General features: G+C 38.3%; 4 protein-coding genes across 15 annotated transcripts; 3 read left to right on the top strand and 1 right to left on the bottom strand.

The window, feature by feature from the left end:
- Positions 1-3,789: 3,789 nt before the first annotated feature.
- Positions 3,790-9,092, bottom strand: FGG (fibrinogen gamma chain). The gene is made up of 10 exons (XM_014890334.2): positions 8,961-9,092; positions 8,824-8,868; positions 8,203-8,386; positions 8,005-8,098; positions 6,933-7,063; positions 6,171-6,304; positions 5,848-6,032; positions 4,884-5,161; positions 4,370-4,539; positions 3,790-4,015 (listed from the first exon to the last, which is right to left on the bottom strand). The coding sequence occupies exons 1-10, from the start codon at positions 9,033-9,035 to the stop codon at positions 4,001-4,003; spliced, it is 1,311 nt and encodes a 436-aa protein (XP_014745820.1). The 5' UTR covers positions 9,036-9,092; the 3' UTR covers positions 3,790-4,000.
- Positions 9,093-16,277: 7,185 nt separating this feature from the next.
- LOC106861714 (uncharacterized) lies at positions 16,278-76,072 on the top strand. 9 transcript variants are annotated; one of them, XR_015803525.1, is made up of 20 exons: positions 16,278-17,429; positions 17,679-17,779; positions 19,230-19,360; positions 21,046-21,134; positions 22,278-22,377; positions 23,717-23,760; positions 24,886-24,963; positions 33,376-33,572; positions 35,796-35,860; positions 36,127-36,233; positions 39,265-39,376; positions 42,664-42,763; positions 53,438-53,477; positions 54,494-54,545; positions 59,550-59,661; positions 64,278-64,361; positions 64,972-65,011; positions 65,882-66,005; positions 73,204-73,294; positions 74,215-76,072. XR_015803525.1 is itself a non-coding variant. In XM_014890303.2 (20 exons), exons 1-20 carry the CDS (start codon positions 17,264-17,266, stop codon positions 74,287-74,289), a joined length of 1,941 nt encoding a protein of 646 aa, XP_014745789.2. In that variant the 5' UTR covers positions 17,222-17,263; the 3' UTR covers positions 74,290-76,072. The 9 variants fall into 9 exon arrangements, 4 of the variants coding, with proteins under 4 accessions (XP_088020530.1, XP_088020529.1, XP_088020531.1 ...); XR_015803524.1 differs by having other exon boundaries at positions 42,661-42,763; XM_014890303.2 differs by lacking the exon at positions 64,972-65,011 and adding an exon at positions 18,125-18,194 and having other exon boundaries at positions 17,222-17,429; positions 42,661-42,763.
- Positions 76,073-76,222: 150 nt separating this feature from the next.
- RBM46 (RNA binding motif protein 46) lies at positions 76,223-113,577 on the top strand. 3 transcript variants are annotated; one of them, XM_014890339.2, is made up of 6 exons: positions 76,223-79,376; positions 99,388-99,549; positions 103,211-103,678; positions 104,856-105,638; positions 109,688-109,747; positions 110,968-113,577. In XM_014890339.2, the coding sequence occupies exons 2-6, from the start codon at positions 99,399-99,401 to the stop codon at positions 110,991-110,993; spliced, it is 1,488 nt and encodes a 495-aa protein (XP_014745825.1). In that variant the 5' UTR covers positions 76,223-79,376; positions 99,388-99,398; the 3' UTR covers positions 110,994-113,577. The 3 variants fall into 3 exon arrangements, with proteins under 3 accessions (XP_014745825.1, XP_088020533.1, XP_088020534.1); XM_088164407.1 differs by lacking the exon at positions 76,223-79,376 and adding an exon at positions 97,065-97,198; XM_088164408.1 differs by lacking the exons at positions 76,223-79,376; positions 109,688-109,747 and adding an exon at positions 97,066-97,198.
- On the top strand, positions 79,385-96,799 carry LRAT (lecithin retinol acyltransferase). Of its 2 annotated transcripts, XM_014890341.2 has the most exons (3): positions 79,385-80,735; positions 81,214-81,301; positions 82,801-96,799. In XM_014890341.2, the coding sequence occupies exons 1-3, from the start codon at positions 80,193-80,195 to the stop codon at positions 82,815-82,817; spliced, it is 648 nt and encodes a 215-aa protein (XP_014745827.1). In that variant the 5' UTR covers positions 79,385-80,192; the 3' UTR covers positions 82,818-96,799. The 2 variants fall into 2 exon arrangements, with proteins under 2 accessions (XP_014745827.1, XP_014745826.1); XM_014890340.2 differs by having other exon boundaries at positions 81,214-96,799.
- Positions 113,578-122,717: the final 9,140 nt, after the last annotated feature.

Here is a 122,717-nt window from a genome sequence, read left to right as displayed (position 1 = left end):
ACCTGTACACTCTGTTCATTGTAGGATGAAGCAAATTGCTTAAAGCTTCAAGGATTTTCCTATGGTACTCTACATTCATTCCCTGGCCATGACTTTCCCCTTTTCACCGTTTAGAAACCAGGTGAGAAGGTTAAGTCAAAAAGTAGCTATTAATTTTTGGGTTACATTTTGATAGTCTGAAGTCTTCAGAGCGCACACTAAGTGCGGATCCCATTGCTGGCAGCTGCCAGCAGTCTCTGTGCCGGCACTGCAGCTCAGGGGGAACAGCTGGCAGCCAGCTCTGAGACACGTGATTGTCTTGCCTCTGGTCCCACGGGAACTGGGTGATCAGGGCAGGAATAGCACCTAATTCTGTAGGGTATCAGCTGTAAGTAAGGGGCCACTATGCCCCACCCTGTCCTACTAAGTCTCTGTGTTACAATCTATGCAACAACTAAAGCATCCTTCATAATGCAGATCTGATATGTCACTTTGAGTCTAACTTTTTCCAATTTGTAGATGCCTGATTTTGTGATTATCAATAATAACTTAACATTATATGTGTAATTTAATAGGCCTTAAAAATCAATAGTAGTAAGAGCACATACAGCAGAAGAATTTCTGCCTCTTCAACCGTGCTGGCAGAGGATGTGACAATTTGCTAGGTGGTGTTCCAGGCACTGGTTGCCAGGGTAAGAGGGGACATGGCAAGTAGCGCGTTCCAGACCTCTTCTGACCCTGAGGGATGGCACAGCTCTCTGGTGACACTCAAACACAGTAAACTTAACTCTGGTCCAAGTAAAACTTGGCCACCAATGCTAGAGGGACTGGAAAAAAATTGATGTCTGATCATAAACATTAGGTAAGCTATGAGGGGTTTCCTGCTTGCTGCTAAGGCAACTGCTGGGGGAAGCTGGGGTGAAGGAGGAGCTTCTCAGGCTTTACAGTTAGGGACTGAATTTGTGCCTGACCTTCAGCCTGTACCTCTGCTTTAATGTTGCAATCATTCAGTCACTTCTGCTGGTGTTTGTTTGAAAGGCTGGAGGCCAAGAGCTAGATAAACTTTGGATTTAACTTTAATTCAGGATCAAAGGACAGAAGTGCAGCTCACTACTTCATCTGTCCTGCTCTTGGCTGAATGCCACAGTAACAGTTGGGGAGTTTGGGATATAGAGGTGGTTTTTATGCCCTATGGATGTGAGCCTCACCTTGTTTACCCAGCTCTGTCTCCTGCCCTACCACCAGTTTCCAAGTGGTGCCTTCTGCTTCTACCTGCTCATTCATGACCCATGTATGGATGCTTTGTCTTAGACTTCATTCTCTTTCACACTCAGCTCTCATTTTCACTCTCTTCATATGCTCCTAAGACTACTGAACCCTTTTAAAGTCATTACTAGTCAATCCCAGCACTTTGTCCCCCATTTTCCCCATGCAATATCCCAGAAATGAGGAACCCAGAAGTACTGTAATCCATCCATTTTATTTGATTCTTCCTTCCTCTATCTCTTCCTCATTCACTTTTCCGTTTTTTTAACATGCATTTGGAGTGAGATTCCTGTTTTGTGCTACAGTGGTCTTTGGAAGAGTCACTGCAAGCTCAAGGTGTGAAAGAAAGGCCACCAAATCCTTTAATAAACTTTTATAAAGTGAGAGGTACAGACTTTTCTGTGCAGGTAACTTTTACTATAGGCTATGGTCTAAGGGTCCTGTATGATAAAAATTGATTTAGAAAAGAAAAATATACTCAGCTCTCAGTATATAAAATAGGGGCAGTAAGTTCAATCACAATATACTTGCTTGCAAAAAAAAAATACAGAGATTATTATTCTATTTTTAAGAGGTAGAAGAAACAGGAGGTCTTTTCCAGCCTCTTTCCGACAGCTAGGGGACTGGATACCATAGGAAGGAGCTTCCAGATGCGTGAGATTTCTTTCAGGGCCCAGAGAACACAACAGTGGGCTGGGATCCTGAAGACTCACTCATTAACTCTGGCACAGGACCTCACTGAAAGATTAGGCTTCTTGGATTTGCTGATTCTGACCCTTCTGACCACTGGAGCAAATGCTCCTCTCTAGAGATTAAAATGATTTGTGAAAACTTAAAGACACCCATCAGCAAACCAACTGGAAGAATATGCCAATCTTAGTTATGGTAAGAAATATATAAAATGCCAGCTCATATCCATGAAATGTGTGTAATTACAGCAGATTGTCATCAAATTACAGCCAAAATCTGAACCAGGAGAGGCAATAACAATTCTGACCTAGCAGAGCGTAAATACAGATATGAAAGTGACAGATGTGAAAGGAGTATTTTTTAATCCATTTTGAAAATATAGAAATAATGTAAACTTAAAGTCATATCATAGGTAGCATCAATTGAAAACAGAAAGTGGAAGGGACTCAATAAAGGCTACTAAACTGGTTGTTTGCAGAACCAGAAGACTGGGCTTGCCAACCCTTCCCTTGCATCCTGCTCTCCAGCCTCTCTACACATACTGCTTCAGCTCCATGGAACCATGGGAGAGGTCCTACAGCAGAAAATGTTCCGGAAAACTGCTTTGCTTGGTGAGAAATTGAGTTTCAAGGCTGGCAGTGAGCTGTGCATCATGGCTGGTTGCATGGGTGCAACAGAGTTGTGCAAATATAACAGTTCAGTGGTGTGGAGGGGTCATCCCTCCTGTCTAGTTGTTGTTAACCTCATCTGACCCTAGCTAATGATGCTTTCTTCTCTTCTGAGAAAACTGTCTTCCTCAGATTTTGGCCCAAGAGTAAAGATTCAACAATGTCAAAATTTTAGTAAAGATTCAACAATGTCAAAATTTTAGTAAAAATGAGAGGGAGTAGGCAGTTTATCATGTTATGGAGACCCAGATCCAGGGAAGATACCCAGCACCAGCCTCACAAGACATCTGGGCATCAAATCTGGAAAACTATTGAGGCAGCATGAACTGACTGTAAGGTCTCTTTTATCACTGCAACGTCCTCCTGTCTCTCAAATAAAGCACTTGAATGTGCTATTTAGAGATACCAGGCAAAGTTCTGGTTTTTCATAACTAGCTAAAAGTAAAGACCACGATACACTTCCTATTTCACTTCTTAATGCATCAGCTTTAGATAGTTTGCTTACACACCCCTCAAATGCACTCATCAGATTTTGAGGAGGTACATTCAGACAGCATTGCAAACTCTTTGCTGGTCATGGTCTGTGCTGTGGATTTGCTTATGTGGGTCACATGTGAAATTATTATCAGATCCAAAGAAAGAAAACTCAAATAAAATGCAATTAATTTCTGCTGCAAATTTTAACATTTTTTGGTTGCATGGCACTGAATATGTTGAAGTAATTTTTAAATATTGGTGAAAAAAAATAGGGGTATGTGGGAATAATAGCTGTACAGTGTATTACTATGTGTCATATAGCAAATGAAACTTATTCTGAGTAAAATTTAAGAAACTTGTTAATATGTATGGTCTGGAGTAAAATACCTGGCCTTGGACATTTATAGTACCTAGAATATCCCAATGGAAAATGTATTCATTACTTTGTGCTAAGCTAAAAAAACCAGGCTACTTTCAAGTTGCTACATACTTTGATCTACGTGACCAAACAACTTCATTAGAAAACTTGAAAACTTATGGATACTAGTCACATTTATGGAGAATAGGTCAAACACATGCCTCTAAACAAGGAGCAGAAACTGGTGGTGTGAAATTCAGGAATGACTGAATCAAACAGGTTTGATCCAACTATTAAAAGTTTTCTTTGTCTTGTTTGGCCAGCTGTAGACCACAGATAAAAAGCTCAGACTTTTTTGTAATAATCAAAAATTTATTGAGAATGCGTACAGAAAAAATAACCATCTACAGAGGTAAGCACTGCTCAGGGAAGAAGTTTGGGTATCTTACAGTCAATGTTGTTTTATAGTCAAAACTGAACTGTGTAATGTTTGCTTAGTTCAGTGTCTAAGACAGAAAATATTTGCTTTTCCTGTTCAGACTGGTCTTTGTCAAATCGTCCTTTAAGCATCTCCAACCTAAAACAGAAAAAAAATATTATATTAATATTCTTCTAATGAAAGAAGTACGTAAGACTATGATAACATGTTGGCAGTGTTCATACATAGTTACATTAGTTTGGAATTTAAAATGTAGCATTTAATATACACAAAGGCAAGAGATTATTAAAGACTATCCATCTATCTAGTCATTAAAAGAAACAGTAATGTAGAAGGTGCACTAAAATCAAAGTACTAATACTTCTGTAAAATGGTAAACAAAGCCAACTTCTCTAAGAAGTGGGCTTAAATTCAGTTGGCCATGCTCAGTGTTTGGAATAATTACAATGTTCTGTGTTCATTTTAAGTATCTCCTCAGTCCTTTGGTCGAACCTGTTTGATATTGCCTAAGTTGTGCTGCTGTCCATCTACTGACAGTCTGTTGAATGGGATGATTTTCATTGCAGATTTCTTCATGGAGTACCAGCGGTCACGCCAGGTCGCCCAGATAATGCCATTGTCAAATCCAGATGGACCAGCATCTTCTGATGTGTACACGCCACCTAAGAAACACGAATTGGAGCAAAACAGTTGGTTGCTTTCTAAAATAGTTACTGTGTCCATATATTTTTCCGGTCCTGACACCTCCATGGTATCCCTGGGTGTCCTAACAGACCCTTTTCACCATCTTTCTCCCCCTATTTTGTTTCTTTCAGGATTAATTCTCCCACTTTGGAATGGAGAGCAATCATAAATTCCTACTACTGATGATAACAATTAATGCAAAGAATGGGCTATGCCACCTTTGGAAAATCCAGAAGGCAAACTGTACTCTATAAAGCGAGTCATTTTTGTTTGTCATTGTAATGTGGTGTCCTGGATTATAAGTACTTAGAAGACACCTTACCTATATAATATTTGCCGTTGAGGTGGCCAGCGTGGCATCTATTCATCCACCACCCAGATCCATCTTGCTCAGCACAGTTGCCTTCATAGTTATCATTGTCATTGTCATGGGTACTGAACCGCATGCCATTATGGTAGGTATAGGATTTATCACTTGGGTCATCTCCAAAATCATATCCATCAAAGGCATCCCCGGCTTCACCCCCAATGAAGTAGGCATAAGTCAGTCGATACTTGTCTTCTTCACTTCCCACTCTGAAGACAGCATAGTCAGCAGTGCTGTGAACAGAGAGCAAAGCTGAATATGAGCATGCTGCATTCCCAACACATGCACAAATGAAAAATACATCAGTGTTAAAACTGCAGAAAAGGCAGTTTTTTTATTGCATCCTAGCATTTTAAAAGGAATTGTTTTTATGTGACTGTGGGCCTCAGTTCAGTGACACACATCCAATCAACTTTTGTGCTCCAGTATCAGACATATTTTCTGACTACTAGTCTTCAGTGATGTATGAAATATCTACATTATCAACACACGCACGCACACACACATACATATATATAAATATATATATATATATGTATAATCTCCCAGGTTCATAATAGAAATAGAAATAAAATAATAGAACAGGACAGAACAGAATAGAAGGGACCTATAATGGAAATTTAGTCCATAAGGTATGTAAGAGAAAGAAACTTGAAGAGAATAAACAGATTCCTTCTGCCTAATAAACGAGTGCTGACAGCATGTGGCCTTCTGACAGGCATGTGTGCCTGGAAACAAGTCACACCCAGTGACAGCTGTCACAGCTGTAAGTTCAGGAGTCAAAGCAGTTCCATGCACATATTAGCTGGTCCAAGGGTTCATAAAATTTTAGGAGCAAACTTTTATCAGTACAAACTGATGCAGCAGTGGGAGCAGTAAGTTTTAAGCTGTCATCTACAGAAGCATCATAAGCAAATACCTTTTTTTGCCACTCCAGTCCTCCAACTCTATTCGTAAGGTGTATGGCAGAGTGGACTGTGTAGTTATTAAATGCATCTTTTCATTGCCCAGCCAGAACTCAGTGGTGTCATCTGGAGACAGATGTCCAAATCCTTCCTTGTACTGAACCCAATTTTTACTGAAGTCTTCGCTCCCATCCAGTCTCTGGGGAAAGAAACCAAGAACACCAAAAACAAACAAACAAAAAAACCTCGGTCAAAAATACATGGGTCATATATAGGTAAATAAAACCAGTGTTGATGCAATAAGTTTGTTTATAGCAATAATATATAAGTGGCATACCCTTTGTAGTACTGTCCAGCCGTTGCCATATGAGTCAATCTCACAGTAGACTAGGAATGACTGCTTGGCTCTTTGAGGCTTGATAAAGTACAGACCACTTTTCCTTGCACCTTTATTTGCAATGTCTTGACAATCTGAAGTAAAGATATTCCAAAGATCATTTTCAATATAGCTACAATTCTATCCTCCTGTTTATTTTATATTGTAACTTTCTTAATGCAAAAAATGAAATTTATCTAAATACCATTGTTGCAAAGTTAGCTATTTAGTTCACATACTTCCATGCCATTGCCATTAAAAATCCTACCGACAGTCACAGGACTTGTGTAAGGTGAAGATGAATTTAGTCTCACGTAGAGCTTAAGCAGTGTAAAACATAGTCATTGCATTGATTTCTACAGCAACAAAGAAAGACACTTCTGGACCCAATGGAATAATTAATTTTTTTTCTAAATGGTTTAGTAGAAATGTGATAATGTTATCTTCTCTTTGTCCCAGGTCCATGGTAACTCTAGTCATGCCCCTCATATGTAGCACACATTTCAAGATAACCATATTTTGGCCAAAAAGGCCAAGCAAGAACTATGTTCCACCAGAATCCTTGCTTGCAGAGCATCTAACTTGTACTGACCGGTTTGATAATTTGCCATTTTACATATCTTTGCAGAAGTCTATGACCCATAAGATTACAAGTAAATCATTGCTGTCATGCCAAGTGGTAGCTGAATTAACCCTCTACCATACAGGAAGCATTTTGCACACCTCTTCCAGTTGTCTCCTGAATTTCAGCCCTGTCTTTGCATGGCTCCTGACATAGCAACTCAAGCTGGGCAATCTTCTCTTTCAGCTCTGTGATCCTGTTGCCGTTCATTATATGTGTATCTGTCAACTGTCTGGGCAGAGAGACATAAAAATGTGTTGTTGTATCCACTGTTGGAGAATGTGTAATACACATTTATTTCCCTGGATACATGCCTCATGTATCTAACGTGCACTCCTGTGAAACAGGGTGCCTCTATTAGCACTGGTATTAAGAGGTAAGGACAGTCAACATAGAAAGTGCATGCTTAGCCTCATGCAAAACGTAACCATATGCAAAACTTGACTCTAATCAGCAGAACTCTAACCAGTAATTAATGTATGAATATAACTCTATGGAAAATTTTACTTTGCTCTCCTGAAGTAAATGATAAACTCCTTTTCAATTATGGATGTATTTCTAAAACATAAGTACTCTAAATATACTGTTTTAAGTGTCAAAATGCCTAAATAATCTTTGACATAATGTCATAGAAGTGGAGATCTGTCAAAAAACATATCCTTAAGATTTAGAAACATTAATGATGTTTTCAATTTTATTTTCAATGTCAACTTATAAAAGACTATTACTGAGTTTATACTTATGATTTAGAACTAGGTAACTGAGCTAATTTTCATGGATATATGCAGCAAAATTGGCCAGAGTGAATGATTGCACAAACATTTCAAATACTCTGCTTTACAGCAAAAACTCATGACCTCCAAAAGTCATGAAAAAAATTTAGGGATAGCTGGCATAGCAAGAGAAACATAAATAAAGATATTGCCAGGCTTCATGACATTCTTATCTTGCATTTCTTGCACAATTAACGGTTTATCCAGGTGAGCAGAGAATTCAGTATGAGATCCTCATGATCCTTCTGTGTCTTGCTAGGCAGTTACTAATGGCAGTGTGGGAAGAACTGTCCACAAGAGCACAAAAAACCTTTATGAGAGAGTCTTTTTGGCACTTGACAAAAGAACAGAAAGAAAAGAATTTGTATTGTCACTGATAAAAGAAGTGGAAGATACCTACTGTATAGTAGTTTCATGGGACAATATAGTGTTTTCATATCTGATAATTTCTTCAATTATTTTCCTGGACTTTTGAGTGAAATCATCAATTGAATCTGTAAAACAGAAAAGGTACAAAATAATTGTAGTAAGGTAAATTTAAAAAAGAAAACCACATAAATAACATTTTTCAGCTGTGTGCTTATTTTTATAGGCTCACTTGGTAATGTCTGCTTGTCTGAAGGATAGAGGCCTTGGATGTGTTGAATCAGATGGTCTGCTGTTACTGTGGCATTAGAAATCCGCTGCAAAATTCTCTCCATTTCCTGCAGGTCATTATCCACAGCGGGATGGTATTTATTAAAGAAATCTGCAATGCCACAAGTTGTTGGGCAGAAGCTACCCTAAGGAGTAAAGATAAATAGTTGGCAATGTTTCAGGGACAAAGAAAGCAGAGCAGAATATTTGGGCAGAGGAACTTTCCGACACTGCTGACACAAATGATAAAGGACAAAAAACGGCAGGCATTTGCAGCAGACTTTGTCTGCTTTATTTGAATTTTCAGAGACAGTTTACTTTCACACTATGTGTACACATAGCAAGAAAACAGTGCATGCCATTATTGTAGCATCTGCTGGATATGTGCTTTCATCCACAGTACAGCCTCCTGTACACTTTTACCAAGCATTTACTGCTATCAATAAATAGCAGGTTTAAGCAAAGAACACTTAATAAGTATTCAAAACAATGATGAGGTTCAAGTGATAATGCTGGTTAATAATCAGCATAGGAAAGCTTTAGTTACATTCTTAAGATAAAAGAAAATTGTTCAGGTACTTACAAATCTGTCATCCAATATGCAGCAGTTTTCTCTGGTAGCAATATACTGAAGAAAAGAAAGAGGGCCATTTTTAGTGGATTTTCTCCAACATTACTTTCTGCGCTAACATGTTTCCTAAACGCTGTCTCTTCACTTACCGCCATGCTGGCAGAAAAAAGCAGGGAGAGGAGACACCCCAGGGGAGTCCAGCTGCACAACCTCAGGCCCATCATGTCTGTCCCACCGGGGGCTGTCCGGCACGGTTGTGCAGTCGACAGCTGAGACTGTTCAACCTAGCACAGGGTGGCAGCAGTTTAAGGCAGCAGGCTGAAGCTGGGGGCGGGCACTGGGAGGTGAGGGGAAGAGGTGGGGTAGGGATTTGGGGTGGATTCCCAGAATTTTCACATACACTCCTCCCATTTTCAGAACCCGCTTTGAACTCTATTCGCTTTATCTCTGCTCCTGCCAGGTCTCAGGGGAGGCAGGATGGTGAGACAAGGCACGGAGATACTACACCTAGTCACAAGCATCATCAAACTCACACATTGCTTCCTGATGGGAGCTGGCAGAGGATTCACTCTAATAGCACAGGGGAAAGCCACAGTAGCAATCCAAATTATCTGTACCAACTATCAATTGCCTAACAATAAATGATATTTTGGGATTATGTAGGCCTTTCCCACCACAGATCTCTACGTGTTTTGCAAAGAGACTCAACATCATTTTCCCTATTCTGTGGATGACAAAACTGAGGCAGAGTCTTATACTTCAGAGTATGAAGTCATTGGGCAGTGACATACCTGGAAAAGAAGTCTGTGGTGTTTCTCACAGGCAATGAAAGTATGAATGTTCCCTATTCTTCAACACAGTGAGTCCATTCCAACGACATTGGTCAATGCTTCCTTGCTGGGGAAATAATGTTGCCTGATTCAATACTGCTACAAGAGTGCTGACAAGCCCAGTCTTTTGCTATGAGCTTTGTCCCAGCAAATTACTTCAGTATGTCCTTTTGAATGCTGTCTGTATTCATAGCATTAACACCTTTCCACTCGTGGTCTCTAAACTATGGCTTCTGCAGAGAAATCTGATCTTGTGCTTGTGTGCACACAGCATGATGTGTGATAAGACAAGGTTGAATGAGGCTTTTGACTCTGTTACATGCTTGACCACATGATGAGAAGAATGGGGCTCACTGCTAGATCTGTTGTTATTGGGGTAAGCTTTGTGATTTCAGGCAGATGACTTCATCTCTGTACAGCAGGATCGATGTTTCAACTTGGCTCAATAGGTACTTAAATCATAGAACAAAGCATTCTATAGGAACCAGATTATTAGAAAACTAGATATAATTATGCCATTAAACATGAAGAGTTCCTGACCTGTATATCTTCTTTTAATTTGGTCAAACTGGGTCAAACAGAAGGTTCCTATCGTGTTCAGAAATCCACCCACATATTGCCAGAAGGAAATGTGAGCATTCAAGATGCTAAAATTCAATCTGATGTGACACTTACATGAGGCTGAAGTATTGCTCCTGGGAGAGCCAGCTTTCTAGTAACTGTACTGATGACCGGAGAGTTAGTTGTCAGGCTTCCAAGTCTTTTCCAAAGGATGCCACTGATGCTAAAAGGTTTCTCTTACCAAATCTGGTATTAATTACCTTCAAGAGCCACGTGCAGAATGTGCTTTTGTGGGCGATACTGATACAAATAGGACATGGTTCCACCTTTTACAGAGCTACTTCTGTTTCCTCAAGTGTGAAAATAAAGTAAATAGAACTGGATAGACTGTTGTGTTTTCCACTGTTGCTTCACTGGTGCTGTTAACATGGACTGAGGAAACTACCACTGAACCTCTTTGTCACTGCTGCTCATACACTGAGTTGCTTTGCTTCTTCTTTGCATTTCACAAGGGTCCACAAGGTCCTAGAGATACCATTCCAGAGGCTGTGCACCAGCAGGATTCCTTAGACATGACAAGATAGCATGAGTAGATTGCTGGTATGAACTTTGTTAAGTAACAGTTTTAACACAGATGTACACTGCAGAGTACAGATGGGCACGTACTGTTCATGATGCAATAGGTGAACCACGTACCACAATTCAGGTATCCCTCATCCTCTGACAGAATAAAGAACACATCTTTCCCTTTTGTCACTAGAACTAGTACATATAGGCTTGAAACTCTGTCAGAAGACTATTTGGTAGCAGAAAGCTAAAAAAAATTTCTCGTGCTCCTAGGCAAGAATTTCAGGAGTCAGAAAAGATGACAACAGTGAACTCTGGCAGTAAAAGCCTAGCTAATAGTGAGTTAAAAACCGTAAGATTTTATAATTAAAGCATGAGAATGGCTATAATGACATAATAATAATGTATAAATAGAGTTTCAATGTTCAAGATAAATGTCTAATTGCTGAGAAAAACAAAAGGATCATTATCACTACAAATGGATTAGGAACAGGAAGCCTGAATTTTCAGTCAGATGCTTATGCTACACAAAATTATCACTGTATATATTTACATACATGAAGGAGTCAATTTTCAACATTGCCTCAGTGATTACCAAATATTTGCACACTGCAATTATAAGTGTTGCTTAGCTGTATTTGTGGTTACAACTAAGGTACTTCTTAGCAGAAAATGTAAATATTTACACCTCAGGAAATTTTTGTTTAATTTACTGATTACATGGTCATGAATAATCAATCATTTCATACATTTGCTTCTTTGTTCTTCTTTTATTTCACCTTTTATTACTTAGAAAGATCTTATTCCTACTTTTAATTAAGTTGAAAGCAATACATATTCTGAGTGGAATGACTATGTGGTATTTTTCCTCCCTTACATACCACTGTGTCTTGGTGGTTCCTGGTTGCAAAAGAATGGACCCATTTACCAAACAAGTGCGCTACAGACCTAATTGTACCCTCAGAATTGCCTGGCCTAATTTAGCTGTGTTGATTTTTTAGCCAGTGTTATCTTTCCAGTAAGTCTGTTTGCTAAAAGATCTGTTTGGTAACAGAGGAGGAACAATTTGTGTAGCACAGGTGGAAGAGTTCTCAAATTCAGGTACTCTTTTCCTGCAATTTATTTTTGAGGCGAGAGTAAAGGTGAATCATTATTTGTTTGAAAGAGTTTTCTTCAACTCAATATTGATTAGTATTTTTTGTCAGCCACTGGGACATCCAACATCTTCCCATCATTCATAAAAAACCTTTCCTCAGAAAAACAAATCAGAAGAAATATGTTTGTGCCTATAAATTAGTTCCTGAATATCAGAATATCCTTATGGCTGCCTTGGAAAAACATCTGTTTTTAAGCTTATGCTTACTTGCCTTAAGAATCTAACCTGAAAAATCAGTCTATGACATTTTAGAAATGCTTTAGTGGTGAGTTTTAACATTTCCAATGGGCTTTTATTACTGCTTAACTGAAACTGCTCAGTGGACTTGACATGAACTTGCATTATTTAGATGCTCCAGAAGATAATTTTCCTATTTAAAAATACCAAATAGTAAATGCTGAAAAAAAATCCCTACTATGCTTTGCTATTTATCACCAATTTGTATCACCCTGCTTGCATTACTAAACAGATTAGTGGGAAAAATCCCCTTTGCTAGGTCAATCAATGAGTGAGTGATAATTAGGATGAGAAATAGAGACAACTAAAAAGCTGTTCTAGTAGCGAAGTTATGCTGATGGTGGGTGAGAAAGCCAAGTGCACTAAAGTGAAAATGAAAAAAGACAGTTTTGCAACTTATCTTTCTCTTTCAATTTTCAAAATGCGGGCAAAAGGTAAATTACAACATTTTTTTTCCAATTGGATAGTCCAGTCTGTGCAGCACTTTTCCTCCTCACCCTTCCTGAAGTGAAATGGGTCAACAAAAATCAGTTGCTGGGCAAGGGAGAGCCTTTAATTTCTTGTGACACCAGTACAGGTACTTGCTGTGCTTCAGGTCAAATATTGGCTGGAAAAAGTTTATTTGAAAACTGATAGAAGAACAGTAAGAAATGTATATACTTCATGTCAGCCAGAACCTTTCATTTTGGAAAGAAATTATGGTATATATTGCTGCCTTCACACTGTGAATACACACTTTACAGTGTATTATTTAATAATTATAGGCTAATGTATTTTCTTAAATCAAAACAGGGAAGTTACATTGATTCATGACTGTTCATGTCAGCACTTTTAATAACATCAAAGAGATTTTGTTTTCTGCAAAGAATAACCAAGGATTATTGCCTTGACATGTAGTTCTTATTTTAACTTAAACTATTGCTACAAGCAAATTTAAATAAATATGTAAAATTAAAGGGCCAAAAATCAAGACACTTCATCATTATAATACTTCTGAAGACACCTCATATCCATAAGCCAGATATTTGATGGTTTGAATGAGCTATTATCTTATTTTTGAAAAATCCTATAGGGTTTCTTTTTAGATAATTCTGTTTACTTAATTTCATGCAGTAAAGATTTTATTTAAACTTCTTTCAAATCTTAAAGTATTAAGAGTGATCTTATACCTGAAAAAAGGAATGTGATATAAAGTAATGAAGTCAAGATGATTCAGAAGATAACTCATTCTGTTGTTTTGTAATAGCTGAGGTTTTTCTGTACTACATCCTTGAAATTCTAAAAATGTACTAAAATACTACAAAGCCCCAAACCATGTTCAATGAAACATCATTATTGAGCTTTGAGTTGTTTGGGACTTATTTAGGGGTATTCGATGCAACATAGTAAATTCTTTGCCCTTACTCATCTACAGAAACCCTTTTCAACTGTTGATTCACTTAGAAAAGGTTGGTATTTAGACTGTCTGCAGAAGAGAGATTGCAGTGTATACTTTACCTTGAGGGCAAGAACAGTGAACTTATTTGTTAAACAGAGAGATGCACTAATTTGTGGGAATGAGATAAGTAGTAAATCAAATATTTGCGGAGTATTTTGTAATTAGTTGAGAGGACAGAGCCTCAATAAACTAAACAGATCCTACTTCAATAATCGAACATATAGGCAGATGTTACTAGTTTGGACAGGAACTTATTGACAATAACATTAAAGGAAATACAGCACAGATGTAATGCATTTCTCAATAAACCTCATGCCTGTGAAATACTTTGCTTACACATTTTTAAGCAACCAGAGGAAGCCTGACTGTCAGAAAAATCCTAGAAATATAATGGAAAGTATATTTGTTTTGGAAAAACGTACTCTGTGTTGTCCTCCCTGACTTTTAGGATTAGGCTTGAATGCAACGGAAGTAGAAGAGCGAATTCCGTAGTTCTTTTATTATTATCTGTGCTCCATGCTGGTACATGAATCTGTTTACAGGAAGAGAAACACAGGCTTAAGTTTGAAACATTAATAGCACTAGCCAATTAAATGTAAATTGAAGTATTTAGGATCACTGAAGGAAAGTGAAGCTCAGATTTATCTACATGTAAACCATGAGCAGAAAAAAATCTTCGTTATTATTATTTTTTTTAATATGTAGTCTTTTTCTTTCTCTGGCATAAGCGAGAAGATTTTTCTTTCTCCTGCTTTCTTCTCATAGATTATGAGAGAAATTCCGGCTTATTCTTTAAAATGTTACATTAAGAAATGGGCTCCTATCATGTGATTTGTGACAGCTTTTTTTGTTGATCCATATCCCCTACACAGGTCACAAATACAGTCAAGTCTTCACTAGCACCTCCTGTCTATGAATTCCACACAGGCTTGTTACTGATTGTAGTTTCTTTTGGGCTTCACTGACAACCACACAGTGCCATCTGATGTCCTCAAAGAGCAATAAACTGTGCCTAAAATCTCTTAAATCATCTCAAAAAAATCTCAAAATTAAGACTTGACTATAGGAGAGCATTTTTTCCCAAGCCTTCCTGGAAAAGAACCACTATATAATATGCCTGTGTGGTCATTAAAACAATCCTAACCTCATGTATAAAATAATGGACTCTATTTTAAGTATATTTTAAGAAAATGATGTGTAAAATAGAGGGGATAGAGGTAGTGAATAAATTTATCTCTCAGAAAAATGGATGATTTTGTTGGAATCTCAATAAGCTTATTAAATACTCTACTTATTTATGGACAAGTACGAACTGAGTGAGAAACAAATTCCCTGTGGGAACCAACAAGAATACAGTCTTTGATCCCTTTATCACTTCACTGCACCATTGCAAATAATGGAAACAATCCTAAATCCTTTCCTTGTATTTTTAGGAGACGAATAATGGGAATAACAGTATCTTAGTATTAAATATATTTTGGATATTAATTGTCTCACACAGCTGTCAACATCCACATGCAATTTGCTAAAATTGCATTTAAGGTTCCATAAGGACCTTGAAATGGTTTCTGACAGAGCAAGATCCAGTCCTTCCCCCGAACCATGTGCAGTGGCTGTCAAAATTCACGCTATGAAAATACTTGAGAAAAGTTAAAAGAATAAAGCACCTTCTAGATTTCAAGACTGTTTCACCAGCGTACACACGTCCGGTTCATCCGGAGAGAAAGAAATGCGCAGAAGGTTGCTGGTGGGAGCAGGTGGCTGTCGCTGGGGCCAGGGATTGCTCTGCAGGCGAGAAGGGCGCGGGCAGCGGTGAAACAGAGCCACCTACCGGCCGCTGGGTCCCTGGGCCTCAGCTGCCAGCTCCTCTCACGCCCAGAAACGGAGGAAACATGGAAATGTGGCCCAGCCTATTCCAGTGAAACTTTTACTGACATCCATGGGAAATCAACAAAAGGGAGGACTGCAGCACGTTGGTAATAGTGTTTCAGCCAAGGCGAACTGCACTTGAATTTCACCCCAGGATTTGAGAGCATTGCATGACTTGCAGAGCATTAGCCATGTTTCCTACCATGCTGCAGTACGTTGGCATCTGACTGCAGTGTATTCCATATCAAAACACAGGAGGAAGAAACTTTTAAATTTATTTACAGAAAGCATCTGTCTTTACATCTATACGGATAGCCATATATTTTGTACCAGACAGTGCTCCTTCTGATTCTTGTTTCAAAGCTGACTTCAAGGAGCTACAATAAATACATACTTAGGACTCTTTGGAGTCAACTATGCATACATTACCTGGTGGGTTTTTTCCCCCTACTGTGATTATTTGGATATTTACTAGTCTATAGGGACTCAAAACCTGCAATTTTTCAACATAATAATGAAATTCTTTCATAGTGTAATAATAAAAATCTGTACAGGGAACCAAATTTTCTTTCTTTATGACCTCCATGGTTCTGCCTATTTAATAGACTAGGACAGGAATTGTTCATCACTCAGGCACTGAAAAGATAGATTGGTGCTTTACAGCCCTTCTTTGCAATAGGAAAACATTGTACCTCGCTAAATAAAGAAGCAAAGTCTGAGATCACAACATAACTATTTCCTATTTTCTCTCAACTACGTTATTTCTAATCACAATTTAAAAATAGTCTCACTGGACGTCTTATTTAAAATTTCCACAAGTACTTATTTATTTTCAACAAGGCTACTTTTCACATCAGTAAAACCCCCTCTCACCACATTGTCAGTGTTAGATCAAACGTTTTATATTTCATCACTCCTTTAAAGACTCCCAATTTTATGATTTTTTCACTTACAAGATGTAATTCGAACCCACTTAGAATGGAAGTGTATTTGTTAAGGAAGGCCAAGCTGCTAGTGTCAGAGTAAGACTGGTTCAGGCACAGTCCTCGTTCATGTGAAACACAGAGTATTCGCTCTGGAGCACCTGTTCATGACTAGCCGTCTGTGGAGATGTCCAGAGATAGCCCTCAGCCCAGAAGTCAGGACTAGGAAATCGTCCCTCCTTATATATGAGAGAATTTCCTGGTTTGGTGACACTTTATTCACGTCCACACACTAGAAATTCAGTCCAGGACCTAAGAAACGCTTTCTCAGAACAGAGACGCGCACTCTCACACAGAAAGTCTTATTTTTTTAACAAACGCATTTTGCGTTTAGGAGAGGAGGAAAAGGTTTAATAAAGATTCCATAACCGGATTATGACAGGCTTCCGACGTCATCCCAAGCCTCATGACGGGGTTTCCACTGCCGAGGTTTTGCCCCGACACAACGCCGCACGCTTCGCTGCTGACATGAGTGCGCCCGCCAAGCCCGCAGCTCCTCGGGGATGCGACAGCCCCGCACCCTCGCCACCGGCCCGTGTCCAGCGTGGGGCCCGGGCACAGCCCGAATCAGAGAGGCCCCGTTCGGACATGCCTCGGGCTGGGCCCATCACTGCCCGACCACTGACTGGACGTACGTACACGCATCCTTTACACCGACCTGCACACCACACAACTCTCCCCCGCGCACTCGGATTTTATAAGCTTTCTCCCGCCCCTTTTCCCAATCGCCTCCGCAGGCCCCAGCTCCTCCCCAGCCTTGTGTCAGGCGGTCGCAGCCGGGGCGGTGCCCGCGCTCCCGCCCGCTGCCACCATGACCTACGCCGCGCTGCTGGCGCTCCGGGGGCGGCGGCTCCTGGGGGCCGCCGCCCGCCCGCCCCGCTGGAGCCGCTGGCGCAGTGTGGGCTGCGAGCCCCCGGCGGGCGCCGCCGTGCGCATCGGCTGCGCCTCGGGCTTCTGGGGGGACACGGCGGCCGCAGGTGGGCGGTGGGGCGGCAGCGGCTGTCCGGGAGACAGCGGGGAGAGCCGGCGGGGCGCGGGGGCCGGGGTATGGGGGCCAGGAGAGCCCGAGGGGCGGCGGCAGCGGTCCCAGCGCCATAGACCGCGCCGTTGCGCAACCGGCAGGGTTGGGGCTGCCGCCGCACGCCCGGGCGGGGCGGGCCAGCACCGGCGGTAGGGGCGGGCGAGGGTGCCCCGTGCTGATGGTGCCTTCTGGCCTGCCCCGCCAGTGCCTCAGCTGCTGTATGGAGGGAAGCTGGATTTCCTCGTCTTCGACTACCTCTCCGAGATCACCATGTCTCTGCTGACGGCCGCCAAGGCCCGGTCTCCCGTAAGTAAGAGCTGGTGTCCGGGCCTAACGTGCTAGGCTTGGCCGGGGCGGGTGCGCTCCGGTACTTCGTGACCTCCCGAGCTCTCTTTCGGCCCAAATCACGCCCGAAACGTGTTTAAGACAGAGTTGGTTACGGGGACACGGTTTCTTAAGTATGCTATATATTCGCATGTATTTATTTGCATCTCTTCGGCTTCATGCAATGAAAGTGTTCGTGTCATTTCCCATCGTATTACCCAGACATTTTGAGAGGTAGTTGCTCTTACTTGTTTTCTGTGTTAATCAAGGAAAGGGGGCTGGGTTGACATACCTATAGGAAATGGTTACAGCTCTTAATTATTTCAGGTTTTAGGTTACACTCCGGATTTTGTCTCCACTGCTATGGCTCCCTATATAAAAGATATTCACAGGAAAGGTATGCTACTCCTTGCATGAGTTTGTAATTTTGTTAATGCAGTACGCTTGCTTGTGAAGGCAGGCTGACAGAGTTGGGGCCGTTCAGTCTGGAATAGAGAAGGCTCTGGGAAGACATAACAGCACCTTCCAGTGCTAAAGGGGTCTTGCAAGAGAGTTGGACTTCTTACAAGGATGTGTAGTGATAGAAGAAGGGGGAAGGGCTGTAAGCTGAAGGGAGGGTAGATTTAGATTGGATACTAGGAAGAAATTCTTTGCTGTGAAGATGGCAAGGCACTGGAACAGGTTGTTGAGAGAAGTTGTGAGTGCCTCATCCCTGGAAGTATTCAAGACCAGGATGGATGGAGCCCTGAATAGCTTTGCCCATAGCAGAGGACTTGGATTCAGGTGATCTCTAAGGTCCTTTTAATCCAAACCATTCTAGGATTCAATGAAAATTCCCGTTGTAGTTGATGTGGGGTACAGGTCTGATGGTGAAATTGTGTTGATTTAAGATATTTGTTATAATTCTAAAAATACACATATGTTTCCTTGTATGTCTTACTATAGCTTTAATTTGTGAATGGCAGATTGCTTTACAGATCTTTTTAAAAATATGAGCTCTAGATGTTTTCAAGGTAATTTAAGCTTTTCAAATTTCCCACATAATTCTACAATATGACTTTCCACTCACTCTTTTTTTGTTTACATTAATAAAGCTTCACAGTGTCTACTGCTGATCCTGTCTGAGATGTTTGATGCTGTCTGTCTGCCTCATTATCTGTGTCTTTCTGGTCACTTTCTCCTTCCTTTCATAAAGGATAGACGAGAAGTATCTGTAGCAGTTATTTTTCTCTAAACAATTTTTATTGGCTTATTCTGATCCTTTCCCAGGTTAAATGTGGTTCATATTTCAATGTGGTTTTTGTATTTTGCTTGATTGAATGTCTGTTACCATATGAAGGTGATACCTTGCTTGTGTTTGGCACGCTTAATGGGTTATTGATGCTGCTGAACTTTATTTTTCTTTTTTATTTTTCTTTTTTTTTTCTATTAGGTGTTCGTGTCATCAGTAATGCGGGTGGAATTAATCCACTTGCTTGTGCAGCTGCCCTTCAGGAGGTGGCAAAGAAAGCAGATGTTGATTTGAAAATAGCTGTTGTTGCTGGAGATGATCTGATGAGTGAGGTATTTCACTTTTTTTTAAGCCTTAGTAGCACGAGTCTGTATAGCATGAAGGTGGCATTTACTGTCCCATAGGAACTTTGTGTGTCTTTATGCAGTAGTCTTCTACTGTCAGAAGTGCTGTTTTTCTTTATCTTTTAGGTTTCTTTAATGCATAAATACAGTTGTTGGCACATCTAGTGTTTGGTAGGTAGTGGAGGTGAATTTTACAAGCTTGTGGATCTTCTATTTAGCTTTTTGAAGCAAAATGTCAATCTGCTGTAAGGTCTGCCTGCTCTTCAGGAGAAGCTATTACATGCTGTTACTGTTTATGTCTAAACTAGATAATAATGCATGTTAATTCTTCTGAATATAGTGTAGGTACCATACATTCAAATGTTTTATCTCCTCTAGCTTTTTTTAGTGGTTTACAGGCATTTCCTGCTGTTACTTTGTTTATAGATAGCTGGTTTTCTGGTTTTAAGTAATTAGTTTGCAGCTGGTAAGGTAATATTAATTGAGAGGATTGAAGTTTAAATATTAAAAAAAATAAAAATTGAAAGATTAAATACATGAGATTTTTTTACTTAAAGAATTACAGTTTATCTATTAAATCTGCAAAAAAATGTTGGCCATACCTGAAAAGCTACTGGGAAAAGAGTTTATACATAATAGTAGTTAAGAGAGAAAAGGTTTGCACTATGGTTAAATCTCTGCCTGTAACTTGGAAAATTATCTGTCTGCTTAGGATCTGTTACTCCTTGCATGCTCTTGAATGTGGAAGATTGTCAAGTAAGAGTCTTCATTTGCAAGTTATGTGTGGTGTTTGGACTTCCTTTTAAGAAACTTCTGCCGTACTGAAATTTCTTTACTGTCTGTGGGCCAGAATTTCATTACTGGTACAGCAGTAAAGTGGTTGTTATTTGAGAGTGTTATGGACATGTTTCATCTGAAATGGATTGTTTTCTATGCTGTTGTCAATACATAACTTACAGGAATAAAAAAGACACAGCTTTTATGGTCTACAGACAACTTCTACTGTTGATACTTGAAACATGGTAAATGTTACTTGTGGTTTGGAGGATTTCAATCTTTGACATAGAATACCAAATTGGTTCAGAGTGGGAGTTGTTGCAGTTTTTTCGCACTACAGATCCTACCTGTAAATTAGTATTTACAGTTTACATAGTCATTGTGTCTATGCAGTCACTGTCCCCTCAATCCACTGGATTGCTGAGCTAATGCGTAATTCATGGTCATAAATACACCCTCTCCCCCACCTACTTTTCTGGAGACACAACTTATTCTAAGTACCGTATGAAGCTACAGGATTAGCTTTGTTCTCTGGCCATGACACAATAGCAGATGTGGCACATAGATTTCTGTTTGCAGGTTTTGATTTATTTAGTCCTACAGCAATTAAAGACAGTTTAAAGCCTAGGAAATACGCCACTTCATTGTTGTTGGTCATATATAAAGGAGCATTACATTCGTTAAAGACTGCCTTAATTTTATGCATGCTGGAAAAGTTGTGGTTAAAAGTGTATGTAAGGCTTTTAGCCATTCAACTCATCAGTATTGTTAATAGTTTTAATAATTATACTTGGCTTAGAGTTGCTGTGAAGTGGATCTATTGTTTGATACTAATGAGAGGCTTATAGTAGAAACTTCAAAATACTCATAGTTTGGGTGTTCTTGTTTTCTAACAGAAAGAGAACTTAAAAGGAGCTGGTATCACCGATTTAGAGAGTGGCAAACAATTTCCAGAGAATATTCACAGCATTAATGTGTATCTTGGGTGAGTTATTTTAGCAAGTTGTATTTGTTATGAACAACTAAATTTAATATATTGAATACAGGAATTTGTTTTGCTTTGCAGTTAGAACTTAGTATATGAGGTTCACCTTTGAATTATTCAGGCAACCAGAAAAAAAAATTGTTTGTAACTTGTAAATAAGGTTTAGTTATAACCTTGTAAGTTATGGCTCCTTGGCAATACACCATCTGTGAATCGTCAGGTTTTAGTTCAAGCTAAAACACTGTTAGTTCAATTACAACAATTGCAAAAATGCTTTTTCATGTGCTGAGTATTCTATTGTGGAATGGAGTAGTTTACTCTGTTGTTACTAGAGAAGTGCAAGCAAGGAATTACTGGGATGTTGTCAGAGTACCGTAGGAGGTTCTGTTATGTTGCGCTGAACTCTGTGTCAGGCTTTGTACTCTTGAAATTTTGGAAACTGGTCTTTTGGGATGATCACTTCTTTTGAAAGATCTCCCTTCCCTCCTTTATGATACTTTGGGTTTCCATAAATCTCTGAATGCAGATGTTCTAGCTACCTCTTTGTGAAGTCACATTTTCATTGTCACCATCCACTTCAGATGAATCAATGTTAATCAGGTCTAGTAAAGGGGAAGGACTGAGAATTGGGACAATGGTCACATGCATCTCTTCCAGTTGATGATCATGGTGATGCAGTTCTTGAAGTTGGACAATATTTCGAGTTCTTAAATCACTTAGGTAATTGACATGAAAGGTTTAAAATTGGAGGGCTAAATCACCAGGCTTTTTCCGTGAAAAAGGTGTTCATCTTCATACACTCATCTGCAAATTAAATGGTTAATGAATCTCTGAAAAACACTCTGTTCTGTAGTTGATGGTAGAAGTGTCCCTCTTTGCACTTTGTTCAAGAAAATTTCTAAAGACATTAAGAAAAATGTTTCAATTATGTTATTTAAGTACCTGAATTTAATAGTGCCCTGATGACTGCTCTTTAAAATACTCTAGATGTACATACCTAATGACAAGTTGGTCGTTAAAGTAGATTTTATTGATTTCCTAGGCAATTTTTAAGTGATTTTTAACTGTGTGTGTCAGGGAACTGTTTTTTAAACGATGCTTTAAAAGACGAAAGTACTTACTGCTGTGTTTTGTCATGTTTAGTGCAAGACCAATAAGCAGAGCTCTAGACCTTGGAGCTGATATTGTTGTGACAGGCAGATGTGTTGACAGTGGGATTGTATTAGGACCGCTTATTCATTCTGTAAGTACAAGTTAATATCCGAATGATAATGAATATATGAGTGGATATTTAGCAGTCATTGTCAGACAATTTTTGTTCTTTATGAAAATGCAAATACTAAATTAAAAATAATGAGCATCTGTATTTTTTTTCTTACATGCATGAAAAGTTGTTAGCTTCCACTTCTCCTAAATTGATAGTAGGTATATTTGTTAACTTGTGTACCATTAAGCTGGAAAGCACAGGTGCAGTTTAGGAAGCGTTAGCCTCTTTTACCAGTGTTTCACTCTTACATTTGTTTTGGGTTTTTTCCCTTCCCTTTCTGCAAAATTAGGTGTGCACGTATATTTTTCTTTACCACAAGGTGTCAATAGTAGAGCTCACTTGGGTTGAGGGGTAGCATGTGAGGTGGTTTAAAACGCTGAGTTTTTTTGTTCAGTGGGTGAGCAGTTTTATTTAAAGTAGTCAAGTTTCAGTGCAGCATTGCTGAAATTGCTTGAAATTCAAAAATTTATACAAGCATGGTATGTAGTTTTCTGAAGTATTTTTAATAGGTTTTCATGAATTTTTGTGAAGGATCACACATGGTGAAATATAGAAGCTTTGTTTTGGTGCATATTTAAAAAAATAGGAGGGTATGTGTCTAGTTAAAAATATGCTTTCTAAGACATCATACTCGTGACTTTGTACATGTCAAAGAGTGCCTAATTAATTTTACATTTATAATTTCCATTATGACTTATTTTATTCATAGTTGTTTACATTCTCAAAACAACAACTGTTAATGTGTCTACTCCAGAGAGATCTTATCTAATTTATTTAGAAAAGGTTTTAAAAGATTTCTGCAAAGTGCTAAGTAAGAAACAATTACTGTATTGCTTCCAGGTTGAACTCAGGGAAAAGATTCTAGTTAAAATTTGCAGTTAAAATAGAAAGCGTACTTCCAGTTTTTGAGGGTGACTGGTACTATTCCAGGAACTGATAATTTTCAAAAGTTGAAGACACATAGTGGTTTGTTCAGGTGAAACAAGATAGGTACTATACTTTTAAACCTGTAGATGGTGCAGGTTTTAAGTAATATGGATATTGCATTTCCTTTTTCTTTTTTAAGAGGGTATGACTTTCAGAGTTTAAATTTGTTGGGGTATATCAGTAGGAGGAAAACTGAAATGTGTCAGAGGTTTTTTTGCTAATTTTCTTTGTAAGAACTCAAATCCTTGTACAGTGCCTGCCAATTACTGTTATTTAGATTTAAAATGTATCCAGTGCATTGTTGTTCAAAGCAAAGGACATACTGTGTGCAGTTTTTTGTACTGTATGAAACTTCTATATATTTAAAATATTTGTGTTTTTCTTCTAGTTTGGCTGGAATAGGGATGACTATGACTTGCTAGCTGCGGGAAGGTAAATGATAGAAGAAGAAATTGGGTAAATTTGTATTTTGTATCATCATGTCACGATACCAACTTTCTCAACACATACTAATTTTTCATATTATCATTGCATTAATTTATTTTCATGTCTTTGTTAGATTTTTGAGTTCTTTTTTAAGGCTCACTTACTACTCTCACTTGGATTTGAAATTATAGAAACTCCCTTCTGGAACCAGCTTAAAATAAGAAAAGGAAGAAGGGGCTGAAAGATTCTGTTTAAAAACTTTAACTTCCTCTTCCTCATTTTGTGTCAAGAGATGAAATCTTATAGTACAGGCCACTGATTCCCAAGTTTTTTTTTTTGGCTGCCACTGTTGATAGTTGGGGAGGTCGCAGGGCTTACTCTGAAAGATGCACAAAAGCAAGTTAGTTCAGGAGGCAGCATCCTGGTATGGTTTTGTTGAAGGTCAGTGTCAGTGTTTCCATTTACAAATCCTTGTTGTAGTTCCAAGGTTAGGAATCTGATTCAGAAAGGGGTAGAATTGTTCCATATAATTTAACATTGTATCTGAATCGAAGTTCTCATTAAAAAGTGATTATTTAGCTAGCCTGAGCACACCCTAGTGTTAGTGTTCTTGAACCTCTGCTAGAGAAAAACGTGGAGAGAAATTCATTCAGGCTCCACTGAGTTTGGGATGATCGAGATGAAGATTTTCTCCATAATTCTGCCGAATATTTATGGACTATCACAAACAAAATTTGAAAATAATAGTACTTGATCATAATACATTGTATCCTTCACATTGGAAATGAGATTCTCTATGTCTTCATTTAAATACTGTTTTGTCTATTTCGTTACACACAGTGCAGAGTACTAAGTTACTGTATTTAGATCAAGATTTGAAATGACTAAGGAAACTTGGTTTTAGGTATGAGGTAATCTTCTAGGTATTCATTTTTTGTAGGAAAATTCTTGTAAAAGTTAGTCCTTTAAACACCCTTGTTATGCTTAATGTATAATTCATAATTGTATTAGATACTTGTGGAGGAAAATAGCACATTTGATTATTTAGCTCTATTTCCATTGTATTTTAAAACTGGATTTGTGAAAATCGATTTTGCATTATGCTTAGTTGCTTTAATGCCATTTTCCCAGTCTTGCAGGTCATCTCATTGAATGTGGTGCTCAGTGTACAGGGGGAATATTCACTGATTGGCACGCAGTACCAGACTGGTAGGTAAACTTGATACCAGCATGCATGTTCGTAGTGGACCAAAGATGAGGTTTTCTGCTTTTATCTGTGTTGTGGAAACTGCTTCTACCTTTCTCTTTTTGGGGACACAATTTGGGCCTCTTGGTATTTTGCCACCTCAGAGTTACTTTTCTACAAGTTCTGTTTTCCCATTTGAAGTTTTCCTTTTTGGTCAGACAGGGTCTTTCTTTTCTTAACTCCAGCAGATTTTGGAAAACAAATTAGCCCTTTGATTTCTTTTTTCCCTTTGAAACTATTTTTTTACTGTTTCCTTCAGTATCCTCTGCTTTTTGCAAAGATTCATTGTTGACTTTGATGTACGATTGTATTGGAAAAACCAATATTGATAATTAGGATGCTGTTAAAATAGTCTTCAGTTAGAAATGCTTGCTGGTCAGTAAAAAATTTCACATAATTTGCTTTGGTAGGGATGAATATATGCTGTAGCTCTGTCCTGCTGAATAACCTGATGAACACAAATGTTCTGTGCATATCTTGTTGAATTAGAGTTACACGTAGGTGTGTCATTCTGCCTGCTGAGGGAGCCTGCTTGTTAGCAACCTGTTTATAAAAGTAGTTGGGGAGCACCTTTTTTGCGTAGTTCTGGCTGCAGTTACTTCTGTATTTCTTGGGATGAGAGAGAGGAATCTTGTCCAGTGGTGTATCATGAGAAAGGCAGCTCTTCTTTTGTGTGATGGAGGAAAGGGCTGAAGAGCAGCGAGGAATGCAGGAGAGAAGAGTGCTTTAATTCAGCTTGTTCCTGCTCCCAAGCTGACTCTGCTCCAGGTGGATGAACCAGCAGGACCTGTGCCCTGCTGTCTGAAGAGCCGTATGGCTGTCTGGACTTTTTCTTTTCCTTGTAGTGACTGCTTCTGATTCAGAGTGTAATCCTGAAAGATGTGTGTTGCTTTTCTGAGTTCCTGAGTACTGCTGATAAAAGGTGAATGCATGTATGGCATTGAAATAAACAGGATCGGACATTTCTTCTCACCTACTGGGAGACTACTGAACAAACTGCACTCATCTTCACTTGTATTCTATGAGAAATCAAAGGAGAGTGTTTATAGTATCAAGTAACTCTATTTGGTTCGGAAATTTATAATTCTTATTCTGATGTCTCTCCCAATAATTTAATTATGCTGTATCATAAAACTTAAAATCTTCTGTAACTGACTCCAGAAGATCTTGCTTTTTAAAGGAATTAAAGTGAAAAAACAGAATACTAATGTTCTTATTAAAATGTTTGATAGGTCTTTTTTTTAAATGGATTTTCCTGTGGGGAGTGACAGTTTGGCTTTTGAAAATAAAGGAAGCTTGAATATATTAAGTTGTGAGCTATTGGAGTGGGAATAATTCATTTTACAGATGTGTTTACGTACACGAATATGCATAGCTAATAGTTTCGTATCTGTAAAATCACAGAACTTAGTCTAAAATCATAGTAGACTTGTGGCTTAGAGCTGAGTGGTGCTGAATTGAATCTCTGTTAAAGAACATAGAAGTTTAACACGTGATACTGCTCTGTTAACTTGTCCCCATCAGTATGCGTACATACCCTGGAACTATACATGACTGTATTTGTGCTAATATAACGGTTATTTATTTACCTCCAGTTTAAGTCTGCTAAAGAATTGATCATGATGCCTTAAAACTAGTCAGTTTGTTTGCAGTTTTTGAGTCTTAGACGTATAATTGATGAAATTCTTGAAATAAAATAATGTGACATATCAGCCTGTATGATAAGCTGCTAAAACCAGTCAAAACCTGAATAATGTGCAAGCTTTGATTTTTTGAGATGTATAGTGGAGATCCACTTCACTAAATGAAATGGAATTGTGATCCCACACATCCATTTAGAATATGAGGAGAAGGAAGGCAGGGAGAAGATTAATTGGATAAATTTTGGTTTCCTGATAAATAGTTTGATATATTTAGACCCAAAAGCATGGAGGGCAAATATTAGGAAGGCTTTTGGGATGCAGAAAAATTTGTTATTCATTTATTAGTTTAGTAGTAACCTGTTCTCCCCTTAGTTTAAAGAAGCTTGGTGACATGGGGCTTTTGTTGTTTAGACAGTCTGAATCTCTTTTCTGTGCATGCAGTTAATGCGTTCATAATAATGTACAATAATAACATGGTACCTAAGTCTCAGTAGTGACCAAAACATCCCATACCTGCAGCTGCTAGCTATATTGCAGATAGGTCAACAGAGGTCTGCCAGAGTTTGCAGAAGTTACTTGACTGTGTCTGTTAATGATTTCTCCCTTATTTAGGAAAAACTACACTTTTAGCAGTCTTCTGGAAATAAGTACATAGTTTAGATCTCAATAAATCATTGTGTCTGTGGTACCTAGTGTTAAATCCAAAACATCCCAACTTAATCAGTAAACAGGAGTAAATCTGTGTTTATCATTAATGTGCCTTTCACATACGAGTCTCCTGTTCCATGAGTGCATTTGTGCAACCAAGAGCAGAAAAACCTATTGCTTGCACTTACTGATGTCTGGTAACTGAACACTAGAGGGCAGCCTCTCTCCTCCTCACACCTTACTGCAGAGGGTGAGCTTGGTTAGCCTTAGACTGGGGTCATTTTTTTTATTGTCTTTGGGGGTTTTTTCTCCCCAAGTACAGTAATTCATGTGGCTCTTCTGTCTAAGGACTGGTGGGTATAATTTTTTCTAACTTGTAAACAAAACCCGAAGAATTTGCTACATTTCAGTTTTATAAATCTTACCTATTGTTTATGCATAAGCAAAACTAAATAACTCTGTAAACAAGAGTACTTTAATTAATATATATGAAGCCAGGCTAGTTAGAGTTTGCATTCTGTGCATATACTATCATGTCTCAGTGACTGTTGGGGCACTGGATTGAATCCACTTCATTCATCCAACTTAGTTTAGTTGGTGGGTTTTTGGTGTTGGGGGGGGCTGTTGTTTGTTTGTTTTTAATTTTCTTGAAATGTTTGATGCAGATGCTTCTGGGAACTCAATTCCACTGCAAAAGGGTGCTTTAAATCTCAGGAATATTTGTGGCCATTTAATGATTAATTATTAAAACCTAAGCTATTCTTTCATTTTATTTGTTGTCTCCTTAAATTAAGTTTTCAATGTAAAACAAGCGAAGTGCGTGTTCCAGCTTGTGACTCTCCAAGTTGCTTCAGTTGAAGTCAAACTTACTTGCTTTCTGTATATTGACATAAGGCACTGGGATTTGTGCTGGATGTATCTCCTTAATGCATTTGACTTAAAGGTGGGAATCTTGAAGATGTAAGGTTTTGTCCAGTTTTCATGAAGATAGACAGGTAGAGGTGATAGGTGCTGTTTATTTTTCCAGTGAGAAGGTGGCTGCTTGACTCTTGTCTTGTGTGGATTCTCTGATGTTTAGCAGAGAAAGTTCTAGAAACCATTAGTTCGTAGTCTATAGAAGAGTAATGTGCATTCTTAAATGCTGATTTTAAGTCAGTGTTATCAAAAAAGGCATTTAGTCTTGTTCTGTTATTTGTATAGCAGCAGATGGTCAGCAGAAGTGGTAATACATCACTGCTCCCTATTTAATGTCTATTGCCCAGCTTCCCGTGGGGAGTTCACACCATGTGTGAAAATGAACTGTATTGTCAGAGCTACATTGATAATTCACAGCTCTGTATTTAATTTAATTTGTCCCCAGACATTGCTGTCTCTTGCTATTATTTAGTGCCAGTGGGTGATTAGTACATTGTTTTGTTTTGAAATGCAGGAGAGAATAAACAAAGGCTGATCAATATCAATAGAGTAATCATTTTGAGGAGATGATAAACACTGAAATTTTGCTCTAAGGCAAGAATGTACAGTGGTTGAGACTGCATAATCCTCTGGCCTGGGATGACCAAAAGGGTAAGTCAATAGCTGTAGTCTCTTAAAGGCTGGATCCAGATTTCTTAATTTGGGACTAGAACAAAAATCTGGCTGTTCCCAGGAGCTGAAAACACCAGGCAGCTGGTCTGTTTAGCCTGAATTTTTCTGGCCATTAAAAGCTGAGGTACAAGACATAGTCTGAAATGCCTTAGTCAGAGGGGACAAGTGATGTCATCAGTAAGTCTTGCCCAAAGCAGAATTGCATGTTAGGAAACATTTTGGTGCCTATGTGTAAAAAGATGCTTATACCTTTACTTTATAAGTTTGTGCTGATCTTCCCTGATATATTATCAGTTTTGAACCTGTTGTCAGAACATTGTTAGAAGTGGTAGGAGCTGCTACTTTTTGCCTAATAGCATTCTGGTTAAAATACACACCTAAGGAGTTGAGAGCCTTGGCTTAGAACTCTCTCAGTGTGACATTCACCAAGTCGCGTCCTATGAAACTGCATTAACTGTAAAGCAAAAAGTTCATACCACACCTTACTTGGATCCTGGTTCACTTCCACGTGCATTGCTTGGGAGTTTTGTTTTCATTCTTGCCGCAACTTCCCCTGCCAGTAAATACACTACACTCACTGTTCCATCTTCTGTTGCCAATAATCTTAATTGAGCAGTAGTGGCTAGAATGAGGTACTTGAGGGATTTGACACTTCTGAGGGGAGAAATACATGTTCTGTCTCAGGTAATGTCTTTGTCTCTGAGCCAAAGTATTGGTCATGGATTTTACTTTCCTTGTAATTCAAGGTGTAAGAAGTATGGCAAAACAAGAAGGTTTATCTTGATGGCTCCTCAGAGGCTTCTGAATAGTGCACCAGATCCCTGCTTAGACAGCTCAATTTATCACCTGTGACATGCCCATAAACTGTAACATTTCTGAGAGCCAAAGCTGAAGAAAAAACAACACACTACATGGAAAAAATTAATCTAAGAGTAGGTTGTTGGCAGGCAGAGAACTTGACAGGAGACTCAGATTCTTGGTTGCTATAAGAGAAGGTTGATGAGATGGTGGCTTCAGCAGCAAAATCAGTTTTGTAACTTGGGTACTCCTGTGCTGTAGGTCTTCACTAAGACTTGTGTTCACTATTAACTCCTATCTAGGCCCAGGTTGGAGGGGTTTTCTGAGGTGTAATCTTAGCTTTGTCTCATTCATGCTCTGGTTTATTAATGTATATATTATATATACATTTATATATAACATAATTCATAAATTATAATATATCTACTTGCTAAGTAGCAAACATGCAACCTGAAATGGACCTTTTAGATTAAAGAATGGTAGTTGTCATCTCTCCTCCCAAACTGATGTGTATTACTTGTGTATATTGACCCTGTGCTAAAGGAACTGCTTAAATATATTAAAAATAGTACTTGATATTTATCTCTAGTACTGTATTTTATTGATTTATATAATTTAATTAGAATTAATTATATTCCCTTTTGAAATAGTTTCCATTGCTTGCTACTGCCTCATCCTACATAGGGATTTTGTCACTAAACTGATGCAATTCTTTTATTGTTGGAGGATGCCACGTAGCCAAGTACCTTTGGATGCCATGACTGTAGTTGCTGCTAAAGTTCATAGTTCTGTGGTTACTCCCCTGCTACACTATAAAAAGTAAAGCTTGGCTATGGGTTGTGGATGGCCTAAAGTTGGCATGTTTCCCACAGAGCAGATGTCATATGGTGTGTAGTCATTCAGCAAAATCTGCAAGTGAATTTGATGAAGAGTCACTATTTTAAAAGTGCTGGTCAAGGTGATGGTGTGACTGTACTACTTGTGGTATACCTGAGCGAAGCAGCTACTGCTGCTAAAGAGCTTTTTATGCTAGGTTTAAATAGCTGTCATTTGACTGTATCATAGGAGCAACAGACCACTTTATTTCCAAGGTGAAAATTGATTTTAAGTAATGTCTTTTAGCAATTTACAAAATACGTTTTTTCCTTAAGCATGTGTATGTTAGTGTGGGTTATTACTGCCATCTGCTACAAGATAGTACTGGATATTTTTTCTCAGTCATCAGTTACAATCCAGGTAGAATCCAGGGGCTTCTTACCTGGATCATTGTGTCTCTATGTTGTGAATTGTTAAAAAAGTGAGGGAAGCTTTCAGGGCTGGAATAACTTGGGGGAGCACACATCTACTATCTGATCATACAGAAAAGTTCATTGGGTGGTGGTGTACCCTGAGGGGAGAACAATATTTGCCATATCAGGACCATATTAGGGGGTGAAATTTCTCTTTTTGTCTCACTACTGTATTTGGGTTTTGTTTTTTAATGGTTTGGGGGTTTTGAGAGTGGAAGTTGGGCAAAATGAAGTTGAGTCAATGTTAATAGACGCAGTGGTTCAGAGTAGGAAGTTGTGTGTCTACAGTTTACTTCTTCCTTCAAAACAAAGATCACTGGGGAGTAGTGTAAGGGTTGCATATGCTGATGACTGAGATCAAAGTAGGCTGCAACAGGGACACTGATTGTCAGTGCAGGAAGATGGACTGCTCTGGGTGATCTGTCTTCATGGGAATGGTATCTCTTCTGGGTGTGTGATCTGAATAAGCTACATTGAGCCTGCCAATTCTATCCTTGTTCAGTCACTGATCCTGCTTTGTTATGCTGGCCAAATCATGATGCTTCTTCTTGTGTCTCCTTGCATCTTAAATCAAGATATAATAACACATTAGTCCGTTACCGCACATTAATGTTCAAGACCTTTTTTCTATGTCACACTTTAAAATATTGGATGCTATATACTTCCAACTACCATCTTTTTTCTCTTCTCTTCCCCTCCCCCCTCCCTCAAGAATAACCTGGTTGATAATAAAATAATAAATAATAATAATAATAATAATAATAAATAATAATAAAATGGTTGATTCCATTCAATTCTTTGCATTCACCAGGGTAGGCTTTTTTTGTTTTCCATATCGGTTTAGTGGTGTAAATAGTTTCAATGACGATTCAAACGAAGAATTACCTTTACTGTTTTGATGCGGGTTTTTCTAGGTGTTTTCCGCCAGCTATCATACTTTTCAAGTTTGTCTGCTATAAGTGTTAAAAGTTGCTGATCTCTGGTAACAGATCTTGTATCTTAATCCTTTTTTAAAATAATGGAATTATGTTTGAATATTCTTGATGGTAAGGAATCTGCTCAAACTCCCATGAACTTTTACAAATATCCCTTAAGAGTTCACTGGTATTTTTGCTTACTTTCTTCCAGACTTTGTGGATTTATGTTACACAAACTGTGTTCATGTAACCTTTGCTGATAACCAGTTCAGTTGTATGTTCAGCACATTGTTACCACTACTACCCAAAAATAATTAAATTGAGGGTATACTGTTTTTAAGTTTGTATGAAAGACTTGAAGGTCATTGGCTTTAGTGAGTGTGGTAAAGTTCACTACCTTTCATTGTTAGGACCTTTTTAGAGCAGTTTAGCTTTTGCAAGAGACTGTATCTCCTTAACTCCTCTTTTTGTGTTCATTTTATATCTGTGGGACACTTGTACAAGTTTCAGACTTTCTGTGAGAGGGAAGAGAGCCAGGTAGCCTTTTTAGAAGAATATTTGCACTCTTAGTTTAATTCTCAGGTACTTCTGAAAAGTTTTAAGTTCTTAATTTTGCTTAAATTCTCTGTAAATAAATGAAAACCTTTTAGCTAGAAAAGCAGATGTCTGGATGTTGTCCACATAATCCTGAGAATTCTGCCCTGCTACTGTAATGACCAGTATGTGCCTCTTACTATAAGTTATTTGATCGCTTTTTGTGTATTTTGCTTATGAGAATGTGAGGAGGAAGAGGAATATTTTAATTTATGAACATATCCATAATTTCACTGCTTTTCTTTTTGCTATGCTTTATGATTTTCTATTAGCTATGTCTTCTGTGTGCTGAAGATCTTAACTTCCATATGTCTTTCTGTTTTCAGATTGACTTTGCTAATGTAAAATTTTTTATTAATGTGTGAAATTATCCTTTGTAGGCGTGATTATTCCCTTTTCCTACTTCCCTTCATAGTTTGTTCTTCCTGCTTTAACTGCCTTTCTACAAATCCAGAGTGCAAAATGTATTTAGATGTCTTCAGCATCATGCTGTGTGTGCTGCTGTAGCCAAACGGGGCTAGAATTAACCATCTTTTATTTTATTCTAAATTTACATCTTTAATCATAGTCCTCTAATTCTTTCAGCTTCTTTTTACTTGAACTGTTCCTGTTAGTGTCCTTCTCCACTCCCTTCCCTACGTCCATGATTGCAGGTGGTATCTCTTGTCATATCTGTGTTTCTTTGCCATACAATAGACTACATCCTTGTATTATTGCCGTTGAGCAGTTTGTACAGGGCTTTTTTTAGTGTATGTTTCTGCAGAAACAGCCAGATAAATCATAACTCCTGACAGGTTTTACTTAATTGGTCATTAATTCAAATTCTGGTGTGTTGTTAATATTTTTAAATTTTCCTTTCTATTTATAGGGTTTTTTTCTTAATGTTTTTCACATTCTAGGCACAACATAGGCTTTCCCATTGTAGAGTGTTCCTCTGAAGGAGACTTTATTCTTTCCAAGCCACCAGACACAGGGGGACTAGTCTCTTTTGGCACTGTAGCTGAACAGTTGGTGTATGAATTGGGCAATCCTCAGCGCTATCTTTTACCAGATGTTACGTGTGACTTTTCCCAGGTTTCCATCACTGAAATTCCAGGTTAGTCCTCTTTCATGTAAAGATATCTGTGTCAATGAAGTGCATTATCAAACAAAAGCAGCTACTTTAATTTCCATGTAGTCTCTGCATATTTCTTGTTAAATCACTTTCTGAGAATCATGCTGTATTAAACTGATATTTTCAAGGACTTCTGCTAGATATTACTTTAGAAATTTTAAACATAATCCTGCTTATCTTCCTGGCTGACTAATTTATATTTTTCGATGACTACTTCTTTTGCTTTACTTTTTGCTTTACTTTTTGTATACTTTAATGCATGCCTTGTGAAGTCCTTAAATTATGTATTCAGTGTGAAGAGCATTGAGACAGCTTCACTATGATTTCAGTATTTTTTTAAACTGCAGCTAAATTTCTTTTCTCAAAAAAATGTTTTGCTCATCCTTTTGCTTAAGGCATTTGAAATGTTGCTAACAATAAGACTTTCAAAGCACTACTTGGTAATTGCATTTTTCTTAGACATTTAGGTGGATCATAGTAAGTGGTAGAAACATGATTAGGTACAGGATTTCCACCAGAGAATCTTTTTTTTAAACAGTCCTCTTGCAATCCTCAAAACACTTAACAGCCAGTAGACTCAAGATGGTTATAACATATGTTCAGGATTTAGCTTCAAAAGGAAAACAAAAAACCCCAGGTTTAAAAGATTCGAAGAGCTGTAATTTGAGTAAGACAGCTTGAAAAAAATTTTATCTGCAGTCATCTAAAGTGTATCTTTTACTGCATCTGTCTTATATTTTTTTCCTTCTAATGGAACTTATTTGTGACAGAATGCCAAGTGTCTTTCTAAAGCTTAGAACAATCAAAATCTCAAATTAAAGACTTAGTGGGATAAAACTGAAAATGTGGTACCATAAAAAATATTTTACTTGAGTAATAAAGTACTGTAACATGGTACAGTGAATCTTCTGCTCAAGCAACATAACCAAACAGCAGTCTGATAAGGCCAGCTTGCTGCTCCTACCCCCTAGTCTTTTTCTTTATAAAAAAAGAAATCCTAACCTTCCTATGAACTTTTAGCTTGCAAATGACCTGATATGACATGTTTAAACTTAAAATGAACTTTCACATGAACTTTCAGTTAGTCCTCTTAGAAATATAACAGATGGAAAATGGGCAGATTGCTTAAATATTTTAGTTTGAAGTGCTTTGACGTGTACACCAGTAAAAAGAGGAACGCTATCTAATTTTGCTGTTTATGTTGCCAGTTTTATTTTCCTGCTCGATTACTTGCAATGTTTGAGCTGAGAGATGCTTGTTTTCTTTCTGTCAGTGGATGCTATGCATTTGGTTGTGTGGTATTTTTTTCTTTGTATTATGCTTTCACATGGAACATAAAACTCTTCCAGATCTTCACCCTGAATGGAGGGATGTAGCTCTATATTGAGAGAATTAAATTAACCTCATGTCAGTCTTGAGAGAGAGTGATGATGTTATGTGAGTGGTGTGTAAAATTTGTACTAGTGACATTTACTTACATAGATATGTTCTGATCTTTTCAGAATATTTGTGTAATGCTTTGAACTGCTTCTTAAATATTTGCAAACACAGGTTAGGCGCAGGTGAGCTACACTATAGTTCTGTCTCTCAAACATAAGGTGCTCCTCCTGCACTGCTGATTTTCAAGGAGTAGCACTTAGTGATTTTCTCCAGCTCAAGCTTGAACCTGATGCCATCACAGCAATTTTCTCCTTTTTTTTTTTTTTTTTATATTCAGACTGTTTCTGTTATTGGCAAGAAAGCTAAAGTTAAGTTACTCTTCACTTACTCACTCATCCAATAGCTTTCACTGGTTTCTCACCTTGATTTGATTCTTTACTAAGTGAGGGATTGCAGTCTAGTCTATCCAACTGCAGTAAATTGTATGCTCTGTGTGTGTTTGCAATAACTGGATATTAAGAGGAAAATAACTATTGAATCTAATGTCTTAAGGCTGCTTTCTTTGTTAAGTATTTTTTAAGTGTATGAATAAACATTTCAGTCACCCTTTTAAAAGGCTCATGGAAGTCATAAATCCAGTCACCAGTTTGCTGCTATTTTTTCTAAGGCAGGAAGGACTGTTTTCTGAAAGGTTCTCTCTTCTGCAGCAGTACAGCTATCAATGATTTTCTTTTTAATTAAGTGCATTTGATTAATATGTATCACAAAATAATATCTTTGAAGTTCTGTGGAAGAAGCTGAAATACTGATTTTTAACCACTATAGGTTTTGATGGTGGAGCAGTGAAAGTTTGTGGAGCAAAAGGATTGCCTCCTTCAACATTTTATAAGGTATTACCTCATTTTATGGTGTGAAAGATATATTTTGATTTACAACATCTTAAATTTTGGAGAAGATGCTAGAACTCAGCACTATCCTCATCTTCTCTGCCCCAAGGGTAAAAGAAAGAGGTGGAAAATTTGAAAAGGCAAACCTTACTTGGTACATTAAAAACTGCTACTTTGCTTTAAAAGTGTGTATTTGTATAGATAATGATTGCCAGAAGGCAGTTATCAGTACTGAATTCCATGTAACTTCACCATCCCTTTATCATTAGGTGAATGCCACATATCTTGATGGGTTCAGAGCTACTGCTGTTTGTCCAGTGGGAGGCCCCAAGGCGGTACAAAAAGCAAAACGCACTGCAGAAAGTATTCTGCAAAGGTTGGTATTTTGAGTCTTGGAAGGGGTTCTGGCTTCCTTTTTTTTTTCCCCCCCTTGAGGTGGTGCAAATAGAATAGTGACACATGATGGCAACAGTACTAAGCTTGTAAGAATCCTAGAAGATTATAGTTTTCCTATGATATTTCAGTACTTAAGTAGCTTTTTCAAGAAACCTGTTTTCAGTATATAACTGCAGTTCAGTTATGTTTGACAGAGTGAGAGAAGTGTCAAATACATTTGAAGATAGATGGCTGGAGAGAAACCCAAGTTAGTAAAGAGCAAACTGTGATTAAATTTTATTAGATGCCAGAGATAAACCCATGTGAAACTACTTTTCAGCAATTTTCACAGAGCTTTTTAATGAAAAGTTTTACTGACACCAAATGTAGGAAGTTTACTGAATTTGTGTTTAAAACATGCTTATTTTACTGCCTTCTGAAATGTGGCCCAGTGATTATTTTTTGGTTTTTTGCTAGAACAAAGTTCCAATTCCAAGATAGAGGGATAAACTTTCAGTTGTATTGTGATGGCAGTATATTTGGGCAAGGAGGGATTCCTTTTAAATATAATTCCATATCAGGAATCTCTCAGTGCTTATTCCGGTAGCTCCAGTCTTTCTAGTTAAGAGATCAGTTTCCTTGTGCCATGTTTTATATAAAGCTTCCTCCCCATCGTGTTGTAGACCCATGCAGAAACTACTTTTGGAAGGTCAGAAATCCAGGGTTTACTGTGAACTTGGAGTGATTGTTCATGTGCCTATGTGCAGCACTATGCTGAAGGAGGAGTTGTCTGACTTTCCTCAAGAGATATGGCAGATGAGAGCAGGGCTGTTTTATTGCAAATGCTTGTATCCAAGAGCTATTGAGAAAATCAAATGATGGAAAAGCCCTTCAGGAGGTGTTAAATACAAAAACTCGGAGAGTCAGAACCTCTGAAAAGCCATCTTTCTGGAAGCCAGGTGATTATTTTAGGGGAAAAGCCAGAATGGTGTGTTTTCCATTTCATGTTTGCTCTTAGACATATTTCAGACTGTACTATGTGAATCTTTGATTGGAACAAATTGTGGTGCTGTTAGTGGCTCTATGACATCTAGAAAATTAATTGAGCTTGTTCACTGTGCTCTCTTGAGTAATCATCAGAGGAAAGCTGATGTGAGGTAGTTGAAGGCTGATTAACTGGTAAGTGGCCTCGAGCTCATTAGGCATGTCTGTGGGCAAGTTCTCTGTTTTGAAAATCATAATATACAAAAACACATTCTCCATCTCAAATACAGTCTTAATTCCACATACTAAGCTGTTTTCTTTGACACATCAAAAGATGGGTGTATGTCAGCCCAGATAGAGAATAAGAATTCAGCTCTTCTCAAAGAATACTCTATCAGCAGCTATAACTCTTTTGAAAGTTTTTTTGCCAATTTCTTTTCATAAAATCATAGAATTGTCAAGGTTGGAAGAGAGATCTTCAAGATCAGGAAGTCCAGCCATCAACTCAGCTCTATCACTATATTCCCTGAATCACATCACCCAGTGCCAGATCCAGACACCTCTTAAAGACTTCCACTGCCACCTTGGGAGACAAATTCCAATGCCTGACATCCTAAACAGTGGAAATTTTTTTCTGATATCTAATCTGGATCTCCCTTGTCTCAGCTTAAGGCCATTTCCTCTAGTCCTCTCACTGCAGGCACATAGAAGGAACTGGCCTCGTACTCAGTACACCTTCCTTTCAGTTGATTGTAGGAGAGATGAGGTCCCTCCTGAGCCTCCTTTTTCCAGGCTAAACTACCCGAGATCCCTCAACCATTCTTGTAAGACATGTTTTGTAGACTTTTCACAAGCCTTCTTGCCCTTCTCTGGACATGCTTCAGCACCTCAATGTTATTTTTAAAGTGAGGGGCCCAGAACTGGATGCAGCATTCACAGTGTGGCCTTACCAGTGCTGAGTAGAGAGAGACAGTCACTGCGTTGGTCCTGCTGGCCACGCTATTGCTGATCCAGGCCAGGGTGCCATTGGCCTTGGCTACCCAGGCACATGCTGGCTCGAGTTCATTTGGCTGTCAGCCAGCACCTGTCTCTTTCTACCAAACAGCCCTCAGGCGTTCTTGCCCACTGCGGTTGCTGTGACCCAAGTGCAGGACCCAGCACTTCGCCTTACTGAGTGAACTTCGTGCAGTTGTCTTTAGGCCATTGTCTCTGTTTTTCAAGAGAATATTCTAAGGACGTGATCTTTTAGCTACCCAGTTTCCTGTCTGTTCTAGGTTAAGTTCTGTCCGGTAGTCTGCAACAAGTGCAGAAAAAGGGGCACAAATTTAATGTGCTTCATTTATACAGATGAAATTGGTTGTTAGCCTAAGACATTGAGCAGCTTTGGCAGCTTATAAAATGACTTTTTTTGCTTCTTTCTTGTGTACTTCTCCTTTACTTGTTTATTCATTATTGAAAGCGTAAGCGATTTGACAATACGTGTGTCTAGTGTCCTTTTATATCCTTATATTCATGATTCTCTGTTGCATTAGTAACACATGAAAGGACTAAAAATTACCCACAGAATGTATTTTGAACTGTAGTACCTGTAACTGTAATGTTTGTAGATAAATAATTTAAATTAACTTAGTGCAGACACAGTTTGTGAGTTAGTTATCTTAAATGAGGTTGTCTGTCTTCTTTTTTTTATCTCATCAAAAATAAAGGTGACCTCATTTGTAATGCATGAACACCCTTCCATCTCTTACAGCAATTAAAAAATTGTATTTTGTATTAATGTCCTGTACATTGCTTCACTATTTCAGGTGCTGTGGTTATATTTATGACAACAATAATACATTAACAGTGTCTTCAAAATGTTCCACCAAAGCAAACAATGTTGCTTGTTCCACCAAGCAAAATATATATCTTTAAAAAGTTCTGGTATTTCAACTGATAAAATCTTTTACACAGCTACTTGACAGAGTTAACTTCTGTGGACCATACAGGGCTACTTCAGATAATAGTTTCGAGACAGTGCATTAATAAAAAAAAATCATTTGTTGCAGGACTCGTCTTATTTTCAGTAAGCTTGGGTATGAAGATTACAGTGCAGTTAACATACAGGTTTTGGGGTCTGAAGATACATACGGACCTCATGCTAGAAGGAGTATAGATGGTGTAAGTATGCAGTGGAGTGTTCTTAAACTTCTACTGACCTCTTGTAATCTTTCCATGTTGTTATCTTTTCCACAACATTAAAGGAAGTCACTATCATCTTCGGAATTTCACCCCTTCGTCTTGTAGAGAACTCACTGTCACTACTTAATGTACAGAATTAACACTGACAAGGTCTTTGCAGTATTGGGTCTTCCAGAAGCACTGATATGAAATGTTAACAAAAATGTTGTTGTACTCTGTTCTGATGTTCTCCTAAGAAATACCTTGTTATAATAACTTCTGTACATAGACTTAAATTGCATTAGATATAATGCTAAAAGACCACATTATAAATATTGCAGTCAGGAAATCTCAGCATTAACGTTGCCTTTAAAATTGTCTCTGAGTACTACTTGGGAAATAATCTTCAGCTGTGTAATTCTATGCACTAGCACTGTGACTGTTGCGTAAGAATATGAGTGATGGCCATAGTCACTGCAGCTGTGACATCCATGGTATGTTTTCCCAATCTAGAGAATGAAAGTCCTTTTTAAAGGAAAAGGACTGTAAATCATGTCCTCACTTAGATGCAGTTTAAATATTTAGACAGTTTATTTGTTCCAAAACAGAAGCAATTAATTCTTCTTTGTCAGTGGCAGTCTTGCAAAACTCTTAAGGTACACGTGGCAAAACTCAACTCCTAAGTTTGTTCTTACGAGTGCTGACATTTAATAGCCAATAGTTTATATCTAAAGGAACTGAGAATGTGATGTAGAGAAGGACAGTGAAATTGAGTGTTCTTAGAAACTGGTCAAGTTATATCTGCAGCTATTCATGTCAGTGCTTGAGTTTGTTTCCTTCAGCAAAGCAGCAAGAGTTGCTTCCTGAAGACTGAGCTTTATAATGTGGTCTTTTTCATTTTAGGACCGTAAAACCTGAAATTTTAAGTGTCTTACTAAGAGTACATAATCAAAATTCTGAAATGTAGGAACAGATGTTCCAGATGTTCAACTTGTCTGTGTTCTATTTGTACCAGCTCCTTATCATTACACATTGTAATACATTCTTTAATTGAATTGTTATATAGGAGGTTTTCTGTCTCATTGTACAAAGTGAATAATGAGTTGAAGAGCAGTTTCTCCCTCCTGATTGTTCAGTTTGCCTTGCTTATAGTACATTAAAGAATTTTTTTTAAATGAAAGAGAGTATTTGTGGTACTTTCTGTATTTCCAGCCTCAGTTCCCAGGTCTTATATTAAAAGTAAAGAGTGTTTATTGCCACTGTATGTGCTTCTCATATATGCCTGAAACAGGATGTGAGAGCTAAGGCTGAAATACAGGAAATCGCACTATTGCCTTCCCCCTTCATGCGTCCTCCGGCATTTTAGAAGAAACTAGTCAGGGGAGCTTTCATCTGGAAAGCAGTCATGGTAGCTTGAGAAAAAGGGTTGGGGAGAGGAGTTTGCTTTTCCATTTAAGTACAAAGTCGTAGAATCCTGAGGAAAACATTTACCCATTGGGGCTTCAGATAGGGATAATGCAGTCCCTTAAACACTCTTTCTTATATTGTCTTTCCATGCAAAATTAGACCTGGTTATTTGGGTTACAAATCATATTGCTCAAAATCAGCCATACTATGCTAGGCAGTATATTTACACATAAAGAAAATAGTTCCTGCGTTGAAATTTCTACCACCTAAATTTGAAGCAAAGAAGCAAATACCTAAGTGAATACCAAGAAAGGATAAATGGGGCAATATTTGGAGCTCAGTGTAGATGTATGGTGTGACTGGACTACTACCCATGCATATCTGTCAAACTGGTGCAATGGTTAGCCTTTGCAGTTGTGAAATCACTGTGTCTTCCAGCCTTGGGTAAACCTGCATACTGTAGTCTGAGGTGCTGTGTGGGGTATTGACTGTTCCTGACAACACAAAATACCCTCGAGAAATAGGAAAGAGTGGCAAGCACTTATTTTGCTCTGACTTCTCTGCGTGTTGACGTGGTTGCTGCTCTGATAGCTTGCTTTGTCAGCACAAGACCAATGTGAGCTAGAAAGGGACCTGAATTGGCATGGAGTAATTTTAGTGGTGTTTGATTTTTAGTATATCCTGTTCTGTTGGGGAGGAAGGAGTTGTGACAGTGACACAGCGTCAGTGAGTTCGTGATTTGGAAAACTGGGATGTGCTTCATGTAAAAGCTATTTATTACTAGTACATCAGGCATTAGAGTTTGAAAAAACTATGTGCACATAAAAACTGTATGTGCTCTGTTAGTTTTCTGCTAATCCTTTGTTAATTGACTTCCAAGATGTTAAGACTTGTTTTGCTGGTTTTTTTTTGTTTAAATTCTAATACTGTAAGATTAATGGCTTCAGACTAAATATCCAGTTTTAATACTGGGTTCATCCACTTAAAACAGGATTCAGCTTATTTTCATAGACCATTGTACCTTGCATTTGCAGGCAAGGACGTAAATGTGGAACTTTAAATGGAATATTGATTATATGGTACAGTTTAGAACCAGAAAACAGCTGCGAATGCATGAATGTGGTTTTTTGCAAGAATGTTTCTGGTTGATTATTATTTGTAGTAATTTAATGAATTTTGTGATAGCTTTGAATGTTAAAATTGTGCGTTTGTTGAGTTTGTTGTATGGCTGCATATTTTTTGTGTATTGATTCCAATGGTAGATTCTTCAGTGGCTGAAAATAGAATTTTTGGAGAAGTAAAATTTGAAGTGAGAGACAGTGCTTATCTGCAAGGACAGGTGTTTTGACTAGAGTAGGGAGCACATACTGATTGGGTTTACCTTTAGAGGGAGAATTTGCTCTTCTCTGTGAAAATGTGGTGTTTTTTACAAGTTCTGTTCTCACATTCATCTCCCAAGGATTAGTTTTGAATTCTTTTCTGTAGACAGATCTGCTTCCTTCTTGATGCTAAGAGAAGTGAACCTGACTCTAACTTGGCCCCGGAGTGCTCTCAGTGCACTTAGAATAAGAGCAAAGCTTGTTTGCCAGTTCCACTGACAGTGAAACCAAGTATTTTGTATTGTTAGTTATGGTAGTTGATTCTTGGAGAATGCTGGAGAAAAGGCACAGTGCCCTAGTGACTTGAAATACCCAGTAGTTGACTCCATGGTATTCCAAAATAAAGATAATGAAAAGTTAACAGTAAATTATAGTGACGGTGGATAAAAAAAATCACCGAATTATTTAATTTGAATGTTGAGCTACAGTTATTTTTCAGTTTTGTAAATTTAACTGATGTTCTGCATCTAAGCTAATCTAATTTCAACCTTTTTGAAGCAGGGTCCTCGGGAAGCTGTTATGTGGCTTGCTGTACACCATAAACAAAGAGAAGCTGTAGAAATCTTCTCCAAAGAGATTGCACCAGCTGGAACTGGCATGGGTAATTATTCATATGATCTTGTAAGAATTTTAAAGTTACTTTTTTATTCTCTGAGCATGACTAGTACTCAAAAACTCAGTCATGTTAAGCTTCCTTATGTTGTTTATAGTGAAATAGTAATCTTTACAGGTATATAAGCTTGGTGTAGAAATTCAACAGACATTAGCCGAATGATGAAATGAAAGTCCTGGAAGATCACCTTTGTATTCCTTTTAGATTCTTTATTGTTTCCTTGCTGCTACTGTTCCTTCCTGTTTTTTTGCCTTTTCCTCATCCATATGTTTTCCTACATGTAACTACACTGATGTGCAACAGTGATTTACTTTTTTACCATGTTCCTAAAACTTAGTAATGCTATTAGACTTCACTGGTAATAAACACCGGGTGTTACTCAACTGGCAAAAATATACCTCAGTGTCCAGCTATGACACTGCAGTTCATGAAGAGATGTGCAGTTTGAGAGTTTTGAAAGATCTCTTCATACTACATTATCTGGTGTTACTACAAAGGATTTTTATTGATGCTACTGTACTTCTAACTGTTTAATGCTGCTTGTGTAAGTATTCATAACATTCAGGTATAATTAAAAAAATTTAATACTATGGTGATGGTGCTGACAATCTGCATCTTAATTCACAGTGCATATTAAGTACCCACCTTAAATTCTCGTCCTGCAGTATTAAGTCTAAGCTCAAATTATTCTGTCAGCATTTGATTTTGTGATGTATTGCAACTATTACAAGATTTTTAATTGATGTGTGAGGTAAAATCAAACCACTGGAATTTAAGTCCATCTTAGTTTTGAGGGTATATTTTTAAGTATTTGCTTAAAGGTCGTGTAATGTGAAATGATCTGTGCTTCTATTGTTTGCCAGATGTTTGTTCCAAAAAACACACATTTGTTTTTTGTAAATGTTTGATTATTTTGAGCAAATTTTTTTTCTGTTCTACTCCCACGTCCCTTAGGTGTTCACCACTGTAACTACCTGAGTTCTAAGCTCATTCACGTGTTCTGTGCCTAAATCATGAGTACTCATCCCACTTCTATTACCATTTCTAAATGAATTTAAATTTTGGCAGCCTTATTTGAGGACTAGAGCTTAGATACTTTGCAGTGGCTTCTGCATACCTTAGTGAAGACTATATCTAGGATTTACATAGATCTTCAAAATTAAATTCCATAGGCTTAACCTGAAACTCTGAAGTTCCATAGCAAATCTAACATCCTGATTAATGGAGGAATAGTTAAGTGTTGCCTTGCAATTAAGGAAGTAATTTTTTTTCCAGTGGATTAAAAAGTTTGTAGAAGTGCACATTCTTACATTGTGTCATGTGTTAGTCTTTACAGTATTTGCAGAGAACAGTTTAAAGCAGGTTGGGTTGTTTTTCTTTAAAGCTGTATTTATAGAGACAAGGTCAGTGCATGGTCATACTTTTTTTTTTTGTTTGACCCTACAATATAGATATGATCATGTAGAACTAACTGTAAATATTAATTGAGATAATATTTTAAAATACTGCAAATCTGAAGACTGATCAGCAGGTCAGCGTTTACCAGAGATGTAAGTTGTTTCTAAAGACTTGGAGTTTTCGTTATGAATGAAGGACAGTATTTTCAGTTGGGTCAAATTATCATTTCTGTAACTAGTTAGGGAACCATAATTGAAGTAGTTTCTCCTTTTTCATAGTGATTTCTCCATAGCAGACTACAAAACTAAAAATCTGTTCTTTACTGTTTATTCTGTGTATGCATAGGCAATGCCCTAGAAAACATCTTTTTAAATTAAAGAAAGCTGGGTAGATTTGAAAATCATTGCTTATTTGTAAGGTCCAAAACTAGTGGACCTGTACTTGTCTCTCCATTGTTAATCTGTGCTTCTTTTATAAAGCAATTGCTGTGTATCTAAACCCCATTTGAAGTCCGAAAGTGTTGGTTTTATTAAGAGTTTAGGTTTTTCCCCTTTTACCACTGATCCTTGTAGAATGAAAAAGTGAAAATCTGCTCTATGTGGGTTGGGTGGAGTATGTGTAGAATTTAAATTGAGTTACTGTAACTCATGAACATCTATGCCTTGAGGTGGCTGGCAAACCTTCAGTTCTTGTTTATCAGGGCTTTCAGTGATGAAACAAATGCATTCCTGTGTGGAATAGGGTTAGGCAGTCTATGTGGATGACGGTTGGGGTGCTGGGTTTGTTTCTTCAAGGAACAGTTTAAGCTTTTTAGAACATCCTATAGAAGTTTTTCTCAAAAAAAAAATCTATTTCAATTCATATAATGAGCAGCAGTGGGAAGGAGACTATTTCTGGAATCATCTGAGGCATCTAGTGATAAACAGTGCTTTTCCTTGCCAGGTACAGGACTGCAAAAAGGTTTTTGGCCTCTGTGACACAAATGACCACTGTTAAAGCCTGTCAGGGCTGTTTACTGACATGCTTCCAGGTGCTTGAACAACCACATAGTCATTCTTTTTTTTTTATTTGTGGAATGTATACTGGGACTGCTTCATAAAGTTACTTCTTTAAGTTGCTCTTGTGTGGTAAATTTCTGTATTACCTGTGCTCATAAACTCTTAGAAGCAGAGAAGGATCAGATTTGGGATCTAAATGCTTAGTAAGCTACTTGATGATGTGGAATATGTTTGAAGCGGTGATTAAGAAGAATGTTTTTAATTGTCTTTCTTCAGTGAGATTTAGAATTTTGCAACACTGCCAAACAGTAATTAGCGGTGTACTAATAACTGCATCAGCTTGATGATGCTTAATTTCTGACAGTAGTGTATAATTCCAGACCTTGCTGTGAAGAGCAGAAAAAGGAATTCTTGGTGCTTAATTGTCCTAAAACGGGCAGCTCCATAAACAAGACTTGTAGAAATGGGTAAGTGATCTTGGGAGCAAAAGCCAGAACTAAGACTGTTGAGGTTGTTGTTGTCCTAGGTGAATTCTCTAGTAAAAGCACCTGGTGTTCATTTCCTTCTCCCTTTTCTCTGAGCTTTTTCCCTCCCCTCTATTTCACCAATTGATTAGAATTCTCCTAAGTGTCACAGCTTCATTTAGAGACAGAGCATGCCCCATGGCACTATGGTCACCCTCGTGGGAGGGTCAAAGTGTCTACAGGCAGAGAACCCAGGACCTGAGCCTTGTGTGCCCTGTGTAAGTGCTCTGGGCAATGAGAACCTGAGGTCCCATTCTGTACAGTGCTGTACCGCTTCTTCTCACTGGGCATTGAATAAAAATAACTCTGACTTGCTGCCTTTTCTATGGGTAGAGCATGCCTATCATGGGGTTTTGTGCTTCGCTTATGGATCTTTGTAATATAACTACATGTGGCTTTGTTCTGTCAAAATGGTGCCAGTTGTGGGAATACACACCAAGTGAGATTTTAAGCATGAGTGGTTTTTCCTCATGAAAATCCTTTAAAAATGAAGTCCTGTGTTTCAAAGATGGCCAGCTTGATCACACCCCTACAAACTCTCCTATGTTAGTTCACTTCCAGGGGGTGAGATTGTGACTATGAGAGTCATTGTAAATTACCCTTCTTTCTTGTTCTACATTTTCTCTTCTGTTTAAACTGCATGTAGTGGTTGAGGAGTACTGTTTTTAACTATATTCTTATTTCCTCTCAATAGTAGTTTGGTGCTTGTTACTCTTAAGTGATGTGTAGGCAGTTCTACCGATGATAATCTTCATATATAGCATCTTTCATCCAAGAACCTTTAGCAAGCTATGTAGATGATCAGCTTTCTAACATCTAATAGCATTGGAAAGTATTCTATGTGCTTTACAGATGGTTTCCTGAGATAGTGAAAGAAAGTATAACCACAAAAGAATGTGAATCAAGAGGCCTTGGTTCTGCTTTCCCTGTAAGAAATGCTGAAGAGCAGCTCCACCAATATTTAAGGGGACCAAGCTGGCTAAGATTCAGGAATGGGGAGTAGAGGATAAGAGAGATGGAGAAAAGAAATTTGATGATTAAGAGTAAGGGTGGAGAGTCACAAGACCTTCTGCATTTTTTGTAGTGAAGTCCAGAAGCACTGTCACTTCTGGTGTTTCATCAGGTGGTTTTAGCCTGCTAGTCGCTTTTTGTGGAGCTGTCAGCTGGAGTTGGTTGGTAGTTTTATTTTGGCAATATCATAATATGAAAATTACAAATTGTACATAAAATAGGTATTAATTTCTTTAATAATTAGTACTAAAGGCTTAGTTTTGGTGTTTTTCCCTTAGGCTGAATTTAAATCGCTTGAGTCAAAATGTTTTACCTATTTGCCTGATAACCTTTTGAGGGAGTTTTCAATTGCAGTTTTTCAGATTTTACAGGGAACAACAGTAAAATGAAAATAACTTCTTTTCCTTCCTGTGATTAAAAATCACATTACAGTAATTTTGTTGAGGAGTGATCTTCATAATGCTTCACTTCAGAGGCTTAAAACTTTGGCTTTTAGGTCTTGAGTATCAGATGTGCTTTTTAGCAAATTTAGTCTTAATGTCAGTGTTTAATAACTTCTAACTTTATTTGCAGCATATGATTTTTGGATATAATTTTGGATAAAATTTTTGGGCATTTGTATATGTCAAGGATAATAAAACTTAGGCCTCATAAAAGGAGACCATTGTATAGCTTCTGATCAATTTGAGAGTGCTGATTCCTCCCGCTCCCTTCCACATCAGTAGAAGGACAGCCATCTAAAGGCATTATGCCAATCTGAAATTCCCAATTTCTTACGAAATCGCACCCTTTTGCATAAAAAGGAATGCTGAAATGGGCTGAAGCCTGTTTGTATTTGTGCTCTGCAATATATGCAGGGAGTTGGACCTGCAAGAGAGAATTTTGAGATGTTGCATTTTTTAAGAAGCTTCCATAGTCAGCAAGAGAACTGAGATTTTCATAGTTATTCCCTGACTTTCTTTCCTAATGCTTTTTAAATTTCCATTGTTTTTGTTGGAGGCCCAGCAGGACACATTAGTGTACTTCTACAGAAATGGTTTTTAAGTATTATTAAAACTGCAGATGAGACTCTTTAGCCCAGAGAAGAATTGGAAGTTACTGTGTATAGACATTCCATGTTGGAGAGTGATTTGTTGTTTATTTTCTGTTTGAAATGTAAGACATTTACTGTAAACTTCTGTTGAGTATGGTATTTAGTTCACAAGTTCAAAGGATTAATCAGTTTTCAGTTGAATTATGCTGATGAACTTAAAGGGATACATTCTATTAAAAAAATGGCCAAACACACCTTATCCCATCTTTAAATTTTTTTTATAATTAATATTTGATAAAATTTTGGTTGATAAAATTATTCTTTCTGTTTAGTCTGTAATAGTCTGAAAGTTGATAATAACCACGATTTTTTTAACAGCAAGCAGCAAGTTTGGTTGGCTTTATGCATGTTGGTCTCCTGAAAAAGAGGAATAACTTTCAATCTTCAGTGCAGTCTGTACTGTTCAGTCCTAACAGTGGCGTCTTCATGGCTATTTTCCAGTCCTGTAAAGAGAGATTTCTGTGCTTGGCAATGGAGAATCCTGGACACATAGACTCTGATTTATAAATCTGTAGTAGCCTATGGGAGTTCGGTGCAGTTCTGCAATGTTCGGTCCATAGAAGTTCACCCTCACTTCATAAAAGCTAGCAAACATGGAGATGGTTTGTATTACTCAGTGAAAATCTCTTCATTATGTACAGTCCAATCAGATAAATGGTTAGAATTTAAATAATTTCCATTGATTTAATGTCTTTATATCGTCTTCTTTAATTCAGATACTTTATTCTGGATGAAACGTGGTATAGGAGAAGCTCAAGAAGAGCCTTTTTGTGGGAATCTGGTGTTTATAGTTTAACAGGGGTTCAGTAGCTAAAAAATGTTTTACTAATAGCTGAAATCATGTGCTGACCCTTATTTCACATTAAAATGACCGGAGTTTGACACTAAGATGACAGCTGGTTAATACAACTTGAGATGTTAAAGTGCTTGAGTATATGTAAATATTTTGACTGATGTCCTAATTGTGTTGGAAGATAATTTTAGAAATGTCCTTGTTGTAGCAGTTTACTGCAGTCCCCATTTTTTTGAGAATAATACTACGGAAGATAAACTATCTGCTGTTTTCAGAGGACATAGATAGAATAATTAAGAACATACAATTGACCCCTGTAAAAAAAAGGTTGTATGCATTTTATACTAGTGCTCAACCATATTATAAGAACTGCTGAGTATCAAACCTGAGTTTTCAGATTTCTCTAGTTTGATCACTTTAAAAAATAATGCTTGACAAGTGGACTACTTTGTCTGGTTTTTATATGTATAAACATGTTTCATTCCTTGGAATATGCAGTAAATACATTAGTAATCTATTGGCTGAGCTAATTCAGTCACTGGAAATGTAAGGGTCAAAAGCTGAAAGCTGTTCAGCAAGAGACATCGCTGTATCTTGAAATTCTGTGAAACTTCAAAAAAAACGCCTAAGTTTTATTAAAGTGTTTAAAGTTTTTTAGATTTCAAGTAGTTGGAGCATTTTCATGCTTTCCTACTCCAGAACATTTTACAAAATGCTTCATGCAGTCTTAGCATTCTTCGTATATTGCATAATGGTTTATTCTGTTGAAAAATATACAGAATTGTACAGAAGGGTTTTTTTTGACAGAAGTAGATTAAAGAATCAGAAGTAATAATCCAAAATTAGGTGTGACCATTCAAGTAGGATTGGAATAGGATGGAGGGAATACTAAGGAGGCAAAACATCAGGCTTTTCCACCATTTGTAAATCCATTGGGGAATAATGAGAGCTGGAAGGAATGAGGGTTGTTTTGCTGGAAATTTGCATCTCATAGGTTGATTGCAAGTTCCAGCCAGGTTTTTTTCTGATGTGGGGCATTTTACAGGGTGTGGTATATATGACATAGATTATAATGTATTAGACCACGATGGTTCTACGTATTGAAATAGGTGCTTATTTGGGCTGATTTTATGCATCTTTTACTGGGGCTGGTTTTCAGTGCATGAATTGCCCCAGCTGAGAGCAACGTTAGTTTTCCCAAGTACTCTTTAGTTTGCCTGCTACCTCTGCTCATGAAATTCAACAGAAACTTGCTTTCTTTTCCAGCATAACATACATGATTTTTAGAAGAATTTGTATTTGCAGGTCCACCCACAGATGGGTTTTAGGGTGAGAAAATAAAAAAGATCAAGAGGCAGCTGGAGAGATAAAACATGCATGGGAAACCAGAAATGGTCAAGCTGTTATAGCAAGGGGTGTATCCTTGCTAAGTGATTGGGCTTCACCTTGTATTATTTATGTGGATATCTGTTCCTACATCTCTGCTCACAGGGGAGTGCCAGTCATGGAGTGTTAGTGTGCTTTGGTACTCTTGAGATTCCTCTCCATCCTTCAGATTTGGATCAAATTTGCCATTGGACCCAAAATTTGAGAGCCTTCAGGTGTGCTGGAAGAATCATGGACACAAAGGAATAAAACCTGACAAATCATTGATTATACATACGTGTATACAGAGGATGATGGTTTGTTTTTCATAAGATACTTGGGCTGAAAATTAGTAAGACTTAAAGTAGGCTAGAGAAAGGAGTCATAAAATGAAAGGCAGGATAAGACTATATAAAGAATCACGCAGATTAATTTTAGAAAAGCATTTTCTAACTAATAATTTATTTATTTAATAGATTCAGTGTAGATTTAAACCTTAAAACACAGACTCCAAAGGAAGAGTCCCATACCAGAGCTTAGTCACCTAGAAAGGAGTAAATTTACCATTCTTAGTGCCTGAAGTTTTTGCAACCATGCCATATATTTGGGAGTTCATAAAAGCAGTGGAATCCCAATGGTGTAATCCCCAGTACTTATTGGTTTAAAATGCCCAGCAACCTGGAGAATTTGTAGTTCTCAGGCTTGGTCCCTAGCCACTGTGAGGAAGTGGAAGGCTTCTGGATCAAGTGCTTGAATCAAAATAAGTGTCATGATAATCAGTTTGACACCAGACAAATACTATATCTAAAAGATTAATAGGATATAGATGCACTGAAAGGAAGGTCTCCCATCTGAAGGTAATCACCCCATTTTGCAGTGCATCAGTTTTTATGCCATTCTGAGACACTGAAGCTGGCAGGGTGGTGGTGAGTTCATTAGCTTGAAGTGAAGCAACTTGTTCAAGAAGTTCAGTGGTAGCTGATGGCAATACTTTTATCTGCCTTGAGGCACGACGGAATGGAGCTCTGATGACAAAAAATGGTCATGTGAAGTTTCTGGGAAAGTAGATCAAGAGCTTCAATTTAGCTGAGAATCTTAGTGATTTGAGGCTGCAGCCTGATTAATATTCTCTACAAGTGTGACAAATTTGTGTCATTGTAGATAAAGATAAGCCTTCCAGAAAGGAGGTGGAGCATCTGTACAGATACTTAAGCAAGCAATGCAACGTAAGCATAATGTACAGCATGAGGAGATACTTTTATAAGAAGTTTTCTTGGGACAGTGGTTGATCCAAGGAAATCATAATTTAATTAGCAGAAGGTAGGTCTGGCCACAGTGACAATTTCACTGTCACTTGGTTGTACTGCACCTTCCATTGCCTTATTTTTGCTTACTGGAGAAATGTAATAGGAACCTGAGCCCTGGGTTGAGGTGGGGTGTTTACACCTCTTGTGCTATTTACAGAATTAACAAACTGGTTGTGGCTTACAGTCAGTAATTTAAGATTGGCTTTGTCTTCCCTGCCTGAAGTCTAACTAGGAATTTCAAATAGATAAAAATTAAATTGGACTTAAAATGGCTTCCATCATATTTATATGCACAAAAACAATAATCATAGCATAGACCTTAATAGTGTTGCAACTGGCATATTGGTGTAGCTTTGCTCTGTAGTTGCAGGGATAGCTGTAGTACCTCCAAAGACAGATCTGCTGTTACAGTTGCTTGTCCTCAGGAGCTTCTCAAAAACCAGCAGAAGAAGGTTATCTTAGGTGTGAGCAATTGTTACTCTTAATTGGATTGTTTTCTTGTCTATGTTGAGAACTACTTTGTTGTAGGAGTTAAGATCTCTTGTGTGAAAGCAAGCAAATGAAGACCTTTCTTTAAAAGTTTTTAGGAACTTGAAATTGATGTTGGAGCGAAATCTGGTATCCTTAATGAGCAGTTCAGCTGCCTAGCAGGAAGTGGCCCATATGACCATCCACAGATAATATAACTAGCTTTATGGACCTATATTTTCAACATGACCTTAACCTTCCACCCTCCTTCCCCAGCAACCTAAATAAACAAACTAGGCACATAGTTCAATAAAATCGCTGCAGTTCGTTTTGTTGCTGAATGGCAGTTCTGCTTGAATGAATGCACAGGTAAGATGTATAGGGCTGAAACCTCACTGGATCATTTAAAATCGTGTAATACTTACATAAGGGATTCTTTCATACTCTCCACCACTACATTTTTTTTAGCAGTGTGTAGTGAGTGAGGGAGGTGGTTATTTGTGACTGTTTCTTTTGGAGGCTTTTTTCAGTACTATAAAACATCATAGACTTTTTTAGGGAAGTTGCTTCTAATGAGTACGAGTGTGGCAAGGTTCTGTAATCATCTGCCACTTATTGAAAAATATACAGAATTGTACAGAAGGGGTTTATCTACATTGACAAGGCACTGAATCCAAGCTAGAACAGCCTGCTATGGAGTGCTCATCACTGTTAGCTTTAGTTTCACAACAGCAGTTGCTGGCTTTTAGTTTGCTTGGAGCACCAGCTGAGGGAATTCACACCTGCAGAAAGCATGAAGCCCTTTTTAGCCAGAATTAATTTGGCCAAATAAACCATGTGGGCAGCTTTCCACAGCACTTATTTTTAAAAGGGACTGCTTTACACAGTTGTTAATTAATTCCTAGGTTGATGTAATGTATGCATTTTACTATTTCTTTCCCCTGCAATACTGTTTGGAGCTCTGATGCATTATGTATTCCTGCTGCCCATGCCAGACATAAGGGTGAGAAGCTATGCTCAGGATAAGGAGAGCAAACTGTTTCTTTCAGAAATACTGAGCTGAGCAGATGGGTTTAATGATAGTAGAGCCTGGCAACCTGATAATACAGTGCTGACTTACCACAGGTCTGGGCTCGTGCTAGTGCCTTAAGCCCCTGAATTGCCTCTGTATCACAGAGAGAAAATGGTATCTGCAGTACCCAGCACCTTAAAAAAGCAAAGTTAGTTTAAAGGCTAGAGAGACTTATTCAAATTAAACAGTTAATCTAAACAAGCAAAGTCATATTAAACAAATACTAAAAGAAACCATGGTCCATCAGAATTGTTCCTCTTCTCTATTTGAAAGTAAATAAAACAAAAATGACAAAAAACTAAAGCGAAATTCTTTTTCTATCACATGTTTTACCTCACTGTCATTCATATATAATGAATATTCATATAGAAATTCATATTCATTTTTGGATAAAGATTCTAAAGATCTAGTGTGCACTTTCCACATTTATATTTTTTTGTTAAAATTCATAGTTGTGTTTTGCCTTTTAACTTGTATAAAATGTTCAGTTAATTTACGAGAATGTATGTAATTTTCTAGAAATTTCCCTGTATTTATTAAAAATTGATCAATTCAAGCTATGATAAGCTGCAAGCTCTGATGTTTTGAAGAGGGCTTTAATCATTCTTTTGTGAATTTCGTTTCCTTTTCTAGCCCCGGGCCTCACTGGAATTGTTGGGGGGCGCCCCAGAGTGTAAGTTAACTTTTGATCATTAACTTGTTGTAATGTGTGATGATAATAATCCTAGCAGTCACCATCACAAGCTTCCCCAGCTTGAGACAGCAATCACAGAAGTAACTAAATCTTCCTGTGTCACTGTGCTTAATAAATGATAACAAGATAATAGTGAGTGTGATACAATATACATGAAAATAGTAGAATTCTTTATTGAATTAAATGTGAGTTACGTAGGTTTCTGATCAGCTCATAGCAATGTCTTTGCTTAATGAGCTGTAGGGAAAACTTGAAATATGATTTCAAGGCAAGGTGGCGGCTTGACCACATTAATACATGCAAATTCCTAGACCAGTTTTCTCTTCTGGCTATTAGTTTGGAATATGGGCCCACCAAATTAACATCTGTACTAGCACACTTCACCTAGAAATGTAAGGTCAAATGCCAGAACATCCCACAAAATTATAGTGTGAAACCATTTCATGACTGAGCTGAACATAGTAATGCTGAGCATGTTTTAAAAAAACAACATAACTTGATTCAGTTTTGTTCTAGATATGGCTTAAATCTTGTGGTGATTTTTATCCTCACCTTTTCATGCTTATTAATCTAAAACTTACCTGTCATTAAGCAAATACTGCACATGGAGACGAGAGAAGAACCTGTGGCTGTATTTCCAGTAGCCCTGTGTAGCTGGGCTAGGTATCAATGTGGGGCTACTGACAGTGTAGTAGACTTCAATGTCAAGAAGCACATCCTTTATCAAGAAAATACTTCTTGCTGTTTTGGCTACCTCTGCTCAGTAAAATTTTCTTCAGTGTTTTAAACAAAATCTTATATTCTTAATAATGGAATTTAAGGAGTTTTTACACTTCTCAGGCTTTCCAAAGTTGATCAAAAAACCATTGCTAATCATGGCTGAATGGATTTAATTTCCCAAGTGTTTGAAGTATGAATAGTCCAAAGGTGTATGATCAGCCAGTTTCATTAATGTCTAGGTAAATGCATTTATGCTTATTGTTTTGTGTGTCTAGGTCTCCGGTTTTGAAGCCATTTTTCTTCTGTTATCCCAAAAGCGATGTTCAGGTAAGACCTACTGCTTAAAGTCTGAGTTCTGTTTTCTTGGAAGTAATTTGAAAAATCCTGCTGATTTTGGCATTTTTTGGTGACTTTCAGTACTAAAACTGCGAAGTAGTCTGGAGACTTCGATTAAAAAATATTTCCTGAGATACTAATGTTATTCACACAGCATATTTTGCAACAATTGAACTTGCCAGCCTTCCATTTTAATTACTGCTAATTTTTAAATATCTTGCATCAGAACTGAGCTTCTCTTTTCAGGTTCCTGGAATTGTAGATTTAAATTATTTTTACTGAATTTACAAAGAGTGCTTACGAAAATTGTAGACTTTCTTGAAGCTTACTGGAGTCTTTTTAAAGACTAGGCAGTTGGGTATTCAAAGAATGGAACATTAATCTTGCCAACTTGGATACATCTTCTGAGTTTTTGGGGAGTGGTATATTTTGAGTGGACTACTGGGAATAAATACTAAAATAGTTGAATTTCCTCTGATTCAACAGGTTTTGCCTTAACAGAGAGTTGGGCTTTTTCCTTCCATATATCCTGTCTATAAAAATAGAAGTAGTAATTTCTCTTCTTACCTGTATTAAAAACTCTGTCAAATGACGAAAGCCTGTGCAATTATTGTGCTATCATGGAGGAACCTGTGACTATGGCCCTATTCACTTCATAGCAATGGTTTCTTTCAGTCCAGGAATTTACAGTTCAGATGTCTAGGCAGCCCTAGGTAGAAATTACAGTGCAAGATGACATGTTCATCTAGAGCTTGCTTCTTTGATGTGATGCATGTACCCCTCTCTAGTTCAAGGTTTTCAGGATAAACTTGAAGAAACTGGTTTTGCTGAAACCATGAATTGTTTGGATTTATAAACATTGTCTCTGCTCTTCTGAGTGCCGTCAGATACTGAATTTATCCTTTGGAAAGTCCAGACTAAAATGCATATATGCCCTTCTTTTTCACCTTGAAACTGTTGCATCCCTTTCATATCATGGCATCATAATACTCAGCCTTCTCACCCATCCACCATCAAGAAAGCAGCCAAAGGCTGGAGTGTTGGTCTGTGTTGGGCCACAGCTATTGTCATGGGCTTCTGCTTAGGGTGCCTCAGGGAAGCTTTGTGAGCACAGGGAGCAAGTGAAAATGTGAGCAAGGGGGAACAAACAAAACAACTTAATCAGAAAGAGACTGTTTTGTTTTCTTTCTTTAACATTCATACAGTGCTTAGCACATCCAAGCCCTATTCTTTAAGTAGTATTCTTCATTAAAGGAAAATATTTTAATTTCACAACTTTGCAGAGAAGATGCCATTTAGTTATTAAATCTGAGTTAATTATAAATTCTTCACAGTGGAAAAGCATTTTTTAAAAACTCACCTTTCTTGTTGTCTTAAAGTTGATGTACTTACTTTTATCATCACTTACATTTTGCCTTATATAAATGGCTTGTCTTTGCCAAGCTTAGTGTGAAATTATTATCTTTATATAAGTTTAGCCTACCACTGTGTTGTTCAAATTCAGTATTAACTTACTTAATTAGCACTGTTTTCCAGACTTGGTAAAATGCCATTGAGATTAAACAGTAACCTAATTTAACAAGGAAAGAAAGCAGTGTGTCATTTACTGTTTTCAATACAGAAAATCTAAGTCCTTGCTCTGTGTAACTAATCTGATAGGGACACTGATATGCTCTCAGCAAGATGTAATGTGTCCTATCACTGTTGTCCTGCAGTAATATTGGGGATAAAAAATGTGGTGTGATTGAAGTCTTTGATTCAAAATTTTAGCCATGTTTAAAAACTATTGTCCAGTAAGAGATTACAGAGTGAGTAAGGTATGAATTAACAGATTTTCTAAATTAGAAGTTCAGTTACAAAGAGTCTAGTTGCTCTAGGTCAGCATTTGACCTAAAACTTAAAAAATTCCATAAGCAGATTATGAGTTATGTTAACGTTGCCACAGTGGGTTCTTTTCTTTTGTGTTTGGTAACACCTTTCTGGGTGTCGGTTTGGATTCAGTGTTGTTTGTTGTTTCCACTCTTTTATGCAATTGTACTGATTTTCTCATAGATCACCAGTGGATTTACTGTTCAAATAGTAGTTTTTTTCCACATGTGCTTTGAAGGTAACCTAAAACTTTCACGTAGGGAGAAATTGCAGCAAACCTACTGAAGGCAAGTCACTATTAGTTATTCTTTAAGGACAATCTTAAGAAAGAGTGCTGACTAGAGTAATTTTGCATTTGCTTACAACTGAGCACTGATAACTGCTGTAGCTAAATTGGTTTATATTGTTTTGTTCTGGAAGTTTAACCTGATTGTGTCTGAATCTTTCATATTGGGACTCCTCCAATACAGATGAAATGGGTGCCACTCACTTCCATCCCACTTCCTCATGTCCTTTCAGTGGTCTCACAGGTAAAACTGAAGGGTAGCCTGCTATGTGCATACTTCCTACATCCTTCCTCTTAATCAAAAGGATGCTTACCATTAAAAACTGAGATACTGATCCATATGTATATATCATGGAACAAGACTTCTTTTTTTTCCCCCATATTGTTGGAGGTGTTGAGCCACTTGATCCACGGCTGGTGCCTCTTTGTCTCTCCAGGTCGTTGCTGCCAACCAGTTGGGATGCAGTGATAATGTGCAACACACAAATTGCTGTCCTGTGGATCACAGGAATTGAGCTTCATCTGGATCTGTGGGTAGCTGCATGTTAGGTTATAATAAATCATCTCTAGCACGGCTAATTCCTTTAAGAACTGGATACCTTCCTGCATTGTGGTCCTCTTATCTGGGTGACATACAGCATTTTCCTTGAAGGGCTACCTTTCCTTCAGACTTAACAGGAGTCATCTTCAGAGGCTGAGGACCTAGGCCCCTTTTTCAAATGCCCTCTTCCCTATAAAGTAATCATAGCTACTTGGCTTCCCTACACTCTAATGACAGGCTACTAGCTCCATTATCCCAGCATCATAGCAGCTTAAATAGCTCTTAAATAGCTGCTTAAACATAAAACAAGACCTGGAACACATTCACAAGACATGAGCCAGCAGCGTGTCCAGGTGGCCAGGAAGGCCAGTGGCATCCTGGCCTGTATCACCAATAGTGTGTCCAGCAGGACCAGGGCAGTGGTCATCCCCCTGTATTCAGCACTGGTGAGGCCACATCACAAGTCATGAGTCCAGTTCTGGGCCCCTCAATTTAGGAGGGACTTTGAGTTGCTGGAGACGTCCAGAGAAGCTGGCGAAGCTAGTGAAGGCTCTGGAGCACAAAGTTTCACGAGGAACCGCTGAGGGAGCTGTTGTTGTTTAGCCTGGGGAGAAGGAGGTTTAGGGGAGACCTTACCACACACTACAGCTACCTGAGAGGAGGTGGAGTCATCATACCTGGAGGTATTTCTAAGGAAAGACTAGATGTGGCACCTTAGGTCTAGTTGATATGGTGGTGTTGGATCATAGGTTGGGCTTGATGATCTCAGAGGTCTCTCCCAATCTAATTGATTCTTTGAAGACATAATGATCAGAACATGCTAATTGGAGCATCCCAGGATATTAAAAATAATCAAGATCTATTATAATTAGCCTGGAGGATAAGGGGAAGAGGAAGGGAAGTGTGTCCCCTCCATGGTCTGAGTTTCCAAAGAGAAAAGGCAAAGGGTATAAATCAATACTTTCTGATGGATGACTCCCAAGTACAGGGATGTCAGCAATGCTGAGTGCAAATACCAGATTAATTTCACAACCAGCAATTATATCGTATCATTAGCCAGTGTTACAAAGTACAGCTTGATAACCTCAGCCCAATTTCCATGGGTAATGAACATCATAACAGAGAACATATACTGAATGTAAAGTGGTACATAATTGAACTTAAGAAACAAGCACATCAACTCTGAGAGCAAGTACATCATTGTGACCATTGGCTATTAAATTAACACAATGAATGCAAAGAAATTTGTTTTAACGTATTCTAATCAGATCTTTTGTTATCTCAACCCATTAAGCCCCATGTTGGGCATGAAAAAGGCCTGTCAGGGTTTATTCCCAGCTGGCAACTAAGTGCCACTCAGCCACTCTCTCACCCCACCTCCCCAGTGTCATAGGGAGAAGAACTGGAAAAATGGTAAAAAGTAAACCACACAAGTTGATATAAAAACAGTTGAAAAATTGAAACAAAGTAGTAGTAATTGGTATTGTTAAAAAGGAGGTGATGAAAAGAGGGCAGTAAAACCCAGGAAAGACAAATAATGCATCATAGAGTGTCTCACTCCACCCACTGACCAATGCCCAGCCTGTCCCCCAGCAGCGATCAGCAGCTCCCCACTCTCTTCATGTGTATACTGGGTATGATGCTCTTTGGTGTGGAATATCCTTCTGGCCTGTTCAGGTCAGCTGTCTTGGCCATGCTTCCTCTCAGCTTCCAGTCCATTTGCTTGCTGGCAGAGCATGGGTAACTGAAAAGTCCTTGACTTAGAGTCTACTCTAAGTATTGCTACTGAGCAACAACCAAGTCCAAAATTCCTGTATTGATGTATTTTTTTAGCAGCTTTCACAAAATATATTTGAAGATGAACACAGAATGCAGAGAGAAGTTTTGTCTTTAATGCAGACAGCAACATTAAGGAGAAAAGGAGTCTGCCTCATGGAAAAGATAGAAACGTTCAAGTTTTGGTATTCAGCTGGCAAGAGTTGTGACACAAAATTCCAGCAATGTTGTGGTATACAGAGTGAGATGGAAAGAGATTTGTTTTCCTTTAAAAGATACCAAATTGGATGGAGTATTGCTTTGGGTTTTTTATACCTTTTTTTTTTCCTTAAACAAAGATTTCTTTTAGGTTTATAATGAATTGTTATTATATTGTGACCTTTTAAAAGGGAGCAACAGAGCCTTATCCATAAAGCTATTACTGGAAGCCTACTAGATCAGTACTTAATTAGGAATATGCTTTATTTATCCACATTGCAATGGATTTCTGATTTGACTGTTTGAAAATCTGTGTTTTATACAGATCAACCTATTTTTAAATGGGCAGCATGTCGAGATATTTGAGGATGATCTTGTGTTCACATCAGATGAGGTGGTTTCATTTGATCTGCCCAAGATTAGCAGTGAATTGAAAGGTATGTTCATCTTTGTACTTGTGAATGCATAATTTGCTACCTTCGTCCTAGTAAATCGTGTTGGATTTTTGTCTGTGTAATAAATTTTGCTTCCTTATACGACACATTCTTATGGCTGTTGCAAAACACAAACTGTTTTCTTGGAAGATGGTTAGTGTCATGCAGTATAACATATATTTGAGACTATAACAAGTATGGAAGTAATTTTTTATTAAAAACCCCTAAGCCTTAAACACAACTGAAAACCAGGTAAAGCTGGCTTGAAATTGAAACATGGTTTCAAAGTATACTGTAATCTTACTTTTTTTGTGAATCCTAGGAATAGTGTTCAGAATAGAGGACAGATGAACAGGATGACTTATGGACTTATAGCACTTAGATAATTAAAACTCAGTTCTGTTCCACATGGCAGCCTTCACAAAATCAGCAAGAATGGGATCAACCTGAAACTGGTGACTCTGAAAGAAGCCATCATGGGTTAATAATCCAGCATGATAGTTACTGTGTTGCTGCTAGACTTGTATAACCAAATTCTCTGAGAAAGAAAAGAACCTTGAAGAAGGGCTAACCAGTGAGCTGAATGGAACAGGTCAGGATGTCAGCAATGAAGAGGTTGTGTTAAATCAGAGTTGCTCATACAAGCAATTATTGGAAGTGATGGACACCTGGAAATTTTTGTTATTTCTAATGGCTGAACTATATACAGCATTTCTTAAAGTATAGCATGCTCCATAATTCCCTTTTGGTCCAAGCAGTCTTTATCACCTTATTTCTGCTATGAGAAAACGGAGAGATTTAACTTAAAGCTGTGGATAGGTATTTGCAAATCTTAATCATGTGACTCTACCTAAAAATTATGAGTTAGAAAAATTTCTAAAAATAATATTGATGGTGAAGGAGTAATTCAGGTATTAAAGTCTGTGTATACTTAAAAAAATTAATGCTGTTAAGGCGTTTACTCTGGATTCCAGATAAAGGTGAGTAGTGTTTCTCAAAACTAGTAGTAGAACACGTAACAACTAATATGAGTTAGTAGGGAATGTTTGTATCACATAGAGAAATTTTGAAATACATACATGACTGTGTACTGCCATTTGAAAGCCACTGATAGTGGATGCCTGATTGCCATGCATGTATTCATTTTCCCTATCTATTCAAACATCTGTTCAATACAGTGATTTGTGCTGTGCAGAAACAAGTATAATTTCAGGTCTTACGTCCGTTGGAAATCTGGTGTCAACCAGCGTCTCTCAGCTCCCTGGGAGTTCTCAGGAGGGCAGAGGGGTATTTGCACCATCACTGGGCAAGTTAAGGAATAGGAAGTCATTGTTCTGTTTAATGAAACGGTTAGCAAAGGTCCTGGGTTTGGGGTCTTTTTCCAAGGTAACTACAGTACTAAATATTGGAGAAGCAAAAAGCTGTTGGACTCCCTACTGCCTTTTTATAAGTTGAGAAAACTTCGAGGTGCCTGACATCAGCATTTAACTGCTGAATTCTTCAGGCCTTTTTTCAGGCAAAACCCCAATTTTGAGAGACAGCAGAACTTTTCTGATTGTTTCCCGTGAGAAGGATCTCTAAACTTTTGCCTTTGGTTGTGAATATAAATGTTTTCTGTATGTGACTAAATACTTAGGTACTTCTGTGGCTTAATATAGGACAACGTGGATGAGAAAGACAGATAGGTTAGACTGTAAAAGGAATAGCTTCTGCTAATGCATTTTCTGTCAGCATTTAGAAAGGAGGAAAGTATTTTTCTTAGTTTCATGATTATCTCAGTGTGAGGGACTGTTAGTTGTTCTTGAATAGATAAGAGAAATATGTGAAAATGGATTTAAAATATGCTGCTAGATGTGCTTCTGGGAGGATGGAATTTGAATTTACCGTTTTCCCTGGCTTCGAAGGGAATTCTTACATAGATTTGTTTTAAGATGTTTATTAAATGCAAACAATTTCCTGATAAACAGATCATGAAAGATAAATAAATTAGGGCAATAATAAATGAGAACACTAGAACACTGACTTGAACTGGTTTGTTTAAATGGGGATTGTCAAAGACTGCGTAAAATGTCTGACGGAGAAAAGATTTCTACAGCTTATGTAGTTTAGATACTGTCAAATTTCAGCCTTTGGAGAAGCACTACATTTTGTTTTGAATTGTATATTGAATGAATTTATTAAAATTAATGTGATTTCTGTAGTGTACAAAGTGTGATAGTCTTGTCCAAAATGAGCAGTGAGCTTTAGCTGGACTTCCAGATCCATTCTCAATGGAGGTGTTTAATCAAAAATAATATTCCCCAATTAAATAAATACATCCTTACATATTTTCTGCCTAATTTCATGGTACATTTCTGCTTGCAAGTGAACATGGAAAGACTGTGAGCTTCAAGCTCAAAACAAAACTCCTGTGTTCTTCTTTTTCATTGTATGCTTTAGCCTCTTCAAATCTCATGCTACTATGACTTTCTACCATTGAGGAGCTATTGTGCCAGACTAAACTATAATCACTCTTTCAGCTCATCTTTCACAGTGACTTAATATATATTATGAAACTTCAGGTCTTAATTAAAGCAGTTCAATGCTGATAGGTTGTTTGGGTAGATTCTGGGAAGAATTTTTGATCCAATTGTGCCAGTGGAAGAGGTTGCTGTGGTAAGCCCCTAGTTCTTCATTATTGTTTTCCTTGTTATTGCCACTCACATGTGCCAGCAGAGCTCCTCTTGTGAGTGTTGCCTGATCTGCTTCAACCAAACACAGATACACTGTACAAATTATGTGTCATGTCCTACTAAGGCATTTTTGTTTTCCAATATATCTCCCACCCATACCCAAATGGACTCTGGGGATCTGTCCTGCTGCCACAGACACAAGGTCAATGAAAACTGCAGCCAGTAGGATTTGGACATAGTTTCTCTGTTACCCAGGTCAGCCTGGCTCATGTCTGTGTCAGCAATTTTCTGTGGGCGGGAAGGAGTTGAAGGTAAGGATGATTAGGTTAGGGTTGGGTTTACCTGATTACCTCATGCAGTTCACAGAGTACGTATCTACTCACATCTGCACAGAAGCATAAGATCTTTAATACTGGGTCTCCTACTCCCTAAAATTAAAATTCTAAAAGGCAAAAAATAAATTGTTTGGTATTCTCAGCAGAAGTACTGATAGTACAAAAAGGACAAACTGATATATTTCAGATGGCATTGTGCCTTGCAACAAGAAGTTAATCCAGCATAAGACCCTGTATATTCAGTTCCTTTAAATTTGGGACGTTTGTGGCATGTTTCTTCTGGCTGCCATCAGCAGCAGTTGCACCAGAAGCTGCCACAAAGCAGGAAAGCTATCGCTTCCCTGCCCTGCATATTCTCCCTACTGCTTTCCAAGGACCAGAAAGAGGGGGGGGAACTGCCACTTGTGTCCAGAAGGATGAAAAAAAGACAGAAGGGGGGACAGAGGAGAGAAGGACTGAGGGATGAGAAGTTTACTATGAGTCAGGAGTCGGGGTCAGTTTGTTATTGATGGTGAGATTGAAAAGCCAAGGAGGCCAGGAGAGTTGATATGGCCATAGGAAAGTTGGATCAGAAGCAAAACTAACTGAAAATTACTCAATTCTCACTGCCTAAAAGCTTGGATATAGCCCATGCTTCAAGTTTCAGTGTTACGCTGTGATCAATGAAAAGCTCAGTAGCAAAGTGGATGCTTCATCTCTCACTTTAGAGAACAGGAGCTAGATGGTGACAGCCTACTACTCTTAGTAATCAACAATTGCAAGAGGTCTGTGCTGTGTAACTTAACCATCAAACCTCAGGTATACATTGCATGAATCCCAATATACTGAATTTCTGGATTTGGACAGGAACGGGTTTGGTTTTTGATACATACATGGATAAAAATATTTCATATGAACTTCGTTCAGTGAAATGCAACAACCTCCATGTTCCTTGAACATCCAGTACTCAGATATCGACAAGGTAAAAAATCAAGATTGACTTCCTAGAAAGCATGTATTTTCTTATATAATACTAAGATTTTTACAAAAACAGTAACTTGTAAAAGAAATCTTAAGTTTCTTCTATACAACTGGATAAGAAGCTGTATAGTGCAAATGCAAGTGAGACATGCATTGCCTTGAAAAGGAATTTAAGTTGTTACTGTTTTCTACAGGCATTAGCACATTAAACATACGTTACAGAGTTACCAGGACAGTAGCAACTGCAGGTATTTTCCACCTTGACAGGAAGCAGAGATCTGTGTGTAAAGGGGACAAAAGTTACTGGCTAAGCAAGAAAAGACAAGCAGCTGCTATGCCTCCTTCAGAGACTGCATTGCTATGTCCAAGATGGAAGTCATATTGAAGGGTGATGGAAGAGGGGATGCCTGGTATAGCATTTGGCTGTAAAAAATGTAAAAGGGGTTCTGGAAGATGCAGTAGGAGGAATCAACTTCTTAATTTTGGCCCCCAGTCTCACCTCTTTTTCTCTAGGTGCTCCTGTGAGAAGAAGGATTGGAAAGTTTTCAGGTTTTTTGCAAACAATACAAAAAGCATGCACTTAAACCGACTCCTTCAAAATATGTGATTATTTGTAGCACCATTAAAATGAATTCATTTTTATGTTGTACAGATCTGCCAAGTGGTCCACATACTTACCGCTTAGAAGATCTTGCCTATACTAGAAGTGGAGACAAAGGCAATTCTGCGAACATAGGTATTTTTCTTTCTTTTCCTTTGTGAAGTGATGTAACATTTTCACATAAGAGTTACATATCAAGTGCTAGTCTTAATTTTTTTGAACTTCACTTGACCATTATTTCTTACAATTGTGCTGAAACAAAAGAGAATATGTGTTGAATATGGATTTTACTAATGAAATATCTGTAGTTTTCTGATTAGCAGCTGTTGTAATCTGAGGTACTAAGAAAATATATTAGCATGTCATACTAAAAAGAAAGGGTTTTGTTTAAGATTGGAAAGCTGAGCTCCCAGAAGAAATGCCTTTTTAAAGTTTCTTTTACATATCAGTTGCTAGTCCTTCATGTGTGTATGTTACATAATATAATTTCTTGGTTGTCTGATCATGTATAATATTATTACATGTATACATTAATTTTGTAACATGTCTATGGCTAAAACATTGACAGTGTTAGGAAATATTAAAGTTGTTCTCATACGTACAAGAATGTTGTTATTGCTAATGCAAATGGTATATTTCAGTATGCAGTCTCTTTGCATTGATTGTGCTGCTTTTTGCATTGTTTAATAATTCCTTCTATTCCTTACTTCTGCATGCAACAATTGGCTCTCTTACTTGTTGGAAGATGAGAGCGTGTGGTGTTCAAAGCTCAGTATGAATTAAAGGTGCGTTTGGGATTTGATTTGCTATTAGCTGTCATGCTAAAACTGATGACTTTTGTTCATTTGTATTCAGGAATATAGTTTTCTTGTCCTTGTTTGTGAAACTGGTTTTTTTTGGGTTGAAGAATGAAGCAGTGTTGATTTTTTTTCTTTTTCCTTTTTTTTTTCTTTTTCTTTCCCCATGATTGACCACTGTTGGAATTTATCATTGCCAAGTCATGAATGATGTATACTAATAGTCTGCTTCAGATATAAAGACACTACTGCTTTTCTAAGGAACAACACTAGCAACAACAAACTTAACCTCTAATTTAAGTCCAGATAGAAAGGTCCCTGTGACACAAAGCTGTTTTCCTAATCCTGCTCTGGAACCTCAGCTTCAGCATAAAATTAACTGAAGCTTGTAAGAGCATATTTACAGCAATAAAAATGTAATTGTGACTTGTCACACTTGTCAGAATCCCGTGCAAGAGGGGGGGCAAGGACCAAACCTTTGGTCACAGATCATGCCTTGTTGTGATTAATTGTGATTACCTAAATATCTAAGTCTTGCAGACTATTTAAGGAAAGACAATTGCCTGTGTTTGTTGTGGTGGTGTTGTTCTTTAGGTGTCTTTCAGTGGCAGGGACTGTTTGCAGCAGAAGAAATCCGGTGATCGCTTAGTGGTCACTTTGGTGTCATGCTCCACCCTACATCTCTACTGACAGAGGGAGAGCTGTCATCCTCTTGTGTCTTTTATTCAGGAGCTCATTAAAGGGGATCCATATGTACAGTTTCAGTTAAACGGAGAATCTCAAATTGGTTTTGAAAGGATAAATACAAATTGGTTTTAACAGTTCCTGTTTCAATTAATGCCAGTTAATGCCTAACAGGTGTGATAGCACGGCATCCCCTCTACTATCCATACCTAAAGAAAACTTTAACTGCTCAAGCCCTGGAGAATTACTTTCAACACCTTTTAGAGCGTGAGAAACCAGAAGAAGCACTAGTAACAAGGTGAGTAGTTTGCTACACAGCCCACAGTTGTATGGTAGAGACATGATAGTATCAGAAGTTATCTTAAAATACGTTATCATAAATATTGCAAATCTGTTTTTATTTTCTTTGGGTTTTTTATGTATCTTCCTTTGCCTTTTTAAATAACAGCTTGAATATAGTCACTGAGAAAGAACACGAACTTGGGCCTCTCTTGAACCTGGACAAAGGCCGTGAATCCGTTTAGTGAAGGCATTTAAATTCTCAGAATTAGCATGGTAGTGTTGGGGCTGTTCCTTTGTTTTGTTTCAGTACAGAATGTCCTTACTTACTAGAAATAGTTTCCAATGCCCTTTGAGAAATTTATCTTTCTACTAGTTTTGAACCATCTGGAAACTGCAGGAGTCTTAGTAACTTAAGCTTCCCAAGCCTCTGTGCCACTGCTGAACTGAGAATTAGAAATCTGTAAAACACCACCTGAAAGACATTTACACAGCCAGTGAAGTCTGAAGCCCAAACTTACATGATGATCCATCAGAAATGGGCCTCATACTGTCCCTGTTTCTGCAAAGCATTTGAATATTTATGAAGTTCACTCACTTCAGAGAAAGTATTCCTTCTAGTACCCTACTCTTAACCACTTCTGTACACATACACCAAGCCAGAATTTAAAGAAAAAACATAGTTAATTTCTCTTAAAATTTGAAAGAGAATACATCCTAAACAGGACATTTTTATGGGATACTCATCTACTAAAGAGAATCTTCTGCCAGCAGACAACATATATAACATTCTTATTTTTGTGGTATGGCTGATGCTCAGGGCCATTCCTGGGAACTGAATGAAACATACACCGCTCTTGTAGCATGAGGTAATGAAGCTCACTCTCCTAAGGATGTCCAGTAAAACAGTCAACAGATTTTAAACCTTCTAATCTCTTTGAAAACAAGTAAAAGCTCAATACTGTCACAAACCATTCAGTCTTCTAAAACATGTTTTGATACTAAGTCAGTTATGCTGTACATATGGAGATTTTGCCAAAGTCCTTTATATATTTCCATGGGTAGTGGATAAACTCTTAACTGTCTTTTCGTTTGTTCAAAGACAGAGTCAGAAAGGTACAGCTCAAAGCTCAGAGAGAGCTTGGAGTTATTTTAACTCCTAATCTTTGAATTGTAAGTGCTGGTTTTGTCTTCATAAGCGGCTCAGTGCAGATCTCACCAACTGTTTCGTAAGTGCTAACAAAGCTATGTATCTAATAAATTGTGATACTAATTGTGATACTAATACAATTGCAATTGAATCTCCTTGGAAACCAAGCAGAGAGGAGAAGAAATAAACCATGTCATGTCTCCTAATGATACTTGAAGAAATTGATTCCTTGCCATTCCTTAATGCTGTTTATGTTCATAAATAAAAGTAGAAATTTCTTCTGTCTGGATGAACCCAAATTAATTTTCTTAATTAGATTATCTGTTTGTGGTTTTGGCTTCCTTTAATGATGTGATAATGGAGCTCTGTGAGTGAATTGGAAAGCTACTGGGGAAAAAGAATAAAACCTTCTGTGGAAATATTTAGGATTATAAGGATTATGCTCATGTGCTTCAGATTGTGTAGTTTCTTTTTAAATTACTTCTTTATTTTTTAGTTTTAACTATCATAAAAAGGAGCTGTCTTACTGTCTTATTTTCCTTTATTTCCCTTATTTAAATGGTAAGTAGTTAAAAACTATGTATTGGTTTTGCTGCTATAAACATACGAACCATGGCTCTGCCTCACTACAGAACAGTCTTTTAACCAGTTGCCTTTCATGCTTTTTCACCAGAGGCATTGAATAGGTGTACTAAACAGAGAAAAGATAGGATTATTTTGGTAGAGAACACTGAAAACTCAAACTTCCAGATCTGCAGGTAAAATAATAGCAAAAGATGGTCTTTCAATCCCCAGGTGATAGCTTCCCACAGTAGAGCGCTAGAGTACATTCTTATAAGATCTGAGTATCTTAAGATACAGAATAAGAATACTGCTTTTTGTGTAGTGGTACTAGGTCAGTCATTTAAGAAGGACAGTAAAATTATCCTGTGAGATTTTGCTGTTTTCATCTTCTGAAATGTGGTATATATAATGTTTCGAGAACATTCCAATGCTCAGAAATATTAAAAAATGACAGCTGATTTCTTCCTATGCAATGTTTTCACCAAGAACTGAAGAACAAGAAATATGGATGCTGATGCTTCTATATGGCTTTTTTGTACATATATTTATTAGGAAAAATAAGTTTTTCTCTACAGTATATCTTAAATGCAAACACTTCTTTAACCCTATGGACTTGGTTCCTGCTCTCCTGTGATGAAAAGAATCTTGTCTTTTCCTTGATTTAAATGGATTAAATAATTTTATATCATTATTATTTCCATGCATTTTAATGGAAAATTCACTGAATTCCTGACTTCTCTTCTTCTTATGGAGAGCACTTTAAAGGAAGTAGTTAAGCAGGCACCCCATTGTGCATAAGCATAGGAATTCAGGTAGAACAGTGAATATTCCTTGTCTTTCTGGTTTCTGTCACAGATAGAGTATTCTGTGAAGGGTTTGTTTTCTGTGTTTTTTAAAAGCAGCTCTAAAAACATTTAATCAAATTGTACTATTAGATTTTTTTTTCCTTTAGATCTCAGTTAATTAAGCTTAAATTGCTTAATTATGCTGAGTAAATGCCTGCCAGCATTTTGGTCAATGTATTGTTGCTGCTTAAGACTATTATAATGGGTCTTTTTCTTTTATTGTGAAAGTTTATTTTCTGTGTGGAAATATTTTGGATGCTCAGATGCTTCAGAGAAGCCTTAAAATAGTGAAGATGCTGGCCTTCATATATTATTTTGTAATCCTCATTTTAGCTAGATTATCCCACTGTAAATATTTTCTCAAAGTAAATAAAATGAATGTGCCCCATGGAGTTGTTGCATCCCTGGGTTTTTCCCCTTAGCGACAACCTTACCAGCTTAACTGGGTAATAATGTAACTGTAATAATAGGATGGGTACGATGGTGTGCCAGAGATATCCTTTAATCCACGTGGTCAGAGAAGCAGTGTCTGAAAGCGATGTGTTGTTCGAAAGGCAGGCAGTGACCAAAGACACAGGGGAGGGGTGGGGTTCACAATATATAGGGAATACCTGAGGGCAAAGGACCAATCCCAAACGCAGGACAGGGACTTGACCTTATATGTCAAAGGTCTTGAACCAACAGAGAATCAGGGCTAGGAATGAGATTTACTTTGGAATGAGCTAATTAGCATCTTAGCAGTGCCCAGTTTCCCAGGTTTCAGGTTTACCTATCCTATCTCAGCTGGTTCAATTCCCACATTTTCCCCTTTTTTCTTGACTGCAAAAACCTTTGATAAAGAATTTTGAAAAACCTGTAACATACAATTTAACAAACAGGGTAACAACATAAACACAATAACAAATACAAAAATCGTTAAACGCATTTTGATTCGAGGTAGAGCCCAACTAGATAACTTCCAATTTTTGAATAGTCTGTTGAACCAGTTGCTGTCATCTTGTAACTTCTTGAATACTTCCTTGAGAATTTGAATACTGTGATGAATAGACTCACTATGATCAGAAAGGTTCATACAATACATTCCCTCGAAGTCCTCACAGCCATGCGTATGTGCTCAGAGTAGAAAGTCTATTGCTGCCCTGTTTTGCAAGATGGCGTGCCTGACGGCATCTACATCTGAGAGCAAGCCACCTAATGCAAGGGAGGTAACATTGGTTTGTTTACTCAGGAGATACCCAAGATGATCTAATTGACCTAAGGCTTTTGCTGTGGCCACCCAGGGCAGTAAAAGGGAGGCAGCTGTTCTTTTGCTTTTACTCCAGTATATGACATCATCTTTGCAATCAGATTCAAATTAACATGTAGATCTTTTTACTCTATTATTTTTGCTATGAATCGTTCTTATGTTGGGTGCCAGCAAAGTAAGCCTCCCCAAGCTACAAGGCCCACCCTTAAGATGTGATGGTATGGCAGGCCATACTCTCTCCCCACAAATGAGAAACACACCCTATGGTAGCTGAAGAAGCTAGACTGAGAAGTGATGGGCGATGATTTTTGCAAGCTTTCCTAATAATCTTTCCTAATAATTTTTCTTTCTTTCATGATTGTGGATCTTTCAATCATTTCCCACTTTGGTTTATAAATAAACCTTATGCAAATACCCATTTTGACAGAGCCAAGGATTTCTAGCTCCTGGGGTTCAAGTGATGCATGTGGGAGCTTCTGGGTCCAGTGATCCCAGGCATCTACAGGGTTATGTTTCCATATGCTGTTAGGATTGTTATCTTTCATACTACGGGTGGTATTATTGATTATTGGCCATACATCCATAGGCAGCCCTGCCAGGCATGTCATCAGGGCTAGCAACAGACAAGCACAGAGTGTCTTGCCAGAGTTACATTTTGTTTTTGCTGAGGAACTATTCAGGTCTTTATGAGGAGCATGGAGTTGGTCAGGATGGCAGCAGTGAGCAGGAGTCCCTTTGAAGTCATATTTGATGGAACAATCTGTGGGAAAGCTAAGCAAGTTAGGGAAGTGTAACAGAGTTTGCAGCAGGTAGGTGGTTGTTCTCTGGATGTCCTCTCCTCAGATTCCTTTTGGGTTTCTCCTTTTGGAGTGTCTTGGTGTTCCTGTAAAGGCTGTAGATACAGTTTTACAGTTTTTGCTGGAACCCAGAACAAAATTTTGTGGAGATGAAACACATGGTGCCCCTGAACAGGGACTTCTCATATTGAGAAGAACCTGCAGGGTTTTTCGGTTAGCTGGGTGATAGCAAACCGAAATAAAAACTCTCTGCTATGGAATTGTGGAATTTTTGAAATTAAATTCTTCTGCTTATGTGTCTCTGCTTTTATATGCTCTTCAGTTTCTCTCCCGATTTGTTTTTCCTGATTGATTTTCATGACACTTCTTTTGAGAGATGAGATATTAGGAATCGAAATTCCATCAGTCTAGTTCTTAAGGAGATATCCTGTGGACACACTGTTAGAGATCTAGGAAAATTACAGCCTGGAAAATAATTTCTCAGGCTGGAGTTTCTCCTGTTCTCTCAGCTCCATTCCCAAGCTGATAATATGTCAAGTTCGGTAGGGAGATTTTCTCCCAGGATGATAACTTGGTCAAAATAGAATGGAATTAACAACATTAGATTAACACTTGGTACCAGCCGTGGGACTCATCCTAAACTACTGTCCCAGAGGTGTTCTCTCAATTATCCAGTGAGCTACTGTCTTGTCTTAGCTCTGCAGAACATGCTATAAGCACGAATTGTGCTTTCAATAAAGTTGTCTCTTTCCTATCACGAGAGGGAACATGTAGCTGTGTGTCTTATTCCCACTATTCCAAAGGGTTAAGTCCCTAACCCATGGCTACAACATCCTCCAGTTGAAATTCTTTCCTGCCTGGAAATCTTTGCCAGCTCTTCAGCGTAAAATTTATAGTGTAGTGTTTTGCTTTGGTAGATCTCTGGCTTTCATGATGTGTGGTGATTGAAATTAGAATTCTTTTATTTAGTTTTTTAGAAAATTTTGTGGAGTCATCTGGTTATGCTATATAGTTGCTTATGGTATTAAATTTAGTAAATTAGGTAGGTAACTTATTGTAGAATTGCTTTATTCTTCATATTCGTGTTGTCTAATAGAGCACTGGTGGATTAATCTACTTTCCTGCTTTCCCAGTGGATTTGCCTTTAAGTGTGATAATGTTGTCCGTCAACTAGTTTTTTGAGAAAGGGCAACAGAATGCTGACATAAATTTTTTTTTTCATAATAATAACTAATAATACTAAAGTAGTATGTGGTAATGATAAAGTAGAAGGAACTTAAAGTTGAAATTTTATGCCTGGGAGATAGAAACAGACACTCCATGACTACTTGCCTTCTAGAACAAGAACTGAAGTGATTGCCAGACTGCTCAGCAAACTCATCTCCTTCCACAAGAGGTTTGGGTCATATGCCCAAGCTAAAAGGGCAGACAAGGCTGTGAGCACCAGCAAGAGCCATGGTTTTCACAGTGCTCAAAAGGAGCTGAAAGAGATAAACGTCAAAGTGACAAAATTAGCAGTATAAGAGCACAGCAAGAAATTCCACCTATATTAGGGAAAAGATTTAAAGAATTTCTCCCAAACAGATGAAGATCAGATAGGTGACTAAAGAAAAATAAGTGATGTTGGAGAAAGCAGGATTTAAATTGCAGCAGACATCTGGAGACTGAGTGCGAATTGGATATCATCTTTCTCTGTTAATTCCTTGTGGCTTTATGATGTTCTGATTTAAATCCTTTCCTATGGGATTAAAGCAAAGCTATCGGGTACTTAGATGAAGAAAATATTGGAGGAAAGAAAAACCAAAGAAAACCAACAATAGAAGGAAGATGACAGAACACTGAAAAACTGCAAGAAGAGGCAAATGGAATACACTGTAGACCTGTTTACGGAATTTGTAACAGTAGGAAAGCACAGTTATTTGCCAAACTGCTACAAAAGTTTCCAGATTGGAACTACACCAGTCAACAGCAAGGATAGAAAAATGGTTACAGTGGCAGTGGAACAGAAACATAGGTCTGTCACACTAAAATAAAATGTTATCTGAACAAAGTACATGGCTCCAGGAAAGCTCTGATTTGAATTTGCTATAAAGTTACCTGTTTGTTGTAAGAGTTGATGTAGTGACTCATAGATGTTTCTCAGTATTGTATTTCCTATTAGCTGGCAGCATTTGTTAGCAAAAGTGAGTTCCAGGAATAAAGTGATTGTACTTTTCAGTATCGGAACTAGGAGCTAATAAAAATACTTTATTTTGCCCATCATGTTGTCCAAGTTCGTATTGAATCTTGAACCTCTGGCTTACAGATATGGACTTTAACTCAGAGAAAGAAAGAATACTAGAAGCATCCTTATTAGAAATGGATGAGTTTTGAATAGAGGAGAATGTACCTTATGGTCCAACTTTAAAACTATTAAGGGCTGTTAATTTGGAGTAAGAGGAAAGAACAATAAGGCAGGTAAAGCCTTGTGTTAATCTTGTTACTTTTAGACTTGACTCAGCACTAGGATGTGATCAGAAGCATGAAAATTTTGCATTCTGGTTTTTGTTTTATTTTCTCTACACGTGTTTCTTCCAAAATCCCCTGAGAAATAATGTGCAGTTTTTATTTTACAGATATGAGTTGCCAGGAATCCATGGATTAAATTTTGTTCTGAAGAATTCCCTTGGTGGTGGTGGTGTAGCATCCCTAAGAAGCGACCCACAGGCATGTATCAAAGCAACCATTTCAATGTAGTCATCTTTTATGGGTCTCTTTATAACCAACTTTAGGGTTGGAACTGTGAGGTTTGGGGTTTGACTCGAGCTTCTTTTAATTTCCTTTTAATTTTCTATTTTTTCTATTTCCTTAATAGACTTTGTCTATTTAATTTTGTAAGGTTTGAAAACAACACAGGGAATTAGAAAGTGGATTTATAATGTTTGGTGAAAAAGATGTGTACTAATAAGATAGCACATCATAAAGATCATAACTGATTTGAAGACTATCAGTTTTCTGATGCAGCAGCAAAATTAGTTTTTCAGAAAGTCTATCACATCTTGAAAAATGCAGATTTACTAGACAACTATGATTGTTTCCAAGTATATACAAGAACCATGCACTGTAGGACAATTCCTCATTTAGCCTATGCCTTCTATAGCTAAAATACTGATAAATAATAGAAACATGAAAAACAGATGTTTTTGTGTTGATGTTAAGTGAATCTGAAAGTAAGAAATTTTTTGGAAGTGTACAATCTGAGTATTAAATATTTAAAACATCTGAACCTGAAGATGAGATCCTGAGCAATGGCTCACACAGCTGTGCTCATAGGCTCAGAAATGCTCATGTGCAAATAATCTCAGCATAGTCAAGAAGACTACTCACAAAGTGAGGTGATTCTATGTATGAATAGATAGAATTGAACCCCAAATAAATTGATTTTAGTACTAGGTACCAAATAAATGGAAGAAACTGTTCAATCTGTTCAGATTTGGATGCTTGAAAACTCAAGAAACTTAAACTGAATTCTCACACTGATTACAGGAAAAACATTAATATGAAATGGTTTTTTAAAAAACTTATTTTAAAAAGATGGTATATTTAAGTAGTAAAATTAAATATTGGTTTGGTTCTTTTTTTTACAGGGTAAAGCACTTGGACAGATGCTGTTGGATTTCCAGATTAAAAATGTTCCTGATTTAAAATCACTGATAGAGTAACAGGTGTTTAATATATATGCTTTTAATACTGTGGTATAAAAACATGTTATAAACAAGAACTGGCTTCTTGAATGAGATTTTTTTTAAGGTTAAAGAGTAGAAACTTGACTGTTATTTCTCAGAGGCTTAGCTGTATGGTACAGATTAGCAAATATTTTGAGTAATACCAGACTAATAGCTTTGTCTGTGCCTGATAACATTTCCTGTCTAGATAATACAATGGATGAAGAACCAGTTTATTTCCTGCAAAATAGAATTAATCGAATTGCAACATAACATTTTAATTATGAGACAAGATAATCTTTGTTTCAAGATGCAAATTACCTCCTGTTTGGTTCATCTCTCTTTTCCTTCTCTCATCCTTTATTTGAAAATCAACTGGACTGTTGTCCTGTCAGCTGTATCTGTCCTGTGCAGTGAGTAGGGCTGGGTAACCTGCTCTGCACTGCTAGAAAGTCAGCACTGTCTGGTACTGGGGAACAGTTTTCCCTGCTAGGCAATAAAGAAAAGTAGTAATTGGTACTGTTATACAGTGACTGGTCGTAAGTGCTGGCCTTTGGTGGTGATCCACCAAACTTCCAGCACTTTGTCTGGTTAATGACAGACTTTGTTACTACATTTTCCAGCATCTTTTACTAATTAATCCTTCAGTTGAAAACACTGAGTAGTAGTAAGTAAAGATCTTAGTGTGGTGATAAATTTGAAGATGAGGAAAGGGGTGTCTGCCCTCTCACTCCTTGTGGTGGTGCAGTCCTGGAAGGGATGAAGCACGCTGGGGTTCTTTTGCTCCAGGGCTGTTAAATCCTTGATTTGTGCTGCAGAGCCATGCCTAGATTAAGTTTATTTGACTGTCATTTGGATTGCCCTTCCCACAAAATGATGTCTTCTGTTGTGAATGAAAGCCATGTTGAATGCAGTATACTTTTTCTTCTGACTCCCACTTACCACCTCTCCATCTCCCTTCCCTCACAATATGATTAGCATGTTCAAATTGGGATACTTCCGAACTTCTTAATCTCATTAAGGAGAAACTTAAAAATCTATATCATACTTCCTGGGACAATAGCAAGTTGGAAATTCTGATAACTGTATTTTCTCTGCAGAAGCCATAAAAATATTACTCCACATGTTCAGGCATTTTATATTCAGAAATTAATATTTCTGTTTATTTTGGGGAGATTGTATTAATTGTTTAGTGCTGGCAAAATGAGGTATTACTAATATCAGACAAAATTATGGAAATAAGTATCTTTTTAATTGCCACCAAACCTGTATGTTAGTTCCTAAATTTCCAGTGCTGTCCGTCACTGTTATTCATTCCCTAGATTCTTGCTTACTAATGAGGACTATGCAATGAATTGTTCCCATCTTTTCTGTGGTTTTGTTCATTTGAATTGAAGGTACCATAAATAAATGCTTTATTCATCTAGAAAAGTACCGCCTGAGCAAGTCATAGGCACTATCCATGTGTACAACATGATTGTCAGGCTGTAAAAAATGAGTCATTACTTCATTGCAGAAAAATAGCCATGTTAATAACTTTAAAGGGGAAATGGCATGCAGGTTTTAATATGTTTACAGTCATTGTTTGTTAGAAAACCTTTCTTAGTAATTTGGAAGTCTATTGAGAGGAAGTAAAAAAGAAAAAATGACAGACCTCAGTAGCAAACCTACAAGGATAAAAAGGCTACAGTAAATATTTGCAGTTCACTAAATATGCTGCTTAAGTGACTCTAGAAATGTGTAAGTTTCTGAATAAAAGTGAACAGTTCTAAAGTATAAATTTGTTTTACTCGTTTATGTGGTTTCTTCTACTGGAAGAGAGTGATATGTAGTTCAGAGGTTCTTTGTTTGGGGTTGTTTCACTTACCTGCAATTTCATGCATTGTCTTGCCAGTTCCCTTTATTCAGATTTTGTCTGTTCTGTCCCTAGTCTTTCTAAATACAAAAACCAAAAAAGTAAATGATACTGTTTTCTGGAGAGCTGGTCTCAGCTCTGTAATGGAAGCTGTAATTTGCTGAAAGGAATGGTACAGTGTTCAAATGATTGGATATGGGAATACAAAGGTGTTATTTTTTATCTCTGGAGTAGCCCTTTTGAATTCTATGAAACCATCCTTCACAAACATGTTTTCTGTCCATTATTTCTTTCAGCACACTAGCTTAAACCAAATGGCATTGATTTTCAGATACTTTTCTTGCAAATTATACCCTCCAAGAATCCCTATCCAAAGCTGTTATTCTCCTTGAATGCCATAACATGTTTTGAATTCATGAAACAATGCTTATTTCAGCAGTTCCAGATGATCTGAAAGTAAAGCTTGAGTCATTGAGAGAGGTTTGGTAAAATATAAATTATACACAAAGGTGAGCATGTATGCTGTTAGCATTGGTTTAACTTCAGTTAGTTAAAAAATTCATTTTGCCTGCTTGTTAAACCAGGTCTATTTCTCATATAGGCAAGAACATACCCTTCCAATTCCCCACGTTTCCTGCCTTTTCCCTACTGTGTTTCCTTCCTGTGTTAGCTGTGAGAGCAGGATAGAAATAGTAATGTCTAGTGCATAAAATAAGGTTCTTTCTAATACAGGAGTTTCAATGTAATGGAAACTGGCTTACACCTCTTACTTGAGTTTTTGTACTTTGGCTCATCTGCACTACTAAACAAAGGCTCCATTCTTACCTCTCACAGCTTTCTTGCTTCATCTCAGCCTAGTCTCAAAAATAAGGCATGGGTTTCATCATTAAATTATTCCTCAATAGTTAACAGTCCAAACAAATACTTCTTCAATGTTTTTGGGTTTATATTTAATATTCCAAAGTCATTTTTGTACTGAGGGTATAAAAGCTATTATACAAAAGTCACCCAAGAGGATATGCCAGTGTTTTGATGCACAGTGTATATTTTTCAGTTTTGCCATCTCCAGTAGAGATGTTTTTCCACTAAAGAACATGTTTTCTTCCCTCTTTCAGATGAAAAATTATGATAAATATACCTTACATTGCACTTTTGAAGTTTGACAGTAATAGAGATGCAGCCCCCCCTTGGGTTTGAAAGCAGAAAATGTTAGGTTGCAGGTTGCTTTTCAAGAATCTGGATGGTTTCATTTAGGAATTATTTTGATGTGTTGTATTAAGTTCTCTGCACACAGTGATGCTCACAAGAGTTGGAAGGTAGTGGCCAAGCATTACCTGGGTGGATTCTACAGAATCCATTTCCACAGAATTCCGTCTGCTCTGTAATGCCTTTTGGGCTTGTTCACTGGGGTTTCTGGGCCTGAGAGGGAGTGAATGAATGGTTGCGGGGGGAGGGAGAAAGGAAGCCCTTCAGTGCCTCAGATATGAGGAAATTACACTGCAGAAATGTCTCACTTTTCAGCTTACTGCTCTGAGACCCACCCATGCAGTAAGACTTTGAGTCTCCTTCTCATGGCAATTCCTTTTCACTTTCATCCTGGTTTCCTTTCCAGATTTAGTTGAAATGGACCCTGGTGGTTTTGGGATTAAAGCTAACTGGCATGAAGAAAGCAAAGGACGCCTCCATGTGAAAGATCCCATTGGGAAGTGTCTGTATCTGCCAAGGAGTTCAGCTGAATTCCTCTACCTTCCTTTGGACAGGGAAGAGAAACCTGAACTGTAGGACTGAAGCATCTCTACCACCTATTTCAGCAAAGACCATTCAGACACTCCCTAGACACTTTTAGGGAAGAGGAGAGGGGGAATCTTAAGACAGCAGTGCAGGGCAGGAATGGCGCTTATCCTCACAGGAGGGAGACAGGAACCTTTCTGTGCCAGGACTTTTTGTGGAGTCTGACAATCTGTGCCTCCAGCTCTGGACCAGCTGCTGTGACCATCACCAAATGGGTGAGAGCCTTAATCAGGATGAGGTGTTTGAACTTCTTTTTCCCTCATCCATTAAAAAAAATGCACAAGTTAAAAATGAGAAGTTTCTCCTCCTCCCACCATTTTTATTTACTAGTAGAAGAAGTTTCAAACCTTCCAAATACATTTTTAACATCTGGATTTGAAAATATGCTGGTTTAATTATATAATCATGTGTGACTGGTGGCTAATCCACAGGGTTCCTGTACCAGCATCATAAGCTACATCTAAAAGGTATTTTCTCTTTTGTAAGTGATGTGATTTGAAGTAGGGGGCTTGAGAGGGGTAAGTCTCTGTTGCATAAAAATTTGGCTGAGACTCTGGAGAAAATCCCAAAGCCTTGATCACTCTGTTAAGTAGTGCTGGGACTCGGGCCTGTAATCAGCAGCTGAACAAGAGGTTATGCGGGACCCCTTTTTTTGAACACGAAGCAAGGTGAGGATAGTCTTAGCTTCTCAGGAAGCTGCCCTCTGCTCCAAGCAGGAGGAAATGGAAGGGTACCAGCCATCACTTTTTGTTGACAAGTAGTGAGGTAACCCCTTCCCCTGAAATATTTTCTTTACTGAGGAAGTGAGAAAACTTGCTTTTGGTTCATCAGTAAGCTTCCATGTTTACAAGATCCTGAACCTGGGTTCAGTATCTGTGTTGGTAAAAGGCTCTTACCTGCGGGGTCCTTGGCATCCCCTTTGTCTTCCAAATCATACCAGAGTTGTTTGCTAATGGAAAGAAAAGGGATAGTGAACATTTTCTCTTTTTTGCTGGTGTGACCAAAGGGATTCTGCAGCTCTGGGGTGGTCTAGAGATCTCATTCGTGTTCCACAGTTTTAAGTGACTGAGGAGAGAAAAATAACCTATTGTTTTAACGCGGTTTGCCTATGGAGAGCTGCCAAACTGTTACACACCAGCGGTCCTCTTCCCGCTTCCCCGTTTCGTATTTGGCAGCCTGAGGTTGCAGTGTTTGCCCGAGTTTAAAGTAAGACGCTTCACCGAACTTCTCCAGTATTCTTACACGCATAGATAGCCCCTTCCTCCTTCCCCCTCACTCCGCCCGTTCCGCGTTTCTCAAAGGCGAAAGCTCCCCCACCCCCTGCAGCCGGAGTGACAGCGCCGGGCCGGGGCGGCAGCGGCACGAACAAAGATCCGCGGCGGCGGGGAGTCGGTGGAAGGCTGCAGCCACGGCTACTCCGCGCTGTGTCATCTTCCAGGTAAGATGAATGTCTGTCCTATCCATCATCCCACCATCTCCGAGGGGGCGGGAACCTGCGTGGTTACTGAAACTTTCGAGGCCCAATCGGGGCGGCAACCTGACAGGGTTGTTCTTTTGTGGGCTCCGTTGCCGGGATTTAGCTATTTGCATAATGGATTAGCATGAAACTGAAAGCACGAGAATGACGCTCCGCTGTTTCCACTCTTAGCTGGCGGACCTTTGGGGCGAATTAATTTATAAATGACTTGCCGCTCTCCCTCGGAGACCTGTTTCCTTTCAGGGAAGAGACATTCCTTCCCCTGTCCAGCAGCCGTGCGAGTACCGTGGCAGCCCGCCCGGCCCTCCCTCCCCCATAGATCCGAGCGGGTCGCCGCTTGCCCCTCGCGACGGCCTGGGCGGGCACTCGGAGCCCCTTAAGGTCCCGCCGTCGGGGGAAGGTGCACGAAGCGGCTATGGCCCCAGGAGCCCTCACTGCTCTCCCGGGGCGGGTGAAGGGCTTTACCCGCACTTTTCCGTGTACTTCTACCTGGGCAGCGCGGGCCGTAGACGGGGCGGAGCTGCGGGTGGCTCCCGGCTGCGGGAACCGCGCCATGCCGACGGCCGAGCCGCGGCTCAAGCGAGGGCGCCAGGCAGGCTGAGGGTGCCCGCCGCGCCCCCTCAGTAAAGCCCAGCCGGTCCTCGGGGCGGGCACTCCCCGCTCGCCCCTCACCCAGTGGGCCGGCCCCGGTGTCCGCCCCGCCCCGCCGGTAGCCTAGAAAAGCGGTGCTGGGGGCCAGGAGCTGCGTGGAGGCATCCAGGGTTTCCTCCGCCGACTATGAAGAACTCTGTGCCACAGGCAGCCTCGCTGCTGCTGGAGAAGCTGATGCTCCTCGTCCACATCCGGCCATTGCCCGCGGGCTCCGGCGGTGAAACGCCGCCGCCTGCACCCGGCTACTACGACACCAGCTGCTTCAAGCGAGGAGACCTGCTGGAGGTGCCCCGCACTCTCTTCATTCACTTCGGCATTTACCTGGGCGAGAACCGCGTCGCTCACATGATGCCCGACATCCTGCCCTCCATCACCGGCGACCGTCGGCAGATCCAGCAGGTGGTTACCAACAAGCGGCTCATCCTGGGCGTCATCGCTAGGACAGCCAGCGTCCGGGTGGACACGGTAGAAGATTTCGCCTACGGCGGCAGCATCCTAGTCAACCACATGGACCGACTCTTCGAGAACCAGGTGCTGGGCAGCGAGGAGGCGGCCCGCCGGGCGGAGAAGCTGGTGGGTGCCACGGCCTACAGCCTGCTCTGGAACAACTGCGAGCACTTCGTCACCTACTGCCGATACGGAGCTCCCGTCAGCTTCCAGACCGACAAGGTACGGCCCGGCCAGCGGCGGCGCTGCCTTTCTCTCGGCGACCCCGCTTCCCGGAGCTGGGCCGGCCGCCGCCGCTGCGGGCCGGGGTGCCGGTAGCGCCCGCCGGCCCAGCCGCCGCTGACGCCGCTCTTCCCGCAACGGGCAGTGCTGCCGGCGCGGAGCTGCTCGGGACGGCGGCGAGCCTGGACTCAGCTGGCTTTAAGAGGCGAGAAAAGCGAAGCTGAATTAGTAGAACAATTAATATGCTTCTAAAATGCTCTGAAGCTACAGGTTTTAGCCGGAGCCACAGGCAGTACCGGGGCTGATGCTGGAGGTGATGGGGTGCCGGCCCAAGTACTTCCCCTCCCTCTGGGGAGCCCGTACGAGAGCTCGGGCAGCAGCGGCCGCTCTGTTCCGAGAGAGTGGTCATCACCAGCTCTGCAGCCAAAGCTTTCCTCTTTAAATCTCATCTTTTGCACTTTTTTTTTTTTTTTTCCAGTTCTGTGAGACTGTGAAGATGATTATTCGGGACCAGAGGAGCGTGCTTGCATCAGTGCTTGTGGGACTAGCGTCAATAGTCTGCCTAGGTGTGGCACCCTCCACCACACTCCCCACCATCTTCATTCCCTTCTTTCTGTGGATGGCTGGCTAACAGCCTTCCTGGAGGCTTCCATCCAGCGTCTGTATATAGGATGTATACTACTGTACTTATGAAAGCACACACTACTCATTGGCATCATGTAAAGTTTCTTAACTTTGTGCATAATTTTAAAATACAACTTTGTCTAGAACACAGTGCGCAAGGCATAGCTTACTGTGTAAGCCAAATAACAGATTTCCTGAAAATCTTGGTATAATTTAACACACCTTTAAATCATGGAAAAAGTAGGGTCACGATGCAGTTCTGCTCCTTGTCTTTAGCCAAAAATGACTCTAATAACATCCTTCATGTTCTTCAGTTTCTTAGCTGCATACTTGGTGCCATAACTATTAATAAAAATGGATGATGGTGTTCCACAGAGTGTTGGAAATGGAGAACAAACTGCTTACCTCTTCCTTTTATAGATATAGTGTATATTCAGAAATTTCTGTCTCCATTCCTAAAATACTCCTTGGTGGAAATGCAAGTAAATTAACTCTTTTTTTGAGAGCAAAGAATAAAAACCATTCCTGAGCTGGGTGCTACAGGAGCACATCTGGCCAGGCCAGTTCAAGTTGTTTCCCATGTGGGAAATGTTCAGAAATCTGTCATTCAAATTAATTATGTAAACACTTGCTATCTTATTGAGCAACTTTTTAATTGGGTTAATGATAAGGAAAGATGGAAATTCCTCACCAATTTCCTGGCCAGTGATAGTGGCTAATATAAATGGCTAGAGGGGGATTTAGGAGCTGTAGGAAGAAATTTTCTTGCTTTATGTCAACTAGTGATGTACAGATATTGGGACATTTCCAGCATTCCAGGGGACATGGCATGGAGGAGAAGTAGCACAGATACCAGTTTAGCTCCTACCATTTCGCAGCAGTGGAACCTGTGTAGGTGCTGTAAAGTATCAGGGATCACTGGACCAGTTTCTGTGGTGGCTATATTGTGATTTTGGATATTGCCTTAAAACACGTTTTCAGTGAAAGACAACATGTCTTCCTATACTCATCTCTTGTAAGTATTCACTTTCAAGCCAGTAGCTGGTGCCAGAAATGTTTTATCATCAATGCTGAGGCCTTTCAGTTTGTCAAGAATGTGTAAAGCTGGATTTGAAATCAAGTTCATGTAGGCAATTACTTAAATGCTAAAAACCTTTGCTTTTTTTTTCTTAGCAAGGTCTTTTATGTATGCAGATAAATTGTTCAGCTCCTAGAATGTCTTGTGTGCATACATGTGCTTACTTGTTCACGAGCTGTGCTTGCCTTCCTTTCTAGTTAAACGCCAATATGATGGTGTCTTCACCAAGGACTCAACCTCAGATTTACTTCTATTAGTGCTGTGCAGTGTCTTTCCATCAGCTCTGTTGCTGAAATGTCCACTTGCCCATTTTTAGAAAGACTCCTTTTAACTGTGCTATAAACTCCCTCTTCCTTCCCCTAGATCTTACAGATGCTTGAAGTTTGGATTTTTAGAACTGAGAGTCTACTTGGCTACTCTCTAATCATCATCATCTGGCTGCTTCACTATAACGAAGAATGTAAAGACTGGGTTGAAATTCCAGCTTATAGGAAAGACTAGCATGACTCCTGCTGCCAGGATTTCAGCCCAGCTTTCACTACATGTTCAATCGGCAGCCCAGCTCCAAGCAGCTGGATATCAATTACTGCTGGATCCTTGTTAACAACTTCTATTCTGCTTTGAAAGATTGCAATGCTCAGTGTAACTGTTTCTGGTAAACTTTCGAAATTAAGGGTTTTTTTAATTAACATGAATTACTTTTTCATAGTGTATGCATTAGTAATATTTACATAAACTCCAGTGTGTTTTTTTTACTTGCTGTGAATAAGGCATGAGCTGTACTCATAACTGTAATTATATAAATAGATTTTACTCTTTTAAAAATGTCTACTGACCTCTTGAAATTGAGTATAATACTGTAGCATTACTCTAAGATATCCCAGTAGAGCACTGAACAGGCTATTAACATGCAGTTACATAGTGTCTGATTACAGGTGGGCTTTTCTTTTACCCTTTATTTAATTGGGATTTATAAGAATTCCAGTAATTCTTATGATCCACATATACAATAAACAACGGGGTCATGACCAGTAACTGAATCACATGTGGGACTCTTGGAAGGCAGATAAATGTTCCTGCTCTAGCTTCAGTATCAAAGGACCAGTGCTTCTGTGCTGTTAACTCTGTTGAGCAAAAAGCGTCCAGATTGACTAAATTGGGATTTTCATAGGTGTCTGTGAAAGAAATGAAACCAGTTCATTGCAGGCTTTCAGATGTATTAGTAGATAATTTTCCTTCAGCATATAAAGTTTTAAATTTACAGAATACTGTGAAATGGTCTAGAATGTCTTGCTGTATCCTTTCATCAAAGACAAGTAATAATATGTGCGTAGGAGCAGAAATTCAGCTGCATATTTAGGCATTTTTCCTACCAACTATAGCTCTAGCAAAGATCTGGAAATTCTGTTAAAGTCAAGCATGAGTCAAATCAGTCATACTCAGGAGAAAGACTAGCAGGCATGAATTTTCATATTCAGCTCAGCAGGTGGTGTTTGTGCTCTGAAATATTTTGGTAAATGTCAGTGTCAACATTTTTCTGTAATTACTTGAGTAAAAATAAGCACTAGCTGGAGCATTGCATTTCAGACTTGAGCTCAACTGTGATGCCGTTGAAATGAAGGAGCTAGTTATAAGAAAAACACAGAAAACTGTGTAGCAGTTCAGCTTTTGGGGAAATGTGTATGCTTAGAAGTGAAATTGTTCATTGGTAACTGTAAGTGATGGTGATGGGGAGTGTAAATCCAGAGCCACAACTTATTTTAGTGGGGACCGTTTTGAAAAGCTGTATGGTTAAACCAGAATACGTAATGAAGAAGTATATCCATCACCCCGTGCCACTGCAAAAGGCAAGTAGTGAAGACATCAAGTTTAAAGGATAGATGTTTCACTTCAGGCTTTCCAAGGAAAACAAAAATAAAACAAGTAAGGTTCAAAATGTTTTTAGAAAACGTTTGTTCAAAAGAAATTAACAAAAAAGGTAAGTTACTAAGTGAAGACATTAGAACAGTGTGCTTTCTGGTTTTCTGTTTGCATTTATTTTAGCTTGGAACATAAATGATTACTCATTCTGTGGTGAAGAGTCATCTGCTGCTTGATTTCACTCTGCATTCTCGTGTGCTGAAGGGGAATGTTATGTATAAATACGGTTGGGGCTTTTAATGAAAAAAAAATCATAGTAATACTTGTTAAAGTCTGAGGGGGTAGGGAAGAGGGAATTAAACTTTTGTGTCATTTGACATCATCCAGAGAGGTTTTAGAATGCAGAGTGCAGCAACAAGAAACATTAGACGTGTGATCTCTAGAAATCATATGGTGCTGTATTATTTGTTGCATGTTCTCACATTAAATAAAGCATCACACACCGCTGGGTGATACAGAACCGTGTTAGACAGTCAGTAGTTAGCATCTCCTTTATCCACTGAAATTAAAGTTCTCGGGTGACTCGGAGCATTTCCACATTATGCTTTGTAACAGCTTCGGAATTGATTCATCTGAGTACTTAACTGTCATGAATGAGCTTTCTGATGGGAAATGAAGATAGAAAAGCTTAGTAGTTTCAAGGCATTCCAGTCTCTAGTCAGCTTAACAAAAATCTTTCAGACCATTGTACTGTGGAATAAACAATTTGCTGTAGGAATGGAATGCTGAAAGTATTTGAAGTGATGTAGCTTCAGTTCTGAAGTCAAGAGAACATTTGGGATATGGTTCTGAGTGCTCAGAGACTGTGGGAGAATGGGGGCAAGTGGAGACACCTTTAGGAGGCTTAAGTCTGAATTACATTGATTGCAGTACCACAGTTCTGTCCGTCACAAAACTGGGGATTTGGAGTTACTGTTTGTGTCTCACAGGGTAGAAAACTTTCTGTAAGACTTTCTGTAGCTTTTTTATGTTTCCCCTGTTTATAAGAGAATTGTGTTTAGCTGGGTGGCTTTGTTTCAGAAGTTGCCTTTTCTGTATTGTGTATCTCTAAACTGCAAAACAGTAGTTGGTGGCTCCTCTGTGATAGTGTGATTTGGAGCAAATCAGCTGCACAGTCCCTACAACTACATCACAACACCTACAACTTGGTGTTTGGTCAGAGCAAAGCAGTGGGAATGTGACAGGCAGATAATGCAGGTTTATTTTACTTGCAAGGGCAGGGCATATTAAATGTGGCGAAGGACTAGTCAGTCACAATGCAGAAGTGTGCACCTGACGACTCAGATGCTACTTAGTTGGGTATGCAGGGCACAATGTTGTGTGTCTTCCTGTGCCCAGCTGGAGTTTAGGAGGCTTGCAGTGGGGTTGCATGTTAGCACAGAGATTAAAAGGATTAACTTGCCTTCCCTTAAATTGAAGTATGCTATCAACGCCACAGGGTGTAATCTAACCTAGTAAATAAAATGGGTGGTGGTCCATCTTCTGACTATGTGGTGGTACACTGTGACTCATATGTGTAGCTGAACTACCCCACTGTTGTACTGTAATGGCTATGAGTAGCCCTCCCTGGCCTGCCTTGACCCAAGGCATGCTCCAAAAGAGCACCAACTACCAGGTGCTACAACTGGAATCATGCAAACGTGGATAGCCATGTAAAAATGTGCAATTTTGCAATCTTGTTTAGCTGATAACCCTGGCCAGAATTTTAAGGCTGACATTCCCATTTGTTACCCAAAACCTTGAGCCCTTCCTGACTGAGCAGCACTTTGAATGGAAACAGCAATACCAATACAAAGAGTGGAAAAAATATGATGGTTACAGCATTTCTGGGGATTTGGGAGATCTGTTCCTCGGACCTTCTCAGTCCATCCTGCAGGAGGTCATGAGACTTTGGATAAGGCTGTGGGGTGGCTACCTTTTTTTATTTTTTTAAGTCTCATGGTTAGGATAGTGATTATTGTTTTGGTTTTTTTTAATCAAGTCAGGCAACATCTGTGACTTTGAGTTAGAAGTGCAAAATGGCTCTCTGTCCACTCTTTGTTGGAACAGGCTCTGTTTGGGATCTCCAAAGGAGGGTGTCACTTCTCATGGTCTATGGCTCCAGTGACGTTCAGAATGGGAAACAGATATCTAGATGCAGTCAGAAACTGCTAAGACTGGGACATTTCTGGAAGTCATTCATAAAATTTTCAGGTATAAATAAGGGAGTGACTACTAGGTTTGATCAGAGGTCTGCTTCTTTATTGTACTGTTGCTTTTTTACAACAAATGCTCTTTGTTAAAGCAGATAACCTGCTGTACCTCCCAAACTATTGGCTACAGTGTCTCCTTTTTAACTCTTTCCCATTTCTATAACCAGGACAATAATAATCTCTCTGATTTCTGGCTATCTCCCCATTAGTATGGTTAGTATTTGCATAAGGTTGTAGGTTTTTTGTATTAGACATATCCAATAAATGAAATGCATGGTTCTTCCCCAGAAGGCATTTTCTCTGAGTTCTGTGAGGCTAAGAAGGCACACTATTGTAATTAAGAATACGTTCAAATGAAAGGTTATGCTCTGCTAAAGTTGCCAAGCTACCTTATATTCGGTTTGTGCCTATGCTGAGACCTAACTCAGAGTTGCATTCATGTTCCTTGTAGTTTTGCAGAAAGTACCTGTGCGTTTCCATTTAGTATTGCACATAAACAGAGGGAGGGGTGGGTCTGCTACTCCCACACAGCAGGAAAAAGTTATTAATTAGTTCTAATCAAAACTGAAGAAATGTGGATGTAAAGATAATGAGGAGTTTCCCGCACTCCTTCTGGAAATACTAGAGTTAGCTATTAAACAGAGCAACTTCTGCGAGTTATATTTGCAGACTGGATTGTAGGTAGCTCCAAGTTAATATTCAGGAGAAGGGAGGCACCTGATTTCAACCACTTCAGTAAGTGTCTAAATGACGTGATAATGCACTGTGTAAGAAGCCAAGGATGACTTGGTTGCCTCCAGAACCAGAAACAGCATATCTGTGAAAAATGGAGCAGTACATTTAGCCCTAGGGGGAGGCGGCTGTTCAGTTCAGCACCATCTATCCCAGCTCTGTCCTGGAGCCTGAACAAGTAACGTTTCATGACCTTGTCCTGTATTGCAGTCATACCTTCTTACCTGAAGCAAGAGATCTGAATCATGCAGATACACTCAGACTGTTTCAATTCCATCCCAAGCCTCATTTTATTCATGGATGAGTTATACAGGTTGCAGCTCAGACAGTATCTCAGGAGTGCCTTCGAAAGTATTTCAAATTTTGGAAAAGGAGCCTGAAGGTCTCACTTAGAGCTGCAAATTGGCTCAGACTGTCAAGTGTGTAAGATTCCAATGCCCTGAAGCATACATGAAGATGTAGCCTGTGATATCTACAGTCATGTTAACACATCCCATAACTCATCTCTTCATCAACCTTGGTATGTAGACAAATCTCATCTTCTCTGGAAATCTAGACGTCTAATAAACCAGGACATGGCTTTGACAAATAGGTAAAAATAACATTTCTTCATCCACTACATCTGCCATTTATCATGGATGATTGCGTGGTAAAGACAGCTGTTTGTATTCTTTAAGTTACTAGTCCCAATTTCCAGCAGCAAGTAGGTTTCATTGCACTGTATGCAAGAAAGCACCACTCCACTGTACAAGTAATTATTTTAGAATGACAATTTCATCCTGTATTGACAGACAGGGTGTAGGCTAGGAATAACGTCTTTTCAAAAACTTGCCTGGAGAAAGCAGTAATTCGGCTTGGCTGATGAACTGAAATTCCAGCAAGGAACAAAGCATTTCTATTACTGATGTCTTTGAGCAATTCCAGTAACTCATGCTGTTAAAGCATAGAGAACTTCACAGGCAGTGGAGCATAGTCATGAAATGTGTTTCAAAATTATAATGAGGATTTTATTACTTGCAAAGAGATTTTTACTATCAAGCTGAAAATATCCACCCAAACCAGTTATAGAAGTTACTTTCCCTCAGTAATTAGTAAAATACCAGCAAGATATCTATTTATACAAAAAATATTTGAGCCTAATTTTAAAAAGTAGTAAGAGAAATACCTTTAAAAAGGTTACATAATTAGGACTGCACAGTTAAAAGTTATACTGTGACATCTATAATTAAGTAGTACTCAAAGCTTCTTTATTACAACAGCATCACTGGGTTATGCTTCTTCCAGCTAAAACCAACAGGACCTTTATTACTGTCTTCATAGAGAGCAAAATTAAATATGAAATATTGCCACCAATTCCCTGACTTCTTCAAAATCTTGTACCTGTGAAAATTTAATAAAGATGTTCAGAAATGAACCCCCAGTAATAGCGAACTTTACATAAAATATGAAGATTTTGAAGAATCCTATAAGTCAGAAATTATGCAGCTTTGTTTTCTTTTCTTTGTAGTTTTTCAAGTCTTTTCAGGCAGCTATCTACAGATGGTTTTACACTGCCACCATTGTTTCTATCAAATTTTTTGCTGGTCTAGGCAATGCACCCTTCAGATAGCTTCTGAGGTTTTTTTTGTGAGCAAAGCTACTCCCATTCTTATTTAGGAAAACTGGACTCTCAATCCAGAACTGCAGCAAGACAACCAGACATCATTAACAACTTTACTACCTTTGAGTACCTTGAACTTACAGATGAGGCCCAAATTTTTATCATCACAGGAAATAGGGAATGGCCTTGGCAATATCTGAAAGTCAGTTTAGCAAAGTATCATTCTCCACCAATGAGCAACAGTGAACACTTGAAAACAGGGTACAAGTACAGATGGATTATTGATATGTTCTCAGAAGTTTACAATTCCCAAACTTCCAGCTTTAGAGCTTGCATTCATTTTATCATGTTTAATAGTCTTACCCTGTGTGAACTCCATTTTTAGTTTATCAGCCTGACCTTTGAAAAGCTCTATGGCAAGAAAAATTATGATATATGAAAAAGAACTTTTAAAAAATGTGTTTTCCTTACACTAGCTGTCCCTCCCCTTCTTGTACTACAGGGAACAATGAATAATCATTTGCATTACTTTTTTTCCACTTACAGTCTTACAGCACAGATATTCCTGATGTGAAAATCAGAGTTTTACTGTTTCCACAAAGTTGTACTTTGGGAACAGCTCATTTGGCATCATCTTTCTAGTACCATGGCTGCCCTCCAAAATTTACTACAAAATTAGTAAATTTACTACATTTACTTCTTAGTCCAACAGTATAATCCTGGATCTTTGGAGTTGAACACACACATGCTTCAGTCGTTACTTGAAATTTATTCATCTGTGCTAAAATGCCTTATATTGTATTCTCATTTTAGGACTAATGTGAGGCTCTGTTCCTTTAAAAAAAGAACTAGCTTACTTTGAAAACTGCTCTATCACTTTTGTGTTGAATATCACTACAACTTTTGTTTTTCCTTATAGCCTAATTCCTGAAAAGACACTTTATCACCTTCCAGTTTTCTCTCTGGCAAATGCCTGGCTTTTAATATATTTTAACAAGGCTTTTAAAAAATTGTTATTATTAACTTTTATGTTAGCAAGGTGATCCTCTGAATCTATTTTCACATGGGTCCTTGGAGCTTTCTGCGTAATTAGCTTGTGTTCCTTGTCTGGGTATGAGATAGAATTTTTGAAGTGTGGCACTTGTAGTATTATTAGAGAGTGTCCAAAGAATGGTCAGGAAGATGGTGAAGGGTCTGGAGGGGACGTCATATAAGGAGTGGCTGAGGTCAGTTTGGCCTAGAGGAGAGACTGAGGGGAGACCTCATTGTGATCTACAGCTTCATTGTGAGTGGACAAGGAGGGGCAGACACTGATCTCTCCTCTATGGTGACCAGTGACAAGACATGAGGGAATAGCATGAAGCTGTGTCAGGGGAGGTTTAGGTTGGATATTAGGAAAAAATGTTCTTTACTCAGAGGGTGGTTGGGCACTAGAACAAGCTCCCCAGGGAAGTGGTCACAGCACCAATCCTGGCAGAGTTCAAGATGCATTTGGACAATGCTCTCAGGCACAGGGTGTGACTCCTGGGGTGTCCTGTGCAGGGCCAGGAGTTAGAATCAATGATCCTTGTGTGTCCCTTCCAGCTCAGGATACTCTATGATTCTATGAAGTCTTTGCCTTTGCTTGCCCTAGGTCACATCCTGCCAGAGATGCAGTGAGGAAGGCAGCGTTTCCCCTGCATCCAGTGTGGAGATGAGTGTCGAAAAATCCCAAATTGATCAACACCAACTCGACATGGTGTGAAGAGACTTGCAGCGTCTCTTGGCTGCCAGGAAAAGACAGGAGTGGAGCTCCCCCAAAATGCCAACAGCCGTGGCTGACCAAGCGCCTTTTAAGATAACATACTCCCATCTAGTGGCTCTCTTAGAGTCAGGAAAATGCACTGTCTCCAGCAAATTGTGAAGTTAACTATGGAACTCGCATTTAAAGAATGAATAAGTCAGATATTTACTAAATCGATATAACTGCTCAGTAGGTCTAGAAATGTTGATTTTGAATTCCTGTTTCACTGCTGTAACATCTGTAACATAACCAGAAAACAGGAAGGAACAGTTAAGCTTCACAACACTGATTTTATAGTTAGTACTATAGTTATTACTATAGTATATAGTTGCCCACAATGTAGTTAGCGATTCTTAGTTTAGTTTTTCACCACAGTTTTGGTTGTGTCACTAGGCTTTGTAGGAAAGCCAATAGCTAGATACAGAAAAGCATTTAAAAATCATTCTCTTATTATGTATCACAAGAAACCTCAAAGAGAAGTTATGGGATTCTATGTGTGTATAAGAGAAAAATATATAAATGAAAGAAATTACCCCAAATTACAAAATTAACATTGCTTCAAGCTTTCTTAAGTGCAGAGCACTTTCTCCAAGCAGAGCACTATATCCCTAATAAAGAAAATTACACAGAAGCACTGTAAGTTGTTCGACTACAATTGGTATTGACAGTCCAGAGTTTCCTGATTTAAAAGCTAGCTATTAGCTCACAGCAGCTGGATTGCAAATTAAGATGATATGAACTGGATACATCGATGCCTTTTAGGAGTCTCAGTATAAACAGGAATTCAAAGCCAAAAGTATGAGCAACCTGAGGAAAGATTGAACTCTTTCCACTTTACAAATTACTCAAAAGGTATTTTAAATATTTAAATTTAGGAAAAATAGAATGAAAGCTTATTGTCCACTGCTGTACTCAATGTAATTTATTTCCAGAATTATTTAACATTCAAAAGCTAATGTGATACAAAAATCTTCAGACTCCCTTTAACTTCCACTTAATATCTAGGCCAGATCCAGTATGACCAAAGACTTTATAGTTAACACTTAGATGTTTTTCAATGCTGAGATATGCTCTAAGATTTTAACAGAAACTACCATAAATTCAAGTATTTTTTGGTAATATTTGCAGAGAAATAAAAAACTGAGCAGGGACTGTGTCTGATCTTTCTGAGACCTTCAGTGAGGACTGAGACACCAGTGGTATGAGAAAGGAATCCTGCTTTATAGTTCTTTGTGCTTCACGTCTTTCTGTGAAGAAAACTCTGGTTTCAAGCTTGCTGCGGCAGGAGTAGCCATTTTCTTGCCCACCTTCTTCAATTCCTCCTCCACAGAGGTGAAGAGGATGTATCTCTGTTTCCGAATGCTTTTGAAACACCTGCCTAAAAAGCAGTCTGGAAAGCATTCTGTAATGGTAGATGTGTTGGTTTGAAAATAAAACCAGTGCGAGAGTCCAAGTCAGTAATACAATTTAATAGGAGAAAAGAGAAAAAATAAAATACATGCAATAATATAAAAGAAACAACCACCGACAGAGTCAGAAATACAACCTGACACCCTGTCAGTCAGGGTGTTGGTAGCAGTCCGTATAAATGGTGGCTGCAGTCCTCCTGGATGACAGATGTGGTTCCGTTGAAGCAGTGCTCCTGTAGAAGGTGCAGTTTTCCTCCGAAGATCCAGCGATGATGTAGAAATGGTCCGACTTTCCTCTGGGATCCAGTGGAAAGGTCTGCCTTCGTGTCCCAAACCCCAGTTTTTTATCTAGGTAGGAAAGGCTTGGCTCCTCCCCCTGGCTGGAGCATCTCCCAATGGGATGATGTAATCTTATCAGTCACACAATAGGACTTAATGGCCCATTAACAGAATATATCTTCTGGAGGAAGGATGGGTTGTGAAAAGATAACGATGCTCATCCCCCTGATCTTATCAGATGGCACATCAGCAGAGGATATCTCCCACCCCTCCCACATTTCAACAGATGGTGATAGAATACACATTTTTTCATTGTACCCCAGGACAGTAGAACATCAAAAGACTGCAGTGCTGTAGGACAGTATTCTCTGTCTCCTTTGGCCATTCCTTCCTTCCTGTCCTTTCCTCACTTCATTTTCCTGACATTCACCACTTCTTCCACCAACCCATTGGGGTGTTCCTTTTTCAGAAGTTCCCTTCTGCTCCTTCCCTCTCAGGCTTAGCTGTATTGCCAGAAAACTGCCATTTTGCTCAGTGATAAAAGGCATGGCTTTATCGTGAAAGGTCCAGGATTTTAGAGAGAGCAAAAAGCAATAGTTCTGGACGTAATGTGGAGATAAACAAGAAAAGAGATTTTATACATTTTGTTAATGTACATTTTACATCACTCCATGATCTGCAATATTGCCTGAAAGCTGATTTAATTCAATTTACATCAGTGCATTTGTTGACATTTGTACTCACCAAAGTGAAGACAGAACTTGCTCCAGGATCCATTTTTTCGTCTTCATTGTATATCTTTTAACAATGCATGTTAAAATCATGTGGCATGTGTCTCAAAGTGGTCTGTCAAAAAAGGAACTCTATATTATGTTTTTTCTACAATTAATATTCTGTTCCCCCACATGCTCATTTCAGCAATATCAGATCTTGTAATTATATAATTACAAAGATTCCAGCTTTTTAAGGCAGACAGGTGAATGAGAACAAAATGTGCTTTTCAAGAAGAAAGACCCTTTAGGCACTAGGATGCCTTGCTAGGAGAATCCTAATAAATAAGCATTGCAGTGCTTGATAAAGTGAAAACCAAAATAAAATGGATTGATTGACTGAAATTAAGTCTTTCCAGACAGCTTACTATAGTTAGATTTACAATCACATTTTGTCTAGGTTTTCTACAAAGACCTTTGTCTAAACTTCAAAGGATGTCTGCTTCCTTTTAAAGTATTTCTGCTACCTACATAGCAAACCTGTGAGAGTGCAGAGAAATACTACATACCCTCTTTTTACTATGCTCCAGGCCACAGTAATATTTACACTGACAAAAAAAAAAGTTAATGCTTCTATTAAAGTATATTACAACTACAGTAATAGCGCACTCCAGGAATATATATAGTGGGACTTGCTAGCATTCCAATAAAACAGAAGTTAAATATCAAGGACTTCTGTGTTACAGCTACCTAAAAAACTTAAAAAGAAAAGCACTGTCTGGTGCAGTCCTATAAAATAAAATGTGTAAGAAAAAGACTTCTTTCACATTTTCAATTCTAGCCAAAAGAATCTATGTCGTAATCTTGGCAAGACTCTGTCCTTATTCCTCATCCATCAGATTCGTAAGAGTCACAACTAGACATTAGTGAGAAAACTAACTCAGTGTTAATAGCAACTGTATAAAGCTTTGGGGCAAACTGTATATTATTTGCAATGTAAGGTAATTTTCTAACCAGAATTGGTGCCAAATGCCTTTTGGTAAATTATGCTGTAATTCTTATAAAATAACCCTAAAATAAGTTTCCGTTTATCAGGTTTGAAAGTTAAACAGCTATATCCTAAGGTACTGATTCAATAGAGCAATTAAAAAGTAAATGTTTGATAAATACCAAAACATGATTTAGGCCTGGTTCTTTATTCTCATTCTTTCATAAAAGGTCATGAATAACAAGTGAATAAAACTTTCAAGTGTGTAAAGTCTCTTCTGAAGACCTGAAGTTATCCAATATAACTCTTAATTTAATTACAAATATTACATTCCCCTGTAAATCATGTCTTACTAGGAAAAAGAATTCAAATATTCAGCTCAGATTTTATTATGAATCACAGCAAAATCCAAGAAAAATGTTCTTAGTTGTTCTTAGTAAAGCCTAATTATAGTGAATAGTCAGAGAAGCAGCTCACACACCTGTGGACAAGGGTGCACTGAGAACTCTGAAACCCAATTAGCATATGGGGAACAAAGGAAGAAAAGGATCATTAACTTCTTTTAAAAAGGCAGGGATCTTTAGTTCTTATGTTCGTCTTTGATGTTTAATAAGAATACTTTTCAGTTGTTTTTATATTCTCTTTTATTCATGCCATAAAGTGAAAAACCTGGTTGTAAATTTGTATGTTTCCTTTGAGACATACTGTGCTCTGGAAATGGCTGTATATGGCAACCTATCCAGTAAGGTGTCACTTACATGAAATGCAAAGAAAATACTGAGGAATTGTGGGTTTGGTTGTTTGTTTTGGGTTTTTGGGGGTTTTTTTTGGGGTTTTTTTTGTTTGTTTTTTTTTTGTTTGTTTGGTTTTTTTCATCTAAAAGAGATTGCCTGCATTCTTTCAGTATTTTCCACCACCAGTAACAACTGAGACACATGGAGTTTTCAGCCAGGGAGTGAGTAGTCTCTAAGGGACACACAGCTTCAGTCAAAATGTCACAAACTTTATTTGACTTAATATACCCCAAACTGATTCCTATAAGAGGCTTCATGGCTGATAGAGATGTAGGAGGAAAAAAATAACCAAACAAAAAACAAACAGGCACCTGAAATGAAAAGGTGGTGAAATTTAATTTTGAAGGCAATAGCTTTGGTATATTGGCCATTTGGAACTTTTAAATGGAGACATACTATCCGTAAATTACACAATGAGTGTAACATGCTATTATTAATAAAAGCACAACATGCATTCTCTTTGAAAAATAAGCAAACTCAAATGACTAAATGTCAAATATGATGATGTGGCAATTCTGTGGCAGTAGAGATTTAAAGTGAGATTGCTAAAAGCTCTGGAACGTATTCTTAATAAAGATGGATTTGCATGTCTTGAAGGTAACATTTCAGAGATTCTCTACCTTATTACTAAGTACATTCAAACATGTAAACCTTAGGAAAAGGGAGGGGGAGAAGTTTTTGGTGAAAGTATATTGGTTTTGAAAGACTTTAAATTGCTAGATGGGATAAACGGGCCGTAACATTATGATAACAACTTGAAGAACTTGCAAGCTAATCCCACACCCCGTATTAACCTTGGTACATTTGATATGTGCCTTGCTACATGCGCCCTAAGGAGTTGTGAAGGGAGTCCAGGAGCAGTACCAAAACTGCAGGGCCTCCAACCCAACTGGCTTGGCAAGGGGCTTGCAGTTGTTGTGAAGCTTATGGGGTTCATTTCTAAGAGACTGAAATATTAACTGAGCCAACAGGAATTGAAACCAGCCTTATCTTCTCCCATGCAACCAGTGACAGGACAAGAGGGCATAGCCTTGAGCTGCACGCAGGTGAGGTTTAGGTTGGCCATTAGGAAGGATTTCTTCAAAGAAAGGGTGATCACATATTGGAATGGACTGTCCTGGGAGGTGATCAAGTCACCATTGTGACAACTGGTAAAAGATTCGTGTTAATCACAAAAGCATTGGGGTTTGTATAAACCAGAATACTAAGCTCTAAAGTGAAGCATGGACACTAGATAAAGGAAATTATATCATTAAATAATTCTGTTTAAAATCACCTTGTTATGTTATATTATGTTGTATTATGTTACATTATAATATGTTATGTTATGTTTTTCAAATAAGTTGTATCGGCTACCAGCTTGCAAAGTTGGACTTCCCAAAAAGCCCTTCCTGCCTTTGTCTGATCAATACTTCCTATCCCAAAAACCAGACTCCCAGAACTTCTCTGGTGGTCATCTACAAGGACCGGATGGCTCTCTGTGACTGATTATCACCCAAAGGCTTTGTGAATTTGTGAACAACGAGAACCCACAGTATAAGAAGAGGCTGCAAACCAAGGTTCGGTGGAGCGTGGAGTGGGCAGTGACCCCTCATGTTCCCCAGCGCGCTGCTTGCTCTTTCTATATCAAATAAAGCAATCTAAATTTTGCTGAATATCGAGACTTTTGTCTCTCATTTATAACAACATGATGGTGTTAGGTCGTAGGATGGATTTGAATTTTTCAGAGGTCTTCTCCAACCTTCTTGATTCAGTGATATTTCACTTTTGTATTACTGGTCAACATGGGCCTGAACAAGACTAAACACTCCCAAAATCACGAGTGCATGCCAGAGCAATCCTAAAGTCCCAAATATGCAACTTTCGAGCAGATAAAAGCCTAAAGATGCAAAAAAATATACCAGCCAGGCTCTGAAAACGTAAAGTGAGCTCAAGACCGACCACCCATTTGGAATGGAGCAAGAATGGAACGTCCGGACGCTGCAGCGGCAGCGCCGCGTGTCCGCCGTGAGGGCGGGAGCAGCGCGCGCCCTCCCAACGGCGGCGGCGGCGGCTGCGGCGCGCGCGCGCCGAACACGCCCGCTTCGCCCAACCGTCGCTCGCTTTAAAGTGCGCTCGCGTGCCCGGCACGCTTGCCCCGTTGCGATTGGCTGGCGCGGCTGTCAATTGTGTCCGTGCCCACCCTCCGCGCCCGCTGAGTGGCCGGGCGGGTGGAGAGCGAGGGAAAGCTGTGGCCGCGGGGCCGGGCGCATGAAGCGCTGACAGTGCCGGCAGCGAGGCAGCGCTCTGTGGCGTTCAGCTGCCGAAGGGACAGCAGGGAGTCATGCCGTGGCCTCGTCTGCCTGGGGATAGTGGTGGGTTCGGGTCCTTGCCGTGCCATGGGGAAAGGCACGCGATGACGGATGAAGCGGTGTGGAGAAAGGGGCCTTGATGTGCGAGTCGGCGGGAGTAGCGCGGGGAGATGCTGGGGGTTTTGAATTTATTCTCTTCCCTTACTGTCCCACATGCAGTCGTGCCTCCTCGCGTCAGTGGCCCGGAGCGTGCCCGAGGTTGGCTTCCTTCCTGCATGGGCTTCTTGTAGCTCTTCAGGGCCGCTTCGACCCCTTTGAGCTCCTGCGGTGCCAGTCTGGTGCCCGCTTACTGCCCTTACAGCTAAGGACGTTCTGGCCCGGGTGTTTGAACTCACCGAGACAAAGGGAAAATAAATCACAGTTTCACTGTGATCTCCATACCTTATTAGGCCTGAAGCTGCCGGAAGATTTTCTAATTACGGAATCACTGTGCACCTTGTAGGCTGTGAAACACAGTAAGTGTAATTCACTTGCTGAAAGGACATGGGCCACCATTTCTAGCAGGTGGGAGCCATGCTGTTTCTGCTCGTGCCTTTCGGGGATTTTTTTTTTTTTTTAATGCTTCTACCCTGCTGTTTTCTGGAATCTCCTTTTGATGAAGCTGGAGTTTTGTTTAAAATTTGACTTTTTTAGTGCCGTGTGTCAGATATAATTTAAACTTCTTGAGAATGGTTGCTTGCATGGATTCCTGCCCCAAAATGGATACTGGCTTGATGAAAAGACAAAAAATAAAATCCCCACCAACAGTCTTCTTTTTTTCCTGGGGTGGTAAAGATTGCTGTTAACACTATCCCAATTAAAGGATTTGTGGAGTCTGTTAGAATGTCATGTTATGGCTGTTGTGAAAAAATGCACTTAGAAATAATAATAATAATTACATTGATTCAAAACGCATTTGAAATTACAAAGCTGGGGCAGGAGTGGGGGATTAAGCTGCAGCCCCACCTCAGAATAGTAATATCATTGCATAACATCCATTAATGTAGTAGGGGAACAGGCACTTAATCACCCCATAAATTTTGTCTGGAATATATTAAAAAACTTTAGTTTTGTTCAGCAAATAATAGTAGGTCGTCAGGAAACATTTATGTGGACTTTAAGTTGTTGTTAAATGTTTCTCTTCTAAAAAGTAAGCTGCTGATATCTCAAAACATTGTCTTTTGAAGCCTGAGCCTGAAGATGAAGAAAGCTGAAAATATAAGGGGCATTGGTGATGAATTTTGGGCAGCATTTCTCGAGAAGAAGTGGCATAGCACTTAGAAATGGCATTTGGACAAAGGTTGATGTGATGAAAAAGATTGCTTGCTTAAGCAGACCTTAAGGGCAGAAAATCTTGGGAAAATAATAAATAAATTGGAGAAGGAAAAAGAGACAATGAAAAAAAATCTGACTTGAGATTTTTTTAGTAGCTTGTCTAGTAAAATCGGTCATTGCCAAGTGGTGTGATTGTTTTCTGTCACCTGCGTGACAGAAACCTAAAGCTGTTGGGTGAGATCTTGGCATGCCAGAGAAATAGGAGATAGGGCAGCATCAACCATATTGATAAGGTTTTGTTTTTGAAATTGTGAAAACGGATAAAGCCATTAAAATAGGGATCCCAGAGGCTGGATTATTTCAAACCCTTTGTTTTGCCAGATAGTTCTGCCTAATTTTATTTTATATTGGTATTAATTAAATTATTTATATTCATGAGTTCTTTGATTTCTTTATAGTAACTGGGCATGGACTTAAGGTGTTCCTTCAATATTTCAGTACTAAATGTAATTTTGAAATAATTGGTGTTCTTATAAAATGTAGTAATAAGAAAATGGAACTTGCCACTTTGAGTAACTTATTGGTCCCTTACACAACTGTGGTGACATAGTTTATGAAACAATTCATTCTTCTACTTGAAGGGCAGCATTCTTAAAAATAGTTGTGCTACTCATGTTGTGGTAGCGTTTAGGAGAGTTCGAATGTAGATTATGTAGTTGCTGGGTAAAGTTCGAGATTATCCCAGCTGCTCAACAATGATCTGAAAGCAAGTACATAGGTGATAGTGATTGGATGTAGGATTGAAGCTTCATGCTAGACAAAGTTGCAGTAAATAGGCAAGTATAGTCTCAGCGGTTTTTCTGTATTTGGGTAGCTTCTGTATGCACATAACAATTTAGAATTTGCTGAATTGGAATATTTGTGATATTCTTTTGAAGCTGTTGCAGATATGCATGAGGAGAATAAATCTGCAGCAAATGGCTGTGGCAAAATCCGAAGTGGTGCTCAAAATGGAGCTGCTTTACTTGCCCTAATGGAGAAGACTGGATATAGCATGGTTCAGCAAAATGGGCAAAGAAAATTTGGTGGTCCTCCACCAGGTAAGCATTTCTTTTGAAATTTCTTTTGAGACTGAAAATTGGTGTAGCCCATGTTGTGTATTTTGACAGTGGCCAGTAGTAGAAGCTTAAGGGAACAGTGTAAGAAACACAGCACGGATGAGGAGGGTCCTGATGTATTTTACAGTTTCCAGCAGTTTAAGATCTCTTGAGCTAGACTGTTGAACATTTGCCTTTGGTGAACTTAAAAAGTTACAGTTTTAAAACCAGCTAAAATTGACAAGCAGCAGAACAAATGTGGATCTCATAAATCCAAGTGTGTTCCATATGACTGAGAACACACTTCAAAACATTTCGGGACACAGAAGAGAAAAACAAGTTGGTGATAGAGGCATAACCTAGTTAGTGTCTTCTCTTACCCCTTATCACTTGCATTGGCCGAAGCTTGTTAAATTTTTTTTACGAACTATTGTTCCCTAAGAGAGCACCAGTGAAAGTTAATTCATTTAGTTTTCAGAGTTGACGATAAAATATTTCTTTTATTTTGAAGAATTTTTCCAGTATTGTTGACATTAGCAGTGTAAAAGAATTTTGCTACTAAGCCTGGTTGTATGACATGGAATACTCTTTCTGAAAAGGATTATGCACTTAGACAAGCAGAAAGAAGGAAAGTTCTTTGTGCTGCTCTTTCAGTTCATTCTCACCTTTAATCCCATGTCTTTAAAAGTTATGCTAATGAGCATGAACTTTATTTACTCATTGCTATATGTAGTTTAAGTTAGAGCTGCATCAGAATTATTTCTCTGGAAGTTTTTCTGTCTTAAATTTTGTCTGTACTTTTACTAAGCCTACTGTTACTAAGTCTATGTGAAATAGCAAAAGGAAGCCCTGTGAAGCTATCTTGAAAATAGCACTGGAAAATGAACTGCAGGGCATCGCTAGCTTCAGCCTGTTCTTAAATTATTATACGTTTTTTACATAATAATGTCTTTTAAGTAGAATGTTAGACAGTATTAAGAATGTTTGTTTAGCAACGGTAGATTTATTAATATTTTCTGAAACTAGATGGGTTTGACAAGGTACCTCTTCCATCAGTTTGTTCACTGACATTAGGTATATATCTTTCCTTCAAATCTTCTTGTATTTTCATAGGACATTGAAAATGCTTTTTTTTTTTAGGTTGGAAATTACCCTAAGTTTACTATATAAATGGCTCTAGGCCAGGTGAGACTTAAATGTTTGAGGTGGCTTGTAAGAAACTACAATAGCTTTATAAATTCAGGGTTTCACTATGAATTTTGCTTGTTTAAGATGTGATTTGTATAAGCTTTTGTGGCTGTCAAAGGATAGTCTCACTGTCAGGTCTGTTCTCAGCAGATGTGGCTGAAAATTGCCCTAAAAAATTGCAGGTTTTTACCTGGGACAGTTCTTGTTTAGTGTATGCCACTTGTGAAAAACATAGCTGTCCAGTGTTTAAAAAAAGAAAACATGAAAGTGAATTTTCATAGTTTTATGTCTCCTGCCATCTAAGCAGTGGACCCAGTGATGTCACTAGGCATGTAAGTCGTTAGAATTACGTGGAAGTTTAAGATAGCATGGACACTAACAGTGGGAGGATTATGGCTAATGTTGATTGAATTGCTGCAAAGATAGGAGTCTCATTTTCTGTCGTCCAGCAGTGAATCAAGAACCCAGTCAAGGAAGCTCTCTGGTTAGCTACTTGGGAAATACTTTTGACTAACTTTCCGTGTTTACTCTGCTAAGTATGTGTCCCTCATTGGCAAATGTGGCACAGACCAGTGTTCTTTAGGTCAGGAGTCCGAGGCTAATTCCACTTGGCGGTAATGTGCCGTATTGCTGAGTAAGTATGCAGCTTTAAAATGAGGAGGAGGGACTTTCGTGTGATAAATGGCTTTTCCTTACTGAGAATCTTACTTTTACTTACTGTTCAGTCAGTTACTGGGCTGAGAAGGATGGCAAACATTTGTCTAGTTAATAAATAAATAAATAAAGCTTTTCAATTTATTTCATGACTCCTGCACAATTTTTCCTTGACTGAGCTGTGCAGTTGCCTTTGTCTTTGGAGCTTCTAAACGATGTACAGTTGGTTTATTATTTTTATGTGGGAAGGGACTGGCATGATGTGATGGCAGTACTATCCTGCAAATGGTGTTAGCTACTATGTCCAGTCAGACCTCAGCTGAAGTGGTCAGAGATGTTTATAAAGGTGAAAATGATAAAAATGGGAAATGCTGTGCAGAACAGAGCCAAGCTTTTTCCTAGCTAAGTCATGGCAGTGTGACTCCAAATGCATGTCAATTCTGATGCCTTGGTAGCTTCCCTGTGTGTCATTCTGCCAGGGTTAGTGTACAGTTTATAGATGAAAAATGATTCCGTGAGATGGCAAAAATCTCTCAGTACTGTTAATTTTTTTCACAAGTAAATTACAGCCTCGCTGACAATACATTAAGGAAAAAGTGTTCATTACAAAATCATCTAAATATAATTTATTCTGAACTTCAAACCAAAGTACACTATTTAATTATCTTTTTGTCTTAACTTGTCAAGAATAATTCTTTTTTCACCTTGCCTTGTTATGGCTTGTCATTTCATACTAGTATTTACTAAGTTTTGTGTTGGTTTTTTCTACCATCTTTGTACTCCTTGCTTTTTTCTCCTCTAGAAAACCTCTCTTGCCAAAAACTTTAGAAGAAGATTTTAGTCATGAGTGTCTGCCTTTGAACTTTCTACCTGAGTTGTTTGTCTAATTTAAAAAAAGAAATAAAGCCAAACTTTTTTAAAAAATATTTTTTTATTATTTTGTGAAAGTGGAGTGCCATATTTGAAGACCATAACTCCATAGTATTAAATACATAAATATGACTTTACGTTACCTGTTGAACATATCTTTCAGTATATATGGGGAGAGAAATAAAAGAATGTTTGAATGTCATTAAGGCTTAAGGAGAGAAGCATAGGTTTTCTTTAGCTTTCAGATGTCACCCAACGACTGACTTGTTCTGTGGGGTTTTTTTTACCTCTTTTTTTTCTACCATCCACTACTGCCTGTGAAAACTGTGGTCTGTTTTTAGGGTAAAGTGTTCCATTTTTTTGGCTGTTGCAGAAAGTTTGGCTCTGTATCCTACTTTGCTTAGGGAGTCCTATTATATTGGATGAATGAAGGTGGAAGCAAAATATTTGGACTTTTTGAATGATGTCAAGGAAAAAAGTGCTGCACTGGGGACCATTTTACCAAAATTTATAAAAATATGGGCAAGAAGCCCAGAGAAACATTTTGTAACTTTAAAGCATTGTAGTAGAAAATAAAACTGAAGTTCTTAACTAGGTATCTTTCTTAGGTATGTCAGTTTTATTAATAACTGAAATAAAATTCTAAGGGGCATAAAATAATTGAAATAGAGACTCTTGGTAAACCTGTTAGTGTTTTTGATAAACAGGTTGAGTATGTTGTCATACAGATTCCATTGGAAAAAAGCCCAGAAGATGGAATTGAAAGAAATGCAAACTGTGGGTTTCTGGCATTTTTAAAATTTTTGTTCAAACAGAAAAGAAATAAGAAGTAATAGAAGAGAGTGTGCTAGTTTTCAGTTGAGACCAAAACGCAAATAACTCCCACATTTGAACTGGGTGTGGGGGATATGTGCATTTGTACTAAGATTGCTACTGGACAATTTATTTTAAGGTTGGGAAGGTCCTCCACCACCTCGTGGATGTGAAGTTTTTGTGGGTAAGATTCCTCGTGATATGTATGAAGATGAACTAGTTCCTGTTTTCGAGAGAGCTGGGAAGATCTATGAGCTCAGACTGATGATGGAATTCAGTGGTGAGAACCGAGGGTATGCTTTTGTGATGTACACTACTAAAGAGGAAGCCCAGCTGGCCATCAAGATTCTTAATAATTATGAAATTCGTCCAGGGAAGTTTATTGGTGTCTGTGTAAGCTTGGACAACTGCAGACTGTTTATTGGAGCAATTCCTAAAGATAAGAAGAAAGAAGAAATACTGAATGAAATGAAAAAAGTTACGGAAGGAGTGGTGGATGTCATTGTTTATCCAAATGCCGCTGACAAAACTAAAAATCGTGGCTTTGCCTTTGTAGAATATGAATCTCACAGAGCAGCTGCAATGGCTAGAAGACGACTAATCCCAGGTAAAACTGTTTGTAATTAAACTGTGTTTTTATGGGAAGTATCTATTTCCATAATGTGGGGAGATGAGATGGTGGAGCCATCCCTGTTTTCCATTCTTTAAGATATTTTGAGAGTTAAAAAACTGCAGTATTACCTTTTGGCTAAGGATGATTTTGTTTTTTATGTTTTGTTGTTGTGGTTTTTTAACTTATTTTTTAAGAAGCTGTAATTTAAGTAGTTCTGAAAATTTAAAAATAGACATCAATTTTATGCAATTTAGCTATTTATGCCAATACGTATTTGCATGGGTACACATTCAGTTTTCATTTTCATGCACGAGGGTCTGCACTCAAATTCTCTTGAAAGTGATCTTAGAAAGGATAATGCCTTGAATGTGCCCAGTATGTTCTGTGGGTTGTCATGAGTGATGTTATTTTCATCACTATGAAATATGTGAATGTTTCATATTTAAAAATACCAAAAAGTAGATCTTTAATATTTTACTAGAAAATAATTTTGAAAGAAAAAGGAAATAATCCAAATAGGCAAAAGTATATACAATATACAAAATGCATAAAGGCATTATAATACTTATAATATGTATAATATATTCAACATGTAATTGTTATATTTTATATATATAATGTGTGTGTGTGTATGTATATGCAAAGTGGCAGGTGAAATACCTCCAGATCACTGAATGGGAAATAAACCAGTATGATATACAATACGATAGGTTGACATGAGTAACAAAGCAGGTTTGGTTTTGGATTTTTTCTTTTAGTTTGGGTTCTGGCATCTGCTACAAGAGAGAGTAAGGGTTGTGCTAGAGATACACATTCAGATTACTATTTCTTGGTGCTCCCCATGCTTTTTCAAGTGGTTATATTATTGAAGAGGCTGTATTTAGTAGCTAGTTATATAGATTACTTTTGGTCTCCTTTTGTGTGTGTGTATATGCATGTCACAAGTCTTTGGTTTTGACAGCTTATGGTGCTTAACGAATCCAAAGGTAGCAGAACACTTGCCATTTTTGCAGTCTCATTTAACAATTTCAAGTAACTTAAGTAGATGCAGGCAGCAAAACCCAGTTTCTTGTAGTATGCATCATGTTTTCTTTTTGTAGAGGTAGGTGATAAGAATGATTCTGCTTTCCTTTGCATGTTTCTTATTTTATGTAATGCTTCTTTGTTGTAGGTACGTTCCAGCCCTGGGGTCATACTATTCAAGTAGACTGGGCAGATCCTGAGAAAGTAGTTGATGAAGAAACTATGCAGAGAGTTAAAGTATTGTATGTGAGAAATTTAATGATATCTACTACAGAGGACAAAATTAAAGCTGAATTCAACAAGTTCAAGCCAGGAGTAGTTGAACGTGTAAAGAAGTTAAGGGATTATGCTTTTGTTCATTTTTTCCACCGTGAAGATGCAGTTGCTGCTATGTCTATAATGAACGGAAAGTGCATTGATGGAGCCAGTATTGAGGTAACACTGGCAAAGCCAGTTAACAAGGAAAGCTCTTGGAAGCAACATTTTAATGGTCAGATAAGTCCCAGTTCTGAAAATCTCTTAGGGTTTCCTAACAAAGAAGATGGTGCTCAAAAATCTTTGGGGAAACCAGCAAGTCTTGCAGTTCGTCTTAATGGTCAGCACAGTCCAGGGCCCCCCGAAGTTGAAAGAAGTACATACCCCATTTTTCCAGGAATAAAGCTTACTCCAATTAGCATGTATTCTTTAAAGCTGAGTCACTTCAGTTCTGCAGTAATGCATCTGGATTATTTTTGCCATAAAAATAGCTGGGCGCCCCCAGAATACTGCTTGTATTCAACCACAAGTCAGGATGGCAAAATACTTTTGGTGTACAAGGTGCTTATTTCTAGTATTGCAGATGATTCCCAGAGTTATTTCATGCCAGAAAAACTCTGTACAACAGTAGAAGATGCAAAGGAATTGGCAGCACAGTTCACACTCTTACATCTAGGTAAGCATAAACATTTTTGATTATATATGAAGAACTGAAGCTAGAAAAGTTACCTTTAAATTGTTCTTGGTATACATATCTTGGTGCATGTGTGTATTTTTATATAAAGACTTGGTTCTTGTGTCAGTTGTGTCTGGACCATCAGATGAGAGCACTGAGAAAACACTGTAAATATCTAAACAATCCATTGCCAGGGTCATTTTTGCTTACATTTATCTGTTGGAATGATGTATAAGGAAGAATTAGGTGGCACATAAATAACTTAGGTTTAAGGTCATCTGTGAGATAATTACAGTGCTGAAAATTCATTTGAAAATCTGTGTTCTGGCATCTTCATTCATGTATGTTGCATTTTTAAAAATCAGAATGCAATTACTAGAAGAGGAAAGTTTTTATGTTATAAAACTGGGGAAGGGTTGGGTTTTTTCCCTCACCTGTTCTAATGTTGGTGAGCTGGGAAAGTGATTGCAGTACACTGTTAAAATACTGTTGCCATTCTTCTTTTCCTAATGCTGCTACTTAGCACATGTTCTGGAAGTCTCTTGAGATGTATGTGGGCTGTGGTGAGATTTCTCCTTTGGATGAGTTCATAGCCAACTTATTTCAGGCTTGACTATGATGCTTTTTTTTGAAATCCATGACTAAAATGTAATCAAGCTTTTTCTTCTTGCTTACATTCTTTCTTCTTGGGTTTGGATTTGGCATGGGCAAAAGGTCTTAGAGGAAGAGGAACCTCTGAAGCACATAGCCTTATACATTGTCTCCACTTCAGCAATGGTGTACTTGGTTTACATTAGTGGGCCACCTGCAGAAGGTGGTGCCTTCAGATGGCCAAAGTGATTTTGAATAATAAATGGCTAAGTATCTGTGCCTTGTTTTGTACATACAGCATTTGACTAGTTGAGTGTCTGTTACCATATTTTTCTAGCTAGGAAAATTAAGGCCACACATTTATAACCCATGTAATCCTGAACACAGAAGATAAAAAGGATACTAAACTCAAAATAACGTGAGGCACTCCTTAAAAGAAGAATAAAGACAGTTGCAGGTTTTATGCTTTACCATGTATACCTGCCCAGTTTGCTTCTTTTGTTACCTAAAGTTATTTTCTCTCCTGAACTTCTCTTGGAAAGAATCAAGGAAACAATTAAAATTAGATTGAGTGATTATTTACAGCTGTGGGCAAATCCTGATAGCAGACTATTTAAAAAAATAAAGTTTGTGTTGAGATTTTTATCTCCTCAGTTATAATTACAAGTGCTATAGGAGAAAGGTTTTAAAGGGAATTTAAATTAATAAGTTCTTTAATTAAAGTTCTCTAAAACTTTTTAGCACTTGATTGGGCCATACAATCCCAGTTAATGTGAATTGCTATTTAGCAGAATTCCCAAATACCAGGTTTGTTTTTTGACAGCTGTCTACCTAATGGCCTAGTGCTAGTAATGCTGTCTTATTTTTGAATAATGGGTTGGTTTTTTTTCTTTTGATGGTCTCTGTCCATTCTGTTTTGTGAGGATTTGGACTTGCAAAGAGCATACAGAGCCCTGATTTGAAGTAAACATACAAGGCTGACTTTTGAAAGATATGCGTCTTTCATAGTGATTAAAAACCCCCTTTTTTTGTTGGCATTTTTGTGATGCTGAAACATCACAAGGAGTCTAAAAACACAATTTATTTCTCCTATCTAATCTAAAGAAGATGTTTCTGTTCCAATTTAATATATATTCTGTGTTGAAAGAAATATCTGCAGATAAAGAAGAGTTGCTAAATGTGACAATCCTTCCTTCCCATGGAAGTGTTGAGTGAGTTGACGTGTTGAAGGATGCTGATGCTTCTGATGGATGTGTGGGTTGTGTTTTTTCTTTGGGTTTTGGGGGTTTTATCTGTTTGGGGTTTTTTTGATAACTAGCAGTGATTTGGGAAAAGTCTGAGTGTGTTTCCTGGAAGCAACTTACTATAAACATGAGTGTACAAAGATGACATAGGGACTAATTCTTTATGGTAAATAACTTCTCTTTCAGGAACCTAATTTTTTGGCCACTTAATTTTTGATGACGTGTACAGCTTGGGTTTTGTTGTTTTTTTTTCTTTTTAAAGCATATAACTAGTCTAAGGTATGTAAATGGGAACGGGGAACTTTGATTAATAATCTTAAGGCATTCTGGCGTCTTTCGCTTTTTTGTTTTGTGGTATGTGTTTCTGTATTTACTTTCACACATTACAGAATACTTGGATTTTACACAAGTTTAGGTAGTACTGGTACACAGCAGTCCTGAGCAGACAGCAGTACAACAACTAGCCACTTGGTGTCTCCTGAATATTTTGAAAATGGTAGTTCTTAGAAAACACAGAAAACCAAGATGTCAGGGAAAGATTTAATAGGCTATATTTTAATGTTACTAGATAAATCACCAACAGATCAAGGGAGTGATAACACTCAGGCTTAGCTAAACGTGTGAAAATCACATGTCTGGGTGTCCATTTGTGAGAAGGAAAGCAGAGCTGCATGTTGAAATCTCAGAAGATAAATGTTTTCAGGGAGAGGAGTGGGGGGATAGGGAACAGAATAGGGAAACACCTGAATGTCTTGTAGAAGGCTTAATACCTCTACCATTATTTTGAATCACATTTCTGCACAGTAAGTCTGAGCCTTCAGGAGTTACACAACACCCTAATGTCAGTCACAAAATCGTGCTTGGCTATTAGATGTTGTATCCAGTTAGTAGAACATGTAAGTCTTCCTACTCTTGCCTGTGCTGGGGTCTGGTTAACTGTGAGGGAGCTCCAGTTCAGAGCCTGTATAGTTTTGTAATTAGCACACACTTGATATTCCACCTGTGGTCCAGAAACAGTCTTAGTGCAGAGTCAATCCCAAAATAGAAGGTGTTGTTATCATTCAGATCCTTTGCATCAGTAATGAAGGTTTGTAGCTTGTGGAGTTAAACTGGCTCATCCCCATGTCTTCAAAGTAAAGGCAGAAGAAAACGTGAAATTGCATAGATATGTTCTGAATTGCTGGAGAACTCCCACCTCCCTTTCTTTGATAAGGGTAAACATGTGGAGCCTGGAAAAGCAGAGCCTTCTTTTAAAAACTCTTTTTTGATTGGTCTGTTGGTTTGTTTTCACTTGCCGCTGGTGGAATTCCACTGATTTAAGGAAATACCAGAACATGTCAGAACCTATTTCCAGTCTTTAAGATAATGAGTCCTGGGAAATTCTCTCCCTACTGAGTTTGACTTAAGGGTAATGGGGAAAAATGGGAGAAGTTTCAGTAAAGGTTCCTGTTTCAGAGATATGCCAGGTTTTAAATGGGTGTTCCACTATAGGGTGGTTGTTGTGCTTTCATACATGCTATTTCATGTTACACCTCCCTGAGACACAATTTATGAAATTATTTTTCTAGTAGAAGAGAATATTTTAAAGTATTTATAAGAAAAATATACTGATAAATCTTCAAGAAAAAATCTTTTAATAACTAACTATAGAAGATAAATAATAGTTTCCTTCCAGTTCCCCATATATAAGTTTTATAGTAAATGCTACTTAAATAGGTGGAGCAGGCATTGTATCTTACTACTATGAATTCACTTGTTTAAGCATTGTAAATACTGCATGCAGTAGCAATTTACAAGTCACAGATAAAACTTCTACAAGCTAGTTCAAGACTCTGTATTTAGCATCTTTGTCTCAGAACAAATGTATCTGCAGTTTGCTGTTTGAGATTTTGGGCATCAAGCCTAAATGTCAAGTGAGATGGTTTTCATTTTTGTTGTAGGAATTTTCTTTACTTAAACATTGCCTTGGTTTGCTTTATCAGAGTTAATTATATTGCTCTTGGAATAGTCAACAGCCACAAATGAGATGTTTGAAAAAAAATACAGAAATTGCTGGCTTTGTTCAGTAAACACAGATGATAAGTGGTAATTCATGGTTTGGGGGTTTTTAGTGATCTTTAGAAAGGCTCAGAATGTAGTATAAGAAGTTTTTTAACAGTTATGAAGTCTGAAATATTTATCAGATGATTTACACATAATTGGTTTTTCTTATAGCCCCCGAGCAAGCTTATATAACGCTGCTATCCCTGAATGCAGCATGGTGGGATAGTAAAGGTAAGCCTCTCAGGATCGTTCATTGCAGCTTTTTGCCCTCTCAAAGACATTGTCTTAGCTGCACTGTTTGTTAGAGAAGTTGTACTTTCCTCACAGACACAGCTCTAAGAAGGCTTGTACAGATTCTCTGTTGCTTTTTTCCAAAGGAGACCATACCATTACTGCCCTGTGCATGCTGATGGATCACACAGTCTGACGTTCTTGCTGGTTATACAACACAAAGGAGGGTTATGGTTTTGACTTCTAAATTGACTCTGAGTGATTTTTCAGTCATTTCTTAACTATTTGCCTTTCTAGCTTGGGTTTAAATTTATGTACAGGAGTGGGAGCTCTTCACTTCTGAGGCCTCACTTTTTTTTTTATTTTTTTTCACGGCTTGAGAATGATTTTGTAAGCTTACAAGGTGGTTTGAAAATGGCATTAAATCCATGCTCAGTGTTAACTTTACTGCTGGAAGCTTCTAATCTCAGGCACACAGAATATTTCCCAAAGATTCAGTTATTTTTCAGCTGCTGCTAACAAACAAATTCGTAAATCTTGGCCTATGGAAGAGAACTTGGAAAAGAATAAGTAGGACAGATATAACAGTGTTGGACTATATTTATCTGTGAAATAAGATGTCTGACTTCTGTAGAGTCAGTCCTTCAAAACAGGATATAATGAACATGTTTTTTTCTACTCTGCTGATGATCACAATGAAGTTGGGTTTTGTCTATGCAGTGTACATGAGGCAGAGCTTGCTGCTTAGTTGAGTGTAGACTCTGATCTAAAGTGTTAAATATGCAATATGAATGACAGTTGCAAGGATATGTATAATGTATGTAGCTAATACAGCTCGGAAAAATGATCTGATATGGTCTTGAGGATTGTCTGCATTCATATTTTGTGTTCAGTGAAGGTGAAACAAAGGGTTATTACGAAATTCAGTTAAAAGTGTGTGTGTGTGTGCATCTATCTGATGAGAAAATGCGCTGAGTACTGAAGAGTGGGGTCTCTTAAAACTATAAGGCTCTTAGAAAAAAACCCTTTGAGAAGCTGACTAAACATTTTCTTAATTATTTTGAGTTACTGCTGCAGAGGAAGGGGGAGAATGCAACATTGTCATAAGACTGTGAATGCTTTTGTTACACCATTATCTTAAGTCCATCTTGAAATGGATAATGCAGTATAGTTGCTGAAATTAAAGTCTCTTTCCTCTCCCTCTCCCTTTCTTTCCACAGCCAACTGTACACCCTACTTGGTTTGAATATCTCTGAAGAAGAGGAGTTTGGAATTTATTGCTTTGGATCTTGTAATGAAAAGAGCAGCCTACTGATATATAATTACTGGAAACTCACACTCCATGTTTATTGATGAATAATTTTTAAAAGCGTGAATATTAAGCATTTAAATTTAAAGATTAATGAAATTGAATGTTAAATTGTTTTGGTTAGTTTGATTAAATTTGAGTTTTAAGATATAATTTGTTTAAAAGATTTTTATTACCTGTAATAGTCTATACAACAAGTAATTTATATTTAGTGTTGAAACAATTTACCACAATTCCTATTCTTGTATTTTTACACAGAATTTTTTTGGCTTCTATGGCACATAATAAATCTTAAATGTTAAAAAAGCCCACCAGCAAAACAATAAACATCATTCTGGCAACCTTGCCTTTTCATACATAAACATGCATAATATGAAACTTAAATACCATCCTCAAGTTTGCTTCCATTAACTTGATGCAAAATTTTATAGGAAGAACATGTCCAATAAAATTTTTGCTTCTGGTATAGCAGTACATCAATGGAAAACTGGTATTTTGAAGGACTTTACATAGTACCATCAGGGTACATCGCTGTAGTCATAACACTGAGGCTCAATACCTTAATTAATTCTTTGAGGCAAAAACAGGCAAAAAAAATCTCGACAGATACAGATTACACGTACTTTTATGTAGCTCACTAGGTTGTATTTCCTCTTGTTAGCACCTCTCTGTTGGGACGTATGTGCTTTCATATTCATAAAGATCTTGCTTTTATCCAGGCTTTCCCTTGAAACCAGCACCTGTGCTTGCCTGTAGTAGCCATGTGGAACAGCAGCTTGCTCACTTTCTAATCAGGCCGTGTTCTTCTTAAAAACATTGTTTAGCATTGAACTGAAAATAGTTTTTAATTTTTAAAATCAGATGTATGTAATTAATTTTGAGTGAGCCATCTTTATTTTTACTGTGATGATTTGGCATTTCTCAGTCAAGTCCTTTATTTATTGAACGACAAAAGAAAAACAATTTTTTTTTACCTTCTTAACAATCTGAAACTAATACTGTAGACCATTCTTTTGGAATTTTATACATAGTTTCAGTTAATTGACAACGAGTGGTCCAAGTGGTTAAAATATCTGAGGGCCTCACCTATGCAAGTACAGTTTGTAAGCTGTTGTATCTGAAAATTGTTTCTCAGAAAGGAATATTATGTAGACAGAAAACAATGCAATGGAAAGATTTCAAGTTGAATAATTTTTCTTAAAAGCAATCAACCGTTGTGGTCCACTATGTATTTTGGTTCAGTGTATTTCATCACCATATTAAATTGTCCTTTTTGCTGGTAATTTAGGTGCAGTTATAGCAGTTTCATTTTATTTGCATTTGATATTAGCTACGTAATAATTCTTTTACATGTTGCAATTTCTAATGTTGAAATAATGAGTTTGACTTCTGTACATGAATTAACATTTATATTAAATTTATGCTGTTCATATTTGATGTGTGTAAAATAAAAATAAATTATTATTTTAGACATGGTACCTTCACAAACTTACTTGGCAGGATTCACTTTGCTTTCTGTAATAACAGGCTTTGGCCAGAGGCTCCAGTGCTTTGCTGAACAAAAGGAATAGTGATTAAGTGGCTGAGTGAAGCCTTGTAAAAAGAAAAACAATTCTTGAAAAGCAAGCTGGTTGATTAGCTTTTATTGCATGTGAAAGTTGTTAAAAGGTTAGGATTTCCTAAAAAACTCATGAGTAAAGGGGACAAGGAACTTGTTTGATCTGTGTTTAAACCAAGTGGTTCCTAAGGCCAAGACGAAAATCAGTATTTGTGATAGAATGATACAGTATAATGCTGATAAGATACAAGGTTGGTAATTTAAAAGTATTTTCCTGGCAGCCTGAGAATTCTAGTCTACAGACTGCTGAAAAAGCTTCATTTTGTTTTCAAGTGTCTTGATGCGTTTCTGATGGAAATCTGGAACAAGCAAACCTAGGTAAAATTGGTATTATTAACTGTTTATGGAAGCTGTGGGCCAAGGTGCACAACGCTTGCATAATATTACAGTGAATACCAGAAGAGCTACAAAAGGAGGTACTGCCCAGCACTGTAGAAAGCCAGGGAATTACATTTTTCAGGTGTGTAATTTCCTTCTTGATCAGATTTCCAACTGTTCTCATGTCTTTGAGGCAAAACAAACCCCCAAGCTAGCAAATCCCATCATTATTAACATGTGCATCTATCTTGGCAATTATTTCCGGTATTTCCAACATGTGTGACAGTACTAAACCAATATCAAGCATTTGAGCGTAATGAGTACTAGGCTGATGCCAGCCAAATACAACCCTCAGGCAGAATTTGTCTTTGTTCTGCAGCTAAGAACAGTAGTGCAAGGAATAAGCAGCTGAATCAGCAGTAGCATGCAATTGCTGTAATTCAGGCTTTTTGAAGTTTATTTAGACATCATTAGAAATCTCTCATCAGTGTGCAAAGTTGCAAGCCTATTTTTCATGCTTATAAAAATCTCACTGGAGCTTATTAACCTTTCGGAAAATAAACCACCCTGTATTTCTTCTGAAAACGTTGTGACAGAACACAGTGTTGCTTTTTTGTTGTTTTTATATTACTTTCGTATAACATAAAAAGTAAATTGGTCTATGACTCTGTTTTGTAACTGGTGTAGAAACTAAAAGACCCTCTGAAAATAGAGGTGAAAGAGAGTAGACTTTGGTGAAGTAAAGTTCTGTTACTTTGAGCTATACCCACTGCGTCAAAAACTTGCTCTAAATAAGAAAAGGAGGTCTTTATTCCTACCATTTTCATCTATTTGCCTTTTTTTTCCTCCTCCCTATATTATTATTACCTTGATTTTTCATGGGAAAGAAAAAATAAATTGGGATGGGGGAACCAAAACTACTTGTCATCCAAAGTTAGCATCTTATATAACAACAAACAAGAGTTAATAAAATAATGGAAATTTCTATTAAATATGAAATAATATCAAAGAGTAAGTCATCTGGAAGATACTAGGTTAATGCACACTCTTGAGGTAAAAGCAATCCCCAAGAAGTTGGTCTACGTCCTCTCAGCAATTTTTTGACAGCAGTTTCTCTGTATAACAAAGAATGATCAGTTTATCATCTCTTCACACTATTTAGTGTCCAGCTTAGTGGACAACCAGAGGAAAGAAAACAGGTAATGATCCAGCAGTCTCAAATACAGCTTTCATGCAGTTAGATCCTGAACATGCCCCAAACAGCCAGGAAAAGGGAAAGGCTTAAAGAAGTCATTGACAGCTCCTTTCTCTACAACCAGTTGTTCACCATACTAACAAGGAGCCCCCATAGGTAGAAATCGTCCCATGTTGACTGTGGTTAAACTCTTAAGAAACAGAAAGAGTAAAATGGCTTAATCACAGACTGCAACAGTAACACTTAACCTCCTTAGGAGCCAGGCCTATGCTGCAATGAAAGCAGCGCTCAAGGCTCCACGCTGGCACCTGCTATCAGGAATAGCACTAGGCACGCGGGATCCAGATGGGACAGGCCTTTTCCAAAAATACTGATTCTGCACAACTACCATGGAGAAGCATATAACAATCAAAATTCAACCACTGTCAAACGAGGTTGAATTTTTGGAATTCTAGAATGCAAATAGCCGCTCATGGGAATGGAAAGAAAAATCTTACCTACTGCTTGAAGGTGGGTGAAATTTCAAAAATTTTAAGAACACAAATTTCTTCCTTAAGATCCCACTTCAGGCTTTGAGCATTTTTTCTACACTGCCCGAGGCTGTGGCTGCTACAGCTTAAAGCTTCCTGCAGAGGGAAGTATTTACTATTACATGAAAACAAAATTCATGCAAATATTGGTCCCTGCAGCAGCCAGGCCTTTCTGTCTCTGCTCTACAGATTTGACAGCAAGGGAGGGGAAGAACAATTCTTCCCAACACCTTTTCACAGGCAGAATTTAGTATTTGCACCACATTCCTCGGGGAGATGAGAGTAGGAGGCTGGATTCAGACACATGAAGGAAGAGACCTTTAACTCTTCCCTACTCGCCCTTTTCTTTTAAATGTGATAAGGATCACTATTTTTACTAGGTACCTAATTTAACATTGGCAACTTCAGCGTAATTAAGGAAGAATAGCATCTCTTGGGAAAGTGTATCTGGGCTGAGGGCAGGAAGCTATCACAATCAATCTTCCAGGAATTAAGTAGTTCTGACTGAGATGGAGATGCTTCAGAAACTTCAATAGCGAAGAAGAGCTTGGGTGTAAGCAAAAAACAGCAAACCAACTCAGGATCCCTACAGGATGATGAGAGATTTGGAGGACCATACAAGAAGTGTCAAGTGCCAAATTCCAGTTATCTCTTCTTGAAGAAAACTGAATGTCTCATTATTCGTGGAATGCAAAATGTTTGGTTTTTAATGTGCTGTTTTTACGCCAAAGATAGAGAGGTAGGTCAGAAAATGATTAACAGCTCTTTTGTAGCACTAGCTTTGTAAGAGGGGTGTGGAGCAGCTTTCAGAGTTTTAGGGTGAAAACAACGATCATAGGAACAATGAAAAGGTTTGTTTTTTTTCTTTAAACTGGACAAAAATTTAAAAAAGACAACTCCCCCCTTCAAAAATCTCACCTTTGCTGTCTAAAGCAGCATTAATGAGAGAAAACTACCTGAACATTCTTTAATGCATATATTTTAATGAAACTTTCACTACATATTTTTCCTTTAAAAAACCATACAGTTTTCAGCTACCATGAAATCATTTATTTTATCCATTCATCCTAGTGAAGAATTTCAGCTAAAGAAGCAGTAGAAACAGACACATCACTCAGTTTGTCCAGCACTCCAAACACATCATCCCATTTCACATATGGCCTGGAGCAAGCCCAGTAAGAGCTGATGAAAGCACATCTTCTGGAAAGGCATCAAAGTCCACAACGCGTTGAATCTTGCAATATAAATTGGATCAGGGTGTCCTAACTTAAAACTGCAAAAGTACTTGATTTCTCCAGCATTCAGAGGGTATTTCCTAACCTCTTGATATCTACTCTGGTTTTGAGCTTAAGAAATTGTCCAAGCCATTACTTAGTACCAGTAGCTCTACATACTGGTAATAGCTATCAGTTGTATTTTCCTGACACAGTGAATAACTGTGAGTAACACTGGAGGGGGACTCCAGCAAGCCATGGAGCAGATGGAGTTCAACTCTATTTAGCTCTGGTGAAGCTGTGCAACCGAGTTCACAAGCTGGTTCTGGTGAGAGCTGGGTGTTAGCAGAGTTTGCTCCCGTGATTTTGATTTCTCTCACCTGAAAGAGGGATGTGGCCTGTAATTCACGGGACCTCAGGAGCTGAGCTGCTGGTGGAATCACTGCTCTCAAGTTTCTGAGAGGAATGAAGCCAAGTGCTCTCACTGGAAAGTTCAGGATAAATGTGGATACAGGCATTCACAGGACAGTATATCTGGCTGCCTGAGAAAGTAATCTGGACAAATATCTGTATTAAAAAGTCTAAGAATATTAAATATTTTCATCCTAATGAAGAATAGGAATTCTTTAAGAGCTAAGATATTGTCATTTGTGTAAAGAATTCTTATTTAGGCTCTTCTAATGATAGGGGGTAAGGGAGATGTAGTGCATGCTGTACCATTTAGGGCAGGCGTTTAGTGAGCCCTCAAATGCTTCTGTACACAGCTGGCCAATGGGTTAATGCTACAGTCTTAGGGAAGCTCAGCTTCCAGTTTTCTTCACTTATATTACAAACCCTGACAAAATCAAGCAGGCATGGCTGCTTTTAGGGCTGGTGTAAGGCTAGCAGAAGATTCCTGCTGTGGTAGAGAGTCTGCTGAATTTTGTTGTCCTACTCTAGAATTCTTTGCCAGAAAAATATGTTGCTCCATGTCATGGTGAATTTATGCCTGTTAAATCCATTTCAACTGCATGACATACTAGTATTCCATAATGGAAATAAGTCATTCTCTTGTATGTGGTATGATTTCCTTTTTTCTAAGCTATTCTTCTCTAAGTTTTCAGGAACCCACTGAGATAGGGAGATGTCAGACAATTCTGGATAGTGAAAGCCTTCAGTGCAGAGGACAACCTAATCAGATACCCCACAAGGTTTTAACAGCCTCATTATTTCATTATTACAAGCTAACTAGTAGACCAGTAGTAATTTAAAACTCTTTCTTTTTTTTTGCCAGCCAGAGGGAAAAGATTTATTTTTTATGTGTTCACATCCTAGCGTACTGTTTGTCAAACAGAAGTCAGAAGAGATAGGAGAGGCATCTAATCAAGGGAAAATATATGTACTAGCAGCCTGAAGAGGACAACCAATGTAACTCAAGGAAACTTCATGTTAGTATGGTGTTAAAAACTTCATCAATGATTTTTGGGAAACATTTTTAAAATTCCCCTTTAATTAATGTTTACTCATATTCGTGGTAGTTTAACAGTTAATTTTAAAAAAGAAACAACAGTTTGTTTTAATACAGTTTGTTTAAAATAAAGTACATGTTGCATGGGAGGGAGTTGCAGAGAATATGAGAAGAGTATGAATAAAGATCTAGAGTACCAGTAGGCATTTTTAATTGCTTTACACTGATAACTATTTTGTAACATTTGAAAAACTGTTAGATTATTAGGATTCATAATTCCAGGATAAGCAGATGTTTGACTATAAATGAGAATATCCTACCCGAACAATCTAAGTCAGTGTAGATAAGATTTGGATATATTACAGCTTCTGAAATTGAACTATGATCAGCTTTTTCACTATATTGCACTTTTTCTCTTTTTAACCTGATTTCCAAGAAGTTCACCAGGCTGAATCTCAGACTGCCTTTCTCATCATCTTTCTCTAAATTCTCCTCTCCTCATTGCTATTCATAATTTTGTGGGCCTTCCTTGGCATTTCTTCCCCCCTCAGATATTTTTCTGTGTCATAGATCCATTGAATACTTTGGGTCAGAAGGGACCTTTCAAAGGTCATGTAGTCCACCCTGCCCTGCAATGAGCAGGAACATCTTCAATTAGATCAGGTTACTCAGCACCCCATCCAGCCTGACCTTGATCCTTAATTTTCTTTCACAGTGGGCTTTAGTCTACTACTGTATTTAAGTGAAAACTATTTGATAGTTTTTCCTTTTCAACTGACATTATTTTTTTCTTTAAAAAGAAAACCAAACCCCAGCACAGTCCTCAAGCATATTTATTCTGATTCTTTTATTTAAATTAGCACCAACTTCTTTTAGTTACACTGTTTCATACCAAAATATTCTCTCATGTGTTTCCAGACTAACTCAAACAGACTATGTCCATCTTTAAGAGTGCTTTTGAGATAAGGTACCCAAATATCACTTGGAATATGAATTCAGCATCACTAGCATATGGGCTCCTGCCAGTTCTGCTGTGTCTGTTGCTTGTTATATTTTCTCATATCCTTGAGAGCCTGCAACAGAGCGCTGTTGGAAGCTTACATTACAAATTTCTGCAAAATATCAGATGTAATCTAGTTCTTTTCATGGTGAGTAATCATTTACAGATGTTGTTTTACAAATAGAGAGTTTAATGCATCTACCACTTCTCTAAGTCTTTGGCAAGTGGAAAAATGGTCCCATGTGATCTTTGCATATATTTTGTATTAATGTATGTTGTATACAGATACTGTGGTAGTTCAGTGTCTGTAGAATTATTTTAAGTGGGCAAACGATTAAGCACCAGATGAGCTTTCAGTGTTAATTATCTGGCCAGTTCTGGAAGGTATAAGGAGTGGATGGAGGAATGTGTAAAACAAACACAGGTGAAAGACAGCTAAAATCTCTACTGAAAATGAAGTAGGGGATTGCAAGAAGTTAGAAACAAAGTATAGAGGAAGTATATTAAAGTTCATCGTTAAACTGGTCTCCAGGTGGCAGAGGTATGTATATTGCATAAAAATCCCCAAAGTGAAGAACAGCTCTTGAAATGAGATTTCAAGCAGAAAGACACAGACCATCACATAAGTCCACATAAGTTTGCTAACCCAGAACACACCCTGTTTTCCACGATGTTCAGGTGAGCTGCTCTCTCTAAAAAGCTCTTACTGTACAATAGAAATCCCTTCTCCAGAGTACCATCTTGATGAAGGACTGTCAGACTTTAAAGAATTTGTATTAGAAAGAAATGGCCATTTAGTTTTATATTCTGAACTTTGCTCCTGTATAATCAGCCTCTAAGTGGTAATCAATTGAAGCTTTTGAAAAGCAGGTGCAGGGCTACTACAGTAGGGCAAGATCTTTCCTAGTTATGGAAGAAAGGAAGCTTAGTGGTAATTTCCCTTCCTTACACTGCAGATTTGCCTTCCATCCTGCAGAGCTTCACCTGCCTGAGTTGTCCCCACCACAGTGTAAATGCCTCTGCTGCTCTCTTGCTTAGCTCGGGCAAGAGCAGCAACACTCTCTAGCTCCATGCTATTTCACATCCATTCCTGCATAATGTCCAATTAGTCACAGCTGGATTTTATTTCTAATGAACAAATTGAGAATTCAATACACATTAAAACATGCATCTTTTTGCTTCTGTATTTTCATTCCTTTTTAGCTTCCAGTCTTCTTTTACATGCCTGATGCTTCCTGGTGCCCACAGGCCTTAGACTACCCAGACCTGGTTATGCATAGCCCTTGATGCACAGTGGAGTTCAGAGAACGGGGGAGAGAGGTTTCAAATATCTGACTACGGGACAGATAGAGTGTCAAGGAATTGGGATAATTCCAGATCCCCTGCTGAAAGACAAAACAGAGGGCCTGCAAAGCCCTTGCCAGCCCTCAAGGTAGATCAGCCTCTGTAATTGTTCTGCTAAGCAGTGGACATCCAAAAAGGTTGTGAACAAGCAAGACTTAAAGCAAGCACAAACCCAAATCAGAAATAAATATTTGGTACATTTATTTGTAAGACACATCTAAAATGCTGACTTAAATGAGAAAATAAATGCATTATTATATTAAGGACAAAGTGTCCTCAACCTGGAAATGTCATCAATGAGAAAAATTTAAGGTTGCGGGACAGACAGTAACATGATGTCTTGGCCTGAAAATATGAAAACGTTACTCCTGAGGAAAAATAATCCAAAAAAAAAGACCTTCATATATAGCTTGCAGAAAAGTATCAAAGGGGTAGTAGTTCTAGAGGAACTAGAGAAAAGATTATGAAAGCTAAGTATGAATATTTTCCTGAGCACTAATTTAATAAGAGATAAAGAGAGAATTCTACAACTATTTTTTCCAGTGGATACAAATCAAAATTTTGGAGAAGCAAAACTAAGACACTGATCTCTTATATCCCTTCAAAACATGAAAGCCAGTTCTTGAGTTGTATCTGGATCAGATTCTAATGTGTTGAGTAATTATCCTATAACATGGGAAAAAAACCCCAAGAAAACAGGCTTGCTTGTGACTTGTGTTAGGTTCTTCCAGAAATTTCTACTTGTTTTTTGTTTTGTTTTTAACTAGAGGTTTCACACCACGTGCTGACTTGTGCTGAAAAAGCACATTAGACCTCAGCTGGGAAGAATGTGAGTGCAAGCCTGACAGGGGAAAAGCCCTTTTTCTAGTTTTTCCAATCTACATAGCTTTCAAAATCTTGTTACCATTAAAGTGAATTTTTGATAGAACCACACTGTTCCTATCAAAAAAATCCTGTCAGAAATCATGGGAAAAAAGTCAGTAGCTCAAGCTAGGTTTTGAAGGACAGGACTAAAGGCAGCAGTTACGTCAGAAATGAAACATGGTATTGTAATGAGTTCTTGTACATGCAAGGTACCAGACTGAGAGCAATATGTAACAGTCATTACTCATATCAGCCAATAATGAAAGGATGACAAATGGCAATTTAAATTAGTGAGACAATGAAAACTCTGATTATTCAATTAACATACAGCTTTATGAAATGAAAGATACCTATTTTTTTTAATGTTGGCTACTTTTATCTCCAACTTTGCAATACCTAATACTAAGTGAGGAATTGTAGAGGTTTTCAAGAAACAGACTCATGTGATAATGAGATTTTTTCCCCCCCACAAAATACTTATACTATGATAATCAAAGACACTCACTGCGAAAATATTTCAGTTCTGCAACTAATTCATCAGTTTTAGCAAGTGAATGCCTACATTCACAAACCCTAAAGGATGACAAAATAAGTCTCAAGTCTGCCATGGCTTTGCTCATCTGTGATGGACCAGAGCCTGAATGCAGTAAAACACCTCCAGAGCCAAAACTCAGTGTCAAATGTTAAAAATAACAACTGTTTTTGAAAAACGTGCACAGCAAATAAACCTCAAATGTATGCTTATATTCCCATACCCTGAAATATCCAGGCAAAAGGCAAAGAAGCAAGGCTTGGCTTGAAGATTTTTTATTATTTAAAATTATTTTTTCTGTTGAAGATTAATTTAGTAGAGAAAGCCAGGGGACAGAACAATGCCAGCCATATCCTGACCTATGCAGGTGAAACCCAGGGCACAGAGAAGGGTGCTGCCCTCCAGAGCCCTCCAGTGTCTTGGGATACTGGCATTGCCAGGTCTCCAAGGCAGCTGCATGGAAACACCCGCCTTAGTGGCAACCCCAAGGACTATCAAGGACCATAAATATGGAAAACCTCACAAATGTACAATGACTGCTCAAAAGGTAGGGATTTGGTTAACTTCCAGTTTTAAAAGAAATTAAGACCGCCTTTCAAGGCACTAAGGCAGCCAGATTCTATCAGTTCTCTACATTTCTCTACATTTTGAATAACTCCCCAAGCTTCTCTCCAGCAGGAAAAACTTATTACACTGCTGTTACTTTGAACTGAGGTCTCAACATACAGGCACAGAAAATGAACTTTTAAAATATTAACGTGAAAAGTAGTAATTCTAACTCTTTGGCTAAGAGATTCATCTGACCAAGAAAACAACGACAACAAAAAAGCCATTCTAAATATCAGACTTAACTGGCCCAGACAGATGGACTATAATTTTGCAGCAGCCTGGGATGCAAAAAATGAGGCACACCTGTGTGTTGGGCAGGGCACCATTGTGCTCAGTGTCAGTTTATTCTTTCTAGTCAGGGGCAGGAAGCAACTCCCAAGGGATTGCCCCTACAGCATCAGCACCGTCTACTGTGTGTCTTGCCCCTCAGATTTCATCAGGAGTACTTACCCGAGCCAAAAGGGTTTGATACTGCAAATTCAGCCTTTAGATGTAAGTAATCTTGGCAAGTCGTAGCTCTGTACCCTTAATAGTTTACCTCCCCTTCTAAGTGTGTAGTCTGCTGTAAATAGGTGTCATGGTTTCACGACAGTTCTAACCAGGCAGAAATACCAAGTGTAGTGGTTTTCATTTGCCAATTTGAGATTTTCCAGCCACTGCACCAATTTATGTCATCGAGTTTAGCATTGGCCAAATCACCAGTGCACCCACCAGAATTATTTACTCATTTCCTGCTGTGAGATAGGATTAGGAGGAAGACAAACAGGCTCAAAGTTTAAAGGGTATAGAGAAAAAACTTTATTACTAGAAACTATAAGAAAAAAAACAATAAGAATCAGAGTAAAACTTTCAGAACATTTCTCCTCCCCCCTCACAACCTCTTTTCTGTCACACCAACCATGTACAGAAACAAACAAGTCAGTTTACCCTCTCTAAAAATAGTCTTTCACCAATTTACTTGGGAAAGGAGACTTCTCTTCAATCTATGGA

The sequence above is a fragment of the Sturnus vulgaris genome, chromosome 4, assembly GCF_052056855.1.
Source record: "Sturnus vulgaris isolate bStuVul1 chromosome 4, bStuVul1.hap1, whole genome shotgun sequence".
Taxonomy (NCBI): Eukaryota; Metazoa; Chordata; class Aves; order Passeriformes; family Sturnidae; genus Sturnus; species Sturnus vulgaris.
Note: the sequence above shows the minus strand (reverse complement) of the source record. Positions and strands in the feature narration are given on the sequence as shown.

Bases quoted from the DNA above. Each gene is read 5' to 3' on its own strand.
- FGG (XM_014890334.2), bottom strand. From the start codon at position 9,035: ATGATGGGCCTGAGGTTGTGCAGCTGGACTCCCCTGGGGTGTCTCCTC. The intron at 8,869-8,960 runs GTAAGTGAAGAG...TCTTTTCTTCAG, and splicing joins TTTTTTCTGCCAGCATGGCG to TATATTGCTACCAGAGAAAA. The intron at 8,099-8,202 runs GTGAGCCTATAA...TCTGTTTTACAG, and splicing joins AGACAAGCAGACATTACCAA to ATTCAATTGATGATTTCACT.
- LOC106861714 (XM_088164403.1), top strand. From the start codon at position 16,828: ATGACAGGCTTCCGACGTCATCCCAAGCCTCATGACGGGGTTTCCACT. The intron at 17,780-19,229 runs GTAAGTAAGAGC...TTTTTCTATTAG, and splicing joins CCGCCAAGGCCCGGTCTCCC to GTGTTCGTGTCATCAGTAAT. The intron at 39,377-42,660 runs GTAAGTATGCAG...ACCTTTTTGAAG, and splicing joins CTAGAAGGAGTATAGATGGT to CAGGGTCCTCGGGAAGCTGT.
- LRAT (XM_014890340.2), top strand. From the start codon at position 80,193: ATGAAGAACTCTGTGCCACAGGCAGCCTCGCTGCTGCTGGAGAAGCTG. The intron at 80,736-81,213 runs GTACGGCCCGGC...TTTTTTTTCCAG, and splicing joins TCAGCTTCCAGACCGACAAG to TTCTGTGAGACTGTGAAGAT.
- RBM46 (XM_088164407.1), top strand. From the start codon at position 97,168: ATGCCGTGGCCTCGTCTGCCTGGGGATAGTG. The intron at 99,550-103,210 runs GTAAGCATTTCT...ATTTATTTTAAG, and splicing joins ATTTGGTGGTCCTCCACCAG to GTTGGGAAGGTCCTCCACCA. The intron at 103,679-104,855 runs GTAAAACTGTTT...TCTTTGTTGTAG, and splicing joins TAGAAGACGACTAATCCCAG to GTACGTTCCAGCCCTGGGGT.